General features: G+C 41.0%; 1 protein-coding gene across 1 annotated transcript; it reads left to right on the top strand.

Annotated features, from left to right (window-relative positions):
• The first annotated feature begins 70,721 nt into the window (after positions 1 to 70,721).
• LOC114564333 (tissue factor pathway inhibitor) lies at positions 70,722 to 140,465 on the top strand. Its single transcript, XM_028591600.1, has 7 exons — positions 70,722 to 70,877; positions 113,010 to 113,210; positions 130,176 to 130,352; positions 131,255 to 131,332; positions 131,879 to 131,932; positions 138,694 to 138,882; positions 140,104 to 140,465. Exons 1-7 carry the CDS (start codon positions 70,790 to 70,792, stop codon positions 140,166 to 140,168), a joined length of 852 nt encoding a protein of 283 aa, XP_028447401.1. The 5' UTR covers positions 70,722 to 70,789; the 3' UTR covers positions 140,169 to 140,465.
• The last annotated feature ends 3,714 nt before the right edge of the window (positions 140,466 to 144,179 follow it).

The raw sequence follows: 144,179 nt of genomic DNA, 5'->3' as shown, positions 1-144,179 counted from the left end.
ATCTTTTGTTACTGTATTAGAGCTACACTTATTTCAACAACCAGTCAATAAACCAATATGTTAACAAGTCAAAAGTGACAGACATATCATTTTCTTCCATTTCTACTCTGTTCCTTCTGTCTAATCCTTTAAGATAAAACAAAACCCTGATGCTAATTTCATGATTTCGAAATGCAAATTGGTCACATGAAACAACATCCAAAATGTCCAAAAACTGACAAACAGAGGCCAGACAGCTAATAAGTTGGTAAGTTAAACAAATATGACAAATAGAAAAGAAAAAAATAGACATAATAGGCATCACTGCATACTTTATCATGTAAGCTATTGATAAGGATCCTATCCTACAGTGGCTACTGTCTAAATACAATAACCTGATGGCGGAAGGAATACAAGATTTGGAGTAATGATTACTTTATATACTGTATGTACTGTATGTAGGATTGCTTTCATTTTATTTTCACGTGTGTATCTGTTGGTTAGAATATAGCTAGCAAATATAATAAATATAATGAAATAATTTAGTTTAGGCTATGCATAGTGCCTAGGCCTCCCAACAAATGCTTATTGTTACAAAACAATCCTTAGACCTATAGACCATTACTGACCTCAATCAGGATCAACTATGCTGCCAATCTCCTGCTTCTCTCTCTCTCTGCTGAAATAGCTTCCAATATCCATCTCATCTGCTCCATGAATTGAAGGACATAACGGTATAAAGTTTTCAGTGACAACAACATTCTATGGGGATTGATATTGTTTTAGAATATGCCTACTATAGAGATAGGCTATATTATTGGCAATGAATAAAGAGTTGTGATTAGCTTGTTAAGTTAACCATTTCTTGTATTTCCCTCGTTCACTCTAGCTAGACTTTAGTTTTCCATAGCAAACCAAAATATCCCCTTTCCTTTACCTCCAGAAAACGTAGCTAAAGGTAAGCAGGTCATTAAAACAACTTACAATTTCACTCTGTATCACACACACTAGGTGTAATCAATCTATTAGCATGTATCAGTGTGTGTATGTGTGGGGGGGAGGGTGCATAGCGAGTTCAGACCAAAGAGTAGCGACGAGACGAGATGAATCCCCCAGTTACTCGCAACGCTCCGGTCTGAAACGCTCTGAAAGCTGCTAGTTCACACCAATGCAACGAGACGGTGCGGTGCAGGGGCGCCGCCAGGAATTTTGGGCTCCATGACAAAAAATCTAATTGGGCCCCCTCTGCACAGCTGTTGTCACCACATCTCTAGGACCTAACTGTCCCATCAAAAGCTTTACATAACTCTGCAACTGTCTTGCTTCTTGTAGTTCAATACTAGTACTAGCACAATATTTACTGCTGGTGATTTGTACATGCATGCAAGTCTAGTATGTAGTTCACTATTTGTTGCAAGATTAAAAGCAACCACAATGTGCTGAAGGCCATCTTTTACAGTCTCAATGTATTGTTATTGTAAAATTTGACAAAATGGAAAATTCTCTTAACAAAATTATTATTATAATTACTAATGAAAGATTTAAAAAAAAAAACGGACAAACTTAAACTTTTCAATCAAAATAAATTAACGTCATCCTCTCAACATAATGAAAACAGCAGATTTTTTAACTTAGCTGCACATATGCCAACAAGAAAATAAAGTGGACATGTAAAATGGAATTTCCACACCAGGGTTATTATAGTGCTACAAAACAGATTAATGAATTCATTAATTAATTAATTCATTCATTGTTATTAATGTGTTTGATTTTCTGTCATTAATAAATATTTCATTTTCTTTTTTGTAATGGTAAAAAGAGCAGGAGAGACAGAAATCCCCACAGACTCCCTGCAATGATGCTAACAGGCATGTCATTAAACACAATGTTGCTCACCTTCTTCACCTGACAGGGAGGGGCACAGTTTGGGGGAGACTGGGGTGCTGCTGACTCATCTGTTGTTAAGTCTGCTAAAAGGGGCAGGGACAATGATTTAATATGAATAACTTGCTAAACGTTTCCCTGCACTGATTAAATGGTGATTAAATGTAGGCTAACACTAGTCTGTAGCTAGCTAGCTTATTTCACTATGGACATTAAAGGTACAATATGTAACATTTCTGCTTTAAAATGTCTAAAAACGACAATTCCTATGTTATATATTTTTATGAGTTGTGTTCTTACACTATGCCAAATGTTTCCACCAAATGTCAAACCCAGAGAAATCTATTATTTTATTTTCAGACACGGCACGTTTCCTTTAGTCGCCCGTCAGTGGCGTCACATAACCTTTCACCCTCCAGTTACTCTAACTTCCGTCAGAACACTGGCACCAAGATGATACGTTCAGGAGTAATTGTAAATCATACAATGTCACAGAAAAAAAATACTTGTAACCGTAATACTGCTTTTTTTTGCCATACAGCATCATTTTGTGATTAATTACATCCCACTTTTTATCACAGTAATACAACAGAGACCTTATCTATTTTGTAAGTTCAATATCGATACCAGCTTAATGTTACTACAATGTGCTAACGTTGATGCTAAAGCTTTGTGGGTAACTATCAGAAATTCTTTGGTAACATTATGAGGTTACAACATCGTTCAACACGCTAATAGTTATTTTTAGTATGACTGTTTCGACCACAGCTAACAGGACTGAGCTAACCCACGAATAACTTCACTAGTAACGTTAACGTTAGCTGTATAGATAGACAATTAATCTAATGCTAATTTAGCCAGCTAGCACACCCCGGTCTGTCTGCCTCACTCCCCCGGCGCAGAGAGACTCAGTCGGGATGACAGCTGACAACAGCCCCGGGACATATAGCTAGCTAGTTACCGTTAGCCCCCAGTCAGCTATCAGCCAGCTACTTTCATTACAGCAACCCCCCGGCCAGAACTTATCTCCAGTGCCTGGTGCTTACGACGCTAACGGCAGTTTAATTAAACATCGGGAAACAGACCGTATCAGACCCAGCACCGAGTCACAACAGCGGCCATCCATAGCGGTAGCTACATCTCCATAGCGCTACCGGTGTATGTGCCGAAAATCTCCTCCCTGCCGAATTTCTCCACCCTTCGCGTTTAGCTGTCTTTACGCCGTTAGCTAAATTAACCCGACAAAAGGTGGGTTAAGCACCAAAACGAAAAGTTAAGATTACTGAAAAGTGAAGGGGAGAGCATTCCGGGCAGCTGGGAGATGTTCTGCTGCTGCACAACAGGCATTGAACGTCCTGGCTCGCTATCGCGGAGATCCCCCCGGCAATCCCCACCCACACCCGTCTCTCAGCCTCGTTTAGTAGCTTGCTAGCGTTACAACAAACCCCGTCCGCCCCAGTGTTGAAACCGTCCAAAAGGTGACATTGATATGTGAAATATTTTGTGTTTTAGCTGCTGGCTACTGTTAGCTTGCTGGCTCACTAGCTAAATGGTCAGCTACAAATAAAAATCTAATCAAGAAAAACATAATTATGTTGGGAAAACTGCAGCTATTGTATTACAATAACATGAATAAACGTTACTAAACGTAACGTGAATAAACTTGAATGGGTAAACTTGTCCGTGAACTGATGCATTCTAACCGGCAGCGAAGGTGCTTAACACTAAAAACTCCCATAATTCCACGCAACTTCCCAACGTCATCAAAAGTCCAGTTTTACCGTCCATTGTTTTGGTTGAGAGACCCCTAGCGGCAGAAAGTTACATATTGTACGTTTAAGCCAACAGGTTAATACCACTCACAGACTAGAGGCTACCCACCTTTCTTGGTGAAAAACTGGGTTACAGTTTGACACCCTTTTCTTTGTCTTTCCTCTCTCTCTTTTCTCTCTTTCCTTTTCTGAAAACCAGATTTTGATTTAACGTTACTTGGCAACATTGTGGTCACTGTAGTTCTGGCGCATCTACTGACTGCAGTAGACTGAGTGCGCTAAGGCAGGACCAAACCATTTCATGCAGATACAGGGGGGTGGTCGGTCAATATGGATTTTTACTTTTTGGTCAATGGGGATATTTAACTTTTACTGCCAAAAACAAGTAAAAACAAAGAGATCAATAATTATATTATTATATTTGAAATATATATACTGAATGATGATGGTTTAATAATTGTATATTAGTTTTTACCTATTTTTTGGGGCCCCTGTCAGTCATGGGCCCTTGGAATTGTCCTAACTTTTCCCCGACTCTCTGTACTTCTGTCTAACTTCGGACTTTTCGGCTATTTTTTTGTAGCTGGATATATATCATTTGTTGCATCTAAATATGAATGAGGATAAATTGAATTATTATTGTTGTTCTTATTATTTAGGGGGGCTTAGGGACATTTTGGGGTAGCTTCAGCCCCCCTAAAATAGGCCTAACGACGTCCATGTCACCAGCCTTATACTTTAAAGAGGACATTGACATTCAATTATTTTCTATTGTACTGTACATTTAATCAAATAGATTTATGTTGCCGTATGTTAATATTGTTATGGTGAATTCTGTGGCTCCTCCTTAACTGTGATGTAATAGCCTAGAGGTATATATTTACAATATGTAATTTCCTGCTGCTAGGGGTCTGTCAAGCTAAACCAGGGATGTAAACACAGACTTTTGATGAAGTCGTGAAGTTGCGTGGGATCTTTGTTTTCGTCTTTATTTTTAACGTATAATGTATATTTTTCATGAGTTAATCGAAGTTGTATTCACGTTACGTTTGGAATTGTTTATTCATGTCATATTTCATCTTGACTGCATTCCAAAGCATCTGATATCCTCCTATATTAATACGCATTTATAACAATACCTCCCTTCAGCCTGAATGCAGAGCCGACTGACACTTCCACACAGTACCTGAGCATCTGGTAAGATTTCCATGCCAAGTCTTTTTCTCCAAGTCTCCCCCCCCCCCCCCCACTCCCATTTCTCTATCTTGCCTTGGGCAGCCAGTATGTTGGCGAAGTCTACTAGACACAGCGAGTGTATACTGTGACATCCTGTGTGACTCCTATTGTGTGTCATTGTGACAAGAGTGCATTGCATCCTGAGCTGACGTGCAGGCATTGAAATGGTTGTGGGGAGCCACTTGGGGCACACCCTGGTTCCAAACAGATTCTTCTAAGAGAATAAGGTCTACTTTGTTCTTACCGACAACCCCGTGACAGCCCAGACAGGGCAGTGTTTTTTTTACTTGATGTATGATAGATAAATGAATGAATGGATGAATAAAACAAAGTCACATAGCAAATAAATATATTTGAGGAACGCCTTCACTGTCACTGTTTGAGAGCTGGCTGGACACATCTTAATAATTGAACTAAGAGACTCCCTTGGCTGCTTCTATTGATTGGTGATTCCCTGTTTTCTTTTCAACACACACTTCCCTGAACTACAGAATCCCTGAAAGGCAAGGTTTGCAGGTTATGGTAACCGCTTCCGGCTTGTGAGATGGATCTCTGCCGCAGCTTTCTTGGGACAGACATCTGACCCGTTCTAACCATGAAGACTTATAGAAAAAGACTGACATTTGTGCAACATTTGTGTTGCTTTTAGATGTTCATGCGAAAGAAATTCCAAATGAAGCAACATGGGACAACATTTCACGGATGAGAAAGGTGTTTTACAATATGTTACTGTTAGGAACGTGTCGAATTTAATATCATAAAGGGAAACGGTAATCTTTATTTTAAGCAAACACAAAGTTTAGTGACTGTCCTGATGGTGAACTAAGCGAATCCTAGCTTGTGTCAGGTGATGTATTTTTTTATTTTAGTAATTAGTACTATATCAGTGAGATGCTGCAAATGATGTTAGTCATGTGCGAGTACTGTCTACACAAGATAAGATATTTTTGTCTGAAACCCCACATTTGTAGGTTTACCTAGTATCCTGTATTATAAATGCATGTCTGGCATTTGTACTAAAGAAAAACGTTTGAAAATCGGTTGGAAATGAGGATTTCAACTGGGGATAAACCTCCTGCCTTGATCGACAAACATGCATTTGGAGGTGTGGCATGTCCGTCCCAAAATCAGAATCAGAATCAGAATCAGTTTTATTGGCCAAGTATACTTACATCCACAAGGAATTTGACTTTGGTAGGTGTTAACTCTCTATACATTCAACAAATAGACATGTGGTAGTAAAGCTTCAGTAGACAGATAGAATATAGACACATACTGTACAATAGAGACAACAATATACATATAGGCACATATCAACATAATATACAAAAATACAAATAAACAAATAAGACACAATATCAAGACAAGTACAAATGGAGTGGGATGTAAAGTGCAAAAGGTAATAGTGCGACAAATGGCGGCCACGCAGACATATCAGGGCTGTACTTCTTGAGTTTGGACTCAACACGTTTTTCTTTTGTCTTGGACGTGTCCTGGACTCGTTGGTATTTGGTCTCTGACTCGGCCATTGGACTCGCAATTAATTTTTGCTTTTGTTCAAAGCGGTCGCTACAATCAACACAAACTGAAAGTTACATATAGCCACTTTAAAGTAAATAATATGGCCTAATTTGATCCTATAGTGTGTTACTCTGCACTTGCTTTTTGATCATTAAAAGTAATAATGCAAAATGATCATCCTAAAATAGAAGATATACTCTCACATCACATAAATTATGAACAGGTAAGTGAGTGGTCTTGAAGAGGATTCGTTTTTGTCGGTCTTGACTGTCTCTCATTTGGACTCGGTCTTGACTTGGACTTGAACCTCTTTGGACTAGGTCTTGACTAGTCCTGGTCTTGGACTCGTCTTGGACTTGACAATGGTGGACTTAAGCACAGCCCTGCGACTTATCGCTCCAATGAACAGAAGTGACCACTGCGGTATCTATGTAGCCTATATACAGTTTATTTGTTTGTAGGGCAATGTTGGCCAAAACCCAAGATTATTATTAATCATATTATTATTTATTTTTTAACATTGCACATTTGCAAATCAAATTTGGATCCCTGGGGATATGGTACATGCCCATTCACTCTCTTCTTTGACCTGAATGTCCACCCTTTGATTTTGAAGTTAAACCTGGGCATCTTTTATCCTGCATCTTCCCTTACATGGATGATGTCATAGTAAGACAACATGCTCATATTATCAAGACATATTACACAATGTAATGAATGCTGCTTGCTGATCTGTTGCCCTGCGTTTGACTTATAGCATTTGTTAAGTGCTAAATAGTTATACCGTGGCCATCTAAATGATATGCAACCGTGCACGGACTGCACAGGGTCATTAATGACCTATGCCTTGTTCTGTCAGTCTCATTTGCTGCTGTTACTTTTATAGTCAGTGTGAGCAGGCTGCCAGAGGGCCAGTTATTGATGAGCCAGAGTCCAACCAAACATCCAGCAGCAGCCTTAAGGACAGGACAGCTTGAGCTGCACTCAGTGGAACTGCAGAAAGACAAATTGTGAATTCAACTAGGCTACAGTTATTTGACCGATTGAAAAGGTTTAATGTGCAGAGAGAAGAAACACAAGACAATATGAAGGAATATTATCTGACAAATAAGTGTAGATGAGAATATCAACACCATTCTCATGTTATGTCAGTCTTGGAAAAGTTACTTGAAAAATTAACATTTAACAAGCAGCCAGTCTACAGTATAGGTTTTTACTGTCTGACAGCTAGCTTAGCCCCGGTAGTGGCAAACAGCACTCCAGAAATCCCATCCTCACACTCAGGTTGGGGGTTCACACCCCCTCCACACATTCAGCTAATTCCTGAGTGGAGATTTACCAGTGGCAAGCCTGCTAAGAGCACATAACGTTCACAGAAGACAACTTTGAAGTAGCACTTCTGTGATACTTGTAGAGGTTAACTGCCTCTGGCCTCTGCACTAAGCTAACACATTCAACGACCAGTCACTCCACTGAACACGGAGAGACCATACGGATATCAACCGTCAAACTCCTGCTGTGCCAGCAAACTAAAATGTCTAAGTAATGTAAAGTAATTTATAGCAAGAAATGTATGAAAAAAAGTGATCACATTACAGACCAACAATGGACGTGGCTCACACATTAATGGTGTGTTAGCGTCTTTTCAACTCTTCCCATTCATTCTGGTAGCATCGCTGGGGCATCGATGTCTCCCACTCCACATTTGCATAAAATTGAATCCAACCAACTTTATCCAAAATAGGAGCAGCCGGCTCGGCTCGCCGCCTCTCAAAAGCTGACAAAAATCTTTTAAACTGACCATTGTCGATCTGAAATAAAGACAGAAGTGACAAAGTGAAAAACATATTTCCCAAAATGTTGAACAATGCCTCTAACCAAATGTTCCTACACTATCCAATAGAAACCTTTGAAATATATTATTTTGTATAGCAGGCTACCAAGGTTTTCTTGTTGGGTTCTTGTTGTTCTTCTCGTAGTCTATATCCACGACGTTTCATTTCGGGATTGCTCTGGTGTTGCCGGAAATTCCGCCAGATGTCCTTCTTTTCGGCCGGATGTCCGTTACCTCCCGCTTTCTTTGTGTTGTAAAACTCCGGTCAATTTATGAGGACTATGGTTAACACGACTAAAACAACCTTTGAACGTACACATGTTCCACCAAAACAAGTTCCTTCCCGAGGCTATTTTGCAGAGGCACCGTGGCTCCGTCCGGCGCTTAGCACTGCCCATGACGATTGTGATTGGTTTAAAGAAATGCCAATAAACCAGAGCACATTTTTCTCCTATCCCGTAATGCTGTGTGGACTAGCCAGACCCTCCGGTGCTGTGGAGGAAGGTCTGGCAAAGCGAGACTACTTCCACATGAAGCACCCTCTCTTGACCCATTGCTACATCTGTCTCACTGCCTGTGTTTGAACTAAATACTCACCATGCTCTTCCATTGGCCATAGAGATGATCGGTTTGAATCACATATTATATCCCTCATTGTGAATTGTTGCTGCGAGGGACATTCAGCTTGCCAGGCTATTTTGAACAGAAAACACATCTGCAGTGCTCACTGTAGCACTGCAGATGTGTTTCAGCACTGTGTTGTAGCAGCCCATGCAAATTTGATCATTCTTATGTCTACTGTAATTGAGTAAATAGACATGTCATATCCTTTTTCTTGAACTTGAGAGAGAGAGAGAGAGAGAAAGAGAGAGAAAGAAAGAGAGAGAGAGAGATAATTTTTTTCACCAATTGAGCATCAAATCATTCATCATGCCTCATGAATTAAAAGGAACGAGACTCCATCAAGGAAATGAATGAAAACCAGGCTACTGCACTTTTGAAGGAGCCCCCACATAGTGCCCTTGTCTGATTGGTCTGGAGCATTAATCATGTTGTGTTGTAATTCATGTCCAAACCTACAGGGTGAGACAGAGCTGTGGTGACCTACAGGAGGTCTGTGTTTCATTTTCATTTAGCATCTTCTTCATGCCCTCTTTCAGAGTTATAGTATAATTAAATGTTTAAATAAAGGGATCTGAAATGGAGTCATGCCCGACCTCTGTCAAAACTTTTTTCTTAATTTCAGAGTGACAGAAAAGGTGGGAGAGAGATAAGCGATGACACGCAGCAAAGGGCTGCAGATCGGATTTGAACACGGGTTGCTGCAAAGTCCTCAGCCTACATGGGGCGCACACTCTTACTGGGTGAGCTACAGGTCGCCCCTAAGATGGTGATTTTTAAATATTTTTTTTATTTACAGTATGTCAGCTATGTTTATCCAAAGCCTATTATAGTAGTTTATTTGGAATCAATACCATATAAACAGCTCTGTGGCTGTGAATACTCACTACAACACAAATGTGTCATAATTCCCTGCTCAAAGTAGTCCCCAACCAATGCACCATTTACTCCTGTTTGAATAACGTTTGCTAAAAACTACAGTGCCTAGCTGCTTTAGGAAATTATTGAGTTTATAAAAATTTAAAACTGTCTTTGTGACTCATTTTTAAAGATCTACTGTATGTCTACTTAGGAACCAGTGGGCAGGAAGTGTCACAGTAGGGTAAGGGTAAATAAGTCGAACAGTACTGAGACAAAAATGAAGCAGGTTGGATTTGGTATTCAAATGAGATTTGTCGACAATAAGAAAAACATAGAATAATACCAGCTTAATTCTTTAAAGCTATGAAACGCACAGCAGTTAAGAAAAGTTAAGGAAATCAGCGTAGGTAGGAATTTATGTATGTTTGTATGAGACTAACAGCTAAATATTCAGAGTTTAAGAGAAGGCCAAAATGTAGTTTCTGAGTATATTTTGTGTGAATTTGGGCTTGAACTTAAATTGGGTTTTTCAGTCAGTTGCAAAAGGGAAATAAATTCAGAGTATGCTGCAATAAAAGTGAAATAGAAAATGTGTCGACTACATTTTGAACGTCACTTGAGGCATCAACGCTGTCAGGCTGTTGCTGTTAAGCTACAGCTTAGCTTTCCCACTGGTCTTAATGAAAGACTCAAATCTCTTCGGGTGCAGAGTGAATGTTTCCTAAGGTCAAAGCATTTGACAGCATACATTCATATTGTTAAGTGTTGAGGAGTTTGAGAGAATATAGTCTTAAACAGAGTCCAAATTGCTCCAAATTACATCTGTACTGGAGAATGAAGCACGATGGGAACTGAAACACAAGTTTGGGCAGATGAGCGAGGCGGCAGTGTGTGAGCAGGTGTGTGACAGCACAGCAGCTTCTGTCCCATGAGAGATTGTTAGCGACGGCGTACAGTAAGAACTGACCTGGGGTTTAACTCTCAGTAGACCTTGTAAAGCTCATGGAGCATGGGAGCATGCAGAGTGCATAGAGTATATAATTGGAAAAAGCTCAGACATGCTGAACTAGCTGTGAACTAGCAGCTCAGGCTGAGTGGTCTGGCTGGAAATTAAGAGTGTGCTCTGTGGAGATTGGCTACTGTGGATTTATGTTCCCATCCATTACCAGGTAACTCAATAACGAAGAATTTGTCTTGTAGAAGGTATACGGATATGGAAAACGTAGAAAGCTAATAACCGCTTTTTCAAATGAAATCTGACAAGCACTTACTTTTCTTGAAGCTGAGTTGTCAAGTTGCCACATGATTCAAACTCATGGATGATAGTTCCAGAGACAGTACTATACTGTAGATCACGATTGTTCCTGAGTCTGCAACTGAGTCCCAAATGTTCACTTTACTTTAACCGTGTTTTAGAGTACTCATTGTGCAAGGTGGAGCTCAGTTTAACTGTTATTTTAGTGGACAGTTCACAGTAGACAATTGTGTCCGGTACCAACATTCAGTGCCAATGCAGGAAGTAGTGTGTACATTATATAGTGAAGCCTAACATTAACCATACCTTAACCATTGTTGATTTGTTACATATTTCCCTATGCATACCATACCAAAGAAATCATTTCAAAAAATTCATTGATTGTTTAAAGAATCTGTAGCCACACTAGCCGCTCTGTGAATGACTCTCTAAAGGTTAAAGTCAGCATGCTAACACGTTCACAACAACTGTGCTAACATGCTAATGTCTAGCAGGTGTATTATGTTCAAAATGTTATGTTACTATGTTAGCATGCTAGATGCTAGATTAGAATGCATCCAAAAGTCATTGGGATACATCAGAAAAGGTTTCATATTTTTTTTATCTATGGTCTGGAAACCATGAATGGCTGCGCAAAATGTGCCAAACTTTTTAGATCCGGCCTGTGATGTGAAGTTTTGCCACTTCCGATCTCAGTGTGTTGCCATTTGTAAAAATCCCTTCACTACCGGGAACAACAACAAACTTCGAGCCAGCAAGCTACACGCTGAAAATGGCAAATTTTGAAAAAAATGTAGATCATGCAACAAGGCACGCCTGCTTGGTTCTTGAGAATGATTGTAAAGATTTACAAAGAATATGTTTATGGTATTTAATATCTAACTGGGATGTTTTGGGACCGATTGGTGGGGATTGCTGTGCAAGAAGTAAACGGCGATATACTAATAAGAGCAAATTACGTTGTATCAAGTAAATTTAAATAGCTCACGTTACTGTTTTGTGTGAACAGTTAACTTCTTTTAATATTTTATTTGCCGTTTTCTTCTACGGGTTGCAAATGTTCCACCAAAACAAGTTCCTTCCTGAGACTATTTTGCAGAGCCACCGTCGCTGCGTCCGGAGCTTAGCGCTGCCCAAGACGACCCAAAATGTTTTTTTTGCCTATCCTGGAATGCATGTGTGATGTAGCCAGACCTTACTCCACAGTGTTGTGGTGGATAGGTCTGGCAATGCAAGACTAGGGGATTATCAACATAAGTAGGATTCATCATCTGGGGACCATAAAAGTATAACATTTGATGACAATCCATCCATGTTGAGATATTTCTATCTGGACCGACTGACCAACCACTGTTACCATCCCTAGAGCCATGCCACAGGTTTGCAGTGTGGTGCAGTGGTAAGCACTGTCACCTCACAGCAAGATCTTTGCAGGTTGTACTTCTACAGTCTTCTTCTTCCTTGTCTTTGTTGGCGCATTGCTGCATATCTTGGCACATTGCTACCACATGTAGTGAAATGGTGCAATACCATTTGCAGCATAGTACATTGCATCACTGCGTGCATGCACATCCTTGTGTATGTGCACGAGATTATATAATCGTTATTTAAACTTTAAGCATGGCTTCAATTATTAACATGACATATTTACACTGGATGTCACACTCTGGAAATGTACAGCCTTAACACATGAGAGATAGACAATAAATTGGGATATAAACAATACTGCACTGTGGAGTGATTTCTGGTAAATTGTCAACAATGAAACTCAGATGGAAAATAGAAAACAGGTCCTCCTCTCCGCTGTGACTTCATTATTCATAGCGGCCCAAAACACTTTTCATTTCCCCCATATTTACACTAGGATGAAACAGTTGCATCAAACAATGATAGGATGGCTGAGTTCTTATAGGACTTGTCCACTGTGTCTGAATTGAATAGGAATTGCATCAAGTGCTTAAAGCAGTAACATATTTCATCTTTTTGCCTGGTCACCAGCCCTGTTTTTGGTCTCTTTGCTCTCTCTCCAAATAGGTCATTAACAAGAATATGACTATATATAATATATTTTAATGAGTGCGGAAATAAACAAATGCATCTCAACCTTGGCAGAATGTATTAAATAAAGTCTAGTGTATTGTTTCTATACAATGAAATGGAATGAAATGAAACGTAATATGGGGGTGCATCTTCTATTATTTCAGAAGCGTACTGAGAGTTGACTCACTCATTTTTCATGAAAGTGCACGGCAGAGGTGGAAAAAATCAAAGCGTCGGGGCTTGGCACTGTCAGCGGCGATAATGTTGATGTCACTGTTGGAGTGCTGAAGGGAATCTGGCTTTGGCGGCTCCGAGGTGCTCATCAACTTACATGGGATTTCAGGGAGACTGGAGATATCAATCTAGACAAAGCAGTTTTTGACTGCTCGCTGTTGGCGGTGCCCTTAATCCTAGAGTACAGAGGCAACCTTCGCCCCTTGAAGGCATATTTCAGTGATGTTTCTTAAAATACAGACTACTTTGGTCTATATTTTATTTCACACAAGCTTGTGTTAATTCCTGGCCTACAATAAATATTCTGCCACTCCCAAAGAAAAAACCTGCCTCAAACAATACCAGACTCAGATGAACTTATCGACTGCATCTATTTGATGAGACAACACTAGAGGAAAAAAAGGACAAGCCCCAAATATGTGTCTCAGGGAACCTTGACATCTCAAGACAGCTCAAAGATCCATTGTTTTTTTCATCTTAGAATTTAGCTTCAGGGTGTTCTGCGTCAAGAACAAGAGAAACACACCAAACAAAATGGCTTGCGTCTCAGTCTTTTGCTACTATAACAAAAAAACATAGAGAGAAATAAGTGTTATATGGGCGTCCTGGTGACCTTGGGGTTCATGCACTGACCCTATGATTGCAGGAGTCTCCAATTTGAGTCAAGCCAAAGACCTTTTGATGTATGTCAATCGCCATCTTTCTCTCACCTCGTTTCCTGTCAGGTCAAAATTGAACCAGCATATGCTCTGTAAACTGTGACTAAAACTGTGACTATGACTATTTGGTCCAACTCTATCTACAGACAAATACATCACTATTGGGCAATTCCCCAAAACCCTGGCTTATGTTCAGTTACATTTTTAAAATCCCGCTTTCTACAATATTGGTGTTTGTCAATGGTATGGTTAAGGGTAGGAGGTTTAGAAAAGATTGTGGTTTCGCCAATACGTAAAAGGCAAACTACAATACTTCCAGCATTGGTGCCTCAGTAATTAATGCCTAAGAATACTGAGCTGTACAGAGAAAAAAAATGCTGGCCAGAGCAACAAAATAAAACCCAGCCTGCTATAAGCCAGAATTATCTTCCAATAGTATAAATCACAGTTGAGTAGGAGGATGAAGATAAGTTGCTAGTGAAATTTAGTGGGTTTATACATCCACTTAAACATTGGCATAAAATATACAAATGGTATCCCTAATGAAAAGGATTCACGCTACATGATTCCATAATTAGATGGCTGGTAGAAGAAACAGACAACACAATAGTACTATTAGGTTACCCAAATAACCACTCTCTATATTTACATAAGATTGTTTCTGCTTCCAAGTTTAACCCTGGAATGACAGTATGTGAATAATGAAAGGCAGCAGGGTCCATGACATGTGGACCATGAAAGTCGCCCCTTATTATAGCGGGTCAGTAACAAATTCCTCTAACTTCCCCACATGGCTGTGGCCACTCTGTGATCACCAGTCATGTCATTTTGTCACAATTAGATGGGTCATGCTTCTTGTTCCTTTCCATCAGAAGTGTCTCACTGAATGCAGATGGCCCCTGAGCAGACTAATGACCAAAGTAATGTCTCTAACGTGTGTAATGGGTTTTATCAAAGTCTGATCAGCAGCATCTGAGATCATGCATGTGATTAACATATGAACAAAAAGACCGGATCTGTAGTCCTCTCCCTGATTTCAAATGACTGAAGTGATGGTGAGCCAAAAGCTCGAATTAGGTGAGAATTATGGGACTTGTGTCACGTATTTCTTCAAGTGTGTTTCCAACCCTCCTGTTTTTATGAGCATTTTCAATTTGCACAAAAGAAAAACACAGCGGACACATCTGAAATATGAAAACAAAGACTTAAACGTTCACCAAAGCCTCCGCTCCACTGGAGAGACAAAAAAAAGGCCAGCGGATGAATACATCAAATATGTGCAGAATGTAACGTTTCTCAAATGAATACATGAAAGAAACAATATCATATTTCTATCACGTTTTTCTACGTCATTCTTATTAATTATCTTTGGCTGCTGCTCTTTTAAGTATTGCATCATCTTGTTGTACCCTGTTCTTCTGCAATGGTTTAATGGCACCTGACATATTTACTTAACAGTAGTGGGTGGAAATTTGCTGATGAAATTCTGTTAAAATGTTGCGCCACGTTTGGATAGAAACCTGACAATTGTGATCCTCAGATTGTTCTGGAAGTTTTAGCTGGCATGTTCAATCTTTGTTCAATCTCCACCACCTATTTTCAAATCTTCATTAATGGACTCCAAGGCCCTGTTGAGACCTGGCATTAACATGCACCTTGGGTGATGCATCATAGATAAACAGCTCTAAGTATGTCTGTTCACACCTTGCATTAGAATACGCTCCACTTGTGTCTTGAGTGACCACTTGTGATTGGATCTCATATAAAAATACATATTTTTATAAAACGGTTGTTTTTTTTTTGTTATATTATCTTCTGTGTGTGCATACATTTCAATTGTTACTCTAACATGAATCACGGCGGTATGTGTGTAAAATGTTTGAATTTTCGGCTACATTTTATGAACCTAAAAATATGGTTATTGTAAACCGTCATCCCTGGGGACCTCGGTGCCACCCACACAGAGCTTCAGACGATGTAGTGTTAAATCCACGTAAAAAGGTTGGTTGGGGTGGTCAAACAACACAGGACTTTCAATCAGGAGACCAGGGTTTGTGTCACTGAAATGTAAACCACTTTGTAACCCCACCCACAATCTTTTCTAAAAGCCTAACTGTCCCGTTCTTGTGCCGCATATCAGTTAAAAGTACGTCCCGACCCGTCAAATAGTGCCGCCAAGAATCCCGACCAAGCGCGTCTAAATATGACGCTAAAAGAGACTTTTTTGCGTCAATATCAAACGCCAAAGGCACCTGACCAAACGTCACTCTTTGACGCGATGGGAGCGTACACACTGCTAGAAGAATGTGGCCATATGCTGCCCAGACCACCTCTGAATGTGGTCTGAGCACTGATTGCTAATGTTTTTCTTGCTTCTACACAGAAATACCGTATGTTGCAACGCCACATGACAGTGTGTAAATAAAATTAGGCCCCTTTGTTGCTTTTAGTGTCATGCTGTTAGTGTTGGATATGGCAGGCACATGCAGGACTGTTTTACATCTGTGTCCAATAGTGTACTTCCTTTGAATGACAAGTACACGCCCGCTTACTGCCACACATATTATTGTTGATGGCAACTGTTGAAAGGACTTTCTCTTCATTACGTAAATCTCCCGGTTCATGCCATATTTGTGCCGTCCTTTCAAGCAGAGGCTAACATCTGAAGCTTCTTAAATCGTCTGCGAGGAAAGGCTGCATCACAGCATTGTGCAAATGAAGAGCAATACAGATATGCAATCAGTCGACCTTCTTCCAAGAGGGAAAATGGGTGTCTATGATTTCTAAAACAAAACATATGTAATAGTATTTTTTTTATTTTTTTTCAAACAGACAAAATTGCTGCTATTCATTTATGGATAGAAATGTTTAGTTATGGTGAAAACAATGAGATATCATAAGATGTAAGGTGCACATCAAGGACCATACAGAATGTAAATCTTTCTAACGCATCAGCATGACGCAACGTCTTACTCGTATCGATTTCCTATATCTACAGCATTACCCTGAACTCATTGTGTCCCCTGAGGGAAGAACATCATCTGTATGCATGGAAATACTGTTCCATATGTATGACTCCAGTAGAAACAACGTGCAGCCAACACTTCTTTTTGGGATAAATATACATTTTTATTGCTACTATAGGAGTTGTATGTGAAAAATAAAACAATCTTATTTCTTATTTTTCTTATAAATCTCATTTGCCTACCCTGTATGGTATCTTTGTTTATTTTGCATATTTAAATTACTGCCGGTAGTGCTGTTGTTCTGTCTCACTTTCTTAGAGTGTGTGTGTGTGTGTGTGTGTGTGTGTGTGTGTGTGTGTGTGTGTGTGTGTTGACTTGCAGACAGTGCTGTGATTGGCTGTTTTAAGTGATTGCAGAGTTTCACCTGTGGCAACTGTTACCACAGGTAGGCTTAAACTCCTTTTTTCAGCTCCCAGCGACCACACCAGCAGCTTCAGCCTGACAGAGAATGTGTCGCTCGCGTGGAGATAATTGACAGCTCGAAGCCGTAGTTGTAAAAAATAGTGTTTTTATGGACAGATATTAAGCAGCTTAACGTTGTCGTTTTGGAACTTGTACATAAATGGAGATTTGGACTTGTCAAAACACAGGTGAAACTAATAACTTTAACGTGTGCACTCCAAATGAAGTGCTCCAGGGTCAGGGCTCTGCTGTGCCGGCTCACTCGCTCGTCAGTGTAATTAGTTACACCTGTGTGTTTCCCCATCAGATGATGAAAATGATGTGGAAAAAGGGCTGTACTCTGTAAATTGGAGAATGTATAACAATGAACTCTATTTATTTAGCACTTTTCAATGCATATGTTACCGAATAATACAAGGCAATACAAGATCAATGGGGCACTTTTAACGGCGGACAGTGAAGAGCTGACAGGAAATGAGAGAAAGGAGAGAAAAACGAGGATCAACGTGCAATAACGGTATTTGGCTTGACAGTCTTCTGCGCACAGCACACAACATTATTACTAACGTTATAGAGGCACTTACAGTGGGGGAAATAAGTATTTGACCCCTTGCTGATTTTGCAGGTTTGCCCACTTACAAAGAATGCAAAAATCTACAATTTTAATCATATGTACATTCTAACAGTGAAAGACAGAATCCCAAAGAAAATTCCAGAAAATCACATCATATGAATTTATTAAAATTGATAACCATCTGATGAGGAAAAACAAGTATTTGACCCCCTGGACAAACAGCATGTTAATATTTTGTACAAAAGCCATTATTGGCCAGCACAGATGTCAAACGGTTTTTATAGTTGGTGACAAGGTTTGTGCACATTTCGGCAGGGATGTTGGCCCACTCCTCCCTGCAGACAGCCTCCAAATCATTCAGGTTCCGAGGTTGTCACCTGGCAACTCGAATTTTAAGCTCCCTCCAAAGATTTTCAATCGGATTCAGGTCTGGAGACTGGCTAGGCCACTCCAGAACCTTGATGTGCTTCTTCTTCAGCCACTCTTTTGTTGCTTTGGCGGTATGCTTAGGGTCGTTATCGTGCTGAAACACCCATCCTCGACCCATCTTCAGCTCTCTCACTGAGGGAAGGAGATGTCGGTCCAGAATTCCACGATACATGGCCCCGTCCATCCTCCCCTCAATACGATGGAGTTGTCCCGTCCCCTGGCTGAAAAGCACCCCAAAGCATGATGTTGCCACCACCATGCTTGACGGTGGGGATGGTGTTCTTTGGGTTGTACTCGGTGTTCTTTGCCCTCCAAACACGACGAGTTGTTGAGTTGAGGCCAAAAAGTTCTATTTTGGTCTCATCTGACCACATCACCTTCTTCCAGGCCTCTTCTGAGTCGTCCAGGTGGTGAATGGCGAACTTCATGCGGGCCTGTACATGTTTCTTCTTGAGCAGGGGGACCTTGCGTGCGCTGCAGGATTTCAATCCATGATGGCGTAATGTGTTACCAACCGTTTCTTTTGTAACTGTGGTCCCAGCTGCCTTCAGTTGATTCATCAGTTCCCCCCCTTGTGGTTTTGGGATGATTCCTCACCGTTCGCATGATCAGGGACACCCCACGAGGCAAGATCTTGTGTGGAGGCCCAGACCGAGGGAGGTTGGCGGTGGTGTGGTGCTTCTTCCATTTCCTGATAACTGCACTGACAGTTGATCTTTTCTCTCCAAGTTGCTTTCCGATTCTCTTGTAGCCCATCCCAGCCTTGTGCAGATCAACAATCTTGTCCCTGATGTCCGTAGAAAGCTCTTTGGTCTTGCCCATGGTGGGGATGTTGGATGCTGGTTGTTTGGGTGTTGACAGGTGTCTTTTATACAGGTAACGAGGTGAGGCAGGTGTATTTGATGTAGATAATTGGTTCGGATTGGGGCTGTGTCTTAAAGAAAGACTAACTGGCTTGTAGGAGCCAGAATACTTGCTGTTTGTCCAGGGGGTCAAATACTTGTTTTTCCTCATCAGATGGTTATCAATTTTAATAAATTCATATGATGTGATTTTCTGGAATTTTCTTTGGGATTCTGTCTTTCACTGTTAGAATGTACATATGATTAAAATTGTAGATTTTTGCATTCTTTGTAAGTGGGCAAACCTGCAAAATCAGCAAGGGGTCAAATACTTATTTCCCCCACTGTACATTTGGTTTTGCAATAATAAAAAAAATGGTTATGTGGCTATAATTGACTGCTTGTTTTCTGCTTGTTTCTTGCCCTGTTGGTCTTCATTGTAGCAACGTCTCAGGGTTCCCGGATTGTACAATGTTATCACTATCAATAGAAATGATAGCAATACCTACAAAACTAAGAAAGGTGTAATTGAACTGGAATTACCCGTTAAATATACAGTCAGAAAACGGAGTTCTTATCCAGAAAACAAGTGCTTTTATTTCAAATTCCCCAAATTCAACACAGCTACACAGAATACATCCTAAATACAGTACCACTGTTGACAATTTATTCAATTTAATCTCAAGCCATTTTTTTAAGTTTCAGAGAAGCATCCAACAAGTTCTCTAAACCATACAACAATATTGGTCGTTTATTCCCACCCTCTAAGGCCGTGTTCACACTGCCTGCATTGGCTGTCCGACGGTCCGGCACAAACGCAGGTCTTTCCATTTATTTTTAATGGGGGGTAGCGTGTTTAGGCTGTGGTGGGGGCTGCCGCAGGGGCCGGGGGGGGACATTTAAAAAAACGTGACGAGCTTGTGGCGAAGAGTTGAGTTGGGGTTGTGTTTTCAGCTGTGGTTTGAGGCAGTGTGAGAATCCCGTACAGGAAATAGGAAACATCACTGCCTCTACCGCTGCCACAAGAAAGTTTTAAAACACTATGAGGGTAAAAAAAAGGAAACGCAAACACTGAACTGCCCGCGAGTTTGTTTGATAGTTGAACGTTTCCTGCAACAACAAAGCATTCAATATTTCTCGCTCATCTCTTTTCTTTCTTTCTCTCCTGTGAAATAAAGCTGCCTTCAAGTGCGGTCGTAAACGTTTCGATCTATAAACGATCTGACAGAAAACAGTAATTGAGAAATATAAAGTCTACTTGTGCTTTGTTGGAACCCTTGTGTGGTCCTTCGGGTCACCGGGACCCGAAGGACCACACAACTGTTATATACTTCCGTTTATTTTGTTGAGAATTGCTCTCTAAACCCTGTCTCTTGTAAAGTAAGTAAATAAAGTTTGTTTCTAGAGCACATTTAAACACAGTTTAAGCTGACCAAAATGCTGTACAAACAAGCACTAAGGTGCTGTATTAACCCTTGTTTTGTCCTTAGGGTCACCAGGACCCAAAGGACCACACAAGGGGAACACAACAGGATGTCACACAAATGGGCCACTTCATTGACACACCACTAACACAACCCACGGGCGCGTTTCATAAATTAGCGCCCCTAGCGGTTAACGTTGTGAAAGATAACATTTTGGTTATGTTTAGGCACCGACACTAATTGGTTAAGTTTAGAAAAAGATTGTGGTTTGGGTTAAAATCAGATGCTACTTCACTTCCGATAACCCACACCCGCTGTTTACTTTTATTTTCAAACGGGACTCAAACCCCGATCTCCTGGGTATAAGTCCTGTGTTTGTTTGACTCATCCACCACCTCAACATACCTTGGAAATTTGGCGCTCTTGCACGTCGTCAACTCACTTCCTGCTTTGCTCACGTCATAACTACTACGGCCACTAGAGGGCGCCGTTACTTTGAACGAAAATTGAGGTCGTCATTGCAGCTTGAACAAACAACTTCTATGGGCATTTTTAGGAGGACAGTCTCCAAGCATCTGCTTTTTCAATTTGCCGATGACAATGGGTGCATTCCTGGTGAATGAGGTTACACATTGACCCTTTCATTTTTGAATCTTTTTTGCATTCTGGCTAAGATTTGCTGGCGACACATTAATGTAAACATCAAAAGCAAATGCCTCACACACAAAATAAAATGGCTGATGTAGTATCTGGACTTCTAACGGACCTTTTATAAACTTTGTCTTAAGTCTTTGGGTAACAAAGAAACCCAGATGAACTTTAGCCTACATTTGTTGGACACTTCTCTCATCTGGGATGCATTATCAATGGACTCTTAGACAGAGCCAGTTGGCTTGAAGCCATTGGTCAATTATCGATCCCACCCCAATCTATGGAATATAGATATGTGGTCCACACACAAAGAACTTTAGAGTGACTTTTGAGAATCTGGGTAGCTGTCGCTCTCCGAGCTCTGCAGGGCTTGTCAATTGATGCTGATTTCTTCCACACTGAAAATAGGTTACAGCTGTTCAGCACACATTGTGTGCTGAAACCAGCGTGACAGTGCTTTGCAAGTGACGTAGCATTGTGCCTCACAGAACACCGTGTGTGTGTGTATTCCTCAGAGAGCTTTTAGATGCTGTAAGTGGTCTAGATTTAATGTGCTGTCAAACACAATAATTACACATAGCACACAAAATGTCCCAGTCCGTTTTAGCCTCCACATCTGGCTGGTAATCTAACAGCTTAGGGCAGCTTGTGCCAGAGGTGTTGGGCGGTTAACTCAGAGGCAATGGCCCTGCATCAATCACTGAAAGGTCAGACAGGGAAAGGCCACACAGAGCAAATGACTCCGGGCTGGACTTCAGGTTATCTGAATACCCATGAACTGAAGAACCACATCAATACAGTGCAATCAGAGGGATGGGCAATGTGATGCTGTGCATTCATTAAATTGTTCAGGCACTGATTTAATAACCGGCAAATGTGTTTCATTATCTCATAGGTTTTTATGGCTGAAGGAGGCTCCCCCCGCCAGATAAATGACAGCATCTGTCGTTTGTTCCAATACTGAAGATGACTTCATTTTATCTTCTATGATAAAGCAACCTCTTGTGTTCTGTGACTGTCTGCTCGCACTAAATCGAGTAACCGAATGCTCCAATGTCACTGCAACAACTTGTAAGGGTAACACACTGGCGGTGTGTTGCCCTTACGAGTTGTTGCATATGACACATGCCAAAACACCCAAACCCATTGTAAGATGTGGGGTACTGTCACACACACAAGTGGAAAGTGGCTCTGTACCTGGCTCAATTTGAATCTTTTGTCAGCTAAACTCAACTAGCAACAGCCTCTGAAACGACTGGCAGACCCAGGTGCTCTGTACCCGGCTCCCAGTAACCTTTTGTCGTCTAAATTTAACTGTCACGCGACCGGTCGTCACGTGATTGGCTGGCGGTAATTTCGTAGGATATGTTACGAATCGGTGTGTGTAAGTTTTCGTACGATATCATACAAAAACATTCTTGAGACTGCGTTGAGCTTCGTCACCCCGTTGATATCGCGATAAAAGACGAAGGCTAAAGCTACAGATGTGCCAAGTCTGCATCCTCACCACTTTGGTTTTTTGTGATCCAGGCTTTTCTTTTTTAAACCTTTTTAACACCCAGAAAATGCGAACTCTTGGCCTTGAAAGCTTGTTGGCCGGACATTGCTCACATTAGGGCAGATAAAATATAGTTTTTAAATCTGTTCCTTACACTTCTTCTCTTACATTTTAGTTTTTGGAGAGGTTCACAAAAAGACAACACAGTTGAAATGTATTTAAACAGTGTATTTCTCTTACATTAGGCCAATGCACATCACTTCAACCAACCTGTTGTCATTCCCAACACGTCAAATGCTGACGCTTGATCAGTGGCTCTCAGCGTCAGATACCGACGCAAAAATCACCCCTTAGCATGTGTATGGAACGCACCGGGCATAGCAGCAGCTCCACGCGGCGCTGTAAGATGATGTAGTATTAAGAGCGGTATGAAAGACCGAAAATCCACGTAGGGAGGCAGGTTGGGGTGGTGGATGAGTCAAACAACACTAGACTTTCACCCAGGAGGACGGGGTTCCTATCCCATTGCTGTCCCGCATGTCACTGAAATGTACATTTTGTAACCCCACCCACGATCTGTTCTTAAACCTAACTGTCCCGATCTTGTGCCGCATGTCAGTTAAACATACGTCCCGACCCAGAGCGTCAAAAAGTGAAGCCAGAATCCCGACCAAGCGCATCGAAAAAATGACTCCAAGAGTCCCGACCAATGACGCCAAAGGGCTAGATGCTAAAGGAGACTTTTTGCCTTGTTTTTGATGCATTGGGAGTGATAATGTGTTGCTTCAACATGTAAAGAAATCCAAAGCTAGGGGAGGGGGTTTGAAAACATTCAACTGATGCGCATCAAGTGATGTAACGCCACAGGACACAGCCAATATGTGTTGCACTTTAGAGAAGCATTTGGGCTTGGTGGTCAGGTACGCAAAGCAGCTTACTTCACAACGAGAGACTCCGCTTTGTGTCCCGTCTCCCAGTGGTCAATGTTTTCTTTTCATTGTGACGTTGAACTTTTCTTACCCATGGCAGTTTAAGTGCTGGCTTTTTTTTTTTTAGATTGCACTGCCAAATGACCTTGTTTTGTCCTTCTGGTTTGAAGCCGTGTCGGTCAGGAGAGTTCGTTTTGTGTTCCAAAGCATTCTGAAATTCTTTAATAGATTTAAAGACCAGCCAATGGCACACAAGGTTAAGTTTGTACTTTAATCAACTTGCCTCTCATAGAATACACACAAACACCCTTATAAAAAGAGGGTATGTGGAGGAAGGAAATGTTAAGATTACTGAAAAATATATAGCAGAAATATGTTAGTTGGGAATAGAAATGTTTAAAGGACCTTTCAAATTTGGATCCTATCATTGTCACATTAAATGTTTCCTTTCCCCACCGTTGATTAGTTTGGACTGACTTTCAGGCTTTTAGCAATATCCTCACATACAAGTTGTTTTTCATCATTTTCTCTCAGACTGTGACATTTAAAAGTAATAATTGATATGCCTAATACCCAACTGCATTTCACAACCGTTCACAAAAACATTGTCTTAATAATAAAAATAAAAAAAACATTTGTAACGTGGACGTTAAAATGTGGAAATCAAGTGTTTTATAGCTTGCATTTCTTATGCAGCCTACACGGGGCTCTAGCTCAGGTGTGCTGGTGCTCGATAAAGCAACTCTTGTAAAGAGAGGGAGAATTATTTAGGGACTTAAGATCTGCTGTTTCCCAGAAGAATAATTTCCCTTGGAAATAGGATCTTGTTTTTCCAATTAACAGCTGGTGTTTTTCTTTGTAGTTTCACTTTTAGGTTAAATTTAAGCAGAAACTCTCATCCCAAACTGAGCTTAAATGTCCTGATTGCATGGTAGATGTATGGTAGTAGATAACACCTGCTGGTACTTTACCCAGTGCCTGAAATGTACCAGCACTTCTGTTTTTTCCACAAGTACGTGAGTAGTGTGAGTAAGTGTTATTAATCATATTGAAAGGCTGAGATCATAGACTGTAGACAATATATGGCTGGTATTTATATAATAAGCTGATTTATTGGGAATAACCAAGCAATTCAATGCAAAATCAAACATTCAGCATCCCCATACAGCCCGAATGGAATTATCCTTCTATCATAACCACATTTTCAGAAACTGTGATGATTTAACTTTGAGATTGGCAGGCGAATCAGGCTGGTGATGAGAAACTTTGACAAACTTTTTACTAGTGAAAAGTTTATGGAAAAATATTTTTTTCTGCTGTGGATGTCTAGTTTTTGTTTAATCAGAATTTCTTTTAAATGTCAGCACCTTTTACATTTGCAACTTAAGCCATCGTGTTATCTAATTTAAGTCAACTACCCAATGATTTCTTTAAAAGGGTGATAGAATTATTATATAGGGTATTTCACACTGTTCCTTAAGGTCTTCTAATAGGGTATGTAACATTGGTTGGGCTGAAAATGTCCCAGTTGCTATTCTTTGGGCCCTTATGCATCTCTGTGGAATGTCTCTATTAGGAACAATGGCTTTTCTTCCAAATATGGTATGCTCATGAATATTTAGATGAGCTGTGTGCTGATTGGTTGAGGAACCACATACATTTGAGACAAGACAGCAGGTCTCATATTTCAGACACTGCAACGTTATACATTGTTTGTCTGCTATTTCGTTATTAAATTCACTTCTGAGACTTTCTTATGCGAGAAATCAACTCAGGGTTCATACACCTTTTCGAAGGTCAAATTCAAGCACTTTTCAAGGACTTTCAAGGTCCATTTTAAAGCTTTTTTCCAGCACCTTATACCACCGTAAAATATATACCAATACATAGTCAAAATTATTATTTAGTGTTTTTGTCACATTAAAAGATATAATACTACATAATACATAATACTAACAGCCAAAATTGTGTTTCGTAAAAGCAGAAGGATCAGATATTTAAACAAAACACAAGTTGTATCGCTGTCTAAGTAGACTTTGCTTGCTATCTAACCTGCCTGAGTCAATGTAAAAACAATTACCCAAACAACAAAAAAAATCACTCGACAGGTTCACTTCACTAACCCTGAATTATCACCTTTAAAATGTTTAATCTCTTCATGGTTCATAACATAACATACAGTAAGACAGCTATGGAGAGGAGCACTGAGTGGGACGATCTGAGCCAAATGACATGCAGCTGGGTCATTGTGTGTCAAAATCCAGGAAAAAAGGTGGTGCACCCTCTTAGATTTTGCTCAAAGTTTATGCTACCCTTAATGTCCTTTCACACTTTTTTCCAAATCTAGGGCATGCTGTACAAACTTGTAATGGTCGGATGTAATTTGTCTTCCAACCTACAAAGTTTGGGCTGCCTATGAATTAATGTCCAAATATTGCTTCCCAGATAATGTGATTTCCAGGCTGTAAAACTTTAGTAATTTCAAGGGCTAAAAATATGAAGACATAGGATTTGAACAGAAATATTTTACAGGCCTTGGTTTTGGGACACATTCTTGATATAGACAAGGTTTGAACAAAATCTGAGAGTGCAACAACAATCTGTAATTCCATTTTAACCCAGAAGACTCTGACAGTGCACATGCACCTGCCTGATAAATAGCCTATATTAATAAAAAAAAAAGTAATTTAAAAAAGTAAAAAAGTACTTTATTGCCAAGACATATACATTTATCTACTGGAATAGAGCAGTACAAATAGTGCATAAGGCCATCCTCAACCTTACAGTAGGCTACTTGTATGACACTCTGACACAATTTCTGTTCAGCAATCAACAATTGTTGTTATGCACCGGGTTAACATTTGCAGGTTTTAATTTGCGGGTAGTTAACGTTACAGTTACTGTGATGTAACTTTGGCTATGTTCACTGCATATTCCACAAATGAACGTGCCATAACGGACATAATACTAACATTACATTATCATACCAAGTACTCTCAGTCACTTAGCCTGCGAATTCCTAGCTACAAGTTACTAACGTAAACAAATAGGCGCTAACTGGCGTTAACGTGTAGGCTGGCTACTTCAGTTGGCTTACTTGAAACTTACTTAATGTGACTCAAGAGTGCAGACTCGCCCATTGTGAAAAAGCTGCACATCTTTTTTGCAGACTTTAAAAGAGGCAACTCGTAGGGTTTGTCGCTATTTAATCCATAATTTGTATTTTTCATCTTCCAGCCAACGTTCATTGAAACGACAACCTGCCGGCAGTGATATTACGAATCCCACTATGGCCACGCCAAGACCCGCCCTTCAATACCATTTATTGGCCAGGTGTACATGATGCTTACGCAAGGTAGTGTAACCGTGACCAATCGGCTATCCTAACCTTAACCACTCGAGGTGAAATGCCTTACTAGGGCGGGTCTTGGCGTGGTGGCAGATCGCAGTCACACAGCGAGCAGGTTTAATTTTAGGCTCTCCAATATTTTATTTCTCCATTTAATAAACAAATTACTTAGTAAGTTAGGTATATGTTGTGAAAGAAATGCAGTTACAATGTCAAGCATTTTATCCAAAATTCAAGCACTTTTCAAACCTTGAAAACACAACATCAAAATTCAAGCAATTTTCAAGGATTTCAAGCACCCGTACGAACCCTGTCAACTATATAATGCTCAAATTTGGGCCGTTTTACGGAAATTGATTGCTAATTGCAAATTTGATAAGACGTGTTTGACTTCATGAGCTCCAAATAGTCTGACGAGAAAACGGGAGCCTGCTGGGCTCCATACCCAGTGGAAAGTCACCATTTCTGGGTTATTGGACTACTGGGGCTTGGGGCTCAGCTGCCAGCTGCCATCATAACTATCGTATATTTACAGTTTGAACGTCACGGGATGTATATCACAGCTACCCTACGGTCTTAACAAAGCTATTTCAACGATTTCAATTTAAGGCATTTTTGTGAATTCCAGGGGTCTCCTTAGGAGGAGTTCCTAGCTAGGCTATGTGTCCCATTTAATCCTATGGGAAAAGATCACCGCTACACTTTTGGCATAACTAGAGTATATTTGCACTTTGAATTTCATCATGGCATGTATATCACAGCTCCCTTAGGTCTTACAAAGCTTAGCTTTAATGCATTTTTGTGAATTTTAGAGGCCTTGTTAGGAGGAGGCTAGCTAGCTCTCATTGATTGAGCTCCATCTAGCTCACTCGCAGACAAGAGGCGTTTATTTCCCCGATCGTTTGTTTAAATAACTCAACACACATATCCATTATAAGATTAACTGGAACCTGTGGTAAGAGATTTCGGGCGTAACAAGCTCGCTGACCACGCTCTCACTCACACACACACCGGCCATTTAGCAGGAAGAGGGGAGCTGCAGGCCCTGGAACTCTGTCAGGGCAGCGGCGTTTGGTAGTCCAGTAACCCAGAATCTGTGACTTTGTGCGGGTATCGAGCACCGCGGGCTGCCGCCCGTGACGGAGCTCCATCTGGGTCACAGCGGGCCGACCCAGGCAGCACCGGCCGCTGAATTCCGACACACAAAAATTGCAATTAGCCACCAATTTTCATAAAACAGCACATATTTGACCTCTACATAGTTGTTTTCTCCCATAAAAAAGTTTCAGAAGTGAATTTAGTGATAAAATTGAGAGTTGAGATTTGCCCGTTTTCAGAGGCAGTTTCAAATTGTGAGATTTGCAAGAGGAAAGAGGTGTCAATGGGATTTTGAGGTTCTATGTATGTCCTATTTACCCACCAAACTGTCGTTATTCAACTATGACAAGGTAAAATCAGTTTTGCATTCTATCACCCCTTTAACACCCCACCGGAGAGTAAGTGCAGTTTGCAGTGCATCCGAATCTTTTCTCACCCCACTGTCTAACAAGGCTAAGTGCACATTTATCTTAACATGTGTTTCTTGGAGAAAAAAAAATGTCTCACCGGAATTCTATCCACGTTTCTTTCACTTCTTAAACGTACAATATGTAACTTTCTGCCGCTAGGGGTCTCTCAACCAAAACAATGGACGGTAAAACTGGACTTTTGATGACGTTGGGAAGTTGCGTGGAATTATGGGAGTTTTTAGTGTTAAGCACCTTCGCTGCCGGTTAGAATCGTTAGAATGCTTCAGTTCACGGACGAGTTTACCCGTTCAAGTTTATTCACGTTATGTTTAGTAACATTTATTCATGTTATTGTAATAAAATAGCTGCAGTTTCCCCAACATAATTACGTTTTTCTTGATTAGATTTTTATTTGTAGCTGACCAGTTAGCTAGTGAGCCAGCAAGCTAACAGTAGCCAGCAGCTAAAACACAAAATATTTCACATATCAATGTCACCTTTTGGATGGTTTCAACACCGGGGCGGACGGGGTTTGTTGTAACGCTAGCTAGCTACTAAACGAGGCTGGCTGAGAGACGGGTGTGGGTGGGGATTGTCGGGGAAATCTCCGCGATAGCGAGCCAGGACGTTCGATGCCTGTTGTGCAGCAGCAGAACATGCCCGGAATGAGCTGCCCGGAATGATCTCCCCTTCACTTTTCAGTAATCGTAACTTTTCGTTTTGGTGCTTAACCCACCTTTTGTTGGGTTAATTTAGCTAACCGTAAAGACAGCTAAACGTGAAGGGGGGAGAAATTCATCAGGGAGTAGATTTTCGGCACATACACCGGTAGCGCTACGGAGATGTAGCTACCGCTATGGATGTTGCCGCTGTTGTGACTTGGTGCTGGGTCTGTTTCCCGACGTTTAATTAAACTGCCGTTAGCGTTGTAAGCACCAGGCACTGGAGATAAGTTCTGGCCGGGGGGATGCTGTAATGAAAGTAGCTGGCTGATAGCTGACTGGGGGCTAACGGTAACTAGCTAGCTATATGTCCCGGGGCTGTTGTCAGCTGTCATCCCGACTGAGTCTCTCTGCGCCGGGGGAGTGAGACATTGTATGATTTACAATTACTCCTGAACGTATCATCTTGGTGCCAGTGTTCTGACGGAAGTTAGAGCAACTCGAGGGTGAAAGGTTATATGAAGCCACTGACGGGCGACTAAAGGAAACGTGCCGTGTCTGAAAATAAAATAACCGATTTCTCTGTGTTTGACATTTGGTGGAAACATTTGGGATAGTGTAAGAACACAACTCATGAAAATATATAACATAGGTATGGTCATTTTTAGACATTTTAAAGCAGAAATGTTACATATTGTACCTTTAACTGATACAAGAAAGAAGGCGTCGGGTCTGTAATAATTTTGGACAGACGATGCAATCTCTCTAACTGTTTTTTGTCTATCCGTGTTTTTGGTCTGTATCTCCCCGCGGCTTGTTTTTTTAAAACAGCCTGAATCTTAAATGGCCCCTAACACTGAGGAAGACATTAAACAGGAGGCTCAGATGTCAGATGAGACAACCCATTCAGGGAGATAAATGGATTTCCACTACATAGAGGTTTTTCCTGTTTGTTCACATTATGGAATCGACGAGCGGCTCAAGGACAAATCTTGGAAGAAAGTGTGAGCTGACAAGGTGTGGAATCACATCAGAAAATGACTCATTTCACCCTGAGGTGACTGCTTTTTCTACTTCAGTCCTTATCATTCAACTGTTGGCTTTACAGCATCCAATAACCGCTGCCCTCTGGACAACCTGTCGTTTCCGTGCCAAACAGGCAGTTTGTTTGGTCTGTTTGTATGTGTGATAGCAGGCCATCTAGAAAAATACTTAACTGTCTTTAATATGGAAGTTTGGTTCACATTGGATGATTCTGCAATGCACTATTTATGTCAGTGCCGATGCAGGAAGTTATGTTAGAGGGATGTAAGGGTATGGAGGTTAGTGCCACTGACTTTAAATCAGGAACCCATAGTTAGCATCACATTCTAATAGTAAATTAAATGTTTTTTTTTCAATCTTGCCTTAACCTTAACTATACCTTAAACACAGCTGATTTGACATAACTTTGACCCCAACCTTAGAGTCCCAGTTCTGTACTGGGACATATTTCCCAGTGAAATTGAATTATCTGGGCGGTAAATCAAATCCTTCACATTTGATTCGACTCTGATGCCGCTTGAAACATTTCCGCTCGAGCAAGATATTCGCGTGCTGCTGTGTTGCGATAGATCAGAATCGACTGATGTCCTGATGTTGTTGAATCAGAAATGGAGAAACAAATTATTGTAGCTGTCAGTCAACAATTAACTGGAGAACCAAGAGAAAACCCACACTAATACACAGAGAACAGGCAAACTCCAGACAGAAGGGCCAAAGTCTCTTGCTGTGAGGAGACCGTGCTAACCACTGCAACATCACCCAAGACCTAATTTAGCTCAGATCATTTCTCCTTTTTGTCAAATATGGTTTAACCCTCGTGTTGTCTTAGCGTCAACTATGCAACTTGTCAGGATTGAAAATGAATTTTGACATTTTTGCTTTTGCTTTTTTAGTCGCTGACCAGTATATACACCACTAAGACCAACTTATTACCACTAGTTTTACACTTACTTTTGGAATTCATGGTCAATAAACCTCATTGATCTAATTTTTGAGTTAAAAAAAGCTGAAATTATGGATGGTTTTGACAAATAGTTAAGATCAGAGGATGTGGAGTGGATAATCACCGACTGGTAAATGTTTAGTCAGGATACTGTTTTGAAACCATTAAAAAAAAAAGTTTGCTATATGCTATATAAAATTGAAAGAAACACCCAAATTTCAATGAAAGTAATCATTAATTTTACCTCTGAAGCATTGCATGGAACCATCTATGTTATTTATGGGCAATTTGGTTGAAAGAAATCCATATTTCTGATAGAGTAACTTTGAAAATGCGTACAATTTGACCCGAGGACAACAGTAGGGTTAAATAAATTAAATAGCAAACTCTTATTTCTCTAACCTCCACAATTCATTGTTGCAATTAAAAGAAGTATGTTTATTGTCAAAACTATTTGAGCCCTCTGTAGTGAAGGTTACACTGAGTCTAGGAATTACTTTTCCATCATGCTTCCATCCAGCAGGACATGTTGCCCCAAAGCCAATAAATGTATGCCCTCTTGCTACTTTTTGCCACACTGGATAGCAGCACCCACTGAATACATTATTCTATTCAACCTGTTAGCGAAACTCTTTCAAAACATCAATCATGGGCTTGTTTTTATGACGCAATCATACGTTGGGGGAAAAAATGAAAATTAGGAGAGAGAACAAGTGCTATTGGAAGGACCCATCTTCTACAGGCTGCCATGCGAAGAACATTTATAAACATAATCCGCAGCTCCCTTCATGCTACTTAGCGCTGCTGATGTGTATGAAAGACAGGGTACTGAGAATCTCATTACACCCGCTGTCACTACCCTCAGGTGTCGTGAGTAACGACGCCTAACCCACTGACACCCCAGAATCCATTGCTGCCAATTTCAAACCGGACTGAGTTAGATATTGATTCCTCAGCCCAGGTTTGGAGACGATCTCGCTTTAATTGAGTTGCAGGGCGGCGCATCAGTATTCTTCCTCGTGGCATCGCTGATACATGCGTGCTCGCTGAAGTTGAAACTTCCTTCGTTTATAAAGTGAGGTGCAGAGAGGGATCTGCCAGCCAGGAAGGTGAATAGCAGGGGCGATTTTAGCCCTTTTTAGCCCATAAACTTAATCCCGGCGCCGCTAAAAAATAATTGCAAAATCAAAAAGTCTATGTTAATCTGTTGTGAGCTAAGGAGTTCTGTACTAGGAATATCACAGCATCGTGAACCTAAACCCAGAATCTAGATGCCTAGATCATTCAGAAAAAATTCGGGGACCATTTTCAAAAAAATAGTGCTTGTCAGCCATTAGTCAAAATCGCATAAATCTCTAATTTTCAAAAGTTATTGATGCTGAATTTTGGAAATGTCTGCTTTTCCATAGTCCAATTTCATTTGTAATACCACCTCACCTTTGTAGTAATGGACCTGTGGCTCAGTGTTCTAGTTACAAAATTCAGTGTTTCCCCTACCATGATGGTCCAAAATGATGTTAAAATACACACTTAGCACAGTAGAATATTTAAAAAACAATTACGTTAAAAGCTTAAAGCTCTTGTGGTGGATATAGAAGTTCCACAACTTCATTAGATGGTGATGATTGTCTCGCTGTATTAATGAATGGTGAATAGTGAATAGTTAATAATGTGGTGGATATAAAAGTTCCACAACTTTATTAGATGGTGATGATTGTCTCGCTGTATTAATGAATGGTGAATAGTGAATAGTTAATAATGTGGTGGATATAAAAGTTCCACAACTTCATTAGATGGTGATGATTGTCTCGCTGTATTAATTGGTTCTCATTTTAATACAGAAGATTAAAGAGATATTTTTGGTAATTAGTGTGTGAAGGCAATTGCTCCTTGCATATTTGCAAATATACCTTCACAAATGTCATTCCCTTTGAACATTTGGAAAATGTTATAAGATTTCAATGATTTGATGGATCATAAATAATAATAATAATAATAATAATAATAATAATAATAATAATAATAATAAGTGCTTCTGGAAAACTGTTCGCCACCTCAGGAGGGGGAAGCGGGAAACCATCCAAGCTGTGTACAGTAAGGATGGGACACTGTTGACCTCAACTGAGGAGGTAATAGGGCGGTGGAAGGAGCACTTTGAGGAACTCCTGAATCCGACTAATACGCCCTCTATGTTAGAGGCAGAGCTGGAGGATAACGGGGGATTGTCGTTGATTTCCCAGGCGGAAGTCACTGATGTAGTCAAACAACTCCACAGTGGCAAAGCCCCAGGGATTGATGAGATCCGTCCAGAAATGCTCAAGGCTCTGGGTGTGGAGGGACTGTCCTGGTTGACACGACTCTTCAACATTGCGTGGAAGTCTGGAACAGTGCCAAAGGAGTGGCAGACTGGGGTGGTGGTTCCCCTTTTTAAAAAGGGGGACCAGAGGGTGTGTGCCAATTACAGGGGTATCACACTTCTCAGCCTCCCTGGTAAAGTCTACTCCATGGTGCTGGAAAGGAGGGTTCGGCCGATAGTCGAACCTCGGGTTGAGGAGGAACAATGCGGATTCCGTCCTGGTCGTGGAACAACGGACCAGCTCTTCACTCTCGCAAGGATCCTGGAGGGAGCATGGGAGTATGCCCAACCGGTCTACATGTGTTTTGTGGATTTGGAGAAGGCGTATGACCGGGTCCCCCGGGAGATACTGTGGGAGGTGCTGCGGGAGTATGGGGTGAGGGGTCTCTACTCAGGGCCATCCAATCTCTGTACGACCAAAGCGAGAGCTGTGTCCGGGTTCTTGGCAGTAAGTCGGACTCGTTTCAGGTGAGGGTTGGCCTCCGCCAGGGCTGCGCTTTGTCACCAATCCTGTTTGTAGTATTTATGGACAGGATATTGAGGCGTAGTTGGGGTGGGGAGGGGTTGCAGTTCGGTGGGCTGGGGATCTCATCGCTGCTCTTTGCAGATGATGTGGTCCTGATGGCATCATCGGCCTGCGACCTTCAGCACTCACTGGATCGGTTGGCAGCCGAGTGGGAAGCGGTTGGGATGAGGATCAGCACCTCTAAATCGGAGGCCATGGTTCTCAGCAGGAAACCGATGGAATGCCTTCTCCAGGTAGGGAATGAGTCCTTACCCCAAGTGAAGGAGTTCAAGTACCTTAGGGTTTTGTTCGCGAGTGAGGGGACAATGGAGCGGGAGATTGGTCGGAGAATCGGCGCAGCGGGTGCGGTATTACATTCAATCTATCGCACCGTTGTGACAAAAAGAAAGCTGAGCCAGAAGGCAAAGCTCTCGATCTACCGGTCAGTTTTCATTCCTACCCTCACCTATGGTCATGAAGGCTGGGTCATGACTGAAAGAACGAGATCCAGGGTACAAGCGGCCGAAATGGGTTTCCTCAGGAGGGTGGCTGGCGTCTCCCTTAGAGATAGGGTGAGAAGCTCAGTCATATGGTGAGGAGCTCGGAGTAGAGCCGCTGCTCCTTTGCTTCCTTTAATTTTAGGCTGGATGTCCGTCACCTTCCGTTTTCTTTGTGTTGGAATTTTGGATTTCTGAGGACTATGGTTAACTGCTCCTCAGATTTCTGCAGGGTAAATCCAGACAGCTAGCTAGACTATCCATTCCACTCCATAGCGCTGTGGAGGAAGGTCTGGCAATGCGAGATAGCAGTAACGTTACACGACGGCTACAAACGTTCTGAGAGCTGAACGCACTTTTAAAATCCAATTTCTCTCCTGCATTGGTCCCAGTGCCCGTCAGTAGACACACAGACAGCTCTTTAACATTAACGTTAGTCATGAAACGTTTCTAATGTATGATTTATGTGAGCGTAATAACTGACATTTATAAACACACACATGCACACACAAACACACACACACACACACACACACACACACACACTCACACTCACACTCACACACACACACACACAAAACAGCCTATATGCAAACGGGACAGATGTACGTGTTTATTTGCATATAGAGCGGGAAAGTGAGATGCAATCACGAGTGGTCACTCAGGATGCATTTGGAGACACATTCTACTACCAGGCAGTGGTGGAATGTAACTAAGTACATTTACTCAAGTACTGTACTTAAGTACAAATGTTGAGGTACTTGTAATTTACTTAAAGTGCTCATATTATGCTTATTTTCAGGTTCATAATTGTATTTAGAGGTTATATCAGAATAGTATTACATGGTTTAATAAAAAAAAATCATTTTTGTTGTACTGCACATTGCTGCAGCTCCTCTTTTCACTCAAAGTGTTGAGCTCTTTGTTTTAGCTACAGAGTGAGACCTCTCACTTCTGTTCTATCTTTGTTGGGAGTTGCACATGCTCAGTAAGTACTGCTAGCTAGTCAGTTGCAGAGTATGAGGGTGTACCATACTAGCAGCTAGGCGAGCATTATAACGTGTGGTACAAAGTGACCACGTTTGTCTCTGAAGTAAAGGCTGGACTACAATAGAGCTGTTTGGAGCAGTTTGTGAACGTTTTCTGTTGGAGATGGTAAGTCCCTTTGGGGCTTTTTTCACTTTGTAAACCTATAACGTGCACAAAAAAAGATATATAACACAATAAAGGAAAGGAAAAAAGCCAAAAAGCATAATATGAGCACTTTAAGTCTTTTCTTTTCATGCCACTTTCTACTCCGCTACATTTCAGAGAGAAATATTCTACTTTTTACTCCACTGCGTTAATCTGACAGTTTTAGTTACTAGTTACTTTACAAATGAAGATTTTTGCACACAAAACACATGTAGTTTACAAAATATGATTTATTATAAATTATAACTACCCAACAATATAACGGCCTACAAGTCCAGCTGAAATGATTAGACCATTAAACACACAGCTGTTTGGATCGTTTCCAGTTTCTAAAATCTGAGCATTTTTCTGCATTGAGTACTTTTACTTTTTAAGTACATTTTCCTGATGATACTTACATACTTTGACTTAAGTAACATTTCCAATGCACGATTTGTACTTGTAACAGAGTATTTTTACAGTGTGTTATTAGTACTTTTACTGAAGTAAAGGATATGAATACTTCTTCCACCACCAATGCCAGGTCAAAACACACACACATACTTAGAGCTACTCAGGACAGATGTTAAAACAGCAGGTCAGGACAGGCCGTACATGTCAGGCTGTTCCAGAACACACAGTACTTCAACAACAATAGAGATATTTATTCTAAACTCAGCTCCACAAAGTAAAAGTCACAAAGTGCTTCACAGTCAAGAAAAGTTAAATGCTATGCCACATCAACAATTATTCTTAACATTTTAAACAGGAAGTAAAATTATCTTCACACAAAGCCTGGAAAATGAAAACCTATTTGAGTGAAATTCATAAGCTCTATTTTTTTGTGTGTGTCCTCAGCCTGGTGTCAACCTGCTTGTGTTTGCCTGCCTGCCTGAGAGCAGCGTGGCTGGGGAGAAGTGATTGGCGAGCAGAAGGGCTCGGGTTAATCCTCAGTGCCACTGGGAGAGTCAGAGGAAAGTGGTTCCGGAGCCAATAAACTGCAGGCCTGCTGCATCTCATACAGGATGCCAACCACTGGCCCCATGAGCCGCGTTTTAAACTCTCAGCTTCAGCACGCACAGCCGCCGACCTCAGGCACTGATCTTGCCTGTGTTGGTGAGTGTGTGTGTGTGTGAGTAAAAACGGGGATAAACAGATTGAGGGAAGGAACGGTATGACGTATCACGTGTGCTGCCCTTCGCTGTTTTTAAAAAAAGATGAAAAGCGGTGGTGGAAGAAGTATTCAGATCTGTAAAAATACTCTGGATCAAGTAAAACATGGCATTGAAAATGTTACTTAGGTAAAAGTATGTAATTATCATCAGGAAAATTGACTTTAAGTATTAAAAGTAAAAGTACTAAAATGCAGAAAAAAACCCTCACATCATAGAAACGGGAAACAATCCAAACCGTTCTGTCAGTCAACTAATCAGATAAACATTTAAGCTGGACTTGTAGGCCGTTATATTGTTGGGTACTTTAATTTTTAATAAAACAGATTTTATAAACTACATGTGTTTTATGTGCAAAAATCTTAATCTGTAAAGTAACTAAAGCTGTCAGATGAATGTAGTGGAGCAAAAAGTAAAATATTTCTTTCTGAAATGTAGTGGAGTTGAAGTAGAAAGTGGCATGAAAAATAAAGAATCAAGTAAAATACAAGTACCGTACACGTTATAATGCTCGCCTAGCTGCTAGCGTAGCACGCCCTCATACTCTGACAAGCTAGCTGTACTTACTGAGCATGTGCGACTCCCAACAAAGATGGAACAGAAGTGAGATGTGTCACTCTGTAGCTAAAACAGAGAGCTCAACACAGGATGAAAAGAGGAGCTGCAGCAATGTGCAGTACAACAAAGATATGGTGTTTTCTGAAAATTAAACCACATAAGCCTATTCTGGTACAACCTCTAAATACAATTATGAACCTGACAATGAGCATAATATGAACACTTTAAGTAAATTACAAGTACCTCAACATTTGTACTTAAGTACAGTACTTGAGTAAGTGTACTTTAGTTACACTCCAAAATGTTTAAGTTAAAAGATTAAAATGGTGTGCTGCATCATATTCTCCAGTTGCTAAGACATGTGAATGCATGTGATAATGTAGGGAAACTCAGGCAGCTAATTAGCAGGAACAAAAACAGCTTTGGCAAAAGCCACAATTCAATCATCTTCACATTTTCAACGGCTCTTTGATGTTAATACTTGAAGGGCCTGCTGTGCTTCTCAAGTCATACTCCTTAAAAAAACAAACCTATCTGAAATGAAAATTTGCATTTCATTTGGAATGCAGTCTGAATATGTATGCAAATACAAACAAAGGGATCAGTCACATCCCAAGTGCATAGAATGTGAAACCAAAAGTCAAACAGTGAACAATTAAAGTGTGTGTTTTATTTTCCTTACTCTGTCCCTATACCGTATCCAACTGATTTCACAGTTTGCTTTTCTCCTTTTTTTAGTGATTGAATAGTTTAAGAGGACTTGGAGACTGCAGTGTAGCAACATGAGAAATGGTAAACTGGTATAATAAATTGCTGCAATCAAACAATATTTGCATAGAGCAGAAGAGGAATATTGTTTTTTTCTTATGGTACATACATTATGCTAGTGGCACAGGAGTGCAAAAAGAGATGCACAACAATTTGTACGATATCCTAGGAAATTACAGTGACCACCGGCCGGTCACGGGACGACAGGTCGCATGAAAGTTAATTTTAAGAAATCTTTACAGTGAAATTTCACCTAGAAAACGTGACCGTAAGCCGGGTACAGAGCACCGCGAGGTTACGGTCTTTAGTTTAGCCGACAGAAGGTGAGTGTCCTGTGGCGACGACAGATAAGTTTAGGCACCAAAATGTTTACTTAAAGTGCTCATATTATGCTCATTTTCAGGTTCATAATTGTATTTAGAGGTTATATCAGAATAGGTTTACATGGTTTAATTAAAAAAAAAAAAAATCATTTTTGTTGTACTGCACATTGCTGCAGCTCCTCTTTTCACCCTGTGTGTTGAGCTCTCTGTTTTAGCTACAGAGTGAGACCTCTCACTTCTGTTCCATCTTTGTTGGGAGTCGCACATGCTCAGTACCAAGGTAAGGACTACTAACCAGCCAGAAGCAGAGTATGAGGGCATGCCACGCTAGCAGCTAGGCGAGCATTATAACGTGTGTTACAAAGTGAAGCACGTTAGTCTCTGAAGTAAAGGCTGGACTACAATAGAGCTGTTTGGAGCAGTTGGTGAACAGTGTTTTCTGTTGGAGATGGTGAGTCCCTTTGGGGGGGACTTTGGGCTTTTTCACTTTGTAAACCTATAACGTGCACAAAAAGATATATAACACAATAAAGGAAAGGAAAAAAGCCCAAATGCATAATATGAGAACTTTAAGATTAGAAAATAGATTGTAGTTTGGGTTAAAACCATGGTCCCCTTAAGTAGTACTCCCGGGACACAAACACTGACCTCTAATTCCTGCACTAGTTTTCTAATATTGTTAGAAAAGTTATGTTTGCTATAGTCTTTGCTTCATTTTAGAGTTAAACTATTTGCATGAAGTCTGTTTGCAACTATTTCTCTTTCTCATGAGATGAGATAGTCATGAGAGCCACTGACCTTGTGAAAAACTCAGAATGCCTCTGAGGGCGGAGCACATGTGAAAGCCGGGCCAGACCAGAGATAAGAAGACATTATCTCTTTGTAATATTATTCCCTTTTCCTCTATAAAAAGCAGCTGTTAAAGGTGCAGTAGGTAAGACTTATAAAACTAACTTTCTCATATTTGCTGAAACTGACCCTATGTTCCAGTGGAACTACATGAAGCAGGTCATCAATCCAGCTCCTCTACAGCCTGTAGTGGAATTTGCAAAAATCCACTGCTTCCTGTTCAGATGCACCAATCAGGGCCAGGGGGGGGGGGTTCTAACTGCGTGTCAATCACTGCTCATGCACTCACATTCATTCTCCCTTGTGGGGGAGGGGCGTAGGATACAGTTTTGGGCTTTAGCAGAAAGGGGGAGAGGGACTGAGAAGTTGTCAATGTTCAAATTCTTTGGCTAAGTCCTGGATCTTCATAATACTACCTACAGCACCTTTTAAAGACTATCATTAGTCATTTCTTTACTTATGCTGGAGTGCTGTAAACTGACTCTACTTGCTGCAAGCAAACTAACTTTTAAGAGAACTCCAGTGATTTTTGTCCATTCTTTGATAAATAATGATCCTAACATATATCAGATGATCTCTACAACAAGTATTTAGACCAACTATGTCCCTGAACAACATAACAAGGAAATGAAAAGGAACAGAAAAAAAAAACATGGTGAGAAAACAGGCTGCATCATTTTGCATTGAGTCTTTATGAAGTCTCCAGCAGGTACACACAAGGTCAACAGCAGTGTGTGTCTACCTCTTCAGTTTACTCACCGTGTGTGGTAAAGAACAGCTACAGAATCTAATTAATTTTAAATGATTTTATCTATGCAGTTTTTTTTATTTTATGAACACATGTAATTTAGGGTGACCAAAAGTCCTCTTTTGCCCGGACAAGTGCAGCTTCACAGTTGAACTGCAAAAAAAAATGTCCCACATACCGTCCCGGTCGGGACCGGACAAGTGGGAGGCGGAGTGCACCGTGTGCAAAGCTGGCACATATGTTTCAGTGTCTTTATTATTTATGTTATTACATTGAATAGGTATTAAGAGATATTTTGTTGAAACTGGATTTTCTAACACAGAAGAGGTCATATTTAGAACATTATTTCATATTATTTATTTATTTTAAAAGAGAGCTATTATTTTGTTACATGTTGTTACAGATTTTATTTTATTACAGAAGTTATTTTTGCACAATTGAGGCATAATAAAGCATGTTCATTAACCTCTGAGAATCACCACTGTCTGGATTTGTCTCGAGGCCAGGCCGAGTGTCCTCTTTTTTGGAAATCAAAATATGGTCACCCTAATGTAATTAGTTTGATATTCTATTCATAATTATACTTCTTGTTAGCCACTTAAACAAATAATGGATTTTATTGTGCATTTATTTTTGAATGTCACCTGAATAGCTTTGGGGTCCACGATTTTAAATGCCAAATATAATACCAAGTAATAATCCATAATAATACATTTATTTTTAAATGTGTGTGCTTTTTACTGGAGTCTGCCTGTGCTGTATTGGGGGAAGATACAGAAAATGAGGTGATGCAACTCATGTATGTCGCTCTTTTTTAAATTATTTTCTGATGAAAGTCTTTAAGTGTGCTAGTCCTTGAGGTAAAAATATAGCGTTCACCTTCAGGGCACAGCAACTCTGTTGACTTTCCTGCATCGGTCAAAGTTGTCAATTTGAACATGTTCCTTATTTGCGCATTAACAGGACCACTGCATCAAATATGCTAATGAGGCCCAACATCTCCCGCCCACAGTGGTTTCAACACACAACAAGATTTGTGTGCAGATCAGCAGCAGGGTTTTTTTGTGCCATCACAATGTTTTGTTAAATACAGTCCTTACTTTGATATAAAGTGACTAGGTAGACATTGTCTGTGACAATCTGTACATTACCACCTGGCCGTGCAACGCTTCTGTCGCGCCGCACTCCACTTTATTCCTATGGGTGACGTCAAGCGACTTTAACACGCCCGCAAAGCATCCCGGGAAGGCGGCGCTGCATTTGAAAAAATGCTGCACGTCAAAAAAGCTGGCCGATGCCCATCTTTATCAGAGATGGGAAGTAATGAAGTACAAATGCTTCGTTACTGTACTCAAGTTGATTTTTCAGATATTTTTACTTTACTTTACTATTTATTATTGTGGCGACTTTTTACTTTTACTCTTTACATTTTAACAAGAATATCGGTACTTTCTACTCCTTACAGTTTAGAAAATTGGCTCGTTACTTTAGTTTTGTACAAAAGGTCGTCTATCAGGAGCGATTGTGAGTGCATGTCGGAAAATAGAGCGGACACGCGCCTCACAGAGAAAAAAGTTAGAGAAAAGAGGATAAATCAGTTGAGATCGTGTGTGTGCATCCTTGAGAACTGTAAGTCGTCTAACTGATGTCAGTTCATTTAAGCCTGTTGTTGTATTGGTCTATATTTCTTGCAAACCAGCTAGTGATTTTGTTGTTTGTGTTCTTCACATATTAGCTGGTTGAACGTTGCTTGACTTGAGAAGTTGTCTCCATCCATGTTTTAACAGACACACCTGGGGCAAAGTTGGAAACCAGAATCAGCTTTAAATACAGTCCTAATCTAGTCCTAACTAACAAGTTTCAAATAATTTCACTGGAGTTATCGTTATTTTTCGCGTCATCAATACCGAATTCAATCTAATTGGATCTAATTGGATGGGAATATACTGTGCGTTGCACTTGATGCAACGACTCGACAGATTTGGCGGCATTCATTTGCGGCAAATCATTGTGCCTTGATGGTGGTAACGTTAGCACTAGTAGTATGGATGTTTGTTTGTTGTCTGTTTAGTAATTCATATTTAATCCTTTATTTTCTTTCCAGAAGCCGTATTTGAGCACACACACACATACATGTAGATTCCTTTAAATGTTAAGTGGGAGCTTAAAAAAGAGAAACTGGATCTGTGAATTCTATCTTACTACTCAGTCAGAATCTTATTAACCTGGAGTCCCAGTTTCTTTCACAATAATCATATATGTGATGTTTTAGGCCTATTGGCAGACATCCATTTAAAATGTAGGCAATGGCATAAGTTTGTCAGCTATCACAGTAACATTTGTGTGGTCCAGGCAGCTTTTCATAAAAAATGGTATTCATTCGCAAGGCTACTTTTACTTTTATACTTTAAGTAAATTTCCAAGCCTGTACTTTGTTACTTTTACTTGAGTAAAGAAGTTAAATCAGTACTTCTATTTTTACCAGAGTATTTTTTAACACAAATATCTGTACTTCTACTTGAGTACGGGAAGTGAGTACTTTTGCCATCTCTGATCTTTATGCAGATGAATCCGTTGAACGCAACTATCCAGATTCAGCAACTGCATGGCCTATTCCTCGCTTAAAATGTTTTCAAAAACAAGTTTCGCTGAACTATTTTAGTAAAATGCGAGATCGTATTCCAAACGAGCCGCCATGATGGGTCGTTTTGAAATTCAGGAGCAGCCAGACCCACATGAGGCGTTCGTCCAATCAACTGCCGGTCAAGGGCTTGGAGCATCAACCATGGATGTATTACGTCGCGACACCACGCTTCAGTCGTGTTGCCAAAGTGGATCTGCACTGTTAGCAACGTTAAGGATATTTAAAACATATTCAAAATATCAGTTATCAGTGTTGGAAGTTTTCAGATATTTTACTTAAGTAAAAGTACCAATACAACAATGTAAAAAAAATACAAAAGTAAAGGCTTCATTCAAAATCCCTCGTGGGAAAGTACGGAAGTATTACGAGAAAAAAAGGGCATTTGACTGTCAAAGTAGAAGCACTGTTTCTGCAGAAAAACTATTAGATTATATTATTAGATTACCATTGCTGATGCATTAATGCTCAGCGTTAGCATAGCTAGTCATGGTGGAGCCAGTCTTAATTATTTTACTTTATATGAAGGGAAAAACAAAACAAGTCAAGAGCTTGTCTTGATATTAGAGCAACATTTTGGGAAGTATCCTTAATCGCTTTCTGGCAGAGGGATACTACTCCTATGTCTGTCGGTTAAATATGATGCTAAAGTCATTAGCTGGTTTACTTAGCTTAGCATAAAGACTGGAAATGGGGGAAACAGCTAGCCTAGATCTATGTAAATGTAATAGTCTGTCTAACCGGCACATCTAAAGCTCACTATTTAACACGTTATCTCTTTAATACGTACAAAAACAATGTGTTTTTGCCAATGGTCTCCCCTGTGTCTGTGTATATGTACCTGCCCCCTTTCTTCAGTCCTGTGCCAGTTCGTCTTGTACTGTTTGTGTCAGCGTTCTAGCCTGTTTTCCCCGTGTGCTTCTTGTGAGGTTTTCAACCCTGCTTTGTCTTCTGGTTTTGGATCCCTGACTCTTGAGTTTTGGTACTTGGTGTGGACTTTGACACCTAAGAACGAGTAGTGCATTTGTGAGTCCAATACCCTGCGTGAGCTGTTTGTCAGGGAGAGAACTGAGAATGCAGTTTAGTTGTATTAGAACGTAATTTCTTTCTTTAAACACTCCAAATGTGATGGCTATGGACATTTCTGTCACCTGTTTGTTCATTTCTGTTGCCTGTATCATTGATTTTTGTATGTTTCCTGTGTTTGTATATTCATCCTGTATATTTCTGTTCCCTCTTGTGTTGATGTATCCTGTTTTGTGTATTGTGGTCTGTGTGTATTTAGTGGTGTATTTTTCTGTCGTGCATTTCCCTGTTTATGTTCTGCTTCCTGTTTTATTTTGATAGTCTGTTTTCTGTCTTGTCTTGTCCACTTTACTTCCTGTGTTTTCCCGCCTTTGTTGATTGTCCTGCCCCGCCCTGATGTGTTTCACCTGTTGTCTCACCTGTTCCTGATTTACTCATCACCTCATGTATTTAGCCTCTGTGTTCCCTTTGTCTCTTGTTAGATCTCCTTGTGTTGCTTCCCTGTGCCTTGTGTTTCTTCCTGTGTGTGTCCATTTGCTCCTACCTGTAGTGATGGGTGAACGAAGCCTTGTGAATCCTCTGAAGCTTCTTCCTGATTGTATTGCAAAATGATCCGAAGCATCAAAGCATCGAAGACAACACAGAGACATCTGGTGGTCAGCAGAAATGACAGCGGCTATCAACTCAACACAGCCAAACGAAGCTTATGATATGAACATAGGAGAGACAGAATGGACACATGCACATGACATGACGGAATTAAAAATATAAAGCCTATGTTTGAATATAACATAATAATATAAACTACTGTGATCAGGATTTGAATGTAAGTATGTTTAATTGGGCTAAATATGAATTCAATAAACTGCAGCAACAGTGCCACCTTCTACTGCTACGTAACATTACGTACAGATGTATGTAAGTAGGCTAATTTCCATTAATAGGCTAATCAAATAAATTGCAAGCCACACTCATAAACCCTGCGATGTTCCAGTGAATTCTAACGGGCCCTTGGTAAGAACGTATCGACATGAATTCAGCAAACCCTTCTGGAGTTTCAGTGATGTTTGAAGCTTCGGACGTCATCAGTCACATGCTTATTTCAATTTGATACAAGCTCCAACACACTGTTTTGAACCAGTGTGTTTTGCGGAAGTGATACAAGCTTCGGTGCCTCGGTGTCAAACGTCCCATCACTACCTACCTGTGTTTTGCCCGTCGGTTTTTGATTTCGTGAGTTGTCCAGTCTTTGTACTGCCGCCTTTTGTTATATTAAATCCCTGAGTTCAACCATCTCCTGCCTGCCTGCCTGCCTCCGTCTGCATTTGGGTCATCTATCTTCCTGCCACTCCACACAACACCAAGGTCATGTTGTTAATCAGTATCTGTACATACATACATACCAAACAGTATGCAGCGTTTTAGTAGTATTAAGTACATACAATTAATAGAATGTGTCTCAGATCCAATATCTGACAAGCTGATTATTGTTGCATGAAAACGATCAAAGATTTCCATCAAGGCTTTGAATGAATCAGTATGTCTACAGTACGATATGAACGCTTCCACCCCCATGGCCGATTATGTGTGGATTAGGTTTGTTATAGCAGTCATGTTCATGCTCGAACATACTTACTGCAAGTAAGGTACATTGCATACACTGCATCGATTATCAGAGAATGTTTCTTTCCTCCTCTTTAGTGCTGCTATGCCTTGCTAATGCTTCTTGATGAGGCTTGGCAGATGCATTAAGAAAGTCTCTCAGAATAGATCTCACAGAAGCTGAGCAGCTTTTCATCCAGTTGTAGGTCGGGGCAGGGGGGGTGGTACAGAAGCATTTTAAAAGAGGAGAAATTTATTTTCTCCCTTCATTAGTCATGTTGTTGAAGCATGTGACAGGTTGCGGATGAGGGATTGAGCAGAGTATTGACAGCATGCATACATAAACTCACACCAGTATTCATCAGGAGGAAAAATACAAGAAACATGGCAAAACAGAAAAGAGGATACAACCCCAGATATACAGTACATGATTAATAGTGATTACTTAAGCATGAAATACCATATTCTGGCTGTTGGGCAGAGACCTTCAATTCAGTTTATTTGAGAGTGCAAATTAATATAACGCATTATTATACATGGGTTAAAGGTGCCTGAATAAACCAAAAGGCAATTTTTCATCTGAAAAATATCTTGTACTGTGTCTTCATATTTAGTCATTTTAATTTCTTTTCATAAATCAATGCTAATGGTCACCCTTTACGTCTGTCTGTGGGTTATACAGATATTTAAACAGTAAGAAGGCAATTTCATCTGACTTTGTCGAAGGTAAATAGCTAAATATGTTTTTAAATTACCTTTTTTTTCATTTACTGTAATGCAATAGTTTTGCACATACAAGGTTTTTGCCCGACAGTGACGATATACTGTAATCTCTACCCGTATGTTGCAACTATAAATAAAAAGTAAATAACAAATCAAAAATGTTGCACTGATAAATGATTTACTAAAGATTTTTGTCATCTTTACATCATGATTACATCTTGTATCATGTCTTTTTTTGTAATTTCCTCGAACCGTCTAATCTCTGGAAAATGTTTCCTCCTAATTTTTTTTCTGCCTCCCACTGGGGTGATCTGTACCCTAGTTCAGGCAGCAGGGAGCACCACTTATTATTTGTAGTTTATACCAAGGGATTACACTGTGTAGCTGCATCAGACCTAGCTATTAGATGTCTTTTTTAATTTAATAAAAAATAGCCCTCACAGGCAAAGTCCACACTAATGAACCATGTAATGTTTCTTGCTGACTTCTTCCCACTGGCACCCTCTTGAGAAAGCCATTATTGATATACGACAAGCTCTGCATATGAGCGCTCTCCATGCAATCTTAGATGTATCAGTAAGGTCACCTACGAGGCTGGAAATGGAAGTGTGTTTGATTGATTGGCTTTGTCCGCAGTACCTTTGTCAAACAGTAACATGAGAGGAAAGTATTGATCAAACAGGGCAAGCTGACAGGTTTCAGATGCATTGAAACATCAGCTGTCTTTCCTGAACACTATATTTGTCTATTTTGAAAAAACACATTTGTTAGGTTTAGGGAAATTGCGGACCCAAAAATGCAGAGACAACAGGGCAGTGGTGAGCTTTTTTTTAAAAGATTATTTTTTTGGCATTTATTTGTATAGGACAGCTTAGACTTGAAAGCTGGAGAGATGGGGGGAATGATGTCAGAGTCGAACCCGCAGCCACTGCATTGAGGAGTAAACCTCTATATATTGGCCCCCACTCTACCAGGTGAGCTGTGGAAAACACAAGGCGACATGACGACAAGACGTGACATAGGAGAAACAGACCACAAAATAAAACAGGAAATTGAAGCATTAAACATACACAAGGATGAAAAACAGGGTAAAACGCAACAGAGAACACAAGAGACAGTAAACAACAAGGAAACTGGGAATAAATACCTCTTACCATCAATAAAACATTGTTTCGTGAAGGTTTTAATTTAGGGCTTTAAATGGGTTTGCAACTGCACTAATCAATGTGTATAAAAAAAAAAAATATATATATATATATATATATACACATATACACATATATATACACATATACACATATATATACATATATATATATATATATATATATATATATATATATATATACATATATATACATACATATATATGTGTGTGTGTGTGTGTGTGTGTGTGTGTGTGTGTGTGTGTGTACAGTGAGGAAAATAAGTATTTGAACACCCTGCTATTTTGCAAGTTCTCCCGCTTGGAAATCATGGAGAGTTCTGAAATTGTCATCGTAGGTGCATGTCCACTGTGAGACACATAATCTAAAAAAAAAATTCAGAAATCACAATATATGATTTTTTAACTATTTGTATGATACAGCTGCAAATAAGTATTTGAACACCTGTCTATCAACTAGAATTCTGACCCTCAAAGACCTGTTAGGCCTAGTCCACACGGACACAGGTATTTTTATAACCGGAGTTTTTTCTCCTCCGTTTTAAAAAATAAACCTGTCCACACATTCTCGGTTTAAAATAAATCTCCATCCACATGCAAACGCAAAAACCCGCTGTCAAGCCATTGCAAAGAATCATCAACAAAGCACTTAGTGGTGCACAATATGGCGTCAAACACAGCGGATAACGGCGCACACTCTGACGTCGCAAGGCAAAAAACCCGGTTATACTGTCCACACGACAACACTGTAACCGGCGTTCCTGAAAATGCTCACCCTGGCCGGAGTTTTCAAAAATGTTCGGTTACAGGGCCCTGAAACTCCGTTTTCGTGTGGACGGAAGGCCGAACCGCGTAAAAAAAGTCACGGTTATAAAAATACCCGTGTCCGTGTGGACTAGGCCTCAGTCTGCTTTTAAAATGTCCACCTCCACTCCAATTATTATCCTAAATTAGATGCACCTGTTTGAGGTTGTTAGCTGCATAAAGACACCTGTCCACCCCATACAATCAGTGAGAATCCAACTACTAACATGGCCAAGACCAAAGAGCTGTCCAAAGACACTAGAGACAAAATTATACACCTCCACAAGGCTGGAAAGGGCTACGGGGAAATTGCCAAGCAGCTTGGTGAAAAAAGTGTCCAGTGTTGGAGCATTCATTAGAAAATGGAAGAAGCTAAACATGACTGTCAATCTCCCTCGGACTGGGGCTCCATGCAAGATCTCACCTCGTGGGGTCTCAATGATCCTAAGAAAGGTGAGAAATCAGCCCAGAACTACACAGGGGGAGCTGGTCAATGACCTGAAAAGAGCTGGGACCACCGTTTCCAAGGTTACTGTTGGTAATACACTAAGACGTCATGGTTTGAAATCATGCATGGCACGGAAGGTTCCCCTGCTTAAACCAGCACATGTCAAGGCCCGTCTTAAGTTTGCCAATGACCATTTGGATGATCCAGAGGAGTCATGGGAGAAAGTCATGTGGTCAGAAGAGACCAAAATAGAACTTTTTGGTCATAATTCCACTAACCGTGTTTGGAGGAAGAAGAATGATGAGTACCATCCCAAGAACACCATCCCTACTGTGAAGCATGGGGGTGGTAGCATCATGCTTTGGGGGTGTTTTTCTGCACATGGGACAGGGCGACTGCCCTGTATTAAGGAGAGGATGACCGGGGCCATGTATTGCGAGATTTTGGGGAACAACCTCCTTCCCTCAGTTAGAGCACTGAAGATGGGTCGAGGCTGGGTCTTCCAACATGACAATGACCCGAAGCACACAGCCAGGATAACCAAGGAGTGGCTCTGTAAGAAGCATATCAAGGTTCTGGCGTGGCCTAGCCAGTCTCCAGACCTAAACCCAATAGAGAATCTTTGGAGGGAGCTCAAACTCCGTGTTTCTCAGCGACAGACCAGAAACCTGACTGATCTAGAGAAGATCTGTGTGGAGGAGTGGGCCAAAATCCCTCCTGTAGCGTGTGCAAACCTGGTGAAAAACTACAGGAAACGTTTGACCTCTGTACTTGCAAACAAAGGCTACTGTACCAAATATTAACATTGATTTTCTCAGGTGTTCAAATACTTATTTGCAGCTGTATCATACAAATAAATAGTTAAAAAATCATACATTGTGATTTCTGGATATTTTTTTTTTTTTAGATTATGTCTCTTACAGTGGACATGCACCTACGATGACAATTGCATGCATTGCACCCCTCCATGATTTCTAAGTGGGAGAACTTGCAAAATAGCAGGGTGTTCAAATACTTATTTGTGTGTGTGTGTGTGTATATATATATATATATATATATATATATATATATATATATATGCGTGTGTTTATTTGTATAGTGAAAAGTATCAGAATCAGGTTTATTGCCAAAGTAAGACAATTACACTTACAAGGAATTTGCCTTGGTGGTTGGTGCATACATAAACACACAAACATATTAAACATTAATATGAAATAAATTATAAATACAGATACAAATATATACAAAATGTCTTTTTAACATAAGAAAAAGGAGGCTGAATGGATTATGGGCAGAATGTGCAAAAAAAATATATATATATAGTATGTGCAATGGGCAGGTGTATAGACCAGGATAGAGCATAATAAGCATAATGCCACATCCCACAGCATTTATACCTAAAGGTAGTTGCCCGTCCATAGATGGGTGTTACAGTCTGTGGCCGAATCCCAAACTCCATACTCACAGGCTTTGATACGCTTTCCCACTAAGTCTGTGAGGGCTTAGGGCTGTCCCACTGTCAAATCGTAAAGTGCATGAGGGCTCTCTCACAGGCATTTTGAGCCCTTTCTTGAACACTTTCCTTAAGCCCGCATTTCTGCTTAGTTACCAGAGGAAGCCTGAAAGCCTAAAAAAAAAAAAAAAAAAAAAAACAGTAAACAAGGTGGAGTGGCACATGGGTGTTCATGTTGGCATATTCAATTCACATAGAAACATTACCTTAACATCGAGGTTTTTATGTGGCACATAAAAACACATGAAATCCGAGGAATGCAAACACAGCTGGTTTATTCATCAACTATTTCTTTTAATTATGCTTAATGCTGCAGTTTTGACAAAAATGAGAACGTTTATTATTGGAGTCGTCTACTCTGTAAAGAGCCTGGAAAACGTTTAAATCTTCCTTGGCCATAAAGAATGTGGCTTCAGGGCTTATGGTACGTGTCCACCATGAGGCGTACAGTAATTTCCCCGCTTTCCATTAATTGTCTATTTGAGCAGCCGTGCAATGCATTCTGGTAGCGGGGACTTTGGAAAAGTGGGGAGTCGAGTCACCTTCTCCTCATTTTCATAAAGTTGAATCCAGGCAACTTCATCCAAATCAGCAGCAGGCAGCTGGACTCGCCACCTCTCAAAAACTGACAAAAATCTTGACCGTTGATGTAAAGGCGCTGACCCACTAACCCGATAATCGGCCGTTGGACAGTCTGGCGAGGTCAGTGACTCGAGTCTGTTCGGTTTGTCCCGTGCCGTCGTCAGTCTGGGGGGCTGTCGGCGTTCATTTTGGCCGACCTGACATGTTCAGTCGGCGGCAGGGCAGTCGGGACTCACCCGGAAATGGCGAGCGGAATGACCGGGACTAGAGTCTCTCAAAATCTGACAAAAATCTTCTAAACTGACCTTTGTTGATCTGAAATGAAGACAGATTCAGCAACTGCACGGCATATTTTTCGCTTAAAATGTTTTCAGAAACACGTTTCAGTGAACTATTTTAGTACAATATGAGATCGTATTCTGAACGAGCCGCCATGAAAGTCTGGCTTTGAATTTCCGGAGAAAATGTGACGCTGTTCGTCCAATCAGCTGCCGGTTTTCCGGCAGTGTTGGATTAAATAAAATAAAAATGAAATTCAAATATGTGTATATAGCACCATGCAGGTTGTTCTCATGAACCATTCGTACATATGTGTACAGCTACGAAAAGTAATTGGTATATATTCCACATATTGCTGTTTGAACCATGTTGACTGCTGCTGTACAAGACATGTCGGTGTAGGGAGGTGGATATCTGGGTCATAAAATGCAGAAACGATCAGGACCTCATGGTGCTCTCTACCCGGCTCATAGTCAACTTTTTATCGGCTAAACTCAACCCCAAGGCCGCTTAAACGATTGGGGCCATACGGTGCTCTTGAGCCGGCTCCCAGTAACTTTTTCTTGGCTAAATTTAACTGTAAATGTGACCTGTCGGCTCTCACTGTAATTGCGTAGGATAATTGCATTGCATTGTTTTCATACGATATCATACGTTGCGTATCGTACAAATGCATTTCCGAGTTCATTATATAAAAACAAAATAAAAATAAAAGCCCATAAAGGACTAATGTGTAGTGACAAAGGGGTCACTCATAGTTTCAAAGCAACAGCGAATGATCACCCATCTCTGCAGTTCTCTGCAGTTCCCCTCAGCTCTGAATCATTTAGCATATTCTCACAGTCATGGTTTCCAGGCAAACTCCTCTCTCATCAACCGTGGTTGCAGGAGCAGCAGACAGCTGTTTTCAGTGGAAAAGCCCTGATAAAGCCACTGTACCAAACGGCACACAGATAACATTAGCAACTTTACATAGTTGTAAATGTGCCAATGTTGTCTTTTCAGATTGTTCTGCTGCCCATTGGGGACTACAAAATCAATTAATTCAGCTTTAAAGCGTTCTTTTGAATTGCTCCCATAATTACAGTAATGTTGACTCAGTGGAAATTCCTCAATAACACTTAGAAAAGCACTATAACACTATAAAGGAACTACATTGCATTTAGCATTGATTCATTTACAAAGAACCCTATTGAACAATTTATTGAATTAATAAAATGTGCAAAAGAGTAAAAAACACGGGTGTATTTGTATAACCCTTGTTTTGACAAGTCTGCCTCACTGAAATTTAATTTAATAAATATGATCAACTCTTTCTCATCAACGCGTTTGGATGATATCGTAATTAGGTGACTGACGGCTGCGTCACATGACAGTTAAGTGTAGCGGTCTTACAGTTACATTTAGCTGAGAAAAGGTTACTGTCAACTGGGTACCGGTCAAAGGGAGGCCCTGGTCGTTTGAGAGGCCGTTACAGTTGGGTTTAGAAAGGTGATCGTCACCAAAACGACCAGTTAGCACTGTCTCGCACTACCAGACCTTCCTCCACAGCGCTGCGCAGGAGGGTCTGGCTAGTACACACAACATTCCGGGATGGGAGAAAAAAACGTGCTCTAGTTTATTGGCATTTCTTTTAAACCAATCACAATCGTCCTGGGCAGCGCTAAACGCCGGACAGAGCAAAGGTGCCTCTGCAAAATAGCCTCGGGAAGGAACTTGTTTTGGTGGAACATGTGTACATTCAAAGTTGTTTTAGTTGCGCAACAGAAAACTCCGATTGGACACATAGTCTAGCTAGCTGTCTGGATTTACCCTGCAGAGATCTGAGGAGCAGTTAACCATAGTCCTCACAAATCCACCGGAGGTTAGAACGCCAACACAAAAAGGTGACGGACATCCTGATGATCCAATAATATGTCGTCGATGTGGACACAAACTCCACTCACACGCTTGAAAGCTCTGTGTTTACTGTGCATACAGCAAGTAATAAGAGGAATACATACAAATTACAGTGCATTACTTTTCGTAGCTACATATGCATGTATGAATGGTTCATGAGAACAGCCTAATATAGTATATTCAAGGTTAAGGAAAAGGTATCTGTGCTGACACATGATGAATCCTTTTGTGTTACAAATCGACACTGCAATGTTCCAAAAACAGCCGCAGTCAGACAAAGTGCATCCCACCTCAGGATTTGTTTTTGGTTGAGCACAATGGTTTCTTAAGCTGTTTGAGATTTCTGGCTTTCTCAATTACTTTGCAACCCATACAGAAAGTGAAGAGTTTCATCTGCACAGAATGCCCCCGTTACTGACATTTCAAGACATGTCTGAGTTTGAGTTACCTCTGAGTCTATAATGACAGTACTTTTTGTGGCCTGCAGGTCCTAATTTCAGGGTGTGATACATAGTTTGCCACAGATGGAGGTGCATCTCTCACTGAGCACAGTCAGTAGTTCAAATCTATACTGTCACTGTAAAGTGCCTCGTCTAAAGGACTGCTGCCAAATGATACAGATATTGAATTTATTATTTATGGTGTGAATCTACCCAGAGGATGGGTCACAGCCCATTTCATCTCCTCGCTTTGGATCCATGCAGACAAAAGCTTATACGGTCAAAGAGGAGATGATTAAAATGGGTTTAGAGAGTTGGCTTTGCAGTGCATGATGCAATTGCATCATCTCAGAGGGAGCCTATTGTTTGTGCAGTGGAGGAGAATAGCTTTGCAAAGGGAAATCACTGCCATTTGGCAAAATGTGTTGAGACGATGGCCTCTAATCTCAGCTCGTAATGTAATTATTTCAGCACAGCCTCCGCGGCATGTCCTCCGTGACTGAACGGCAGTCTGGTTAATGTTCTCTCAGGCATTCTCATGCAAACTAGCTGCATTCATCAAGCTTGTCATTTCTAAATCTGTGATATAGGGACAGTATGAGAATGACTTAGGAGCTGCTAGCCGGGAAACAACGTTCAGGCATTATACTTTGTCCAGGTTTTCATTTAACATCCATTTTGAGGGAAGAAACACAGGTGAATGCATTTTTACAATACATTATTGTATGGGCTGTGATCAGTGAATTGCCACTAAACTCCAGGTTACTGGCAACATTCAGCCAACAGCTATATAACATTATCACCAAATCACCTGCAAACATGAAATAAAAAAAGTTATGAGATTACTTAAAACCCAAATTTAAAAATCAAATCAAAAGAACTGTCTTTTTCCGGTGAGAGAACTTTATTTGTGGTCAGGCACATTCAGACACAATATACAACAATACATAGTCAATAATCATACCAGAGAATAAATATATACTGACTAAAAACCCTGGGGGTAGGAGTAGAGGGGTGGGTAGGGAGAATAGGTCCAAGTGTGGAGCGATGGGGGGCGGGGGGGAGTGTTGTCCAATGATCTTCCCATTCATCTTCCCACTCAACACAACCTGTTTTACAGACATTTAACAAGTAAAACAAGTTAGAGAGATAACATAGGCCTACCACCTTGCTTAACACCGCTATTGACACAACATGCTCTATATGGCCTGAACGGTCTGACAGGCATACTAATAAACCAGAAGTTAGAGTGGATACGGATAGGCAACAAATGGAAGTGTCTCACTAAGGTGATTGTTTACCATGAGCTGCCGGAACAGACTCAGCACATCACTCCAAAATGTCCCATATGTGTTTAAAAGGGTTAAGATCTGGATCTTGAAAGCTTCTTGTTCAGAGACATTACATTTTACTTAGTGATATGTTTTTCTGTAAAAGCAAAGAATGTTTATTTTATTTGTGTGAAATCCTCTGTATCTCCAATGGGAATTAACATGTAAAATCAACAACAGTCTAATATTCTAAGATAGATTATAATATATAAATGAATAGGAAATTCAATGAAAATTTTCTGAACTAAAAAACAAGACAAAACCAAACCAGTACATTAAATCAATTATGTTGCTGGTGCATCAGAGAATTCATTATATGGAATACTGTGGTACAACTTTGACATATATACAGACAATGGTGATGTATTACAAATGATTGCAAAACAAATCATTACCAGCTTTATTCTTGTTGTCTGCAGACCTAATAGAAGAAAAAAGAAAAAGTGGTGTAACATGCACATAATTTTCATCCTCATTAAACACTTCAGTGATTATGCACGCATTTGCATTCATTATGTGTCTCCACTCATTTATTCAGCTTTCTGATTTAAAGGATAATTCCGGTTTATTTTAGCCGAACGTATTTCCCATTTTCCATTTCCCATCCCTTAATAGGTCGTTCTAACTTTGCACTGGACACCCGGCAGCCTCTCTCTGCGTTTCCTCTCCATCGTTCAGACTCAGAGACAAGCATTTTAAATGATTCATAAGTTAGCCTGATCTATAGACCCACAATAGCCACATTTATGAATGACGTGCCAGGTTGAAATAAGCCATCATTTTCCTTTTCACTGTCTTTCGTCTGTTTATGTACTCCTACTTTTTATATTTGAGCCCTACTTGCTTTTAAAGACAAAATGTTTATCATTTGCTTTCTGTTAATCAGAATTATCCCAATAACCTTGAAAAAGACACTAACTAGGGCTGATTTGAACTGGCGAGTTTTTCTTGAAATAAGTTGCATTGTGTTGCAGTCTATTGTACTCTAGTGTATGTGTCATTTGCACTACAAAAATCACTATATTGACATGAAAACAATTCACAGCTCACATAACGCAGTTTGTATCTTTCTATGTTCTGCTCAGAACCTGCGGACCACTCCTCAGACTACCATGACCCACTCAGTCGGTCGGTGTTGCTCATCCCTGGGCAGCTCAGAGTGGGAAAGCTGTGGCTGTTAGTCTGACCCTCTCTCTCAAGCTAAAGCAAGGTATGTGATGAGCACATGTTTTGAACCAGGCTTCTTTTTGTAATTCACCACATATTGTATCTTTTGTGTTTGCAGAAAATTGCCAAAAAAAAACTCTGAGGCTGAAACAGGTGTACACAGAACCACTGTTTTTTTTTTTTTTTTATTCCCTAATGGGTAAACAAAAGAAAATTCTTCACATGAGTAATGAAAACTTTATAGGATTATGTTAGGGTGAGGCTATTTGCACCCCTGGTACAATTAGCAGTGTATGCTATTTGCACCCCTGGTACAATTAGCAGTATGCTATTTGTAACCTGGTGCAATTAGAAGTGTATGCTATTTGCACCCCTGGCACAATTAGCAGTGTATGCTATTTGTACCCTGGTGCAATTAGAAGTGCTATTCGTACCCCGGTGCAATTAGAAATGAATGCTATTAGTACCCCGCCGGTGCACACAGCAATGTGTTCTATTAATACCCTATCTGGTACAAATATCAATGTATGCTATGTGCATCTACAGTACCTTGGCATATATTTACACACAGTTATCCATACTACTCATGTATTACACCTTTTTGGAATATTATCGCCCTGACATTCTTACCCTAACCATAACCAATCCCACTCCTCTTGCCTAAACCTAACCAACCCAACCAGAGCAGGCATATTCATGAGTCTTACCCTACCACCCTGCAAAAAAACTTGCGCAATTGCATGCAAATTATCCAATCCAAATTTAAAAAAATAAGATCACCCCACAGGGGAATCAAACTCCAAACTCCCATACCAAAAGTAAGTGTACTAACCACTCACCTAGCAGTTCTTTCAGGAAGTTAAACAACTGTTTACCACTTGATTTCTTCAAGCCTCGGTTGCTAGGTAACCATACTGTATACAAAAAAATAGGTACTAACTAACAAACTAACGGTTGTATGCTTTCCCTGAAGACAGAAAGCGCAACTGTAGTATCCATTTTCCTCTAGAAATTCAATTGTTATAAACGTTAGAGTCAAAACTTGACACCATGATTTCGGTGCACGCGAGCAATGTTTTTTTGTTGTTACGTCACAGGGTGTAAATAGCTCAGCTGTGTGGCCGAGACTATTTGTACCGGGGGTGCAAATAGACACTCCGATTATGTTATCCATGTTTGCTGAAGGATTTGTTTGTTTCTTTGTTTTGTTGGCAACTTAAAGGGATATTTCACCATTGGAAAGATGAGTATATCTTTAAATTGGGTCACTTATGTAGTAGAAATGTGAAAAATGTTTAGAAATTGGTGGCTTCTAGGCCAAGAAAATGTGTTTTTGGCTCATGTGGATGAAAGACACCAAATCCCAGAATGCACTTGCTTCGCTGCATACTCTCTACTACTCCCAAGCCACGCCTACCGTTTACAGACAGACAGACATTGAGGCATTCAACTCAACTCAAGTGTTTTATTGTCATTTCAACAATGTACACGAAACAACGTTTCACCGTGGCTCAAGTGGTGTTACACATTTAATATATATATAAAAATGACATTATATAAAAACGACATACGAAACAGGCTATATTTAGTGCACACACATGATATGCTCCGTAAAGTTCAGCTAACACATAGCTACTAGCATTAGCGCTTGGTGGGCTGTAAACACCTAGTATAAACACAGCCGTAAATTTGCGTGAAATGTAGAATGGTCGGCATCTAACAGTCACAAACTCCACCAGCAGTTAGCAGTTAGTTTGATACAAGCACCGCATTTCTGCACCAGGCAGTCCGTGTTAACACAGCCCACCTCAACTAGCTAGTCTTACCCGGCGACAGAGCAGCCAGCCTGGTAGCTGGATAGTCCGGTACACTGGTGTTCAGCCATGTTTCCACAAGAACAAAAACACAGCAGTCTCTGAACTCGCGTTGGGAGTTTCGTTGAAGTTGGATGTAGTCCAGTTTGTTGTCTAATGAGCGGACACTTGCAAGCAGGACTGATGGAACAGGTGGCCGGCTAGCGTTAGCTTTCCACTGGCACACTCATTCAACGTTCCCCGCTGATGATGTCCCTTTACCGGCCAGATGCATCGAGCAACACCGCTGGTCTCCATAGTCGAGTATTCCATCTGTAATAAAGTGTCCTGCATATTCTCCTGATCTGTACCAATGTATCCCGGTAGTACACGTGTGCGGTAGTTTGAATGCACACAATTGTTGTACTAAAATTTCCTTTGGGATGAATAAATCCATCCATCTATCTATCTATCTATCTATCTAAAAGTTTTCTGCTGAGAAGCCAGTAAGTGAGGATTCAAGATGGCTGACGCTCGTTTTGCTTCAGCAATGTTCGGAGAAAGTCGACAGTCCAACCCACTATGGGCGGGTTAAAAACGTGAAGTTGCTCCTACTACTGGCTGTAGTCCATTGCCTCTGGGCAAAAATGCCTCCGATGACGGAAAACGACGATTTTTGCGTCATCAGAGGCTTTTTTCCAGACCCAGAATACAGAGAAGTCTCGTCTCAGTGGGACATGAGGGAGGGAAGCACGGTCATTCAAAAATACTACCGTGTTTCTGCATATACAAAGCTTAATGCTAATCGGTGAAGTATCCCTTTAACACACCTGGACTCAAAAGAAAATTAATGTTCTTTGTAGTCCATGTATAATGCACTTGTGGTTCATTATCAGTTTTGTGAACAGAGTGTGAGGAAAGGCTAACTCAATTTCAATAAATGCCATGTTCCTGAAATGTAGCCTGATGTTTGATCTAATGAAAATGGGTTCTCACAATAAAAACAAAAAGGAATCATTCAGCAGATGCCTGCAAGCACAAGCACTGTGTGTGTGTGTGTGTGTGTGTGTGTGTGTGTGTGTGTGTGTGTGATCCAACTCGAAAACTTCTAATTGACTTTGACAATTTGTTCAAAGTGCGACTGCAGTGTCATCTTAAAACTCGGAATAAGCGTAAAATGTACTGACTTTGTGAGTGTCTTTATTATGTCTGATTTCCAATCTCCTACTTTTAGTTTTGCCCTGTAACCACAATCAGATATAACTTGGGCTAGAACAAGGACCTTAATTGCAGAGCAAAGTCTTTGTATTATTTCTGTATGAAGTAATTGTGTGAGCTGGAAATCCCCCTTAGGCTCCTTTGTTTGACATTAGCCTAGTGCGTAAATCCATTTTAATCAAGTTCCAGTCGACTTTTCCTTTAATGTGTGCATACAATGTGATCTATTTATACTGAGAGAGATATGCTTTGTCCAACAAGAGAAAGTATCCTTCTTTTAACTAAATATGTGTACATGGTGCCGGGTGCGTCTGTATTGAAAGCCTATAAAAGAATATAACTTTTAAATAACTAGCCAAAAGTAACGGACAAACAGTTGAAATAATTAGCTGAAATGAATGGATAAACAGGAGAAGTTGTTAGCTAAAAGAAATGGATGGATGAAATAGTTAGCTAGTAATAGATACATAGTTTAAATAGTAAGCTAAATGCAATAGATAAATGGTTAATATAGTTAACTAAAAGTAGGCTAATGGAGAGACAGGCCATATAGTTAGCTAAACAGGTAAAATAGCGCAAATTAGACTCATACATGGTTAAAATAGCTAAAGCAAGGACAATTGGAATTGCTAAACGTAGGATAAACAGCTAAAAGTAATGGATATACCAATAACCAGGGTGTGATTTGCCGGGGGGTGCTTGGGATTTCCCCCTTTCTGGTCTATACAGTATATCCCTGCCTCTGCTGAAAATCGCACCCTGGGTATAACCACTAAAAGTAATGGACAATCGTTAACTAGCTAAAAAGGAATGGATAAACATGACTAGCTACACATTATAAACATAGGCATAGCTAGCCAATCCATAAACAGTTGAAAGAGAAAACCATAGATAGATAGATAGATAGATAGATAGATAGATAGATAGATAAAAGTTGAGCTTCTGCCACTCCAGTAGGATACCGACTACAAACTTAACCAAAACAACTTAAACATTGACAATTCAATTCAAGTATATTAAATAAAATATATATATATATATATATATATATATATATATATATATATATATATATATATATATAATATCCACTTTTGTAGGATTTTTTTAAATACACTTCAAATTAACTAATTTTGACTGTTGATTAAAGGGGCACTTGAGTTCATCTGATAGGGATGTGGGTGAAAAAGTTTGGGGCCCACTGATTTAGAGAGGGAAGCAGCTCTTTTTTTCCAGGACAGATTTGTAGACTTTAACTGACAGATTATCTTTTGTGTCTGGGTTTGAATTACTTGTACTAATGCCCTTTCACAACATGGTGGCCGCATTATGACTGTGATACCTGATGGCAGTGGGGATGTCAACCTAATTGTATTAGATTGTTCTTGTTTTCACTTGCATAACATCAATTTTAATTTAACATAGGAAAGAAAACCCAATTAAAATGCACTCATCCATCAATGCAATTGAATCTGTTACTGCATTGACTTGTGGCATGCAGCTCAGCAAGCAAGCATAAGCAGCATATTATATATTAAGGAGTGTAAAATATAATGTCTTTCTCCTGATGCATAATGACACATCATCTCTTGGAGATGCAATTAAATTGTCTCAAAGGATACTTGGCTAATGCAACCTGGGTTCAGATGATGCCCAGGGAACAGCTGTGCTAGACTATGAACCTGTGCAATGATGTACAGCATGGTGTTGTGTCATTTCCTCTTTATATCTAAGCAACAGCAGCTTGTATTTACATATAACTCACACGCACACCATTACCAAGCCAGTTTGGGCAGCAGTTTTGTCTTTATCTTATGAGTATTGTTTAGTTATTATCTGCCCTAGCTTTGGGAATGCTACAAAAAGATGTGAAAAAGAGACACAAAACTACCAAAATGAGACACAATGCAACTACAAAGAGACACATAAATCCAAAAGGGAACAAAATCCCACAAAGAGACAAAATGTACGGGGAAGTTGCTTTTTTTATTGAAAAGATTTAACATTTTCTTGAGGCAAGACCCCTAACCCCCCCAAATACCTGCACATAAGTGTTCCTCAAACCAAGGGAAAATACTGTAACCCCCTATGGCAGTGTTGATAACCGATTCCTAGTTTGAAACATATCAATAATTTGGGCTGCGGCAGTGAAAGAATGAACATTTTGTAACACTGTGGTAGGTGGTATTGTTTGGACCGTAACTGTGGCAACATTTAAGTCAAAGAGAGCTGCTTATTCAGCAGCCCCTTGAGCCCTGAAAAGAGTCAAATTATATTGTGAAAGACAATGAGGTGCACTAGGTTGTTAGAGAATCCAGCAGGGGAGTTTCACATTTAAGCTACCAGGTGTTGTAGCTGTGAATCGTGCTCCGCACCTTGATTAATCAAGTGTCCACATATTTCAACCCACACTGCAAGCCCGTATTCAATTATCTGCTCTCTCATCCACCACCTACAAGATCAGCCTTTGTCAAAATGGCCACTTCTACTGAATCATTCCATTAATTTAGAACTGAAGGTGAACTCACTGTAAAGTGCATATGTAAATTATTGGCTGCTTTCTGTATAAAGGAGCACCATTTTTTTTAAGTTGAACTTTTATAAAAAGGGATGTGTTATTCGAAAAGCATTAACACAATAAAGCTCACTGGGAGCCCTTGGCCTCAAAACATTAATCTTCATTACTCACCTTGCTAGATCACTCATACTGAGTTGTCCCACCAACATCACTTTGACTATTTTTAAACCTTCTTTTCATTATAACTTGAGACATGTATGGCTGAAGCAGAGGAGTAGATTGAGCTAAAGCACTGAAAGTGTTATCTAAGCCAAACAGGGTATGACAGGATGAAGTTATCTTGCGCTGGGCTTAATCCAAGTCTTTTGAGGAGTGCTGCAACAGGACTGAAAATGATGGCTTTGAAGACTGAGACTTCAACCCAGCAAAACCTACAAACAACTGGGTGTACTTTTGTTAGTGGACTGACATGCAAATATGTATGGAATGATGAAAATACCTTGCTAATCTGGTTTTTCACTCTTTCACTAACTCACAAACCCAAACTAAAAGTTTAGCAGCCTGCTGATTCTCCACAAGGTGGAGCTGTTTGGTCATTGTCAGCCCAGTTTTCATGCTAACCTGCACCACCCGTTGGAAAGGAAAGTAATGGCAGCGGCAGACTAGACTTCCAGATGTAGACATGTTGATGTCACCCCCTTAAGCACTGCCTCTCAACCATTTTGACTTTTATAGCCAAGCAATGTCTACCTCCTAAGAGGTTGCTTATATCTTTGAGTTGCGCGCAGTAGAATCCAAAGTTTGATGTTTCCTTTTTAGATAGTCCTTTAAAGGGCATGGTGGACGTAGAAATCCTCCAGCATTCCACAAGAAAAAGCAACGATTTAAGAAAAGTCTCCTTTCCTATATTATTAATCATCTTGGGACCCCTAGAATTTATCTTGAGGGTTTGTCCGAACCCCCATGTTGGGAAACCATTTTCTTAAGAGACATGTGAGTATTACAGTAGCTGCTGCAATTTTAATAGTTGAACCACCAATGGATGGCAATGGATGTTACAGCAGTGTTTTCCCCACAGCTGCTTTTTTATGCAAGGTGTGTGGGGGCATATTTCTTCCCCCTGTAGACAGATAAAATCAAGGAGCGGCTTTCATCTCTGAAGGTACCAGGAGGACAGTGCTTGAGAACAAAAGCCAGACAATGACATCATGTCATCTGCTACAAGCCAAAATGTCCGGAGTTGTCCCCTTCAACACACTGTTTCAAGTGAGAAATATGGAGGCCATGATATCGTGGGAAAATTAGCACACAGGAAATTCCAGCAGAGCTTTTCTGCAGATTTGCCCATGTGACTTTTACTTTCTCTCACTCTAAGACTTTCCATGCAGAAGGTGGGGGACCACAGAGGAACTGTTTCTCTGAACAGAGTGAGTAATAGTACTGCCCGATTAGTCTCACAGACAGGCACATTCTTGTCTACTGACTTCCCACAAACGTCCACAGATGTACAACCAAGCATGCACACACTGAGCTGCAGTGCCAAGCCTGTGGACTGGTGTTATGATTCAGTGACATTTTCCACCTTCAAGGCTCACACAACAAGCACAAATCTGTCAATGGGTTGAGATAGATACTATTTGTACATGCATATGGACACTTACCAGACACTTACCAGGCGCCGGAATCGCCGGCAAGGAAAAACTGTGTTTTGATGTCATATTTAATATCTCCAGAGAGTGTAGAGACTTCCTTTTTTTTCTTTCGAAGCAGTGAAATGCACTGTTTCAATGAGGTCCTCTAACAATTGGAGGCCACCCAGAAGCTTTTTAATCCATCATGGAATTACAGTCTCTTTGTAAAATAAATAAATAAATAATTATGAATCCAAAAATCAACTCACATAACCTCTCCTTTGCTTTGCGACCTTTCAACCCAGGCCATCGTAGTGTTTTTAGCTTTATAGCTAACAGCTGGTAGCCTCGTGAGACTGTCCTGATCTGGCAAGCTCCAGTTTTCCACTCGCAGATCAGTCTGGCATCTTGAGGCAGAGAAAATTTGGAGCCGTTAGCCAAACGACCGGGCCAATCAGCGTTGGTTTTGAGGTGGGTTAGGTGGTGATAGACAGATGGTTTATCCAATCAGCTAACCAGTATTATCAGCCAGCGTTAGCCCTAATTCTGTTAGCCGCTCGCTAATGCTTTTCTTCTCTTGGATCCTTCTTTTGGAATATGGTCTGGGAACCTGAAATGGTGCCTTTTATTCCTAAATTCTCGTTACACAAATGGCAAATATCCTTTACCGACATGTTGCTTGCATGCTGAGCTTACGAGCTATGCTTTGCCTGCAGCAGCAGGGGCGGGCTTGTGGTTGTATTTTCATACGCTTCGTGGATCTGATTGGTTGATTTGGCTCGTCTATCACCAACATAGGTGATAGACAGATGGTTCATCCAATCAAATAACCAGTATTCCGCCCCTTCCCAAAAGTTCTCCAACGGAAAGTTTTCCAGATGGATAAACCGAGCAAATGCGAAGCAATCCATCTGGCGGAGTCAGGTTAAACAGCTGGTGCTTTACTGTACAACAATGTATTCAGTGCCTTTGTAGCCCTTCCAGAAGTTTTGTAATCCGGCTTGAAACTGTGACAACACTGACTTTTCGGAGTAATTCCAGAGCGATAAATCCACGATTGAACGGCTGTTTACTGTATTTAGTTATCTTTTGTATCAACAACCAATGTATTTGCGTAAGCCTGTGCCGTCTTGGATTGTGACGCCTTGACTGACAACTGTATCGACCAATTACACGAAGTCATTTAAGGATTCAGTTTGCTCAGAGAATGGAGAGCCCATACAGGAAGGCCTTATTTACTGTGTCTGTGTGTGTGTGTGTGTATTGGAAGTTCCTGGCAGAGGCCTGGCAGATAGATAAAGAATGAAGCCTGGAGGTTGAAATGAGTTTGATTTGGCCTACTGATGTCTAATAACAGACAGAAAATACATTGAAGATGACACAACTAACTTTTTGGATAAAAGCATATGGACTTTAATGGGTAAAAATCAAAATAGTTTCAAATTTCTGTTATTTACAGTTTATTTTGTTTTTATTGTTCTCCGTGCGATTTCAATACATATCTGTAAGATTCCATTTCCATTTAGTCTTTTATTGTCTTTTATATATATATATATATAAACAATTTATACATCCCTGCAGCATACATATCCTAATAGCCCAGGTTCTCCTGAAAGAAATTATGTCTATAACTTGATTGTGCATAACAGGGTTGAGGTTATACAAGCATGATCACACAAGGAGACCAGGCGAACCAAAGACTGGAAAAAATGGCTTAGACCTTATCTAGGCAACTAAGAACACTTGGTTAAGCTTAGGGAAACAGTTTGTTGATGGCATTATACGGTAGTTACATACATTTATACCATGGTCTGGGTGAATTCTCGATTCTGATTGGTTGCAGGGTGTCCATAAAAAATGGATGTAGGCTACCTACTAAAGGAGTTCTGGTGAAACTGACTGTTTACTGTTCTAAATTAATGTGCACTATTAAAACAAAAAGGAAATGTGAATCTATTATTTTTAACACAGTGTGCTGCTTCAGTGCCTCGTCCTCTGAACACCACAGGATGGCGCTAACACACAAGCTGTAAGAAGTAAGTTATACTGCCCCTCTTAACTGACTTTGTTTCACAGCGAATAACGTTATCTCTGCGGCCAACAGTAACGTTACACATCGTGGATAAAATTGTTTGGAAAAGTCGTTAATGGGGATAATGACATGGCTGGATAGCTAGTCTTGTTGTTCAACATAATTGTCAGGTTACTTTTACTGATTGCCAACTGTACACAATGTGAATGATTTCGGATCTTGCTAGCATAGCGTTAGCTTTCTGGCTTGTAGCTGAGCGGATTATACATATCTCCCTTTGCTAAGGGAAGCAAGTTGTATCTAAGGTCCTTCCTATTTCCTGGAGGAGTAAACAACGTTTGCATTGCATAAGAACCTTATAGCTTGGGAATGATTGTTCCAGGTATTAGTCAAACCGTCAGGCGTTACCAGGGAAACATTTCCATTGTAAAACTAATTAAAATATAAACTAATGTTTTAAAAATGTTATTTGGCAAGTGACCATGGTATAAGCAGGTTAATGCCCTTTGAGGTGTCCAGTGTCTGGTATTAATGGACTTCTGCGGAGGCAACCGTCCTCCGCTTTGCGTCGGATGGTTCACGCCTCACCGTCGTCCATCAATACCTGACAATGGTAACCTCGTCGGACATTAACCCTTACTTAACCTGCATTAATTCAAAAACATGGTTACAAGTGACAAGTTACCATCCTGCTTGGCCGCCCTCTCCCCATCAAGTCCTCCCGTAGCCACCTCTCACACCAGCAAGGCAAGTAGGCTAACTGTTAGGCTAACGTTAACGTTAGTGTCTGGCTGTTTGTATGCAGAGGGAACCTGTTTTTTTTGGCTGATTTTAACTGGCTCAAAGGATCAAAATCCTGGCGTACAAACGCTAAAGGGTGCATTTTGCGTTGTATCTGACTCTGAGAGGCACTGCCCAAGCGTATAAGTGTTGCTGGAGTTTCCCGTCTCCCATTTCCCTTCCCCATGCCCCTTAACACAACCACAAGGTTGGCCGATCAATCCCAGGTCATCCGGCCACATGTCAAAGTGTCCCTGAGCAAGACACTGAACCTCAAGTTGCTCCCCAGATGCTGTATAGCTGTCCACTGCTCTTAATACTTGGATGGATTAAATGCAGTAATAGAATTGCACTACATTGTACTAGTTGTATGTGATGATTAAGAATAAAATGTTTGAAGGTAGGTGAAGTTATGCCAGAAATCCTTACTCTGTTTCTATTATACAGCCGGCTGCACCTCAGAATATGACACCTCTGTTAACGATGACACACTATTTGTCAAGAAAATCCATTTCTCAGTTAGGCCCATGCAAAATGAAATAGTCATAATTTACTCAGGGTGGGTTGATGTGATGTAACTGACTCACAGTTAATAACATCTCCAAGGGACTGCCACAGTCAGTTATCTTAATGACATAAGGGATACAGCATTTTTATGTTTTTATTATTGTATTTCCAAACCTTTATTTGCCAAAGAAAGGCGGATTGGTCATCTTTGCTCTTTTGCCTCCTCTGCATCACACTACTACAGTTCCACTCAGTCACTCCTGGGAGCGGACCGGTATGACCACCTCTTCTGCTGTTGGCTGTTTGCGAGCTCCATGGGAGCAGTTGGGGTTTAGGAGGCTGGCTTGATGGTACCTCAGCATCCCTTCAGGGAGAGGAAACAAATGTTAACTTTCCCAGAACAGATTTTCGCAGCTGTTCTGGGGAATTGGGCCAGGACCCCATGTCTCAGTCTTGTCCAGCTTGTCTTGGCAACTGGGACACCGTCTGTGGATGGCACAACAAGTTTGAGTGTGGGCATCAGTTTTGGAACAATGTCCGTTTGAAATATCTTTTACTTTCTTTAAATAGCTTTCTCTTTCTTTGAATATCTTTCACGTTCTGTGAATATCTTTAATTTTCTGTGAATATCTTTCACTTTCTTTGGCTATCTTTCACTTTCTTTGAATATCTTTCACTTTCTTTGATCTTTCACTTTCTTTGGATATTTTTCACTTTCTTTGATCTTTCACTTTCTTTGGCTATCTTTCACTTTCTTTGGCTATCTTTCACTTTCTTTGGATATTTTTCACTTTCTTTGATCTTTCACTTTCTTTGGCTATCTTTCACTTTCTTTAAATATCTTTCACTTTCTTTGGATATTTTTCACTTTCTTTGATCTTTCACTTTCTTTGGATATCTTTCACTTTCTTTGACGGTGGCTGGAGTTTATAAAGAATACAATATATTAAAATCATTACGGAAATTCGATCAATCTATTACAACGGTCAGATTTATCTTAAAGCCAAACTCCTTAATCAAGACTATGAGCCCTATTTTGACGATCTGAAATGCAAGTATGAAACTCAAAACGCAAGTAGCTTTGTGGGCAGATCTGGGCGCTGTTGCTATTATACCAGCGGGGTAAATGACTCTTGCGCCCGACGCAAATCTAAAATGGGTTGGTCTGAAGTAGCTAGGTGTGGTTTGGGCGTGACGTGAAAATAACCAATCAGAGCGTCATCTCACATTCCCTTTAAGAGCAGGCGCGCTTGTTCCATGGCGGATTGCTATTATAACGGCGGATTTGACTGGCGCACGCCAGCGGGAGCTGTCCGGGATGCGGCAAAGTAATAAATGCCCGTCTTGGCCGGGTGGCGATGTCGCTGCTCCTATCGGGCGCATCTCCTCAAGTCTGGAGAGGATTGCTGCAGCCATGGAGTGTGGGCCTCCAAACGCACCACCTGCACCTGTTGTGCCCCTTCCTCTTCCCCCCCCACTCCATCTCCGTCCACCTGCTCCACCAGGAGCGCATCGCGCATTACTCCCGGACCAGATCCCGCCAGAGTGTCCAATCCCGCCGTAGTTCAACATCACGTCTCCTTAAGTCCTCTAATATTTCCTCATTTATGTCATCAACACATCCATGATTCATGGAAATGTTGTGTAAAACACAACAAGACACAAAAAATGCTGGGACTTTTTGAGGACTGTACTGTAAAGTACCTCCTGATCTATCCAAACACCTGAAGCGCATTTTCAGTAATATTTACCTTTGTAATTATGTATGGTTTACAAAAATGGGAACTGCTGCGTCTGTTTAGATGAAGTGTATGCGTGTTGTGCCAGCCAGGTCTCATGGCAGTTCGTTATATAGTTACGTTATGTAATCTATTAAGTCGTGGACAGGACACGTAAGTGGCGTTTTTTTCGTGTGGCGATTACGAAATTGAAAGCAATGCATTTTAATGGGAAGCATATTTCGTGATCCCAGAACGCTGACGGTAGCGAGTAGTACTGATAAAGCGAAAGGCTGCGCAAGGAGGTTGGTTGGTGTGGTGGATGGGTCAGAAAACACAGGACTTTCACCCGGGAGACTGTTCCTTTGTCGGCGTGTCCCGCGTGTGACGGTTCCTTTCCCCGTTCTTCTTTTGTGCCCCTGCGCCCGTTGTTGCGTCCCGCGAGCAGGCGGCCCCGTCCCGTTGTTGTGGCCGGCGTGCGGCGCCTCATTTCCCCGTTGTTGCATTCCCTAATTTACCGACGTGCGTCGGGTGCAAAATAGGAATGATACATGCATCGGTGTGAAAAGGCAATTGCACTGAGTGCAAGATAGGGCCCTATGAGTAACTGAACTTACGGACATTGTATTTAACAATATTCAAAGTAGTAGGTGTTCATTTCATGTACAAATGAATTATTAACACTGAATCTTTAACTCGCTACTCTATCATTATTTTTATTGATCGAATCAGTGGCTTTGGGCTTTGGAGCTCCCCTTCCCTATACAGTATGTTCCTGTCTAGATCTTCCTTCAAACCTGCAAAAGCAACAGAAAAATTATTAACAGTACTTAAATCTGCCTAGTTTTTTTTACTGAACTGAACAAACAAAGTTTGAACCAGCAGAAGGCTGAACTTACTACTGTTGAAATGGGAAAAGTACAGAGCCCCCCTGGGGTCAGCTGAGAAGAAAAAACTAAACTGTGCGCACAGAATAAAAATTATATTTTGCTTATTTTTTAAAGGTAAGTGCTGTAGTACAACCAGCAGGAGACATTTTTATAATTGAGGTAAGTTTGGAGACACTACCTTATTTAATAATTGAATTAATACCTATTTTTGTTGTATCTCTTTTCGTGTTGTAGCCTAGTTTGTAGACGGTCCCTAAGCGCTCGTCTTACTGCCATCTCACCGCCGGCTGCTCGTAGAGACCAACGTTATTTCTCCAGGTTGGAGGACGGCTCGTTTTGATGAAAATGAGTTTGTAGCTTTTTGTTAACCTTACTACATTAGGAAAGATGCGTCATTTGTGATTTAATAACATTTCGCTATAGAGTAATTGATCATGTAAGTTGGAATCTGTGAATATCTTTCTAACTTTCTCACATTCTCACCTTGGAATCTGTGAATATCTTTCTCACGTTCTCACCGATGCCACAGATTATGAATCCGTGTGGACAGTTTTGGGAACAGATTTTTATTCTGTGCGCACGGTTTAGGTTCTCTACTGACCCCTGGGGGGCTCCGTAGAAAGGGCCTTCCCCAAACTGTTGCTATAAAACTTGGAAGCCCATATTGTTCAAAATATCATTGTATTCTTTAAGGTATAGTTTGACTCTTCCATAAAACACGGGGATTTTAAGTGGGGGAGTAGAGTTTGTGTCCCAAGGACGTTTGGGGAAAACACAAGACTTTCACCCAGGAAATGGATGCTGGTTTCCCAGGAGTACTACTTAAGGGGTCTGGTGTTTTAACCGGTCATCCATTAAGAAGGCGTATGAATGCTTGCAAACTGCTTTCGACAAAGTGGAAGCACAGCTTTATCAATTAAAGCTTGTGCTTAATGCTGAGAAGACCAAAGTAATGGTCTTTTCAAACTCAAGGAAAAAAAGAGTTAGACCTGAATATTGTTACTGATCAGGGTAAAACAATTGAGGTAGTTTCATCTTATAAATATTTAGGATTTTTAATTGAGGATCACCTTTCTTTTAAGCTTCATATACAGAAACTGGTAAAAAAAGTAGAAATTGAAGCTAGGTTTTTTTCTTAAGGAACAAATCTTGTTTTACTTTTTCTGCCAGAAAAAGGCTAGTTGATGCCACATTTCTCTCTATTATTGATTATGGTGATCTGTTGTACATGAATGCCCCATCAAAGTGTCTTCAGATGTTGGATGCTGTGTATCATGGAGCTTCAAGGTTCATTTCAAGTTGCAGACCCCTCACTCATCACTGTATGCTTTACTCCACAGTGAATTTGCCCTCTCTGTCAAATCGCCGGCTTACTCACCATATATGTTCATATACAAAGGCATTTTAGGTAGGCTCCCATGTTACATATCTGAATTTCTTTCTTTTACACTACTAGTACTTTATGGTCCCAGAACACTATCTCCTTGAATGTACCTCAAGCCTGCACAGGTCTTTAAAAAGGCTTTCATGTTTGCTGCAATTTCTACTTGGAATGACCTACAGAAAACACTCAAACTACAGTGTCTAATTTCCTTAAATGATTTTAAAGGAGAGAGAGAGAGAGAGAGAGAGAGAGAGAGAGAGAGAGAGAGATTGTGTGCATGCTAAACAGGCAGGATCAAGTTTGAGTTATGGTGAAAAATGATAACATGGTCTTAATTTCTTGGTAAACTTTATCAGTCAATGGGAATGTTTTATTTCCTCAAGTGTCCCTCCAGGAAATTACAGAGAATTTCAATTTCACAGTGCCTGCAGACTGTCATAGTGTTATCAAACGGAAGTACGCACCCACCCACCCACACACACACACACACACACACACCTTCAGCCCTACAACTTGATGAAGTTTTCCTCCTAACTTTACATTCAGCGCAGACCAGCCCCCTGTTCAGCAGCATGACTCTGTCCAACAAGTGGTGGATTTTGTGCGCTGTTTCTGTCTCTTGTCTCGCCCGTCTTGGGACCTGCAGAAGACCTAGAGCAGGTAAGAGGATTGGAAGAACAAAGTATGTATGTGCAGATTGCTATTTGAACTGTGTTCAGCGTGTCCACAGCTCGTCTGAGCTTTTGTACGACAGCACTTGAAAGTTTTTCGTCACGAAAGTGGTGCGTAAAGTGGAGTTGAGTTATTATTAAGTTATTCGCACTATTATGTGTCTTGGCTTGACTTTATTCTTGTTTGGACTTGCATATAGTGTGTTGCCTTCAAGTACGTGTTATTGCCGCTGTTGTATTAATTTAATATTTTGCCGTGACGTTTGACTTTCAAAATGAAAACGCAAAGTTATTTTCAAACGGAATACGTGCGCCTTAAAATGACTCGGTAAACTGTACCACTTGTAAAATAACAAAGGGGTTGTGTGTTAGCTTTGCTTAAGGAGTGATCAATCATTATTTGTTATACACCACACACTATAACACACAATCCATAGCGTAACCAACAGTGGTGGAATGTAACTAAGTACATTTACTCAAGTACTGTACCAAATTTGAGGTACTTCACTTAAGTCTTTTCTTTTTATGCCACTTTCTACTTCTACTCCGCTACATTACAGAGAGAAATATTTCACTTTTTACTCCACTACATTCATCTGACAGATTTAGTTACTAGTTACTTTACAAATTAGGATTTTTGAACACAAATAAACATGTAGTTTTTAAAAGAACTCATTTTTATTATAAATTAAACTACCAAAACAAAATACAGGCAGAAATGATTAGCTGATTAATCACTTAGTTGATCGACAGAACTGTATGCATTGTTTTTCAGTTTGTAAAATGTGAGGAATTTCCTGCATTGAGTACTTTTACTCGTATTACTTTAAGTACATTTTCCTGATGATACTTACATACTTTTACTTAAGTAACATTTTCACTGCAGAACTTTAACTTGTAAAAAGAGTAGAGTATGTTTACAGTGTGGTAGTCACCACAGGTAACCTACAACATGAAACCATTGCTTAGACTGAAATTCTGCTCCGTATTAGGGTTGCATGATATTGACAAAATGTGATTTGCGATATCGATTATGAATATTGCGATAGCAATATTAATTTCGGTATTTTTAAAGACATGTAAAATTACAAAAGTTATGGGAAAACGCATCAAAATAGATTCCTAACAAACAAGTTTTCTTACAGCACACTGGTCCAACATGAATAAATAAATAAGGACCATGTCTACAGAACAGGACATGTTTTACTGGTTGGACAGTATAAAATATATAAAGAAAACAGGACATGTTTTACTGGTTGTACAGTATAAAATATATAAAGAGAACAGGACACAACTTTTCTTTCGCTGCTCTGATTCGTTCCGTTTTGTTGTCTCTATCTATTTCTTCACTTACACTGTCACTCTGTCGAAATATGCACACACGTGGTATGCTCCATAGGGTTTGTCACGTAGTGGAACCGTGCGCTGATGTGCACTAACATGTGCAAGTAGCACGATAACTGGTCAATGAAATGATGATCATTATAGCGTTTCAAGAGGGCTCCAAATCAAACACAACCAAGCCACACAGGCAACGGACGGGACGCATCGCTCCACAAAATAAACAAAATATTGCATACTCATTGCGACACTTTCAATATAATATTGCGTAACGTGATATCGCGATAACAATATTGAGTCGATATATCTTTTGCACCCCTACTACGTATCAACAATACAGTTGACGCACTACTCAGATTGTTTTGTTGTGTTGGAGGAGTTTTAAAGTCCTTCGTAGGGAGTGGAGAGACGTGGCGTCAGACAGGGCCAAAGTCCACACCGACAGCAGTTCTCATAGCGGCCGCGACCCGCACCTGAACCGCCTGGCAACTCTCCTCCTGGCCCGTACTGTCATGTCGCAACAGCACCCTTGCAGGCGGTAATGAGGCTGGTGGGATTAAATGTCAGATACTCCACAAGCTGAGAAAGGTCTGAGTGGAGGCAGGTCTGCTCCAAAGTGTAAGAGAAAAACTGTAACACTCCTTACCTGGTATCCTTCCATCCCTAGGAGCAAGTAACTGAGCTGGCTTCACTACTGAAAGCTATGCAGTTGTAGTACAGGCATTTTGTGGGAAGAAAGGGGTGAACCGTACGCACATTGAAACACAAAATCGTCTTTATTACTCAAGACTCAAAGTAAATACTCCATGTCTTCATTTTAACATGTACAAGTCCTAAGAGATCCAAGTGGCGGAAGGCCTTTTTCAAAGGTCTCTTAGCCATACCCTGGTAGCACTTTTTTGGCATCCTAAAATAATATGTTAATGCAACATCACTACATTAGTGTACTTGTATACAAGGCAACATACATGTTGGCTTTAAAGAAATAGATTTACTTAACATAGCACTTTTATTCCAGAAAGGTCATTCCAAGTGTGGTAGGTCAGCTAGAGGCAGTTGGGAGGTTCGGTGCTGAACGTCACTGCATGCCTTTAATGCCACTGTCTGCCATATCTTATCTTTCAGTGACATACCGCCGGTTGTATGCATCATTTCCCTGTATAGAAGGAACATTTACAGTCTATGAGCAGCATTTGCAGCAAAGCATGAAGGCTAAGGATCTTATGGAGAGAAATTGGGTTGTCTTTAGAAATATTTTACAAATACAATTCTTCTTACTTAAATACTCATACTCGGTCCCCAACGGCAAAGCCTTTTTGCTATTTTTATGTAACCCCCCCGTCTATCTACAGTTTTTTTAGATGATAGCATGAATAATCTACCATTAACATTTTAGTTTTTAAAGGTTTGTTAAGAACATAACAATAGTCCTTTGTGCTTAGTTACATTGTGGTCATGTTGGCCAGGGCCGGATTAACTCTCTAGTGGGCATTGGGGCACCATTGAATTGTGGGCCCCTTTTAATCCTCCTGGTTCGTTCTTTTATCTTTGCATTGTATATGTATCCTGTTGTGTTAAAGTACCCTTCAGGCACACTGCAGATAACCCATGACAGGTTTGTAATATTTTGACAAGTCCCAGAAACCAACCACTACTCATGCAATACTATCTACTATACTATTAATCAAAATATGACAAAATAATCATGATATGCATGAATAACAGTGATATACTCCCGACGCCAACCCATGCAAAGGCTATGTGATAAATAGTACTTTAAAGGGATATTTGAAAAAAAGGTTGGAACCCAGTGTAGTGAATGGAAATTTAGCGTGATGTGTTAGAAACACTTTGTTCTGGTCAGTAGTTTGGCTGCTGTTTTTAAAAAATTTGGACCTGCTCCATCGCTTGACTCCTTCGACAAGTAAACAAGGCATTGCAATATTTGGGGTGGGAGGATATAAAAACATGCATCATTTTCTCTGTTACTTAATAAAAGTATATATATATATATATATATATATATATATATATATTCTTTTTTATAGGTATGCCCACTGGTCAACTTCCTCAAAATCGCATCATGACAAGATTAGCAACACCTTGATTGTTCTTATTGAATGTTCTTTCCATTAGACACTAATTGAGCTACAGTTGAGTTTCCATCTGGGTGTTCATAAGATCAAGTATCCCATGTTTTGCATAATATAGTGTATCTTATTGGAATATATTTGAATTTCAATGTAGTTGTGCTTTATTTATTACAGAATTGAATATTCTCATATATTGTGGCCTTTCCTTAAACGAGCATTTACTGTAACATATTTTGCATTTAAGAGGCTTCCAGTTTCCCACAAGCCATCAGCTGACATTTATTGATGGTTAACATTGGAAAACACACACATTTAGTTGTTTAACCTTAAAGCACATAAGGACAAATATGTGTTTAAATATTCCAAAACACAAATTGAACCTCCAGGCAGTATTACATAAAAAACACATTACCATTTCGGCAATTATACTTTGCATTCATCAGCGATATGAGAATACAAGTCATAGGTAAATACAGTGAGGCAATCTGAGCTACTTACATTACAGTGGCCTTCAACAAGGTTTGGTTCATAGATAAACATTAGTTGTCACTATTTGCGTATCATGTATGTGCTCTTGAGAGGTGAGACAATAAGGGACTCACTGAGCCCCTTTTGTAACTAAACTAATCAGTATCATTGGTGCACGCTCTTAGGAGCTTCACTAATCGTCTCACGGAGGAGTAAACATTGTGTCTCATTAATTTGTGCAGAAATTTAATTAGATGCACAACTTTCTGTTTGAAGTGCATGGTCCTTTTATTAGGGAGCCTCAGGCCATAGACTGAGGAAACGGTGTAACATGTGCCATCTTAATTAGCGTTTGTGATAAGCAGTAGACTTCAGAAAAGTGCTAGCCAACAAAAACTATTTTGGGTCCATTAGATGAATACACCTATAACTGAACAGTGTTGACACTTCTCTGCCTTGCCAATGAGGTGTTACCTAATGTTTGCTTAACTTACCAGTATGCAGGCCTTTAGTTTTTTTTAAATAAAAGAACATCTGTTTTGTTTCAACAAGAATCTCACCTTGAAGCTTTTTTACTGCAGCAAAAGCAGCAGCTCTGTCTGGGGGCGACAACAGCATTATGAGACAGACTATTAATGATTCAAACTGTCTGTTTGTACTCGCACAATTTTGACACTCCCACCTTCTATTTGGGTGCAGTCTCGACTTGATTTGAGACTTGAAGGCAATAAGCTGAGACTTGACTTGTTGACCCATATATATTGAAATCAGCTCTAATGAATGCCTTTTGGAGTTCTGCCAAACTGTCATGAAGAATTAATAACATCTAGCAGGTTGCACACTAATAAAACTCCAAATTCAGATTAGAGAATGGACAGCAATCTACAGTGCACTGTAAAATATTACTATCAAAGAATAACACTGTAAATACAAAGTTGTTTTAACATAAAAACATGAGGGACCAGTGTGCTTTTAATTGCACTTGCCCTCTAAAGCCTTGAGACATGACTTGGACTTGGTATTTAAAGAGCTGAGACATGACTTGGACTTGCTCTCTAAAAACTAGAGACATGATTCAGATTATCGCGATAAGACTTGAGGCATGACATGGACCTGCCTTCTAAAGACTTTTGAATTGACGTGGACTTGCTTTTAAAAGACCAAGGACATGACTTGGACTTGCTCTCTAAAGACTTGAGACACAACTTGGTCTTGCTCTTTCAAGACCTGAGACATGACTTGGACTTGCTCTCTAAATACTTGATACATTATTTAAATTATTGCCTCTAAAGATTTTAAGCATGACTTGGACCTGCCTTCTTAACAATGGCGGTTCTACATCGAATTACACCCAGGGCGAGACCCCCTTTTATATATATATGTGTGCCAAGAATATATATAAACGTGCCAAGAATATATAGAATCAGATATATAAAAAATGTAACAAGAGCAGAGAGCAACAATAATATAAAATATTAAGAATAATATACAAATAGAATAAATAGGCCTATTCTAAATAGCACAAATCCTTCATCACACAAATGTGAAAACACACTAAAGAGAATCTAAGTATTACACTATAGCACTAAGAACAGAAAACACAAACTTAAACTAAAACCTGACCTTTCTGGCCTTCCTTGATGCAAAATCATCAATGATGTCATCGTATGAAATCTGCTCCCCTATTGAGTGATTGATATTGATGATGACGGCAAGGCCAGTGAGCCGTTCCTGGGACATGGTTGACCTCAGGTATAACTTGATCAACTTGAGTTTTGAAAAGCTCCTCTCTGCTGGAGCCACAGTGACTGGCAGAGTAACTGCAATCCTCGGAGCAGATCCTTATCATGCATAAAAGTGATGAGCTCAAGGAGGCTCGTGGTCACCCGTTCCCCCCCCCTTGTCCTGACCGTTACGTTTGCAGGACCCACAGGTGAACTGAACGTGCCCCCCTCCTCTTTGTGCACCAGTAGGCCTGCGGGAAGGTGGGGCTTGACATCCGCCTTCCCACAGGCTGCAGCGAGATGCTCCTCTCTCAGCAAGCAGGGCTCCTGCAGCTGCAGGGGGCACCGATTTGCCAAAATCCCCACACAGTGAAATGATAGATAACAGAAAGGAGGACTTTTTTTTTTCCGCCCGTGCCAAAAAACGCTACTGCTTCTTAAGACTTGAGAATTGACTTGGACTTGCTCTCTAAAGAGCTGAGACAGACTTGGACTAGCTCGCTAAAGAATCAAAACTTGACTTGGACCTGTCCTCTAAAGACTTAATTTGTACCTTAGGCTCTAAAGAGTTGAGGATTGACTTGGACTTGGCTTCCAAAGACCTAAGATGTGACTTGGACTTGATCCAAAAGACTTCAAAGAGCTTTTCATTGAATCTCTTGGAGGCTGGAATGTAGCGTGTAGACTTGTCTCTGTCATGCAACGAATGATCCCAGAACGTCTGTTTTTCTCAGAAGAATTTTAAAGAAGCCTGCTTTTCTGTGTTGGAAAAGCTGTTGTTTGGTCTATAAAAATGATGTCTTGTTTTGTCCACAGCTCAATAATATTCAGTAATGGATGAATAAAGAAACCAGGAAATATTACAATTTTTGATATTACTTTCAGTCATGAGACAAAATGGGATTTTGTCTTGCGCAAAATAGCACAGACGTAAGAAAATGGCTCCCGCTGGTTAAAATAGTTTTTCAACACGGACGAAAAAGCATCATCTGGTGTCATATTGATCATGAGTGAATACAGTATAGATCAGTGGCCACATGAGTTTATTTACCAATGCTACGTTTGTAGCCTTCGTAGAAATGAAATCTGTGCAGCAAGGGGATTTTCTTCCGCGATGAACAGTGAGGAAATCTCCGTTCTGTTGTCAGTTGGCTATCCCGGTGTTGTATGAGAGGAAAAAGCCATATGATGGGGGAACAGACTTTGACACAACACAACACAATTTACATGATTTTGTTCGAAAACAAATAGAGTGACACAGACTGTGGAGTTCAAAAGTTCCTTGCTGAATCATTTGCTGCAGAATATGAAATAACTGGCACATGTTGTATAACATGACAGCAGGAATACTAGTTCAGAGTGCTAATTGACTGTGTTTTCTGGCCGTGAGTGGGTGTAATGAAACAAAGACAAGAATACAAATGCTGAGTTAATGAACTCAAAGCAATTTTCGGAACAATAAACAATAGACTGTAACACAACGCACAGCAGATGCTCAACCAAAAGACTTTGCTCCAGGGACATTTTTTTTTCGAGTGTCCAACCTTTGAATCGCTAGTATCCTATTTCGAGATAAAAGGCTGACTACATCGCAATATGGGGAAGATATGCAGTCCTGTGTGAGAAAATGCCTGTCCTCTCGAAGCTGACACAACAGCAGAGATGACAAATGCACTCGGAGGAGCATGAGCCACAGGTTAATCTGTGTTTCCTGTGCACTGTCGCCTGTAGAAAATGGATACTTCCTTGGCTCTATATTTAGAGAGAAGATACTGTCACTTTGGTCATTTCTCCACTAACTTGACAAGATGGTTAAGTTTTTTCTTTGGCAGCTACAGCGGGGCAGCCTCAGAACTGAGGGCAGTTTGAGAGCAGACTCATTCCCAAAACCGACAAGCAAGTAATCTCTCTGCTATCTTATTTGCTTCCTGGCAGGAGAAGATAGGACAGCTCTGGGGCAACAGGCTGATATAGGCCTAATAGACCAAACGGATGAAAATTAGTTTTATGATGTAATGTTAGTGTTGGAATCATATGGCTGCGCAACAACCAATGGTTGTTATTCATCCGCATGGGAACTGTCAGATAGAAGGGTTCAGCATTTCCATTACTAGCTTCCATTAGAAGCTCAAAGGTACATGTCATGTACTCTGTATTAAAATGTGGTTGTTTTAGTGAGCTGAGGTGTAATTTATGGAAAGTTACACACAGAAGGTTTTTAAACAGACCCATGCAATGTCTCCTGCTCACACATTTAATATTCCCTTACCAAGTATGTAAGGTTGCTCTAAAGTGAGCAGTTAATAGAAATGTTGGCCAATTACAAATCATCATCACCAAAGGTGCCAAGGAACATAACATGACTTGCACATAATTTGACATACATTACAGCTCATGTCATTAGGGCTGAAACAATGAGTGGACTAATCAATTAGTCTATCAGCATGAATTCAATTAGCAACAATTTTGATATTTGATTATTCATTTAAGTCATCTATCAAGTAGAAGTGCTACAGACTCTATGGTCCCAGCTTCTCCGCATTCGAGAAGCTGGGACCAGAGAGTCTGGATTTACTTGCCTCTGTTTTAGATCATTGTCATTTGACTAACTTTTGGAACAAGACATTTGAAGACCACCATCCAGACACACAAAATTCATACATTTAAATGCATTTTCTACAATAATTTCTGAAATACTGCCCACACACTACACTGGCCATGTTTAGCACTTGTAGAAGAACAAACATAGGTTGAAGAAACATAATCATAATCAATTTCTGTCTTTTTACTTTGGACTCTGCTTCTCTTTTGTTTGTGTTTGAGTTGGAAGGATGATGCCCTTTTGTATAATAATCTAACCTGACGCGCCAGAGGGTTTGTTTGAGAATCCGTCATTGGAAACACTTTGGAAAAGGGCAGGCAGTACTTTACTTGGCAGGTGATGAGATGAACCATCTGTCTGTCAAACACTTGCAGAAGCCCGTGGGGGGGATTAGAGTCAGGGCCGTTCCTTTCTCTTCTTTAAATGAAGAAATACTCTCTTCTTTTGAATGAACAGTACACAAACGCATTACTTGATGCCTGACTAGATGGATTTTCATTTGGATTCTCATGTGATTCTCATGTCATCTCGTGACATCACGAGAGTCCAGCTGCCGTGCAAGGTAAATAACAATCCAGTGTTCACACAGATTGGACTGATGAAAGCACTTTAATTAAAGATCAGATTCTCTGATTTGATCTTTCAGACGGACTGGTTTAATTCCAACAAAACTTTCAATGGAAGACGTTGAATGTTTTAAATGACACTGCCTGACCCGATGCAGACGCTGTAATTGAATACAGATTTCTGTAAAGGAAGACTATTCCACTGGTCTTCCTTTGAGAAATGTCAACCACTGTGGTTGTGGTGGTTGGGTAAAAACTGGCTCATGTGGTGCATATGTAACTTAGACGTAGACTGTCTGGTTTTGGTGTTGTTGCTTAGTACTCAAGGGGGGAAAAAAATCAGTAAGTCTTTTGTTCAAATGTCCCTTCATTTGTCTGTGTGCACAGTGTGCTGTATGTGTGAGGGCAGTGTTTGGACAGAGGAGTCTGCAGCTGGTGATACATCATTAGTGTCTGCCTGTCACTTTAATCTCTTGAATGTTGACACATAATAGGATAAACTGGGGGTGAATGACACCAACAAGGATACTAATTAGGAATGTAGTCCTGTCCTATTCATGCCCTCATGACTCGCACTCTTTGGAAAGTTTTTGCAAATGGCCATCTGCAGATGGATAAGGCTACGCTGGGGTTTCCTGTATGAGTCGTACTGACAATAATAGTACGTTTGGTTTAAGGGAGAGGGTTTCAGGAAGTGATGCCTCTTACAGGAACTGAACTTGTGGGAGATACCAAGTTATTGTTAGTCACTCGGAAATGAGCAATGTACAGATGACAAAAAATGGAAATGGAAATATAGCATGAAATATTTCATGGTGTTCGATTATTGTCCTAGTGTTATTGTGTAGGGCTGCAGCTATTGATTATTTTAGCAGTTGAGTATTCTAGCGTTTATTCCATTGATTAATCGAGTAATCGCATATGACATGCTTTTGCAAATACTGGTTTGCTCGGCAGAACAATAGGCGGTGCCCTACCCTGCATAAAGGATATATACACCAGGTGCTGCGAGAAAAAGGCTAGGAGAATAATTTAAGATCCAAACCACCCGGGTACCAGCGTTTTCTCCCTGTTGAGGTCGGGAAGATGGTACCGGATACAGCGGGCCAGCACTGAGAGGTTCAGGAGGAGCTTCTGCCCTCAGGCCATTAGGATCCTAAATGAGGACACTGCCTAGGACTGCAACCCCCTATCATACGCATATATACATAACATTTATTACACTGTTTAATGCACAAATTGAAATTTTATGAACTGACAGGATTACATTTCACTGGAATTGTATTTTATGATTCCACATGACATTGATTGATTGATTGATTGATTGATTAAACATACAAAACAGAAAATATGTCAGTAAACTAACCCAATCACCTAACCAGATCTTTTTTTTTTCTGACCGACCCTTGTAAACTGAAAATTAACAGTTAACAGACAAGCAGTCAAAAAAGTCCCAGTTCACCTTTCTGGGAGGCCCAGACATACTTTCCGAATTCCGTAGACAGTGTTGACTTATACCAGTCTTCCTGCCACAATGTTCCATGCAATGTTTTTTAAATATTTGTTTTAATAATGAAATGGTTTCTATCTGTTTAACTGATAGTATTAATCGATCAAAATGTACTCGGTTAAACGGTTTACTGTTAACATCTCTACCCGCGGGGTAACATAAAACCTGGGGAACCCCAGCCGGACTTGGCGGTTGAGCTTCCATCTCAACTACCAATCATATTACGTTTTACGTTAAATGATAACTTTACCTTGTGTCAGGGCCGCTTCCTGGACTAGGTGGTAACTTTAGACTGGATGCTTTCAAGCTAAGACGAGCAAAGAAAGCCTACCTCTCATGATGAGAAGGTGTGCAGACTAACTGTAAGCTTTGCACTCAACCATAGAAACTAATGTAAGTGGAGTGTACAAAAGGTTAAAGGAATAAAAGAAAGAGGTGAACTAAGTCTGAACTTGTTGAGGTAGCACTCCAATCAAAGACACGATGAAAGAGTGATCACTTTGTCTTCACTCTGTGCCAGTTCAGACAACGTGGGAGTGGATCATGGGCGTCTTGTTTTCAACTGCTCACTGTTGATCGTCATTGAAGTTGAGATTACTCCACTTTTGCACTCCAGAGCTGCTGAGAATAAGTGTACTTGAGGCTGAATTAATATAATCTTTTAAAGTGAAGACGGAGATATCTGCTGCCAGGGCTGTGTGTGTGTGTGTGTGTGTGTGTGTGTCTTTTAGATCTGCCTTTGTTTACCTTCAGCCCTACAATTTTTTCTCTTGAGAAAGCTCAGGTGCAGAGCTGTGTCAGGTTCAGTGCAAATATGAGATGTGCAAATATGATAACAGCAGGATGTGGGCATATCTGGGTTTCACAGCAAGTGAAATATTCAACTATCCGAAATAATAGAACGTACATTTGTATCTGTGTCGCACTGTGTCTTTGATCTCCTACTGTGCTATTATGCCAGCTGTGTTTTTTTATGTCTTTTTAAACAACGTGAGACAACAAGCATATTCCACGCAATGGTCTGTTGTTTATGTACCTTTTACCCATGTATAACGGTTCCCAGAGGATGTATCCTAATAACTTTGGTGATCCCCTGACTCACTCGGAGGTAGACATGTGTGGCTTGGAGTAAAATGTCTCCACAGCTATTAGATGGAATGCCATGAAGTTTGGTTTAGACTATAGGCTCGTTTGAGATGAACTGGGCCTCGCCTGTAAAGTGGACAAGAGCAGGCGGCAGCAGCCGGGGGGGGGACGGTGACAAAAATCCACTGTCAAGTCAGTTTCCAGCCGATTCCAGCAGCCTTCAGGCTGAACAGGAAGTCACAGAAACACTGTGGTCCGATTCCAATTTAATACAATGTCATCAGACCTATGTATCAGCTTGTACACAACTCTCCAGTTGTTTTAATTATGACAGAGTAGCTCTCAAAATGCTCTACATGCGATCTGTTGCTGATTTTATTGAACACGCTGTGGATGATCCGTAATCTGAACGGATTTAGTCTCTCTGACTTCGAAACGCCACTATCAGCCTCACAACATGTGGTAATGAACAAAATAAGCCTTTAAATCACACAAATAGCTGTAAAAATGATGCATCTTACAGGAAGTAAGGGGGGGAGTTCAAAAATGAAAATAAACATGTTTTGTGTTGAAAGCGACATGCTGTGACATAATGAATGACCATTACTGCACTGTAAACCACTTTGCTATTGAAAGCTGAAGCCAGTAACAAAATCTATCCAATTCCAAAATCCCTCCAATTTAAAAAAGTAGATATAAAACGTCATCATGTTGAGTCGATTCTGAACCAATCAGCTGTTAGATCAGCTGAGAGGCCGGCTCCCGGTTTCCCAGCATGCCCTGGGTCCGCCTGGGTCGGTGAAAAGCAACTGCGCTACCTGCGTCTCAGAACTGCGGCCACCTTGGTCTTGTGAGATTATCGTTGCCCACGTGTGCATGACGTCAGAGCAAGTCGGGATCAAGTCGGACACGAATCCCAGCAGATTCATAAGATAAGTTGCAATATTGACAAATTGCGCTGACGCATCTTCTTGTCAATTTGCGCTGCCCCAGGCGAAAATGTCTAATCATGGCTTTCCACTGACTTTGTATGCAATCACTCCATTTGAAAAAATGGCTTTATGTTCTGCCTGAACACACAGTGTATATAAATCAAGAAATTATTACCAGTTCTAGGGTTATAATAGCTGTTTGCAATCTGTAAACAGTTTTGACATGTTACAATCAATCATTTTACTGAAATCATAAGCACCAAAGCATTATTCATAATCTTAGTGCTCATGCTATTGGAATAAAAAACTGATAATGCTTCCCTACGTGTAGGCTGTCCTAAACACTCAATCCCCATCCATTCCTTAAAAGTATGTTGTAGACTACAACATATTTACAAAAACATAACTACAACTTGTAGATGTTTTTTTCAAAAAAATAGTTTTTTTAGACTGTACCAAAATAACTATTTTGAACCATGTTTGAACTGCTGTAGTGTATGTTGTGTTTTAATCACATGCTAATCAAGCACATTCTCAGAAACTAGAAGACTTATCATACATGCATTTTGGCCTTGCAGTTCTCCTTTGGGAAAGGGAAATAAGCGAAAATCAAGCAAAAGAGGTGAAGTTTCTTCTTTGTCAAACTAGTGACTTTTGAGAGGAATTTGCCGACAAAAATAGTTTCCGATCCAACCCACATACTTCACCCAGAATTTCAGCTTCTACCCTCTGGTAGAAGATTTAGGGTTCCTAAATGTAGGCTAAACCGATATGAACACTCATTTTGCCATTATGTCCATTAAGTTTATCAACACCAACATGTAGGCTGGCTAGGTTGTGCACTGTCAGCGTGCAATAAGTAGGTTATTGGGGTTATGAAATATGTCAGTGGTGCAATATATGGGCTGTTGGTTTGTTCAATATGTCATTGTGTACTGCATAGGTTATGTGGAAATGTGTTATTTGTACAATATGTTGGCTATTTGAGTTGTGGATTATGTCATCTTGTGCAATATGTAGGCTATTTGGGTTGTGCTTTATGTCATTTGTGCAATACGTAGGCTACTGGGGTTGTGCATTATGTCAGTGCACTGTGTTACTTTGTGCAATACGTACAGGGTTGTTCAAGTAGAAACTACTATACTATACTATACTACTATATAGGTACTTGTCTAATGTATATGGAAGCATGTTTTGTGAGAGTGTAGGCTCTATTTTAACGATCTGAAACGCAAGTATCAAACGTGAAACGCAAGTAGCTTTGTGGGCGGATCTGGGCGCTGTTGCTATGATACCGGCGGGATAAATGACTCTTGCGCCCGACGCAAATCTTAAATGGGTTGTTCTGAAGTAGCTAGGTGTGGTTTGGGCGTAACGTGCGATAAACCAATCAGAGCGTCATCTCACATTCCCTTTAAGAGCAGGCGCGCTTGTTCCATGGCGGATTGCTATTATGACGGCGGATTTGCCTGAACGCACCATCCACTCCTGTTGTGCCCCTTCCTCCACCCCCCACTCCATCTCCGTCCACCTGCTCCACCAGGAGCGCATCGCGCATTGCCACTCCAGGACCCTCAAGTGTCCAATCCCACCGTAGTGCAACATCACGTCTCCTTAAGTCCTCTAATATTTCCTCATTTATGTCATCAACACATCCATGATTCATGGAAATGTTGTGTAAAACACAACAAGACACAAAGAATGCTGCGACTTTTTGAGGACTGTACTGTAAAGTTCCTCCTGACCGATCCAAACACCTGAAGCTCATTTTCAGTAATATTTTTCCTTTTAATTATGTATGGTTCGCAAAAATGGGAACTGCTTCGTCCGTTTAGATGAGAGAAGTGTATGCGCGTTGTGCACACGCTACATTATGGCCGAGCATGCGCCCTTAAAATAGCATCTGAATAACGCGCCACTGACTTTAGACTAGCGCCACTGACTTTAGACTAGCGCCACTGACTTTAGACTAGCGCCACTGACTTTAGACCAGGTTTTTCCTGGTCTGTGGCGGAATTGTTTTCTACATCTTATTATTACATGCTACCGTGATTTCTGCTGTTCTTTTCTGTTGAGACATCTACAGCAATGACAGGGACACAGTGACCACGTCAGACAGGATTAAAAAATAGGTGCACCGCGGACAAAAGTGAGGAAAAATCTTAAACTGAATTTAAGTAGATTTTATGCGTAATACTTTGCTCCTTAGGTGTGATCCCAGCAGCAGCAGGGTTAATCCCTCTCAGCAAAACAGACTTTCAAACTAAAAACTTTTCAGTTTCACTAAAGCTTACCATTTGCCAGACGAGGAAGAAATCCCTTTTGTCTCATTTGTAATGTTTGAACGATAACCTGCATTGCAGAAAAGGGCTGCTGTATCGAACCTTCTCATCTAATCAAGTGTGCATCTACAGTACAATCAGTCGAGGATGACATTTGCACAGATGGGGAATGAGCCACTTGCTCTCGCTTTCTGTCCATCCCATTATTGATTCGGCTGCGTAATCACACCCACATCAAAGGAGAGGAGGCTAAGACACAAACATTCATGGCTGCAGCCTGCAGAGTCGATGAAGGTCCATTCAATGTTTGACAGATTACAGCTTCATTGCACGTGTGGTATTGAAGATGCATTTAGTAAAATGAGTTTTAGCTTGGCAACTCTGCAGATGCACATAATAGCAAATTGCCAACCTGTGATGTGCAATACAACAGGTTATTATTTTCTGTTGTTCAGAAACCTGCGGTGTGGTCTAATGCTTTAGGAACTATTGACTTGCTAAAGTATTTTCTTTAACAAAATTTCCTGACAGCAGATAACATTGCCTCATGGCAAACAGCACGCTCTGAAAACACCTCACAATGTGAAATAGTATAGATAGGGAATATGCTTATGATGAGAGATAACACAATATCACAGTATTGCAAAGACTGCATTACGGCTGTTTTGAAATTCATGTTTTCAAAGAATATTGATAATAAAATAAAACCTTGAAGACAACATTGACATTCTCTAGCACATCTGTTTCATTCAAAGGCCAATAACACTAGCATTGCACCTTCCTATGCGCATTATTCCTCTTGTGGGTCAAACCTACTATAGCCAATATGAACGATTGCATTGTGTAGGAGAGTGTGTATGAGCAGTTAACTTTTACCTTCTGGTAAAACATTAACGGTTCCTGGGTTTGAGCTAAGGCACTATAAACATTCATATATACCTATGCTAGTCAAGCTACATTAAACCAAAAGAACATCTGCTGTTGGCCTCAGGGTCTGTGCAATAATGTCTTTAATGCCACTTGTACTTGTGTTCGGGATGAGTGGATTGTGGATTGTGCTGTCTTCATAGGCTCATATACTCATTTGTGTTTGTGATTTGTTATCATTGTATATTTACTTACATGGCTTCTAATTAGACCTCATCTACAGTTACATGAGGCCCAATACAGGTTTTTCCGCAAGGGGACAATTAATAATGTCAGAATCAGAACGATGGAGCACACTTTTACTTTGTGTGTACTGCTCTAACAATTTTGCCTTCAAAGCTATAGTGCGTACTTTCTGTCTCCCCCATGAGGAATTCTAAGTAATGACAACAACGCTGTTGACGTGTCCACATGACCCAAGCCTACCGTGATCGCGCACGCGCCCCCACCCCTCCTCCACGCAGTTGCTAGTAGCCAAGGAGGATACGGAGGATTAAAAAAACATGACGGACTCTTCAGAAGAGGTCATTATCTTCACTCGATCTGCGCGGGAAAGTCGCCAGACGCCACAATCTTCTGAACATAGTCCTACTGAGAAATCCAGAGAGAGTTGTGTGGAGCTGATAGTCTTAATTAGCTTTGTAGCAACTCATTTGGCAACGGCTTGAATGTAACAGACGTTCATTAATATCAAAAAGTTACGCACTAAAGCTTTAAAGACAATTATTTTCTGTTTCACGCAGGCTTCACTGTCTAACAGGCTCCTGCAGCAACGGAAAGGAAAATAAAGGTAGCAATGAAGAAATGGCAGACCCAAAAAAGCAAAAACAGGGCAGTGGTGAGCTTAAGGATTTAATAAATAAAAAGGGATACAACAAAAAGTTCTGAAGAAAGGAGGCAAAAATCGTACCAAAAACCGTTGAACCAAAAGATCGTCATTGACATAATACATTCCCTAGCCCCTAACCCTAACCTTAACCATCACAACTGAATGCCTAACCTTAACCCTTACCCCAACCTAACCATAACCTAATTATAACCCTAAAACCATGTCTTAACCCTCAAACAGCCCCACAAGGCTGTGCAGACCCCACAAGTATACTGTATTCCCCGGTTTTTGGACCCCACAAATATAGTAAAACAAGCCCACACACACACACACACACACACACACACACACACACACACACACACACACACACACACACACACACACACACACACACACACACACACACACACACACACACTGATCTGAACAACAGACAAAAACAACACAGAGACTAAATACACAAGGTAACGAGGGTGAAACAAGGGACAGGTGACACGAGGGCTGATGAACAGGTGGAACGCATCAAGGCGGGGCAGACAATCACACATGTAAAACAAAACATGACATGGGAGAAACAGACTAGAACAGGAAACTGAAGCATAAAACAAACACACGGATGAAGAACAATGTAAAATGCAACTGAGAACACAAGAGACAGTAAACAACAAGGAAACGGGGAATAAATGAACACAATAAAACAGGAAAAACTGTAACAGAAAACCACAACTGTGACAGTTGTATGAGGTACTTATTCTTATTATGACAGTTGGCACGCCCCCAGTTTGGAGAATCAGGCAGGAGTCCCAACACGGAAGCAAAGCAATGTACTGCTGTGGATGGGGCCACACAGCTAAAAACTTTATTTTAGCCACCCTAAAACCTTTCCAACATGGAACTGAAGCCGTTGGATGCATATTTGCTCTCTTTAGAGCCACCAGACTCTTTTGACAAAAACAGTAATTTTACCTTACAGAACACAGGAGTCGCTGGTAAACCGCTGCCTCCATCAGTTAGTTTGTTAGTATCATTGTGTGACTTTGGTGTTTTAAAAAAAAAAGTGTTACTAAAAGGGTTGTGAACAAAACTAACAAACAAACTAACCGACGGAGGCAGCGGTAGACTAGCAACTCCCCTGTTCTGTGAGATTAAATTACTGTTTTTGTCAAAGGACTGGTGGTGGCTTTGAAGAGAGCCTATATTATGGATTCAGGTCCTTGTTAGAAAGGGCTGTCTGACAGCAAGGTAAAGTAGTGAAAATATTCTTAATGTAGCGTACACTTAAACAGATATTGATTTTTTTTTAGGTGGTCCTTTTATTAGGTTGATAAAATAAATTTAGCTGTGGGGCCCGTCCACAGCAGAACGCTACTTAGCTTCCGTGTCGGGAGTCCTGCTTCTCCAAACCGGTGACGTGCCTACCGCTATCTACTGTAGCTAATAATCTGATTATGTAACTCATATAACCCCACTAATATCCAAACTATCCCTTCAAGCTTGGCTGGTCCCCCATTTTGGGACCTGTGTGTGAGACGAATGGTGTGATAGGCCAGATGCCAATTCAGATATTCCTCAACTTTATGCTGTAATTGCATGCAGGAAATCGGCAAGTGAGACTTTCTTTGCATCTCTGGTTTAGCTGATCTAAACTCAGATATTTAAATGTTAAAAAGTCTGAAACAAGTCAATCATCTGGTACGTGGGCAGACCAAAAACACCTGAGCTGCTGCAACTATACAGTATATTTAAATACCCCAATATTATCACAAGCACATATCACTGGGAAGCTTCATGGACCTCGTGAGAAAACCCAAGTGAAAACACTTCAGAAACTGTCATAGATTTTACTGCCTGTGTGTTTAAAGAAGTTGTTAAAATTCTCTCCCCCTTTCATGGACTGGATCCCGTTGTGGCTTTTGTCTCTACTATTTCTCATGTTCCTCGTTGCTCTCTGTTGTGTCATTTAAAATAGGTCTGGCGTTTGTGGGACCAGCATTATGATAATTCATTCTACTGGCCTACATTGCAAATATGTACACCTGTTATTTAAAAATGATGCTATGCTGGCAGAACACATTTCTGGTGTTGAAGTTTAACTTACATCATGACATTACATTAAGGAAATGTATTAGCTTTATAGCCTTTAACTTACAAATAAGCAGCTGCTCACACATTGCTTCCTTCCCATTGTGTGAGATTAAAATTCAATTTTATGATACTTCAGGATTCTGTTAGTTAAAGTCATAATTTAACTTTGGGCAGTTACAGAAATGTTAAACTAATCACATTTTAATATGCATTGTATTGAAAGCTTTTATATTTTATTATTTTTCCACCTTTCAACATTTTCTGGTCATCACTGGTTTGAGCACCTCCATTCTTGTGAATCTTGTGGTTGTTATTGCAAGTGTTGTGATGAATAATTTTCGTAATTGGGACTTGCCCAATTTGGCAGATGGTGCCTTGGTACTTTCTCCCCTACAGGCTTGTGCAACGTATGGCAAACTTGTGCCCACATCATTGTTTGCCATATGCTCCTTCTGGACTGAGAAGTGGCCAGACACCATTTTGCTCCAAGAGATGCACGCTTCTGGCAAAGGCTTGACCAGTTTGAGGTTATGGGTCCCCAACCTGCATTTCAGCTAATCATATACACCGCCCATCAGAGCGCTGCCCAGGAAACACACTTTGTGCAATTGATTGGCAGAGAACCAGCTGAGACAGACTCTTATTGGAATTGACTGGGATTGTTCGGTTCGGCAGCGCTCAGACTTTGCAAATGTCAGAGCACGGATTTGGCAGAATCACTGAAGCGAGAGGGATTTCTGGTTCCCACCATTGTTTTGTTATCGAGACCAAGTGGGAAACAGGTAGGGGCTCAACTTAGATATTGCCAGGGAAAGATAATGATGCCATTGCAAATAGAGAGCGTAGAGATTTCCATCACTGAGCTGAGATCTGGGGGAAAGTCGATAGTTGATAAAAACAGCTGCTAGACATGGGGAAGAACGTTAAAGCCATGAAAAAGCCGACAGAAAGTCCATTCGTCCAGAGTCTCGTGTTTGAAAGAGCAAGACAAAACAACAAAACAGGCAAGCTGAGATGAATGTTAAACCTGGCTTGGCAGAGACAAATGGGTCGACAAAAGCAATCAAGTTTTGGAGCGACAATTAACTCGCTCTTTGCATCCCTCCTCCCACAACACCTGCCATACAAACACCCAGGCTCTGATTAAAAATGCATGGGTCTCACAAAGCCTTTTACATAATTAAGATGGTTTCCCTGCAATGCTAGTTAGGACAGTGGTAAAAGCATGGTGGCAATATTTTAGCAACATAACATTAAATATATACAGTAATAGCTACCAATCCTGGCAGAGTCCTGTTTGTGCTATACAGGACCAGGCCTGTTGCTGCCCAAACACAATAAGTTCACTACTCACTCTGCCTTCAGGCTAGCCCCCAGTCTGTTTCCTCTACCACACAATGTGAGCTTCTATGGTTCATAGAAATGGCAATTTCTCCTGGAGGCCTGAACACATCTGTGTTTCAGTGGGATTCCTTTGATATGATGGAGAAAGTGCTTTGGAAGGTGCGTGAAGCCCACTTTGATCTCCCAACATGAAGCGCCATAGGAAGTGCTCTCCCTGTTTGCGAGATCGCTGCAGGAATGAGGTCATCTCTTTATAGCTGCTTAAAGGCCAAAGTCTGTTGCTCTAATGAGCTGCATTTGAAATAATCAGCAGGATCATTGCTATTGTTTCTTTCTAGTTTCCTGTAAAATCTCATTTTCAGGTCCACTTCTGTTGAGCTGATCCACCCCTTTTGCTTGGCTGTTAGCAGCATCGGAGGCCTGCGTGTTAAATATCTATCTCAGCGCTTGATTTAAGTGTCATGAATGGAGCTCTGCTCTTCTTGTATTTCATTCAATTTGACAGAATATCAGAAGTGAAATGTTTTACAATTTGTTGACACTTTTTAAAAGTAGAAAGATGTTGACACTTTTTTAAAGTAGAAACCATTGAACCCCGTATTTACCACTTTTATTCCACACATTAGTCCCAGTATCACCGGTTAACTTAATTTAGTTGTGCTGTTTAAATGGTTATTGATAAAGAAGCCATGTCTTTAATTAAGTGAGCTGTGTTAATGTTTTTATACTCCAGTGTTAGGTTTCCCTTCTGACAGAGATGTTATTCTCTGCTTCCTGCCTAGGGACTACAGATGAAAATAGTTTATAACTAACTCTGGTACTGCTAAGGAGCTTTGTGCACCGTCCCTGTCAAATAAATGAACACATTAAAAAAAGATTGAAATAAAGTAGCCAGTATATTAGTATGACATCACTGGAAGTTGATGTGAATAAATGCTTTTGATGTATGTTTCCGTTTGTGCATCTGATCACAAACTGTGATCATCTGTTCAGCAGGTCTTTCTTACTCCACATGGGGATGCCTGACAATCAGATGGAGTTAATGTGACTTTCAAGAGAGACATATTTATTCACAAAAAAAATAAACAAGTACAATTTAAAAAAGTAAAAAAACAAGTAATAACACAAAAACCAATACAGGCACACAAAAAAGTTAAGAAATGAAACCAGGTGGGCAGATTTTCCAATTTCTAATATTATATAAATGTATTATCCGTAATAGGTGCAGTAAGTCAATAAAAAACTTACAGTATCGTACAGTAACTGTAATAATAATAATAATAATAATAATAATAATAATAAAGTTTTTCATGTTACCAACTCAAAGAAAATCAGCAATAGTAGTGCTGTACAGTTCACAATTTGAAAGAGTGCAGTTTTCAAAATTTTCAAAAGCCACCTTTTTGATTATAACTCATGAATATAATTGACAGTGTCTTAACAAGCTGTAAGAAACGAGTTTAAACAACTGTTGATTTCACTTGCTTTAATCACAACTGTCACCAGCAAATTTACTCAGCTGTAGCTCATTAGCATTTATTATGGGAGATGTAAAACAACACACAATAAATAACTGGCGGGTGCGTGGTTTATCTGCTCTGTGTGTGCCGGTGTGCTGTATAGCTTGGTCAAAGATGATCTTGAAGAAGAAACATCACTTTATCATTTCAATGTCCTCATTTTATACATAAACAATAGTGATCTCAGACAGGTATAGCCCAGCAGTTGTGGAGTGAAGGTGCAAACAGTTGTTCAAATCTCCTAGTAATCATTGATTACATTTACATCCACATAATATTCTGTTTTTTGCCGTTATTCCAAAAAGACGATATTCCAACTAAGCTGTTTACATGGCTAATGAAAGTGAATATCCCATTAATATTCCCGTTTACATATAGCCGTGCAAAATATGATTCTCTCAAAGTTTTCCAGCGGTGGTGGACTTGATGGACCGTGTGAACACAGCGTCCATCTTTCATTCCTTCAACCAGCTTCTTGAAAAGGTCTACGTTGCAATGTTTGTGCATATCCAAAAACCTGTTGATATCCAAGTCTTCGATAATGTTTAAAAGTAGCTGTGTTTCTCCTTCTTTTCTTATGGGCATGCATCTCTACCACAGCCGTGCAAACTGTTGGCTGGTTTGTTTGTTTACAGCAACCATAGCAACGCACAGAGCTGACAGTAAGACGTAAACAAGCAGGAGGCCGAATGCGCCTCCAAAGAAGACATGGGGAAGAGTGTTAAAGCCATGAAGAAGCGGAGAGAAAGTTCATTCGTCCAGAGTCTCCTGTTTGAAAGAGCTAGACTAAACAACAACAAAAAAGGCAAACTGAGATGAATGTTAAACCTGGCTTGGCAGAGACAAATGGGTCGACAAAAGCAATCGAGTTTTGGAGCGACAATTAACTCGCTCTTTGCATCCCTCCTCCCACAACACCTGCCATACAAACAGGCTCTGATTAAAAATGCATGGGTCTCACAAAGCCTTTTACATAATTAAGATGGTTTCCCTGCAGTGCTAGTTATGTCGTAAAAGCATGGTGGCAATCTTTTAGCAACATAACATTAAATATATACAGTAATAGCTTGCACAGAGATCTTTGGACTTTAAGATTTTGAATGATCTTTAATGTGAGCGCAATTTTTTTTTCCCCATTTGGGCGTCTCCATCAACATTTAAACCACCAATCCTGGCAGAGTCCTGTTTGTGCTATACAGGACCAGGCCTGTTGCTGCCCAAACACAATAAGTTCACTACTCACTCCTCCTTTAGGCTAGCCCCCAGTCTGTTTCCTCTACCACACAATGGCCCTCATTTATGAAACGTGCGTACGACCTAAAACAGGCGTACGACGGGCGTACGCCGATTCCTACGCAAAGCTCGGCATTTATCAATATGGACGTGAGCGTAGGCTGCGATCAAATCTCACGTCTGGTCTGAACTCGTGTATGCAAGTTTCTGAGTCAGCGTGGCCTTGCAGTGCAGCATATAATCAGTTTAACAGGAGAAGGAGAAGTCATCAGTTGATCACTTATCAGCAATGGCAGATCTGGCTCTTTTAGAAGACCTCTATGAGCCGGTACAATAGTGCACACGTACACACACGTGCCACGGTGGAGCGCTCCATCGGATTGTTTAAGGGCAGATGGCTCGCATCAGTGGGGGGGACCTTATACACGGCAGAAAAAGTCTGCAACATTGTTTTAGCCTGTGGGGTTCTGCACAACATCTCGCAAGGAAACTGGGTGCCATAAATGTAGCGATGAAGCCAGAGGACCCGATGCCCAGAGAGCAGTGTCCAGCACAGCCCCAACTGAAGGAGACAGGATATTATTATTCCTCGCTTTTAAAAGGTAGCCTATAGTGTTATGTTTGGCAATGATATTCATAGGCTACAGGAAACATGACGATGCACAACATTTTTATTTATTATTCAGGTTTTCATTTCTATGACGTGAACGATTTCTTTCTGCCATTGACCGAGTTATTTCGGCTTGTTTTCCCAGCCCCTCTGCTGTCAGGAGACAGGGTCGTGGTGGTGGTCCAGCACGGGGGGGTGGAGGACACGCGCTCTCCCTCAGCTATGGTCTCGTTCTGAGTCATGAAAAAAAACACGAGTAAAATAAAAGACACTGCATAAACTCTGCTACCGTGTGTTTATTTAAATATAGGTACACCATGTAGGCCTAAGAGATTGCAATAAGCCTGTATATTACTATTAGGACTATAGAAAATGTGTCAAGGATGTATAAATTAAATAGGCTAAACTTCAGCTGGAGTCCGATTTACTACGGCAACACTGTTGACCGCATCAGTAATCTCTTTCCGTTCCGCATTCTTTCTACAGCCTTTAATACCAGTTTTCAGGCTGCCAAAAGTACACACGTTAGTGCAAATGAACCAGAGATATCAGGGTTTCAATCTCCACCTCTGAAAAGTTCCGCTTCTCAGCCGGATTACGTCTCGTCTTGTCGTAAATTGTAGGGGCGAGGCCTCGCAAACCGAGAATATATTGGGGCGTGATATTTAAATTACGATTGTTTCCAGCCGTTGCATTTATCAATGTACAACCATTCTTACGCTCTGATTGGTGTGATACGAACGTTTCATAAATCACACGTGAAGCCTGTCGTAAGATGATTTCTGCGCTCATATCTGCGCTCGTTTCTACGTTAGGTTGATAAATGAGTGTGAGCTCTTACAGCTTCTATGGTTCATAGAAATGGCATTTTCTCCTGGAGGCCATGAACATGTCTTTGTTTCAGTGAGTGCATTGGAAGGTGAGTGAAGCCCACTTTGAAAGAATGCTTCTAAAACCAGAATAATACCGGCATAACCCACATGTCTTAAAGGTCCAATATGTAATATTTGTACTGTAATAAATCCAAAAATGACACCAATGCCTCATCAGATATTAAGGAAACATGTTAAACTGAAATACTATCTTTTCGGACAACAATGCTAATGTCAGTATTTTTTCTTTTTGAAATTTACATTCCGTGACGGAATTTATGTTTTGATCTGTGTGTTATTATCAACGGCCCAGTTTGACAGGCAGGCCGGGTTGCCAGATATACCTGTAAAAACATAAACCCAGCGCGCTACAGCTGTAACGGTAGTACAGCCATGAAAGCAGCAAACAAAAGAACAGGATCAACGGAGATAGATTCTACATGACATAAAAAAAGAAAACCGCATGTTTCTAACAGTTGCGTGACCAGAGACGTAACAACCCCCTGGTAAATATTGGAGATGTATTTGAAAGATGGAGACAGCTCTGAGCCCAAAAGGACGCAGAGTTGGCTTATTTTCTCCTGAACAGGTAAGCATTAGCTTCAGGCTAATTTATCACAGCTACTAGGGACGGGCATTTTTTGTCATTTCAACATTTGTGTACTCACATTGAATTATATAGCTAGAGTACCCGAGTTGGTTACTCGCCAAAACAATTGAGACATAGCCAGTAAAGTCCCGACTGGTCCTGGCTAACGCCGCCATGCTAACGTTACCCGGAGGACCAGGCAAGCAGCCCATGGCTGTTTACAACGTGTAGTTCAGCAGCTGGAGCCGACAACGGTGAGTTATTTTAAGCCACGAGAGGGGGGCTGTAAATCGGAAAGAGAGGACTGTGAGTTTGCAGTGTGTTTAGCAATTGTTGCCATAATTCTAAGCCAATGAAGTGTGTTCCGTCGGCAAGGTAGTGGTATTTTTAGCATTTCGTATTGTAATTCTAAGCCAAGGAAGTGTGCCTGACTGGCGTGTGGAGAGAACAGTGAGGTTGTTGTGTTTTTAGCGGTTCATACTGTAATTTTAAGCCAAAAAAGTGTGTCTGTCAGTTGGTTACAAAGCTCCGCGTGAGCACGGGCTTTTATGACTGTCAATATAGCCGCCATCTAACGTTAGCTACTGCGCTGTGCTGTGGAGTAATGTCTGGCTATGTGAGACTAGCATCTAACGTTAGCTACTGCGCTGTGCTGTGGAGTAATGTCTGGCTATGTGAGACTAGCATCTACCGTTAGCTACTCCGCTGTGCTGTGGAGTAATGTCTGTCTATGTGAGAAAAGTGTCTACCAACATTGTTGTGAATGCTGCGTTCTCAGCCTGGCAACCTCCGTGAACTTCGAGTCTGGGCAGGACGGGGCGGGGGAAACGACTTTCCAGTATTTTGAATTGGTAGTGCAGTAACTATTTTAACCGCTAGCTTCCAGTATTACATACAATATTACATATTGCACCTTTAATCAGAAAATGCTATATTCAGAAAAAGGCTGGAATATCCAAGCGGAATATGGTGTTTACATAACCCGTATTAATTCGAAATATTGTTATATTCGGAATTATAGGGAAATATTAGTGTGCATGTAAACCAGTCATTGTTTTAAGCTTATCCCACTGAATATCTGAACTGCGGTGAAGGATTCAGACAGCTTATCCTGTCCAACATCAGCTAAAGCAACCAGCAGATTACAGCTGTCAGATGTAACATTACAGTATAGGTGTCATCAGTCTGATATCAAAACTCTATCAGCTGTGACTTAACAGCAGGTTACTGGCCAACTACGTACCTCTTATCAGAAAATTAAAACCACTTTTAGATTTCATGATTGTGCTCGAGTAATGTCAAGTACCAGAATACAAATCGTGTAAGCTACAGTAAACTGGAGATTTACCCGTCCTTGAAGCTTTTTTCTCATGTTAAAAACATAGCGGAACAATAAATCTCACCTTGGTGTAGCTCTATCTATCTTCATCAAGTGACGTGAGGCATTGCTGCATTCTTCAGGTGTTTCAGTCACATACTCAACATGCTCTCCTGTCACACTCTTAGAAACTGTCATGGGAGCAAGGATAGAAGTTCTCTGACAGTTAACATTTCTCAGACAGCCTTTGTGGGCTCGCTATCTTCTAACATGACACACAGTGGCACCGGATGACTTGGACACTTGACGGGTGAGTGTGTTGGGTATGAATTAAATATGTTAGGTGTTAGGAGGTAACTTCATCCGCTGTGACACGAACCAGCAGAAAACTGGACTCTCACTTTTGGTACTGATTAATTATAGCTAGACTATATCGACGACTTTCCACTTCCGGGATTGTTCAGGTGCCGCTGGAAATTCTGCTGGATGTCCCTTTTTTTTAGGCTGGATGTCGCACACCTTCCTCTTTCTTTGTGTTGGCTTTTTAAACTCCGGTGGATTTGTGAGGACTATGGTTAACTGCTCCTCAGATCTCTGCAGGGTAAATCCAGACAGCTAGCTAGACTATCTGTCCAATCTGAGTTTTCTGTTACACGACTAAAACTACTTTTGAATGTTCCACCAAAACAAGTTCCTTCTCAAGGTGCTGTTGCTCTCTCCGGCGCTTAGAGATTAGACTATTGTGATTGGTTTAAAGAAATGACAATAAACCAGAGCACGTTTTTCTCCCATCCCGTAATGCTGTGTGGACTAGCCAGACCCTCCTCCGCAGCGCTGTGAAGGAAGGTCTGGCAATGCGAGACTGAATTGTAGCAGACACCCAGTCGAAGATAAACAGATAGAAACTAGCTAGCAACATTGAGACTATTAACAACCTATAATGCAGTCTGCTTTTAAAATTGATAGGCTCACTCTATAGCACAAGGGCCCATATAGAATGACTTTGTACAGGGCCCAGAACGCTGTGCTACGCCCCTGAGAAAACTTCTGGTGTTTTAAACATAAATGTCTGGTCCTTGAATTTCATAAAAGCCCCCCTTTCCATGGGAAACAACAACAAAAATGTGTTTTTATGGCCAATACAGTAATCCATTTGGAGCCCGCAATCTTGAAACATAGCTGCAAAGAAAAATACATAAAGAGCAAGAGAAACACACAATCATACTCAGTGACGGTGCAGAGCGTAGACTCATTTGTTCTGAGTTCAGCTGTAAAGTCTTGGGATGGGCTGTTACTCACCCTCAGCCCTTTGACCACTGGCCTCAGGGCACGGCTCTGTTAAACACTGACAGCAGCTCTCTACTCTGGCACAGTTGATGAACCCTTGGTTGGTTTCTTCACCCAAGCACACACATACAGCACTGCTCTGACCAAGTGTTGCAATCCGACATCCCTTTTATTAAATAGAATTTCTACCCTTTGATTCAGCATTTAGCGAAGTGAGTCACTGAAGAAATGACCACGTACAGTGCAGTGGTGACTAACTAGACTTTGATATGCATTTTACACAGGGATAAGCTCACCGTAGTGAAAAACAACTAAAGTAAACATTGCTCCCAAAATACTCTTTTTCAGTGACGTCGGCACATGATTGTGCCACTTCTGATTCTATTCTATCCTTGTTTTGTTATTATTTTACTGTTTGGAAATAATTGTGATGCACTCAGCTGCACTCAGACCAAGTCTGCTTGAAACATAGAAATGAGATACAAAAAAATCATACAGCTCCACAATAATTGCATCATTTATTTTCACAGTTTCCCAACAAATACCAACCACCAACTTGGTGCATAAGAAAATGTATTAATTTATTTTTCCATAAGTAGTTGCTAGATACATGTTGTCAAGACATGTCATTATATATATATACACATGTGATTGGGAGGAACGGCCTCCCTGATCTAAACCAGAGTGGTTGTTTGTTGTTGGACTTCTGTGCTAGTCATGGATTGTCTATAACGAACACCATGTTCGAACATAGGGATGCTCATAAGTGTACCTGGTACCAGAGCACCCTAGGCCGAAGGTCAATGATCGATTTCATAATCGTTTCATCTGATCTGAGGCCGTATGTTTTGGACACTCGGGTGAAGAAAGGGGCAGAGCTGTCAACCGATCACCATCTGGTGGTGAGTTGGGTCAGGGGGTGGGGGAAGACTCTGGACAGACCTGGTAAGCCCAAACGTGTAGTGCGGGTAAATTGGGAACGTCTGGAGGAGGCCCCTGTCCAACAGACTTTCAACTCACACCTCCGGCGGAGCTTTTCGTGCATCCCTGTGGAGGCTGGGGGCATTGAACCCGAGTGGACAATGTTCAAAGTTTCCATTGCTGAAGCTGCGGCGAGGAGCTGTGGTCTTAGGGTCTTAGGTGCCTCAAGGGGCGGTAACCCACGAACACCGTGGTGGACAGCGGTGGTCAGGGAAGCCGTCCGACTGAAGAAGGAGTCTTTCCGGGATATGTTATCCCGGAGGACTCCGGAGGCAGTTGCAGGGTACCGAAGGGCCGAAGGGCTGCAGCCTCTGCCGTGAAAGAGGCAAAGCAGCGGGTGTGGGAGAAGTTTGAGAAGACATGGAGAAGGACTTTCGGTCGGCACCAAAGTGCTTCTGGAAAACTGTTCGCCACCTCAGGAGGGGGCGGGGAACCATCCAAGCTGTGTACAGTAAGGATGGGACACTGTTGACCTCAACTGAGGAGGTAATAGGGCGGTGGAAGGAGCACTTTGAGGAACTCCTAAATCCGACTAATACGCCCTCTATGTTAGAGGCAGAGCTGGAGGATAATGGGGGATTGTCGTCGATTTCCCAGGCGGAAGTCACTGATGTAGTCAAACAACTACACGGTGGCAAAGCCCCGGGGATTGATGAGATCCGTGCAGAAATGCTCAAGGCTCTGGGTGTGGGGGGGGCTGTCCTGGTTGACACGCCTCTTCAACATTGCGTGGAAGTCTGGGACGGTGCCAAAGGAGTGGCAGACTGGGGTGGTGGTTCCCCTTTTTAAAAAGGGGGACCAGAGGGTGTGTGCCAATTATAGGGGTATCACACTTCTCAGCCTCCCTGGTAAAGTCTACTCCAAGGTGCTGGAAAGGAGGGTTCGGCCGATAGTCGAACCTTGGGTTGAGGAGGAACAATGCGGATTCCGTCCTGGTCGTGGAACAACGGACCAGCTCTTCACTCTCGCAAGGATCCTGGAGGGAGCCTGGGAGTATGCCCAACCGGTCTACATGTGTTTTGTGGATTTGGAGAAGGCGTATGACCGGGTCCCCCAGGGAGATACTGTGGGAGGTGCTGCGGGAGTATGGGGTGAGGGGGTCTCTACTCAGGGCCATCCAATCTCTGTATGACCAAAGTGAGAGCTGTGTCCGGGTCCTCGGTAGTAAGTCGGACTCGTTTCAGGTGAGGGTTGGCCTCCGCCAGGGCTGCGCTTTGTCACCAATCCTGTTTGTAATATTTATGGACAGGATATCGAGGCGTAGTCGGGTGGGGAGGGGTTGCAGTTTGGTGGGCTGGGGATCTCATCGCTGCTCTTTGCAGATGATGTGGTCCTGATGGCATCATCGGCCTGCGACCTTCAGCACTCACTGGATCGGTTCGCAACCGAGTGTGAAGCGGTTGGGATGAGGATCAGCACCTCTAAATCTGAGGCCATGGTTCTCAGCAGGAAACCGATGGAATGCCTTCTCCAGGTAGGGAATGAGTCCTTACCCCAAGTGAAGGAGTTCAAGTACCTTGGGGTTTTGTTCGCGAGTGAGGGGACAATGGAGCGGGAGATTGGTCGGAGAATCGGGCGCAGCGGGTGCGGTATTGCATTCAATCTATCGCACCGTTGTGACGAAAAGAGAGTTTAGCCAGAAGGCAAAGCTCTCGATCTACCGGTCAGTTTTCGTTCCTACCCTCACCTATGGTCATGAAGGCTGGGTCATGACCGAAAGAACGAGATCCAGGGTACAAGCGGCTGAAATGGGTTTCCTCAGGAGGGTGGCTGGCGTCTCCCTTAGAGATAGGGTGAGAAGCTCAGTCATCCGTGAGGAGCTCGGAGAGAGCCGCTGCTCCTTTGCGTCGAAAGGAGCCAGTTGAGGTGGTTCGGGCATCTGGTAAGGATGCCCCCTGGGCGCCTCCCTAGGGAGGTGTTCCAGGCACGTCCAGCTGGGAGGAGGCCTCGGGGAAGACCCAGGACTAGGTGGAGGGATTATATCTCCAACCTGGCCTGGGAACGCTCAGGATCCCCAGTCGGAGCTGGTTAATGTTGCTCGGGAAAGGGAAGTTTGGGGTCCCCTGCTGGAGCTGCTCCCCCCGCGACCCGACACCGGATAAGTGGACGAAGATGGATGGATGGACATATATATATATATATATATATATATGTGTGTATATAGGCCCAATTCACAAACTTCAAAGGGCTTTACAATGTGTAAAACATCCCTTTATTCTTGGATATTTGATAGTAGACAATATTCCATTCTTTAACATGTACAGACTGATACATTCATTTGGCATTTACAATTATCATTGTACAAACACATTTCCGAAATCAACATCATGCAGACGTAAAATGTCTAAAAGTGTTTTATTTAAATCACACTTTTTGCAACGTTTATTTTAGGAGAAATTGAAAATAAAAGCCCCATCTTAGGTATTTAAACAGGATTTAAATTGTAATCATTATTGTAATTGCTGTAATTATTGTGCTATATGTTAGCACCTAATCAGACACACTGAATATCTCAGCACTGCAGGGAGGCTTTTGTGAATAACCAAATTAGATCATAAAGATCATAACTCATCTTTAATGAGTACACATTAGAATGTAGTAGTATTCTTGCAAGTCACTTGCACTGTTTACTACTTCACTTCTCTTGTCATTATTGTCTTTTCATTACTTCTATTGCTACTAAGGTCTCTTGACATGGCTATTGTTTAAACTTATACAACTTAGTGAGCACATTTTTATGCATGCTTTTTCCTTTCAGTTACACCGCATGGGAACAATGTTGGGAAGGATACGATAAGAAAGCATAGAAACGATTTCCTCACATGGAGTGTGAAGTGATATAGTTACAGTAGGGCAGCCGCTGACAGAACCACTGGGAGCTGTCAACACTGTGGCTTTGCTCGGCTCTTTCTCTGCCTCCATCTGTCTCTTTCTCCAGCTGTTTTCTTAGTACATCATACCTTACTGTCATCCTGATACACGCTCTGTAATCTTGAGTCATCAATAATGGGCGGTGTTTTGTTGTTTGCCGCTCCATGGCTACTGTACAGTTTGTACTTTACTCTTTGCAAACATACCTTAAAAATAAAATGGCAATCCAGGATAATCTTCTGGTATGTTAAACAAGCTGGGACTGGGCCTCAATCCAACTCAACCTGCACATCTCGGGAATTACGGAGGTGCTTGGCACAGTGCGCCTGTTGAGCAACTTAGATCTTTATACAAATGTGTGTCAGCAGTACTCAGGAGACTACGGCTGCCAATGGAAATTTGATGCATCTAAAATCAGTTTGCCTATTCAGCATGGCCTATATTTCAAGGAGCTGGCTGATTAGTTGGTTGGCTTCCAACGGTTTTGCGAATGCATTGTGTGAGTAGGACAACATTTATTTACCTTCTGTTCAATGACATGGAGGATTCCTGATGACAGATTTGGAGCTTTTGGATGGATTTGTGGATTGCTCAGAAAGGTTGTTTGCATTCATAGCCTTTCCAAGGCCTGTGTAAATCTCTTTCTGTTGTTTTTTTTAAACCAGTTTACTTTCAATATTAATGTCTGTCTACACAGTTTATAATGCATCATAAAGCTCATATGAACAAAACATATATATAGTTATTTATTCCAAAAAATATTTGTTATTCCATAAGTGCTTCACACCAACAAAAAAAGTTTGTACCCTTGTTTTAATGTTCAATCTCCGTGTAGACTTTAGCACTTCTACAGTAACTGTGTTAGTATGAAATTACGTCATGCATCTTGGACTGGAAGTACAGCTGTGTTATAAAGCAGAAAAAGCACAAAGGCTGCCACATCGGCTAACACATGTTTAATGTTTATAATTAAATACATTCATCAAATAATATTGGCCCAAATAACAACTGGGATGTGGCCAAACAGGGTTGTCACTATCACTAATAAAGGCCGGGGGGAAAAAAATATAGAAATAATCTGTAGCCTACCACAGCAGCTCAAATGGTAAATTGAGTATAATGTAGACTTCCACAGCACTATTTCTGCAGAGTTTCTCTCTATTAACAGAAATAATGTTTCACACTCTAATTCCAGACTTTTCTTTTCTGCTGTGCTCCTGATCAATATTAAGCTACTGTTAAAAAACTTAGCATTTCATTTTTTCTTGTTCACTTTAAAAGCCTACATATAAATGCAAGGCTGCAAGACTTTTATTGTGAAAATTCTGAAAGAAGTGTTGAGTTTCATTCACGGTGGCTTAACATCAGTTGGGGGGGGGAAAGGCAAGTAGAGCCGCTGCCATTAATCGAGCTGATGGAATTAGTGGAAATGGACGTTATTATGAATTGATCAAAGTCAAACGGTAACAATAGAGGCAGTTTTGACTTTGCATTACCTGGGGAGCAAGTGAGAATAGAAATGAATGCCTGTGTCTTATATACAGTCAGTCAGTCCCAAATAAACCAATATAAATGTAGCCACTATTTGAGAAGTTATGGTAATATTAGGTTGATATCTTTATATGTCAAAACAACCAATTCATTGCCATACAACAACCTTCAAAGAAACTTGTGTGATCAAACGTGAATTCAGAAAAAAAAAGAAGAAGCTGGTTGCACGCTGTTTGGTCCCGAAAAACATAAAAAGAGAGAAAAGTCTGTCGATGAAGTGATGGCTGAGAAGACATAATCAGCACGGCTTATATATTTTGCAGTTTTGCTGCAAAAGTGTTGCATAAGCATGGTTTGCTCAACGATCCATCGCTGTTCCTTTCACGCTAAAGGATTTCAATCAGCTTTGATATTGATGATTTCCAAGTAGGAACACTCTGATCCGGTTGGTAACATTAACATTATGATTGACAGAGCTTTTTTAGATTGGGAACACCCAATGTGTTGTACTGGGGTTTGTGCGATAGCTCAATTTGAATGTTAACTTCACTGGGAATAAAGTGTTTTGGGCCCATTATACTGTATGTCCCTCTATCCTAATTTGCAGTTTAAAAGATTTACTTTGCAAGTATGCAGGGTCTATGTGGGTGGGCAGGTTTGCGTGTCTGTGCGTGTTCTTCTCCATTTCTATTTTCCTTGAAGATGAAATGTTTTAGTTTGGCTCTTAACATTGTGTTTGGCTGTGTGTCTTTTGGACTGCCTAACAATGCCTCTGTCTGTTGGACAAGTGACTGAAGAACACACTGCTAATTGTACTTTAGTCCGTCTCAGACAAGAACAGCAGAAATCAATAGGAGGTACCTGCTTTCTTGGGCGGCTTATTGAACATTCTTAAACATGATTTACAAAAGACCAGTCTACACCACATCTGTATCTTATCTCAACTATCTATTTTTTGTTGTTGGTGTTTTTACCCAAAAGGGACGATTGTGGTAGCTAGAGGCATCCAGCAACTATCTCAATTTGTTATTATTCCTCTGTAAAGTTTGTTCACTGAGGTTTAGCAATGTGGTGTGTTTACATACCAAATGGGGTTGGGTACCAGACAAAGACCCAGATTGCTCAGATCTTATGCTGCTGATCAGAAACGACAAGAAGTACGTCAATAAAAAACACCAGAAGTCTCTGCAGGGAAGCCCCGCTGGCCTTATCCCAACTCCCTAATGCAATAAAATACCATAGGTCAGGTGGAGGGAAGGAGAGTGGGAGTATTTGATTGGTGCCCCCAATCCCTGGTTACAAATCAGAATTGGAGAGGTGAAGGCAGGTTGTAGTGGTGAGCTGCTGCCTCATTACCTCGCCTGGCAGGGGGACTGTTTGTTGACTGCTGTGCCAATAGGACAGTGCAGGGTGGTTTCCATTAGATGATGTGTTTGGATAGAACTTTGAACCTTCCTGGAAAGAGAATGTAATGTTTGTTTTCCAACTTTCCAGTCACACCAGAGAAAGAAATTAAATTGGATGATGATTAAACTAGCCATAAAACCAAACCCAACACATGTCAGTGTTGGGCTGCTGGATTATAGAACAAATTATTATTCCAATTATTTTGGTCAATCTTGAAATTGAGATTATTTAACCCGATTACTCATTGACTTTTGGAAAGATGTTGCATTTATTTAACTTAAACAGTGAAACAGTTAAACAAATCAACAGTGTAACCAAGTAAGTGAAATTTCCAATACAAACTGAAGGATAAGGTCCAAAATCCAGCCAATGCACGGGGAACTTACTCAAGTACATTTTTTTGTGATCATTAAAGAGCCAAAATTGAAATTGCGATCAAAATTCGATTAATTGCACAGCCCTAGTTTAGTGTTTATCAAAAGCACAAAACCTTTTTTTTTTTTTACTTGGGGAACAATACTAGTGGTGCTTTGAGCTAAATGCTAACGACAGTATATCGGGGTTTTTCCTTGCTCAGAATTGGCCTTTTCCGGGGCCTCACTTGTCTGTTAGTTCAGACAATTTGATAAACAGAAATTTATATTATGCTAAACAAAAATGTATGTTATGTTTTAAGTAAAGTAAACCCCAATTTCCAAAACTCGTTAAATAAAACAATATTAATATTTAAATAAATCACCAGGAGAGTCGACTCTGGAGAAAAGATTGAGATTAGCTCTCATATTTAAGTTTATGTTCTGCTTGTTCAATGATTGTTTGGTAAATTGCTATTAAACACATTTGAATTGCTATTTTTATTCTCAATTCTTGTCATTTTGGTGCTGGTGATTTTCCTTTGGGGCTTGCTATAACCTCTTTGGGGAGAGGGCGCCAAAATGTCCTCAATGCAGGAAAAACCCTGTATAGCTAACATGCTAACAATGACAGTGTTTAGCAGGTATTATTTTTACCGTGTTTACCATCTTAGTGTCCACCTAGCGTGTTAGCATGCTAGCCAATATTAGTTTATTATCGGCCGAGAAGCAACAAGGAATTGCACTTCAGAAATGACAAACTGCTTTTGAGCTCATTTCGAAACAGTCATTACAGTACATATCCACCAGAGAGCACTGACAAGTTCTAACTGTCAAAAAACCCACTCAGTGTGAATCCTAGCCACAATAAAAAAAATCTAAGGGATGTGAATCAAGATTGTTTGTGTTTGTTATGTGTTTTGTTACAAAAAATATCAGGCCAATATATCATTAGCTAACTGCCAAATTTGTTATATCAGTATCTGCTTTAAATATCAAGCATTGGTGGGGCTATGCAAAGTACAGCTGAGGCTAATGGGAAGATCATTGATATTTTTTAGTACTACTAAATAAATACTAATTTATTTGTTTTCACCTGATGATGGTGCTAGACAAAAAGTTTGTGGAAGTTATAACAGTTCATCTTGTCGGGGACATGAATGTGAATAGCTGTTGAGACATTGCATTCAAAACCATACAACAGAGCAAGAGGAAAAGTGAGGGGAGCCAAAAAGTCTGAAGGCTTCATCCTCTGGGGACCATGAATGTATGCCCAAAATCCAATGGCAGTGGTTGTTGAGAGATTTCAGTCTGGGCTAAAGTGGTGAATCGATTGACTGGCAGACCAACGTTGCAATCCATATAGCCCCACCACTAGCTAAAACCCTGAACACATTCATATTCAAGCTCATTACCTTCAATTTCAGGGCGCTTTCAAACCTGCCTCTTTTAATTTGGTTGAATCACACTTGAGTTTGTTTGGGCAGGTGAGAACGTGGCAATCCCACTCGGGTCTGCACCAAAAGCGGACCAAACAAGCGTACCGAACCATCAAGCAGGTCTCGGTAGGCCTGTTTGGTTTCTATCAAACTCTGGAGCGGTCGTTTGTGGTGAGAACATGATCCGACCTCGAACCACACCAACTACTTCGCAAGTCTGAGCTAATGGCTTCTGTAGTCAGGAGAACATACAAACTGTAGCAGCTTCAATATTTCTCTCAGAAATAGACTGCAGTCAAGCTTGCTGTCCGTCACTCGCATCTCCGTGGTCAAACCAGCCGCCGCTAAAGTTGGAGACAGTGACAGAGTCTCTGTGACCAGAGCAGACGTGGTAACATCACTCGCCAAACAATGTCTGATTATTTGAATGAAATGAGCTGGTTTGACCATGGTGATGCAAGAAATATGTAATAATCCAAACAGGACCTTCTTCCTGTCTTTACTTTCTTGCTCCCACCCCAGACACATCCGACCAATAAGAGGTGGTGAACGTTCTTGCGTGATTTGTAATGACGCATTTTGGTCTTTTAGTTTACAAACTCATCAACTAATTCGGACAAAGCAAACAAACTATAGGTGTGAAAATGCCTTAATATGATTTGATTGTGAAGAAGTCAGTGAAAGACAAAACATTCAATGTAAGATCACGTAACAAGGTTATTGAATATTAACATGCACAATGCAGAAGGACATTTTTAAACAGTCACTCAGCCCTTGCCCTTCTACAAATCCTTTTGGACAGAGATCCCTCTCTTCTCAGAGGGGTTTGAAGTAACTGCAGAGTAACAGAGACCTGACCCCAAAACAGCAGGGATGAGACCAGAGAAAGCAATTTCCCAACAGCACACGGAGATAGTGATTTAACATTCGCAACGGAGGTTGGCAGAGCTCACTGGGCCTCATGCTACCACTTTTCAGGATGTGAATAGGCCAGCTTTTATTAATGATAATGACAGAAGAGAAGTGTGTCGACACAGTTGACAATTAAAATGGGACCTCTGACTTTGTCCAGCAGAATAGTCCTCTAAATCGTTGTATCCCAAAATGTTCACAGTCTCGTACCCCTTCAGCTACATACATACCCCTGCACTCTTATATTAGTGGTGGGAAAAACCAAGTATACTTTCCATGGCAATACTGTATTGATACATGGATGCCAAGTATTGCTCTTTTATTATATAAATTGCACAAAGGAATTTAACTTTTTGGTACTAAAATAATAAAATAGAATTTTCGGTCCACTTGATGGTGCAGTTGAGTTTTTTAGATAAAGCAGATTTTGACAAAGTTTGCCTTTGGGGACATAATTTAAAGGCTGGAAAAAATTTAACAAATTGCAATATGGCGCAGAATATTTCAATCTGTTTTAAAATTCAAAAATAATCTTATTGTGACGTAAGTATCGTGATAATGACGTGGGGCCTCTTGTGATTCCCCCCACTATCTTATATGGTCTTTTGGGTTTTTCGCATACCCCTTGGGGTACACGTAGCCCAGTATGGGAACCAATGCTTTACATCCACTGATCAAACATGGTCCCCACAACAAGGCATGTTATTTAAAACACTGTGATTATCCAGTCTGTCAAGCTGTGCAGTATACTGCTTGATCTGCTGTAGTGCAAACTGTTGCTGTGTGCTGCTGGCGGAGTCAGGTTAGTGTGCTGCGGCATTCTGTGAAATTCCCTCTGCTTTCACTTAACTGTTCTTCTGCCGGCTGCCACCTGCCTGGATTTGCTTTAATGTATTAGAGGGATTTAGGTGATCCCAGATGGTTCCAAGTACAAAAAAACGGTGACTGTGAGTGACTTCACAACATTGCATATTGTTTAGGGCTGCACGATACGAGGAAAATATGGGATAACATTGTTGAGTATGGCAATAATGATATTACCTGCAATAAATAAAGAGATATTAAAGTGCACCATCACCTTATCGTGGTGGAGAGGTTTGTGTGTCTCTGTGAACCTGAGGGCTGTGTTGTCTGGAGCTTTGTGCTCCTGGTAGGGTCTCCCAAGGCAAAGTGGTCTCAGGTGAGGGGCCAGACAAAGAATGGTTCAAAAACCCCAATGAATAAGCAAGGTAGAGATGGAGTGACCCTGCTCGGAGGAAGCCCGGGGCCCCCGTCTGGAGCCAGGCCCGGGACGGCGGGCCTGGTGGCGGGTTTGCCGGCGAGCCCGCCGGGGTGGCCGGGTTTCTCTCCAGCCCATGGGCCCACCACCTGTGGGAGGAACCGTTGGGGTCGGGTGCGATGCCACATGGGTGGCAGTGAAGGTCAGGGGCCTCGACGGACCAGACCCGGGCGGCAGACGCTGGCTCTGGGGACGTGGAACGTCACCTCTCTGTGGGGAAGGAGCCGGAACTGGTGCGGGAGGTGGAGCGCTACCGGTTAGATCTGGTGGGGCTTACCTCTACGCACAGTCTTGGTTCTGGAACCATACTCCTGGATAGGGGTTGGACTCTTTTCTTCTCCGGAGTTGCCCAGGGTGTGAGGCGCCGGGCGGGTGTGGGGATACTCACAAGCCCCGGCTGGCGCCGCTGTGTTGGAGTTTACCCCGGTGGACGAGAGGGTCGCCTCCCTACGCCTGCGGGTTGTGGGGGGGAAAACTCTGACTGTTGTTTGTGCATATGCACCAAACAGGAGTTCGGAGTATTCGGCCTTCTTGGAGACCTTGACTGGAGTCCTGCATTGGGCTCCAGTGGGGGACTCCATTGTTCATGGGGCTCCAGTGGGCAATGATGGAGACACCTGAGAGGCGTGATTGGGAGGAACGGCCTCCCTGATCTAAACCAGAGTGGTTGTTTGTTGTTGGACTTCTGTGCTAGTCATGGATTGTCTATAACGAACACCATGTTCGAACATAGGGATGCTCATAAGTGTACCTGGTACCAGAGCACCCTAGGCCAAGGTCAATGATCGATTTCATAATTGTTTCATCTGATCTGAGGCTGTATGTTTTGGACACTCGGGTAAAGAGAGGGGCAGAGCTGTCAACCGATCACCATCTGGTGGTGAGTTGGGTCAGGGGTGGGGAAGACTCTGGACAGACCTGGTAAGCCCAAACGTGTAGTGCGGGTAAATTGGGAACGTCTGGAGGAGGCCCTGTCCGACAGACTTTCAACTCACACCTCCGGGCGGAGCTTTTTCGTGCATCCCTGTGGAGGCTGGGGGCATTGAACCCGAGTGGACAATGTTCAAAGTTTCCATTGCTGAAGCTGCGGCGAGGAGCTGTGGTCTTAGGGTCTTAGGTGCCTCGAGGGGCGGTAACCCCACGAACACCGTGGTGGACACCGGTGGTCAGGGAAGCCGTCCGACTGAAGAAGGAGTCTTTCCGGGATATGTTATCCCGGAGGACTCGGAGGCAGTTGCAGGGTACCCGAAGGGCCGAAGGGCTGCAGCCTCTGCCGTGAAAGAGGCAAAGCAGCGGGTGTGGGAGAAGTTTGGAGAAGACATGGAGAAGGACTTTCGGTCGGCACCAAAGTGCTTCTGGAAAACTGTTCGCCACCTCAGGAGGGGGGCGGGGAACCATCCAAGCTGTGTACAGTAAGGATGGGACACTGTTGACCTCAACTGAGGAGGTAATAGGGCGGTGGAAGGAGCACTTTGAGGAACTCCTGAATCCGACTAATACGCCCCTCTATGTTAGAGGCAGAGCTGGAGGATAACGGGGATTGTCGTCGATTTCCCAGGCGGAAGTCACTGATGTAGTCAAACAACTCCACAGTGGCAAAGCCCGGGGATTGATGAGATCCGTCCAGAAATGCTCAAGGCTCTGGGTGTGGAGGGGCTGTCCTGGTTGACACGCCTCTTCAACATTGCGTGGAAGTCTGGGACGGTGCCAAAGGAGTGGCAGACTGGGGTGGTGGTCCCCTTTTAAAAAAGGGGACCAGAGGGTGTGTGCCAATTACAGGGTATCACACTTCTCAGCCTCCCTGGTAAAGTCTACTCCAAGGTGCTGGAAAGGAGGGTTCGGCCGATAGTCAAACCTTGGGTTGAGGAGGAACAATGCGGATTCCGTCCTGGTCGTGGAACAACGGACCAGCTCTTCACTCTCGCAAGGATCCTGGAGGGAGCCTGGGAGTATGCCCAACCGGTCTAAATGTTTTTGTGGATTTGGAGAAGGCGTATGACCGGGTCCCCGGGAGATACTGTGGGAGGTGCTGGGGGAGTATGGGGTGAGGGGTCTCTACTCAGGGCCATCCAATCTCTCTGTATGACCAAAGTGAGAGCTGTGTCCGGGTTCTCGGTAGTAAGTCAGACTCGTTTCAGGTGAGGGTTGGCCTCCGCCAGGGCTGCGCTTTGTCACCAATCCTGTTTGTAATATTTACGGACAGGATATCGAGGCGTAGTCGGGGTGGGGAGGGGTTGCAGTTTGGTGGGCTGGGGATCTTATCGCTGCTCTTTGCAGATGATGTGGTCCTGATGGCATCATCGGCCTGCGACCTTCAGCACTCACTGGATCGGTTCGCAACCGAGTGTGAAGCGGTTGGGATGAGGATCAGCACCTCTAAATCTGAGGCCATGGTTCTCAGCAGGAAACCGATGGAATGCCTTCTCTCAGGTAGGGAATGAGTCCTTACCCCAAGTGAAGGAGTTCAAGTACCTTGGGGTTTTGTTCGCGAGTGAGGGGACAATGGAGTGGGAGATTGGTCGGAGAATCGGCGCAGCGGGTGCGGTATTGCATTCAATCTATCGCACCGTTGTGACGAAAAGAGAGCTGAGCCAGAAGGCAAAGCTCTGGATCTACCGGTCAGTTTTCGTTCCTACCCTCACCTATGGTCATGAAGGCTGGGTCATGACCGAAAGAACGAGATCCAGGGTACAAGCGGCCAAAATGGGTTTCCTCAGGAGGGTGGCTGGCGTCTCCCTTAGAGATAGGGTGAGAAGCTCAGTCATCCGTGAGGAGCTCGGAGTAGAGCCGCTGCTCCTTTGCGTCGAAAGGAGTCAGTTGAGGTGGTTCGGGCATCTGGTAAGGATGCCCCCTGGGCGCCTCCCTAGGGAGGTGTTCCAGGCACGTCCAGCTGGGAGGAGGCCTCGGGGAAGACCCAGGACTAGGTGGAGGGATTATTTCTCCAACCTGGCCTGGGAACGCCTCGGGATCCCCCAGTCGGAGCTGGTTAATGTTGCTCGGGAAAGGGAAGTTTGGGGTCCCCTGCTGGAGCTGCTCCCCCCGCGACCCGACACCGGATAAGCGGACGAAGATGGATGGATATTAAAGTGCACTCAGTTCTGCCTTTCTGCTGCTTTCAGTATTCTGCTAAAATACACAGCCCGGTCTCATGGCAGTTCGTGATATGGTCACGTTATTGATTCTATTAAGTCGTGGACAGGACATGATAATGTTTTTTTTCCGTGTGCAGATTATGAATTTTAAAGCAATGTATTTCAATGGGAAGCATATTTTGTGATCACAGAACAATGACGGTAGCGAGTAGTATTGATAAGGCGAAAGTCCGCGCAGGGAGGTTGGTCGGGGTGGCGGACGGGTCAAACAACACAGGACTTTCACCCCGGAGACCGGGGATCGCGTCCCGCGTGTTGCAGTTAATTTCCTCGTTATTCTTTTCCTAACCACAACCACCCCGTTGTGGCGTTTCATTTCCTCGTTGTTGTGTGCCCCTGCACCCGGGCGCCCCTGTTGTGGCAGCCCGTCCTGTTGTTGTAGCTGGAGTGTTGCGCCTCATTTCCCCGTTGTTGCGTCCCCCGGAGCAGGTTCGAAAATTGTGACCTGTACACGTTCAAAATTTGTGGCGTGTACACAAAATAAACGTCAAAATCATGACCTGTACACAAATTAATAAATCAAAATAACGTGACTATTTCACAACCTGGCGTGACACCGTGTTGAAATACAACAACTTGCTTGCAAATGAAACAAAAACATTCCTGACACTCTTTTATTAAACTACTTGACCGAGCACTACAAAAAAGAATGACCGATACTATACATTTAAAAGTGCAGTTTTCTACTCATATTTTCTTTCAACTAACGCAAAAAGAAACCCTGATGAAACGATTCACAAACGATATATTGTGCAGCCCTGATATTGTCAATTATTCAGTTTGAATGTTCAGTCAGGTAACACAACTCACAGTACTTTGCCTTTTACAAATCCTTCACACAGAGTATCTCTCAAAACAGAGCTTACTGTTTCTTTCGGAAATTATACTGTCATCCAACTTTCCCTTATCTCAAAGCGAGAGGTTAGAGTTTGATCCTGTGACTTAAATCCCCCCCACACACACACACACACAAAACACAAATCCTAAAAGTTGTCTTCCTATGCCACCTCAACAGATGGAGTCCAACCTGAGCTATTCATCTTCAATGAGCTGTGCGCCCTGAAGGATGAGCCAGGGCCTTGCAAGGCCATTAAGGACCGATACTTCTTCAATGTTGACACGGGACACTGTGAGCTGTTTGAATACGGAGGCTGCGGGGGTAACGCCAATAATTTCGAGACCTTGGACGCATGTGAGGAAATGTGTGTCGTCTCAGGTGAGTCCGACCCTTTGGCTGACACTTAGGACTAGGACTTAGGACTACACTACACAAGCTGTTTTGCCTTTTAGTTTATTTCGATCACATAGACACATAACATTAAATACACAACATAAATGGTAAAAACAAAACAATAAAACAAAGTTTCACCTTCATTCATACAGTGTCATCTTAACTCATTTATAATCAATACTGACCGAAAAGGTGTGTTCATTTGCTTATTACACCTACCCTTTTTACATTCTGTTTTATTTAGATTGTGTTCTTAGGTCTCTCAGAATCTTATCAATCTTTTTAAGATTATTTTTTGGGGCTTTTTCCCTTTATTATGAAGTGACAGTGGATAGACTTGAAAGGGGAAGAGAGATGGGGAATGACACGCAGCAGGTCGGATTTGAACCCTGTGCCGCTGCAGGACTCAGCCAACATGGGGCGAACGCTAGAGGCTAGAGGCCACCCCAGAATCTTATTAATCTTGTGAAATGTATTATTATTATTCATTTCTGTATGTTATATACATATTACCTATTTAAACACATATTACATGCAGAAAATATATTAAACAAAACTAAATAAATATAATAAACAAAACAAAGTGCATTGCCATCCAATGACCCACATTGGTATTTGGTGAACAAATTGTAACTTGAAGTTAACGGTAACAGTGAGCACGGACCCCAACATCATTCATACAAAGGAATACAAAAGGAATATTTTTCATAGTCACAGCACCCAGGACAATGATGTATTATAGCTTTGCATTGTTATGTTGTTGTTAGCAAATGATCACTTTTGTTTTCAAGGACTGTTGTTCCTCATTAGACTTTATTGCCACCTTGGGCATAAAATCCTATTACAAAGTCATTTTGTTGGTATGTGGATAAAATGGAGCCTTGCCAGCACATTAATTCTGAAGAGTTTTCCTAGAGGCATCTGGTTAATGAAAAATATGGGCATATTTAAGAGAGGCAGCCAGTATTGTATTATTTATAGGTTACAGATACTAAATTAATGATAGATTGAAGTTTAATTAATTGATTACAACTAATAACAGAGTCAAACTATTGGATTCCCCAATTCTCATGTCTCAATCTGAAAATGGATTTTTTTTAATTTTATCATAATGTCAAATCCCAAACTCCTAATGTAACAAAACACCTCATAACAGATGCTGGATGTGTGCGGCCTTGAGGAAATTGGGCAATTCAGTCGTCCGGACAAAGAGAATGACCTCGTGGTTAATTAAAAGTGATGTCAGATTGCAACACTTGGTCAGAGCAGTGCTGTATGTGTGTGCTTGGGTGAAGAAACCAACCAAGGGTTCATCAACTGTGCCAGAGTAGAGAGCTGCTGTCAGTGTTTATCAGAGCCGTGCCCTGAGGCCAGTGGTCAAAGGGCTGAGGGTGAGTAACAGCCCATCCCAAGACTTTACAGCTGAACTCAGAACAAATGAGACTACACTCACTGAGTATGATTGTGTGTTACACTTTCTGTTTGTATTTTTCTTTGAAGGTAGGCTTCAAGTATATCATTCTACTTTTAAAGAATATAGAGGGGGAGCTTCAAATGGATGACTCTATTGGCCATAAGAACACAAAATGTGTGTTTGTTTTTTTCATGGAAGGTATGAAAAAGTCTGGCTTTTGTTAAAGTTTGTAACATTTCTATAATGATGCCAACCACTGCCACTTTGTGTCCATCAACAGCCATTTGCCCAGTAGAATTTGACAATAATATGTTTACTCCCTCACTGTAGATTAGCTATTTGCTAATCCTCACCTAGCTTAGTTACTGTTGCTATGCATGTCAAGCTTTGAATTCTAGTGTGGCACATATGCAGTTTACAACCAAGGGGGTAAGCTTCGCTTCAGAACTCGAACCTCCTATGGCGCCATTTTGTTGCTACCTGGCAATCACCTCCCGTTAGCATTCCACTGACTAGCATTCATTTTGGCGCCACTTGACAGCGAATAACTTTACATCTGAAGCGTTTAAACTCTCTATTTGTCCATTGTTTATTTCTAAAGAAACACGACAATGTATAAAAGGCTCCATTACCTTGTACCTCACGTTATGGCTCCGCAGCTGACGCTTTTGTAAAAATAGGCTAACGATTGTGTCACATAGTAGAGGAATTACCGTATAGTACAGAATAAGCTTGCAGGCAGTTTTGACTTACATGAGCTGTTTAGGATTAATCACTAATGTTAAATAGCATTTTAGTGATCAATAATTACCCTGTGCCCATGTTATCTCCTTACACTCTCCATCTCTGCGAATATATCGCATCAAAACTATTCACACCGGCAGCGATGCAAATTTGCAACAGTTTTTAATAAAAGTCTCGGATATTCACGCCAGCTTCGCATCGGAGGGACAGTTTGAGTTTGGTCTGGGGATGCTGCTGAAAAGAGAGAGTAAGTGAAGGAAGATGCAGTGTGGGCGGACGAGAGAGAGAGCAATCGGAGCAGAGGAGAGTTAACGTTTAGCGGAGAACATATCAAGTGATTGTACAGTAGCTAGAGTCTGCAGTTTGAGCACAAATAAATGTTGCAGCTCCCGAAATTAGAGAAGGTTCAATTGCTTTGAACAAAAAACAGCTTAATTTCCAAAATGTAAAAGCACTGTACAAGCCGATGTTCTGACGTCTAAAACCTAAGGTGACAGGAATCTGCAGTGTCCACATCAACATGCAGCCACATTACACAAACAGGTGGTAATCCCTTTATTACTGTCAATATAATATTTTATTATGCAATTAGATTAGATAGAAGTTTATTGGAAAATAATCATCAACCATAAACAAGACAAAACGTGTACCGGACCTCAGGCAACATGGAGGGTTACATAGGTTCCACAACTGTAGTGTGTGCATGTTTGTCAGTATCTGAGTCTGTTTGTGCTGCCTGTATGCAGGAAAGGGTGTGCATTCGATAAAGAATTGCTGTAAAATATCCTGATTTTGGTTTTGTTTTTATAGTTCAATTAGTGAAAAGACAAAAGTAGCTAAAAGTTTTTTCCCCCTCTAAATTCTGGATGGATGAGGGGAGGAGCTATGGCAGCGTTCCCAGGTGTTGAGTTCATAATACTGTACATGTACATCCTCTCACATACATACCATATACCTTTCTACCAATTAATTTAACAGATTCAACAATATATTCATGTTTTTTTTCAATACACGGCAGATAGTGCGGGACAGGAAGTCGAGCACAGAAGCAAAATAGAACATCTGGTTAATTTTTAAAATAAAATACACCGCGCTCACGGCGGATCATATTTCCCTGCACTACACCTTGAAAACACAGCACAGAGTGGTTTCCCCTCTACTCCTCTGGATGGAAACTAACTGTTGTTGGTTTTGTGGTTCTATTCTACGTGAATTCGCGAGACTACAGCTGTCAGTCATGGCCGCAGCCGCGCCGCAACAAATCCGGACCTGGTGGGTATTGACCATTGACATATATATAATGGACCAATAGACCCCGTTGCTCTGGACGGAGACCAGTGAAGGCTGTTAGAAACACTTTTCCGGTGATTTCTTGCTTTACTGCGCAGCCTCCAACTGACAACGTAAATGTGACATGAGCAACGTGTCTGAAAGTTGTAAGTCTTCTGTTAGCTTTGCCAAGAGATATCTCAATCATTCCCAATCTTATAGAAACGGAGAGTGTAGGTATATGTAAGGAGATAACATAAGCACAGGCTAATTATTGCTAACTAACATGCTAGTTAACATTAGTAATTAAACCTAAACAGCTAATGTAAGTCTAAACTGCCTGCGAGCTTCTCCTGTACTATACGGTAATTCCTCAACTGTGCGACAGTAAGTCACTTGGTTATGACACAATCGTTAGCCTATTTTTACAAAAACGTCTGCTACGGAGCCATAACGTGAGGTACAAGGTAATGGAGCCTTTTATACATTGTCGTGTTTCTTTAGAAATAAACAACGGACAAATAGAGTCTTTAAACACTTCAGATGTAAAGTTATTCGCAGTCAAGTGACGTAAAAAAAAATGGCGGTCAGCGGAATGCTAACAGGAGGTGATACCTTTTGTAGCAACAAAATGGCGCCATCGGAGGTTCGAGTTCTGAAGCGAAGCTTACCCCCTTGGTATTGACGGACGACGGAGCACGCAGCAGACACGCAGCGGAGCCGGTCCGCAGCCGTTATGCATCCAGTGGAAATCTGGAGTTAGTCAATGCGGCTGTATGTGTTAGTCAGCCAAGTGTAGTTTGTAGTAACATACAGGTAACAATAGATAGCAGTACATCCAATGTAGCTACACTGGATGTAACACGGGTCTCATTTAGTGCTAGCAGAGAATGACGGGCTCTGGTGCTAGTGACGGACTTTTCAACAACAGAACGGCAAGAGTTTTAAAGTATGCGGAGGAAAACTCGGGTGAAAGGTGGAGGTGGGAGGAAACAAGTTAGCCTGGAGCTAGAAACAAATAGAGCTACTGTCTGTAACATTAATCAGATACTGGTGTGCTGCAAACCAGCAACTACCGTAGTACCTGTATTTGAAATAAATACCCGGTACATTTACAGGTTTCAAACTGACACAGTGGTGGTGTTTGATTCATTCTGACCCAAATTGCTTTGTCTGGCTGTTGTTGTATGGTCACATTTTTGCAAATTTTTCTTAAAAAAATAATGATCTCTGTCCACGGGAACGCTATGGCTTTTCATTTAAAACAAGTATACTTATGAAACAGATGGAATTAGAAATAAAAGGCCTGCCTCTAACGAAAGCCTCCTTCAAATAAAAGCCTGGTACCTTCTGCAGTTCAGGTAAATAAAGGCCCCAGTTTTTATTTGAGGATTATCAGTTAAAGCATCATCAGTTACAATTAAAGCAACACTAGGTCACTTTTCCCGCTTCGATCCCCCTACAGGTTGGAAAAGGAATTGCCCATTACATTACATTGTCCAGTTCATTCGAACTACAGATCCGCTACCCGATATGGCAAACTTGCATAATGTAATGTAATGGACAATTCCGCTTCCAACCTGTAGGGGGACCGGAGCGGGAAAAGTTACAAAGTGATGCTTTAAGGTGGTGATATGTATGTAGTGTCTTCATTTGTTACATCAAACATTGTCATAAAACGCTGATGTGAGTTAGTCAGACAACTGCCTTTTCAGCAGCAGCTATTTTGCACCAATTGATTCAGTGAAAGATCATTTGATTGTAAAGGAGGCATATATATATATATATATATATATATATATATATATATATATATATATATATATATATATGAACATACAAACACAAGACATGTTCCTTTTTTGCCAAATGGAAAACATGACCCAAATATCATCATTGCTATAGTGCTACTCTTCACCTTCATGCAGAACACAACTGAATGCCTCAATTAAGTTCAAGCATGTTATGTGGCCGCTGGCAAGTTTTCTCCTTGTGTGCATGGCTCATGTTAATGGATACACACACAGAAAAGAGAGGTCCTCGATTACACACCACATTAACATTTTGATGTTTTAAAACTATAAATGTAAAAGCACCTGAGGATGACTGACAGTATAGGGTACACATGTTGTTTGAGCCCTTTGCTGCATCGTACCTAATCAAATGTTGGTAAGAGCATGGTGATACCTGCTAAGTGCAGTCTTCGGAATCGGGGATACATTGTGTCACTCATCGTGCTGCACTTAGCTTTTGTGAGATGTCGGTAATATATTATAGCACTGCTGCTCTTGAAAAGCAATCCAAGCAGCAACAATTAGATCTTTCACCCCTGGGAGTTGAATCTATCAACAGCAAGATGAGTTGTTCTGTGCTGGTTTGGTTCAAAAGCACTTCAGGTTGAGTGGAACGGTGCTGTTATATGCGTGATGACACAAAAAAAAACCTAGAGAAAGACAGAAGAACAACTTTCTTTCTTAGGTAACCGCTGTGACCGAAAAGTAATGCACTGTAATTCTTTATTATTCCACGTATTTATTGCCATTTGCACCGCATTGACTGCTACTGTATAAGACTGCTCTAGTCCATGTGTCCCGGGGAAAACACAAGACTTTCACCCAGGAAACCGGTGTTCGTGACCCGGGAGTAATACTTAAGGGGGCCTTAACCCAAACTACGATCTTTTTTTCTAATCTCAACTAGTTGTTTTGGCACCTAAACTCAACTCGTCACCACATGACGCTTAGTTTTTGTCGGCCAAACTCAAATGCAACGGCCTCTGAAACAACCGGCACCTCACGGTGACCTGACAGTAACCTTTTCTCGGCTAAAACACAGCCGACTTTAACTGTAAAGACCGTTGAAGTTGACCGGTTGTCATGTGCCCCCCCCCCATCGGTCGCCTAATTACGTGGGTTATCATAATGAATTGGTGTGCATACGTTTTTGTACGTTTTCATACGATATTATACGAACCCGTTAACAGGAATGCGTTGTATCTGTCATATAGCAAGAAAACGACACACCTTTAATAAATAAGCTTGTCTGTTCAACGTGAAATATGCCCTCGCATGAAAGCAATGACTCATTGATCAATGTATTTAGATGGGGTGTTATTCTGTGGTGTGACTAAGTGCTTTCTCCCACTGGCATTGAATAACCTTCACCTTCTTATTGTATGCCACGGGATGCATAATGCAGTCAGACAAGAGGATCAGGCATGACTTTGCATCCTGCAGGCATCGCCGTATGCAGTAGGTGCCTCCATTTTATGTCCCGTCGACGGTCTCCACACAAACAACTCTGCACTGTAAAGACAAAACCTGGAGGTGTGGAATTTCAGGCTCCAGCTGATCCAAAGGTGACATCAAATAAAATAGCTTGGACAGAAATATGAAGGTGACTGTTGGATGTTAAAGCTGGTCTGAGTGTACAGTCTTACTCAAGAGTAAGAAACCTGCTGCTTTTTGATCATAAAGCAAACGACACTGCATTAAACAGAGCTATAAAACTTTTTTAAAAGCATTTGTTCCATGGCATTCAAAGGGCAGTTTTTACAGCAGATTTTATTAGTTCTCGGTTGAACAAAAAAAGCAGGTAATGTTTGCAGCACGGCATAACACCTAGCAGTGTTTGGCTTTATCTAAACTGAACACACTTCCATGTGTGTATCCATTTTTACTGTGCTCGGTGATGACTTCAGCTCAGTGGCCAATGTCAACACTAGAGTGGAAAGAAATAAACTGTCTAAAGTCCTTACTACGTGCTAATTCTAGGAAGATTTTGGCTACTGTTGTACTGTAGTGAGTTCACACTGAAAAGGTGTTTTTTTGACAAGTCTGTCCTTGATTGTGACGCGGGATATGCTTCACACATTCCTGTTGACAAACGATTAGTGGCGGTAATTAGGGACTCAATGGTGTTTTAAGCCCCCAACATCTCCTTCCAGGCAGTGCTGCGACCGCTGACTTCATGACACCTAACCCTAACCCCAAATTGACCCATTTTCAAAACGTTTCTATATCAGAAATTTGGGTTTCTTTCAACCAAATTGTCAAATAATAACGTGGATAGTTCCATACAACCATTACTCTTCACAAGTAAAGTAAAAAATCAGCTCAGTACTTTCACTGAATTTTGGTGTTTTATTCAATTTTATAGCTTCAGAAACGTGGGAGAAAAACAACAAAATAACGTAAAAAAAAAAGCGCAGGAAAAATGTGACAAAAACATCGGTAAGAAGTGACAAAACTTTGGGGAAAAGCGACATAAGTGTCGAAAGTGACGACCACAACGTTGAAGTAAATTTTGACCCAGAAAAATAAAAATTTGCACAGTCGACAGGAAGATAACACAAGGGTTAACCCTAACCCTAACCCTAACCTTAACCCTAACCATTGCCTAATCCTAGTGCCGCTGGGGGCTTAAAACACTGATAAACGTTATTAGGGGTGCACGATATATCGACTCAATATTGTTTTTGCAATATCACGTTGTGCAATATTAATACAATGTCCCAAAAAGTAGGCAACATTCCGTTTATCTTGTAAAGAGATGCGCTGGTGGCTGTGTGTTGTGATCAATTTAGAGCCCACATATTTCATTGGCCAGTAGCCCTGTCACACATGCCCACTTGGACAGCGTGAGTGAAGAAGGAGATAGAGACAGGGAAAGAAGTGAGAAGCGAAAGGACAGAACGAGTGAGTGCGAACTGCGAAGCGAGCGTGTGGCGCAAAAGGACAGAAGAGACAGAAAAGCAAGAACGTGAGTGTGGCTCAGGGAGACGCCGAAATTATGGAGATTGAAGAGGAAACGTTAGTAGCCCAAAAATAACACCTCCTCGCCAGCGTGGAAGAACTCTGTCGCTCAATTTATTGCACTATGCCAAACGCAGCGTATGTTGGTACAGCGCGTAAGAACCACCACAAGACACTGTACGATGGGTGTATAGTAAAAAAAATCATTTTACATTAGGTTGTACTGTCAGTTTAACCTTTGTGTTGACTTACAGGAAGATCTCAGAAAACAAAATAAAAAAGAAACTTAACTGTTATATCTTGAGAAAGACATTTTTCTTTCTTGCTGTGAAGTTTAAATGACAATGTCTCTCCAAAGTCACATATTATCATCGCCTGTTAGCGCAAAGTGTCATAGTTTATTGGATACTTACTGCAAAAACAGTACACTACGAAGATTAGTATGATAATACACACAATCAGTATGCAGTTTATGGACACAGCTGTATTTTCTTTTTTTTAATAAATAACAGACATGACTGAGATCGCTGCAAACAAATGAAGCCGTTAGTGAGAATATTAGTTAGCCTTGAGCTCCACTGCAGTCAAATGAATGTCACACTGATCTTCTCTGGCTTATTAAGTCTAATGTCTTTGACAATTAATTTAAGATAAAACCTAATCTACAACAGTCTTTTAATTTCCACTGATTGTGACAGATTTTATGATGTTGGGTGTTTCTTGATACGCAGTAAATGCATGCATTGGGTTATTACCTCTGTGATTCACTAACAAGAATAAGAAGGACTTTCTTCTAAGAAGGACTTTATTTAACACCCGCTGACATTTGAAAATGTCATCACGCTTGTAACTCACAGGAAGCAGATTGCAAGGGCCAATGTTGTCATCCAATCAGGGCCCTTTTAACTCCAGAAACAGCACACATTACAAGAAGTGCTAGTTTACACACTCTTATTTGAATGATTCGTTAAACCGTCCCAGTATTTCTCACACGTCATTCCACAGCCACGGAACGCTTAACAAGACTGTTGTCTTAAAGGTCACAAACCAATGTGAGGAACATTCTGTCTGGGAAACTTTTTCTCTTCTATCTCTGAAAAAAGGCTTTTGCTCTCAAGCCCTGATGTTTCTTTTTTACTGAAAACCCACCGAGTCTTAAACATTGTGTGCCAAAGTCTCTCTTTGGTCTGCTGTCTCTTTTACAGTTCTGCTCCAAGAGGTCAGAGACACAAACACTGTGTTTCTCTGTGGCAGTTGCACTTTTTTGGGTCCTTAGCTCAGGGCTTATGCTCAGTCTGTGAGCGTAGACATTGTTAAAAAAAAAAAAAAAAAAAAAGTAAGCAAAGGGAAAGGACAGCACAAACAACACAGTGTTGCTTTAGGTGGCAGAATTTTGCAGATTGTGGCTGGCGTGGGAAAATGTGAGCCTAGTTTGTAACTTCAACTTCAACTTGGGTTTATTTAAAATGACATCACCGAGACAGTCTCTGTACAAATGAGTAAAAAAACAATGGAAAACGTGGCCGGGTTGGCTCGGTGGGTAGAGCAGGCGCACATATACTAGGAGGTTGATGCCTCGACGCAGAGGTCCAGGGTTCGAGTCCGACCCGTGACGATTTCCTGCATGTCTTCCCTCTCTCTGTCTCCTTTCTCACCTAGCTGTCCTATCAAATAAAGGCGGAAAAAGCACCCAAAATACGGAACGCACCGGGCATAGCAGCAGCTGTAAGATGACGTAGTATTAAGAGAGACAACGGTAGCGAGTAGTATGAAAGAGTGACTTCGGTTTGTGTCCTGTGTGTCACTGAAACGTAACCCATTTTGTAACCCCACCCACGTCACGTTCTTTTGCCGCATGTCAGTTAAACGTACGTCCCGACCCAGACCGTTAAACAGTGAGAGTCTCAACCAAGCGTGTCTAAATATGACGGTAAATGGCTGGACGCTAAAGGAGACTTTTTGAATCTGTAACATACGCCAAAGGCACCTGACCAAGCTCCTTTTTGACGCGATGGGAGCGAGAATGTGTTGAGCTTACTTGTCAATGAGGTAACAGTCAGTGATTGAAATTAGGAGAGATCATGGTGACGAGAAAAAAAAAGATGTGTTTTCAGCCTGAATTTGAAAGTATCAACAGAGCTTGCCTCCTGGATGTGCAGTGGGAGATTATTCCAGAGAAGGGGAGCTCGGATGGGCAAAGGCTCGACCACCAAAAGAGTTCTTATTGATACTAGGAATGGTTAAGTAACTGGCATCAAGGGAACGTAAAAGGCGTGATGGAGTACATGTGGAAATCAAGCTGGAGATACATGAGGGAGCCAGACCATTTACAGCTTTATAAGAAGGGGGGTTTTGAAATCAGCTCTTGTGTGAACCGGAAGCCAATGCAGAAACATAAATACCAATGTTATATGATCAAACTTCTTGGATCTTGTGAGGACTCTGGCAGCTCTGTTCTGGACCAATTGGAGATCTTTTATTGATGCTTTTGGTAGGCCAGAGAAAACATAGACAGACAGACAGAAATGTATTGTTATAGACCTTTTTCACGGCAGACATGTTGACATGTCATAGTAGGAAAAGCACAGGTGTATTCAAACCCATTAATGATGGCTGCATTCCACTTAGGAGAGGCCCTGGTATTGTGCATGCCGACTCACTGAAATATCTTACTGGGACACTTGATGGACTTAAGCCATCGTTAAGGTTATCAATTTCAGTTCTGCTTTTCTACTATGACAAGTCCAAATGTCTGCTGTGAAAAAGGTCCATGGCATACATTTACAAGTAAAGCTGCTAGCAGCAATACTGCCAAGCATTCGGCCCGTTCCCAACAGGCACGTTTTCAACAGGCACCGCACTAGTACACTGTAAACAAAAGAAGCTTTTTTTATGAGATAACAAACTCATATTTCTCTCCCCAGAGGTCAGCCTGTAAACATGGATCTTTAACCCTCTGTCACATTTGTGCTCTAATCCCACCAGATGTATGTATGTACTGTATCACTTTCCAATATGCAAACAACAACATCATAACAAAGCATTTAGACATGGAATAGTTCTTTATATGGAGCTATGAATAGGCTGACATTGCAGCTGAGATCAGTGTCTTTCTATGCCAGGGGTCTTTTTTAAGCCAAGGACTCCTTAGCTAAAAGAGAGATGGACCAGGGACCCCATATTACATATATTGTAACAAAATGAAGTTGCATATAAAACTGGGCCTACAGTAATGTGTAGGATGGCCTTAAGCCTATATTAGTAGCTTAGTATGTGTGAATGGCTAACTTACCTACAGGCCAGTAAGATAAGATAAGATAACACTTTATTGTCTGTTCACACAGAACATTTTCACACACACACACACACACACACACACACACACACACACACACATAGCCTGTCATCAATGTGCACATTTAAAAAATCACAAATAGGCCGAATTATCTTTCCTCATAATATGTTGGACTCATGTTTATGTATATTTTCATACATATTAACTTTAAAAAAAAAGATTAAACATTAACTTTGGGGCCCCCTGCAGTAACTCTGAGGACCCCCTAAGGGTCCCGGACCCCCTATTGAAGATCTCTGTTCTATGGGATTGCATTATGTCTGTCTCCACCCAGTGGCAGCTGTTATTTTTCACACCTGAGATCATATATTAAAATTTCTATTCCATTAGTGATCAGTCATGTTTTGTTTTTTTCCTGCAGGAGGCCTGGCCAAAAAGGTTTCAGCATTTTTAGAGGCAGAAACAATAAAAAAAACTTTCAAAATATGTTGAGATATATTGAAGAAAACTGAAGGAAGAAAATAGGCAGGGGGAAAGATTGAGCCAGTGAGAGATTGGAAGGGATGGGCCGAGACCAAGTATAGTCTAGACATGTTCAGTGTGCAATATAATCATTGTGCATTGTCCTAAAATCGTATCTTTCTAGGTTTGACACAAATATGAAAGCAACCGTGAAAACATGCATTGTTTCGTACACAAACCAGGCTCTCCCCCTCACAGTCATCTGAGCCTCTTAAATGTTGAAAACTGTTTGGCTGAAATATTAAGGTTCTCCCTGGAGAGCAGCCAAAACTCTCTGCAACGATGGGCCGTGTGATTCACACCCAGCGCATAAAAGAAAGAAGAGCTGACCGATAATTCTCCTCAAAACCAAAATCCCCTCTTCCACCTTCACAGAACAGCGTTGATAGGGAATTGTGTTTCTGAATTATTCATTACCGCATTGCTCTAGAGAAAGTGCTAGAGTACCCTTTGACACATCTCGTTGGCCATGCTTTTAAGTCAAAGTCACCTCCTAAAATGTATTTAGATGTTACAATGATGGCCTTCTAATCGTGGTCACCCTTCAGTAGAGTGTGGTTATTCAAATACCAGAAAACAGATGAACCAGATAGCGAGTGTGTAGCTGGTGTAAGGCGTCCTCTGGCAGCTGCTGGGACACGTTGTGTTTAGTCAGAGGTCTCAGCAGAGTTCTAATTTAGCCTCTAACAAAGCCAATACTTTTTTCTTCTTTTCTTCGTTCTTTGTAAACCCATGATGGCTGCATATCTTATAGAAGCTGGTGGATAACAAGTTACAGCTTAATGCTAATGTTTGACATCTTTGTAAATATGCTTCTCTGTGGGGTACCACCTTGGCAGACCTATCGTCACAGCGCTGCAGAGCGTCTGGTGTAGTCTCGTATGGCAAAATAATTGTTTTTATCGATTCCATTGTTTTTGTGATCGTTAGGAGCACAATTCAAAGTCCATTTAACTGCACAACCCTACTCAGGACCCAAGAACGTGCAGTGTTGAGCGTGAAGTTGTTTAGATGAGCGGTTCTCCAGAAAGCTGCAAGCAGCAATACTGCCAAGTGTTCCGCCAGTTCCCAACAGGCACGTTTTCAACGGGTGCTGCACTAGTTACTATAAACATAGTCTGGCATTGCCAGACCTTCCTCCACAGTGCTTCGGAGGAGGGTCTGGCTAGTCCATACAGCATTCCAGGATGGGAGAAAAACGTGCTCTGGTTTATTGGCATTTCTTTAAACTACTGTAACACTTTGCCTACGCTGCTATGCCCTGCAGTGGCCTGCTACGCCCTGCTACGCCATGCTACGCCATGCTACGCCATGACCTACTACCCCAACCGGCACCGTCACCACTCAAGGTTTCTCCCTAAAAGGGAGTTTTTCCTCGCCACTGTCGCACTAAATGCTTGCTCTTGGGGGATTTACTGGAATTGTTGGGTCTTTGTAAATTATAGAGTGGTCTAGACCTGCTCTATCTGTAAAATGTCTTGAGATAACTCTTTTTATTATGTGATACTATAAATAAAATCAAATTTAATTTACTTGAAAATGAACCAAACACAATCATCTTGGGCGGTGCTAAGCGCAGGAAGGAGCCACAGTGCCTCTGCAAAATAGCCTCGGGAAGGAACTTGTTTTGGTGGAACATGTGAACGTTCAAAAGTTGTTTTTGTCGTGCAACAGAAAACTCAGATTAGACAGGTAGTCAAGCTAGCTGTCTGGATTTACCCTGCAGAGATCTGAGGAGCAGTTAACCATAGTCCTCACAAATCCACCGGAGTTTAAAATGCCAACACAAAGAAAGAGGAAGGTGACGGACATCCGGCGGAATTTCCGGCGACACCGGAGCAATCCCGGAAGTGGAACATCGTGGATATAGACTAGGTGTGTAACATACAACCCATTACTATACACTTTCCATGGTGGGATACACACACTCTACTCTGCTGTCACGGCTTGTCAGGTTGCACCTGTCTTTGTTGACAATGCCAATAAAGGGTGTTTGAAAGTGAGCCAGTCCACTGAAAGTGATGCATTTCACACCATCGTTGTGATTGTGTCACAGACTCAAATCAAGCATGAGCCTGTCACTAGCTTGTATATTTCTTTTAGGTTTGGTGACGGCTTATTCAGATAAACAGCAGGGTTCCTGACAACCCTGCACGACAACCTCGCTGTCAAGTTCTCCATGCTGCAGAAGGCGAGGGCATTTGAAGTTACAGATTTCAGATTAAAGAGAGTCTGAATCCAGTTTGTATGACAGATTTGAAGTACAAATAATCTCTCACTTTTACATTTCCCTTTCCAAATGTGCCTACAGCTTGGATTGTCATATGATAACAATTGCTATCAAGTAAACGCAGACAAACAGGAAACAAGAATGTAGTACTGTACTACAACAACACACTGTGCATCAACCTTAAACAATGAAAGATGCAGAATTGAGATCAGAGCTACCCTGATGCCAATACTACAATAAGACATATACTTTGTATCAAATTAGACCAAACTAGAAAGAATATAGCCTTAACTAGACAGTAAATGAGCAGTTATAACCTTACTGTAATCTAAAGGAAGATCCATCCCATTACTTTGAACTAGTTATCTCTACCATTGATTCATTACTATTAGCTAACTATTTTAACCATTTAACCAACCACCAACCTACTTTTAGCTAATCATTTGAGCTGTTTAGTCATTTTTCTATATATTCTATATACTTCATTACATTTAGCTTAACTTCTGTTCTCGCCTGTTGGCTAGTTTTCACACGCTCTTACTTAACTGCAACATGTCGTGTTCAAGCGTTACAGTTGATTTTCTTGATATTTATTTTTAAATTAGGATAAATTAAGCTACTGTACAATTGTTTGCACGTACTCCTCTTCCCCTCCTCGTCCCCCTGGCTGGGAATCGCTGATACAGTATATGCTGAGTGCTAAGAAGTGAAACATGGGGAGTGAGAGCTGAGGTAAAGAGATATGACATAAAATAAAAAAGCAGAGAAGGAAGACTTGACAGAGGAGGTGATGTGGTTCACTGGGGAACATAAGGAAGTTCTTGCTGGAAGTGTTGACTTTTCAGCTTTCGAAGGAAGGTTGGGAGTGAATCGGAAACCTGACTGGAATGGAAATGTCACTGGAACCCAGGGGAGACAGGTACGGGGCGAGCTGTGACCGAGTGGCCAGTGATTGCAAAGTGTGTCATGGCCTGCGGTTCATTTATTGGACCTATTTCCTGTACATCTTCCCTCACTATGTGCTTATTTAGATATTTTCTTGCTTCTGAATGTATCACTCACTGCTCAAGGCCTTGCCTCATACATATATAAGCAAAAAGCTTGTCAATGGCTGACCCTGAAAACTCAATCGATGCAGCGTGCGTAGTAATCCTCGTTCCTATTTTACTGTCTAAACAAAGTCAATTTCAGAGACATTGGAGCTTATGTTCAGAACAAAAACAACAGAAACTGAAATATATTTTTCATTTCATTTCATTTTTTATTTATTAAACAGGAAAAGATTAAAGACAATCGGGCCTGACTCAGTGTAAAACTGATTTTCAGCAGGTTCTTGCTCTGCAGAACATAAACACCACATACACATCAAAACTCCTAGACAGAAACAGTAACAAACATACAGACCAAGAGAATGAGCAGCAGGGCAAAGCCATAAAGCTGACTTAATGGTCGCAGGTAAACCTCTCCATTAAATAGCGAGCAAATGTTAATTTAAATGATGTTATTGACGTTAAAGTTCTGATATGTTGTGGAATGTCATTCCAGACTTTAGTGAGCACATGGAAAAAAGATCGCTGTCCATAACAGTTTCTAAAAGCCGGTAAAGGCAAAAGTCCATTTGTAGCAGATCTCGTAATGCGCTCGGACCTTGAACTGGGTTTTGGAACCAACGTAGACAGAGCAGCTACAATGTGACCATTTAAAATTTGATAATACAGTTTTATCCCAAGCCCATAACGTTGATCAATGCAAGCTAGTGAAGATGACTCACAGATGTGCAGTGTGGGATGTTGAGGGGTACTTCTGTCTTAAATTTGTATGTTCAATAACTCAGTCTCAATGTGTAGAAAAACTGTGTGCTGGGAGAAAAGAGAAACAAAGAAATTTCACATACACATACTTACTATTTATTTATGAAGAAACAGAAGTCTGTGACCCGACAGCCGGCTAGAAATCGGCAATGCAGTAACTGAATCTTGATTCATATTTGATCAGAGATGCCTATGGTTTGACAGTTTGTTCGCAGTGATTGACATTGCGTTTGAGACTCCTCGGCTCTGATTGTTGTAGTTTTTTCTCCTGTAGGTGGGGGTTGGAATCTTGCAAATGCCATTAGGGGCACTATGAGGAGGCAGGAAAACATGATTTTTTTCCACAGATTACCTGTCTCAATCAGGATATAGCAAATATGACAAGAACTTATTTTTATAAAAGTAACCTACTGAACCTTTAATGGAGTCTTTTCCTAGGGTGTTTTCAAATGCAGTATATTCCTTTCTAAATGAACCAAACTTCGTCATCTTAAAGTGGACCAACAAAGAAAAGGGACTCAATTCTTTTTGCATTGTCAGTTTACTTGAAAGAGTACTCAGTTCTCTCTTTGGTCCAGTTCATCTCTGTTGGAGACTCAGGGTAATATTTAGCCTCAACCCCTCTGGCCCCCCTAACTTTGGCAAACATTTTCATATTTTTTTTTAACACCACCTTTATCCTCAAAGAAGGGATATTATTCATGTGGAGTGATAAATAACATGTAGGTTAACACTGAATGAGTATTCTTGTGTGTATTGTTATATGTGTATCGTTATGTAGAACCAAACCTATGGAGGGTTGTGCTTAATATATTTGGTACCCCTAAAATCACATGTGGCAAACAATGCTGACTAATAGGTTAATGTGAAAACGTTTTCCAACAGTTGTTCTCTCCCTCTCTCTTCCCTAGATGAGAAGAACCCGTGTCACTTAGGCGAGGCTCCTGGCCCCTGCCGAGGGCTGTTGACGCGCTACTTCTTTGACAGCGACAGTCAGCAGTGCAAGCATTTCTTCTACGGCGGCTGCTTTGGCAATGCCAACAATTTCAGGAGCATGGCGGCGTGCCAGGCCAAATGTCAGAACCCAGGTAGGCCAGGTTGAACTTTTGTCCTTTTACAGTGAAGACTGGCAAACACCCACGCACATCCAGACAGACGCAAATTCTATTCAAGACCACTAATAACGTCTGAATGGGTTTGGTGTTCAGCAGCTGTGAAGGCGCCAATGATGGCGTCATTTGGTGGAAAATGGACTGTATTTAAAAAAAGAAACCCATTATTTGAAGAACACATCTACACCTCAGACTAACAATTCAGCTGTACATGAACCGAGATTTGTTCGCTTTTTAAATTTTGACAAATGGAAATAATGACTTCTCCTGCCTTCACTTCAAAGCCGTATGCAAGATGTGATCTGTACATACTTCTGGGTTCATGGACGGCCAGATCACAGCTGCTGCACAACAAATGCAAACACGTTTCAGAGTGGTGACATAATCAAAGCAGTTCCACCTCAGAAAATTTACTTTTTGATGAATTTTAGCTGACCATGACATCACATTCCACCTTGATTTTGCATTTAAATGGTTTTAAAGTGACCGAAGCACACTCAATTATGGCAGACTTAGGCATGACTTACAAGTCATTTAGATATTGAAATTGTCAAAGAAAATAACGAGGAAGTCCCTCGACTGTGACCAATTCTGCAGGCAGCCCATGTTGTACTGAAAATCAATTGGAAAAGCTAATTTTTTTTATTTCAGATAGATGACTCTGTCTGGTTTCATTAGGAGATTATAAAGTTTGCGGACCAACACCCCTTCTAGTCTGATACTAAAGAAATTAAACTTACTTTAATTATGATTGATCATTGGGATTTAATGAGATCTGTTCTAAATATAGACATATGCATTCCTTGGATTTATGTTCTGTGGATAGCAGTGGAGACACACCAGTGTCAGATGTGTGTGTTTTTTTTTTGTCAATATAGCAAAACCCACTGAGGCACCAGACGTCAACACACAGTCTGCTAGAAAATCCGGTGTTGTGCAGCCAACCATATTAACTGGTAAGTTGTACACCACGCTCTACTTCAAGTATAACATGTTAAAGTTTGTTGTTCTTGTCTAAAAACAAAAAGTAACTGCTAAGACATCATTCTAATATTATATATATATATATATATATATAGATATATATAGATATATATAGATATAGATAGATATAGATAGATATAGATAAAAATCAACCCCTTTCAATGGGATCAATGTATGTGCGCTCAAGTTAATCCCTCAAACACACAGTAAAATATGACTTTAGTTTTGAAATCATGTGTAACTCAGGTTTTTTTTGTTTTTGTTTTTTTGCTTATACGTAGAATGTGCAGTCCGATAACTTTATGAAGGAATGGTTCAACATTTTGGGACAATACATTTTAAAAAATGTTTTTTTTTTTTAGAGCGAGATGAGAAGTTTTGCACCACTATTAGACATGAGAGTCATATCTTTCTTATCATCGCACTCTGGGAAAAGAAAGCAATTAAGCGTGTTTAAAAAAAAAGTTGAACTATTCCCTAAAATGACTGATCCCTTGACATATGTGTTTGTTTCTCAGGGGAGTTGATTGAACCTCAGGCGCTAGTGAATGTCACTAATGGAGTGCGAAAAGGTAAGAAAGTATGGACGTTAATATAATGTCAATGGAACCACACACGGTTGGTGCATGCGTAGCTAGCTAGCTTACAGCTGACGTCTGCACAGTGGCTGCATTGGCTGTTTGGGGCAGAAATGGTTCTGCTTCATGACGCGAGGCAAGTTAGCTCCGCACGCAGCGGAGGTGGCTCTGCAAAATAGTCTCGGAAAAGAACTTGTTTTGCACTTGAAAGAAGTTAACTGTTCACACAATACAGTAACGTGAGCAATTTTAATTAGCTGGATACATTTGCTCTTACCAGTGTATCACCGTGTGTACCCACCAATCGGTCCAAAAACATTCCAGTTAAAGAGCAAATGCTGTAAACATATTCTTTGGAAATCTTTACAATCATTCCCCGAAAGAATCAAGCAGGCCTGCCTTGTTGCACGCTGAAAATTTCAGCGTTTAGCTTGCTTTCCCGAAGATCGAGAACGGCAACACAAATGGTGTTTTTCCATTACATGGTACCTGCTCGACTCGCCTCGACTCTACTCGCCTTTGTTGGTTTTCCATAATGAAAAAAAGTCCCTGGTACCTGCCGACAGGTGCTTTTTTTTAGTATCACCTCTGAGGAGGTTCAGAGCGAGCTGAGCGATACCAAAAGGTGACGCGAAAACCTGCAGACTACTGATTGGTCGGAGAGAATCGTCACTAATCACTGCGTCATCATTGCTAGCGACAGACGGAGGTGTTCTGAACAAACCCGCCATTTTTAAATAGTTTAGGCAGCGGTGTTTTTTTTGCTACCTCCAGCTTCTATTGAAAGAAAATTTGCCTTCTGGCTGTGAAAACAGCCACATGCCGAGAATCAAAAACAACACACCATTGACGTTCTGTTAGTGTGTCGCGTTAGGTCGCGGCAGTTTCCTGCAGCGTAGATATGGCGAGCAGCCATGCTCGCCTCGCACATGAGGGCTGTTGACGCGCTACTTCTTTGACAGCGGTGCAAGCATTTCTTCTACGGCGGCTGCTTTGGCAATGCCGACAATTTCAGGAGCATGGCGGCGTGCCAGGCCAAATGTCAGAACCCAGGTAGGCCAGGTTGAACTTTTGTCCTTTTACAGTGAAGACTGGCAAACACCCACGCAATCCAGACAGACGCAAATTCTATTCAAGACCACTAATAACGTCTGAATGGGTTTGGTGTTCAGCAGCTGTGAAGGCGCCGAAGATGGCGTCATTTGGTGGAAAATGGACTGTATTTAAAAAAAGAAACCCATTATTTGAAGGCCTTATACTGTGAGAGCAAACACATCTACACCTCAGACTAACAAGTCAGCTGTACATGAACCGAGATTTGTTCGCTTTTTAAATTTGGACAAATGGAAATAATGACTTCTCCTGCCTTCACTTCAAAGCCGTATGCAAGATGTGATCTGTACATACTTTGGGGTTCATGGACGGCCAGATCACAGCTGCTGCAAATGCAAACACATGGTGTCCTGAACAAACCCGCCATTTTTAAATAGTTTAGCCAGCTGTGGATTTTTTGCTGCCTCCAGCTTCTTTTGAAACTAAATTTGCCTTCTGGCTGTGGCAACAGCCACATGCCGAGAATCAAAAACAGCACACCTTCGACGTTCTGTGTGTGTGTGTGTGTGTGTGTGTGTTGTGTTAGGTCATGGCAGTTTCCTGCAGCGTCGCTATGACGACAAGCCACGCTCGCCTCACGCATGAGGCGGTACTATATCTCCAATGGAAAAAGGAGGATGGGGCACCGCGGTCGAGCCGAGCCGAGCCGAGCTGGTACTAGCAGTGGGTAAGCGCCAAAAGAGCGCAGTTTGTCAGGCTTTATCCTGGAAATGTACTACCAGACTACAACACAACTTAAGAAGTCATTTTTTTCAGTCTGAATAACAACATCAGAGATTAGACTTCTTTGTTGCTGATTACAGTTTCTGATCCAGTAACCTTGAACAGAAAAGAAAAGAAAATGGTTTTCCTTTCAAGATGAGAAAAACTGATTTTGTCTCATCATATGAATGCAGACACCAAGGCATAAAGCCAGAAGGAGTACATGCAGTGTTAATTCATTACAGAAATCTCGGAGCAGACATTTGGGATAGATTAACTGTTGTAAGGCATAATTAAATCAATCACGCTGTCTTCATAGTAGTAACCAGTCCACGGCTGACTTCTGAGTTATGCTTAAACCCCTGAGAAAAAAAGACAGTTCATTTATTTAACCAGTGCATGCTGATGGCCAATCACTTTACTGTGATAAAATAAAATTAAAAGTCAAGATGCAGTGATGCGTAGATGGTAGACATTTTGGAAAATTGCTTCAGTTGTGCAAGGCAAAGGGCAGAAACCGAGTGCATCACTGACTACATTTACATGCACTTACTATTCCGGGTTTTGCCCTTATCTGGAAAAAAAACAAAACATATACCGAATAAGCTGTTTACATGGCTAATGAAAATGAATATTCCACTAATATTCCTGTTTACATGCTAGGATAGAATAGGATTTATTTATTTTTTTAAGTTTTCAACCCCAGGAGGTCTTGTTGGACCGTGTGAACACAAAGTCCCTCTTTCATTCCTTCAACCAGCTCCTTGAAAAGGTCAGCGATGCGATGTTTGCGCATATCCAAAAACCTGTTGATCTCCAAGTCTTTGCTGATGTTTAGAAGTAGCTGTGTTTCTCCTTCCGAACAGAATTGCGGGCTTTTCTTTTTAGGCATGCATCTCTACTACGCAGCCTTGTAAACTGTTGGCTGGTTGGTTTGTTTACAACAACCGTAGCAACGCACAGAGCTGACAGTAAGCCGTAAACAGGCAAGAGGCCGTAAAGTGTTGCTAACTGCCAAAAAGAACCATCCATCCATCAATCGTCGTCCGCTTATCCGGGGTCGGGTCGCGGGGGAAGCAGCTCCAGCAGGGGAACCCAAACTTCTCTTTCCCGAGCCACATTAACCAGCTTTGACTGAGGGATACCTCAAGCCAGGTTGGAGATATTAGATATTAGTTAGTCCTGGGTCTTCCCCGAGGCCTCCCAGCTGGATGTACCTGAAAAACCTACCTAGGGAGGCCCCCAGGGGGAATCCTTTCCAGATGCCCAACCCACCTTACCTGATTAAGACGCAATTGCGCTGTATACATGTACAAAGAATGCCTCTAAAACCCGAATCCGGCATAACCCACTTAATCAAGAAAATGATAAATTCAGAAAAAGGCCGTATTCAAAATATCCAAACGGAATATGCTGTTTACATGACCTGTATCAAAGTCAGAATATTGTCATATTCTGAATAATAGTGCAATATTAGTGTGCATGTAAACGTACTCGGTGTCTTTGTCACATGTTCCTGCTCACTAATTTTCTGTCGTGTTCTCAGGCTCTGTTGTGCCGCAGCAGGAGAGCACAGGGACACCCTGGCCTGCTTCCCTCAACTCCTTCAAAGAGTTATAATTTCAAGAATCCAATTTCACTCTTGTCAGAAAATATTGAGAGGGAAAGAGTCAGGATGAGTTAGCCTCAAAAGCACCTTCTCCTTTTCAATCTCTTTTTTTTTTTTTTTTTGCGATGCAATCTCCAGCATGCAAGCACAAAGATATCTCTCAGAAACAATGCTGGCATCAAAGTAACACTCTTTCAAGTAGCAGTGCATTATTCAGATCCTGCATTAAATAGATTATAGCGATTCATAAATGGTAATGGTTCATGTCAGTTATAAATAGCAGGTGACTTTTGTTTTTCTCTACGGAATTTAAATTGGGGCATTTGAATTTCAAAGTCACGAAAGCTGGGAGAAAAGTAAAGAAGGCACCCATCTTGAGTATGGGTGTCATTCTACCAAGCATTTATTGCTATGTTGAAACCAAAGACTGACATCTTGTGGTTATACGATGATGTACACCTTTAGTGTCAGTGGGAGAAGCTGTAACGTCGACCCCTGTGTCCAAAGAGGAAATAAACGAATCCCAAACTAAGCTGCTCTTGGTAAGGACTTCTAAAAACAGACCTGTGTTGGAATTAGCTTTGCAGGAAGTAGGCCGAAAATACCGTACACGATACTGCTACTACTGTTACAGCTATTCCTTTACATCCAGCACTGATAGAGAATATGTTTGCTTTTGAGGCTTTCTCCATTGGGAAGTTCTGTATTTGCTGGATTCTAAATGGTTTGCAATGAAATGAAAATCACAAACTTTGGATTTAAGCATTTTGGGGATCTGTGCAGTTTGACTAAATGCAACACAATGTTTGTTGGTATACATTATAAATATTAAATCCCATACAGACTAAAAGCCCTGCAAATAATAGGTCAAGAATTGAGAAAACTATTGTCTTTTGAAATTAGAATTATTTAACATGCATTGCCTCTTGGAAAGATGCTCCATTTATTGAACTTGCAAAACAGGGAAACAGTTAAACAAATCAACAGTTAAAAAACAACTTGAAGTGGGAAACTTCCCTCCATACTTTTCCTTTGGAACCTTTTAAATTCCCCTTCCGAACACAAGACAAAATAAGAGTTAACTTGCAAAAACATAATGTGCAAAATAATCGTTTTTCTCAAATACATAGTTTTTATGATCTTTAGGAGCCAAAATAGAAATCACGATCAAAATTTTGAATCATTACACAGGCCCAGTTCTATGTCGACCAACTAATAAGGGCCATCTTTTGTGGTTCGTGTGTGTGTGTGTGTGTGTGTGTGTGTATGTGTGTGTATTTCCCTGCTAGTTAATTAGTGTTCTGGTTAGAATTGGGTTAAAATGCAACGCTTGGTTTAGGGTTAGGCTAGGGTTACGTCAGGGTTACGGGGTTAAGGTCAGCAGTACAAGGGGCACGGGCACAAGGGGACCATAAGTGTAGTAGGACACTTAAAAAAACCTCCTAAAAAACCTGTGTCGATTATTTGAAAGGCCATCTCAAAGGAATAAACATAATAAAATGGCGGTTTAAAAAGAGATTAAAGGAGCCAGTGGACAGGATGGTCAGCGGGAGTTAAATTAGGAGCAGAGCACGACCGAAAAAGGATTTTTAAGGCCGATATCGATACAAATATTTGGTGATTTAAAAATCCGATATTCCGATACATCGGCCGATATATATTTAAAAAATAAATCCAGAAACGCGTAACAAAACATAAACCGATTTCCCTAACATTAGCTATTTGTAGTTATTTATGAGTCCTCACTAAAATATGATAATGCAGTTTAAAAATCAACTTGTTTGTTTTATTGTCACAACAGAACATAGGAACATCAAAATATATTAAAGTTCTGATAAATAAAATGTATAAAAATACAAACTTATGAAAGATATGAGGATATGAAACTTACGAAAACACAATAACAACAAAAATCAAAGAGTGTTGCCAACAGGGACGTTGTAGAGCGCCCTCTGGTGGACAAACTATGCAACGCCAACACTCAGAACATAGTTGAAGGGTGTTTGGTCCATTTTTCATACCGATAGTTTGGAAAAATGCCAAATATCGGAGTAACTCTGAAGTAGTGGATAATTAGGAGTACTAACAGTTTGTTGTTTGCAGTGGCAGCCGTCATCCTGTATGCGCTGTGCGTACATTTATTTTTAATCTAATGATAACAATGCGTAAATGCCCTGTTCTCTTCTCTGCTCTGTTACAATAACCATAATCATTTTCTCATTAAGTATACGCTATTTCACCAACAGCCCATCCACTATTAATGAATGTTAAAGAATGTTGTAAACCCACAGAGGGAACTATAGCACGTTGTTTGAATCATGTGTGTTAACATAGACATGAATATTCCGGTTACATTACACACAGACAAACCATATTTTTCACTTCTCCATAGCTGTCTGCTGTATGCTCTGAGCGCATCCACCTCTCTCTCTCTCTCTCTCTCTCTCGCTCTTTCACAAAATGCTTCAGTGAAATATGGTCACGGTCTAGTCATTATGATATGATAAAAGTACGCTAGGGGCACACTCTCAAACACATAAAAATAAAATGTTTGAGGATGACATATTCTAAGAAACTGTTCAGTTTCTCCTTGAGATAGCATGGTGGTGGGTTTTGTCTCATTTAATAATTCTTAAACTGAAAAGCAGAGTCGTTTCGTTTTGAATCAAGCTGGAACGGATCCAAGCGATCCAACTATATACTGATATAACATTTAAAAGGATGATATACATGGACATATATATTAGAGCTGCAACAATTAATCGATTTATCGATCGGTTGTCTACTCTTAAATTAATCGCCAAATATTTTGATGATCGAGATTCTCTCGCTTCTTAAATGTGAATATTTCCTAGTGTCTGCACTCCTCTGTGACAATAAACTGAATATCTTTGAGTTGAGGACAAAACGAGACATTTGAGGACGTCGCGTCGGCCTTTGGGAAACTCTGATCGACATTTTTCACCCAAAAAAAAAAAATCCTTCTTGTCTGTTATTGGCTGAATACTGTAACACGGTTTGTGTGTGTTTGCATGGTCCAGGTTGGACCACTTTTGTTTTTGTTGGCGTTTGTGGACCCTAGGCTGTCTACAGAGACCGCGAGACCATTTTTTACAGTGTGTTTAGGGGACCAGTAGCTTGCGGATAGTGAGGAGATGTATGCTGTATGTGACAAAAAATGTTGTAGCCTAAAAAACGCGTGACATCGCTTAGAGCACCTTTAATCGAGAAAATAATCAACAATCGAAGTAATCGTTAGTTGCTGCCCCGATACATATCAATTAGGGTGCTCAGCACTGATTTAAAGCTGCCTCTTGCTTCTGATTGACAGACTTCAAGCCTTCAGTGCTGTGCTTCAGTCCCGTGGAGAGGGGAACATGTCACGGGACAGAGAAGAGGTTTGCATACAACCCCGAGCGCAGGAGATGCATGGCGTTTCAGTACAGCGGCTGCGGCGGAAACGACAACAACTTCACATACAGGAAAGACTGTTATCACAAGTGCATTCGAGACAGAAGGGGTAGGATTATTTTATTCATCATTTCCTAAATGCATGTTAAAAAAAATTTAAAAAATAAATAATTTGGAATGCTAACTTTTTTGGCCACCAGCCACTGTGGCAGGTGGGTTTTAAAATCCACTGGCCTCACAGGGTTTTTACCAGCCACTTTCTTTTGGCCTCATAAAGTTGAAATACAGGAAATGTACCAGTGACGTTCTTGAACTTGTTAAGAATACATTTAAGTGCTGTCAAGTTATTAACAAAATCAATATCATGAATTACTCTTAGAATGTATATTTATTATTGCCACCGTCACAGACAGTTATTATAAATACTGACACTGCTGTCCTGAATCAGCCAATCACAAACCTTGCATTTGTCACCAACTGTTAACCTCCTTTTCAAAAATGTCTTCTTTTACTTTTCTTTGAGTTGTTTTTTTGCAGTGGTGAAATGTAACTAAGTACATGTACTCAAGTACTGTACTTAAGTACAAATTTGGAGTACTTTTTTCATGCCACTTTCTAATTCTACTCTGCGACATTTCAGAGAGAAATATTGTACTTTTTGCTCCACTGCATTATTTGACAGCTTGCAGCAAATAGTTACTTAACAGATTAAGATTTTTGCAGAAAAACACATGTACTTTATAAGATACAATGTTATATTATAAATGAAACCACCCAACAATATAACATCCTACGAGTCCAGCTGAAATGATTAGACCATTAAACACTTAGTACTAATTTACTAACACTTATTAAATTACTTTTTTTTACTTTAAGTACATTTTCCGGATGATACTTACATACATTTACTTAAGGAGGACTTTTACTTGTAACTGAGTATTTTTTACAGTTTGGTATTAGTACTTTTACAATGCAATGGATTTTGGATACTTCTTCCACCGCTGGTTGCTTGTTTCAGCTGGCCTATACATGTGCTGCCAAATTTTTGAGCTGAAATCCAAGGAGATGGCAGACCTGGGTTGAAACGTAAAAGAACAACAGCAGCAATAAACAACTAAGGACTCACTCAACTGTCCGTGGCTGCAGTTTCACCCGCCAATGGACAAATTCACCCGCATTTGGCGCCTGGTCGGGTGTTACTTTCAGGCCCTGGTTGTAGGAAGCACATGTAATGGCTGTCACGTTTTAACTGTAGGGTCCTCTTTGGGAGATAGAAATCTTCAATGGAGAATCATGCAATTAATATTATGTTATTCTGTTGCTGTTGCAGGTCCTAGGAATGGGATGATCCGAATAAGGATGAAAAACCTTAACATTGTTAATCGCTCAGCGTGAACACCTTGCTCTGCTTTACATCCTGCACTACTGTGGAGCCATCTGTATTTATGTTCATATGTTATGTTTAGCTGTACTCCTATCTATTGTTTTGCAGTGTACGTGAATTAGCTTTGTAGTGACTGAGTGCAATCATCATCATTATTCAAATTATTTCATTTATCTCGTTGACAAAAAAATGTCTACTACAGCCGCTCTCCACACTGATGGGCTCTGCATATCTTATACATACTCAGCAAAAAAAGAAACGTCCTCTCACTTTTAACTGCTTTTATTTTCAGCCAAGTTAACAGGGACACATTTTTCCATTTCGGTTAGTCACATGTCTGTGAAACGTTGTTCAGTTTAGTTCTTAGTAGTTACATTTTTTTATGTTCGTACAAAGTTTTATGCATGTTAAGTTGGCTGAAAATAAAAGCAGTTGAAAGTGAGAGGACGTTTCTTTTGTTGCTGAGTTTATATGCTTTTGTATAAACAATATATTGTGTCTTTTTCATTTTTACAGTTTTACAGGGCTCTGTTGTCATCATACTGATATAAACATTTCACTGTTTATAGTTATAGTTTATAGGAAACACCAAAGTTGCAGCCATATTTGCCAATGCTTTCCCTGTATATTTACTGTGTCCAAACTAGGGCTGGGTATCGCCAATCATTTCTCAACATCGATTCCGATTGGACTACATTTTCCATTATCAGTTAGGTTAGGGAAATTTCAGTTCCAGTGCCAATTTAGCTGGGATATGAAACAGATTCTGAGAGAACGTCTGTTGTAAACTGTACGAGGAAGAAGCAACCCTCAAATATGTTTTGTAATGCACTAGGTTAAGAATTGAGCCCCAAAATGTTTGCGGCGGGTTATACATCCATGGTGAAAAAGGCGTGTATTAAAAGATGGATTTCTGGATTTTCTTAACCCATATCAGGTCACTCAAGCAACAATGTTATTTTTAATTGGAGAATAGATTACTTTAACCCAGTCCTAGTCTACACTGTAGCTTTTCTACAGAGGTTCTGGTCTAGCTCCACTGTTGTTAATCAATGTGAAGAAATGCATTAGCAGATTAAAATGGGGGACAATCCTTATTCTAGGATCAACCACACCAATATATGGAATGCTATCAAGCAAACACATTAATCAAGATGACCATGTCCTCACAGCTATAAATCAAATCAACATAAACAAGGCAATGGATGCTCTAGATTTTGTCGGATTAAACTTTTTAATCAATATTATGCAGATTTGTAAATCACTGTTGCGATCCTGCAGGTGTTGTTGGTGAGGAAAGACAGAAGGGGGCAGTGTTGTGTAAAGTAAGTTTTGGTGGTTGCTGTTGGCTGTACAGTGTTCCCTTTACTGTCTCCTTTTAGAATCATGGCTTTAATGAATTAGACTGGAAGAGTTTATATACTTAACTTCAACAAACAGTCTCCTCTTTCCTCAGATTTCATGTTATATTCCTCATCAGTCTTTTCGTATGTAGGCCAAACAAGCACACAACGTTTCACAGTAAAAAAAAAAAAAAGAAGCAGAAATAAATAAGTAAATAACAGAGATCTGTTATTTTCCATAGGCCTTAGAAAGCCTTTTTATTTTAATATCACATGAGAAAAACAATGTATGAAAACAACTGTATGGCTTCAACAACTGAACAATTCAAATTCTGAGGAAAACTATGTAATGTAATGTTTTTTTTGTTGATAACGTGTTTTAAAAATAAAAATTCAGCAAAACATTTGTATCCTTTTTAAAAAAATAAAATAAAATAAAAACCTTAAAAGTAATTTTAAAGTCAATAAATGAAAGCCGACCTTGAAGCTCCAGGGCTGGAGTTACATATCCTGTTCCGGATAATTTGGGGGTTTAACCACGTTCTACAATCAACACTTGGTCTATATTTTATAGGCTAATTCCAGAATAGATTTTTTTGGCCTGAGTGGGAAATTTGAATGACCTTTGTCCAATAAATAATAAATAATAAATAAATGTAAAAATGTAAAAAGTAAATGATTCAGTGAAGGCAATGGAGTATAAAAACGCTGCTGGGTCACATGCAGGTGCTCTTTGGATACTCCAGGTGGTCTGTCACAAACCCTACAGTGTGCCTTGGGTTGTTTTTGAAGGAGACTTGCACTTGAGACAATTAACTTTAGCAAACTTCTTCTCTTTCCTCAGATTTTCTTTTATTCCTCATCAGTCTTTTTGTGTCTAGTCTCGCATTGCCAGACCTTCAACCACAGCGCTGCGGAGCAGGGTCTGGCTAGTCCACACAGCATTCCCGGGATGGGAGAAAAACCCGCTCTGGTTTATTGGCATTTCTTTAAACCAATCACAATCGGCCTGGACGGTGCCAAGCGCCGGACGGAGCCACGGTGCCTCTGCAGAATAGCCTCAGGAAGGAACTTGTTTTGGTGGAACACGTGTGTGTACGTTCAAAAGTTGTTTTAGTCATGCAAAAAAGAAAATTAAGACATGACAGATAGTCTAGCTAGCTGTCTGGATTTATCCTGCAGAGGTCTGAGGAGCACTTAACCATAGTCCTCAGAAATCCACTGGAGTAAGAAATGGACCTCCGGCCGAAAAGAGTGACATCCGGCGGAATTTCCAGCGCCACCAGAGCAACCAGTGCAAGGGGAGCGTCGTGGATAAAGACTATTTTGTGTGTAACAAGTACACAGTTTTTCACAGCAAAAAAAAAGAAAAATGACAAACCCTACAGTGTGCCTTGGATTGTTGTTGAAGTCCAGATTCTACCCATGCAATGAGTCCCTTATGAAGATGGAATAAATGATTCAGTGTTCCCCCACCTTTTAATTCCTGGCAGTGTGGAGAAAGCTTTACAACAGCGTTCAGTAGGGAAGTAACGGCCGTGAAGTGGTTATAAAGATAGAAGTGTGTAAAGATTACAACCAGTTAAGATAAAAAAAAATGATTCGCGATGTAATTTTTTTAAACGGCCCAGGGCGTAATGTACTTTTGATTTCACTTGTTGGACTTCAGACATGTGTTCTTAGTTCATGTATTAGACAAGTTCTATTGATTTAGTTATTTTGATGTGGGATTTTTTTTTAAAGTAGCCTATTCATGTTTTATTGAGTTGTTGTTATTTAGGATGAAGTAGAATTCCAGTTGCACTTTTGCTAAGAGGACACATAGTTGTTTTGCACAGTTTATATAAATAAAGGAATCTTTTTCAGCCATTTGTCTGCAGCTCATTCTGGTACAAAAAACCCATCGTAAAGTTAAAATCATGAATAGTATTGAATCATGAGTCTCGTGACCTTTATGTTGGCAAATAACATTTTCAACAAACAAACAAAAACATAAAAACACTTCAACTTGCTGCACTGGTGGATTATAACTTGGTACATTTACTCAAGTACTGTACTTGTACTTTACTTGAGGCTACTACTTCACTACATTTCAGAGAGAAATTTTGTACTTTTTACTCCACTACATTAATCTGACAGCTTCAGTTTTTTTTTGTTTTATTTAACCAGGTTAGTCTCATTGAGATATAAAATCTCTTTTTCAAGAGAGACCTGGCCAAGATAGCAGAACAAGTATGTTACATAAAACAACAATTTGCAATCACAAAACAATCACAAAAGAGGCAAAGATATCTCGAGTGCATTTCAATTAAATAAAAGTACCATTAGTTAAAACATTTACACGTGTAACTAGTTACTAGTTACTTTACACATTAAGATTTTTGTACACTTAACACAATGTAGTTTATTAAATCTGATCTTTTCTTATAAATAAAACTACCCAACAATATAACAAGCCCTACAAGTCCAGCTGAAATGATTAGACCATTAAACACACAACTGTTTGGGTCGTTTCCGGTTTCTAAAACGTGATAATCAGATAAACAATAATAGAAAACGTGAACATCAAGTGTACAAACTTATGAAAAAAAAAAAAAAAAAAAACATACGAAGCAATAAAAACGAAGAAATAACAGAGTCATTACATAGAGGGGAAAAAAAAGAAAAAGAAGGGAGGAA

The sequence above is a fragment of the Perca flavescens genome, chromosome 11 (genome assembly GCF_004354835.1).
Source record: "Perca flavescens isolate YP-PL-M2 chromosome 11, PFLA_1.0, whole genome shotgun sequence".
Classification (NCBI taxonomy): Eukaryota; Metazoa; Chordata; class Actinopteri; order Perciformes; family Percidae; genus Perca; species Perca flavescens.
Note: the sequence above shows the minus strand (reverse complement) of the source record. Positions and strands in the feature narration are given on the sequence as shown.

Excerpts from the sequence above, each read along its gene's own strand:
- LOC114564333 (XM_028591600.1), top strand. The coding sequence starts at position 70,790 with ATGACTCTGTCCAACAAGTGGTGGATTTTGTGCGCTGTTTCTGTCTCT. Across the intron at positions 70,878-113,009 it reads CTGCAGAAGACCTAGAGCAG|ATGGAGTCCAACCTGAGCTA; the intron begins GTAAGAGGATTG and ends CCACCTCAACAG. Across the intron at positions 138,883-140,103 it reads GTGCATTCGAGACAGAAGGG|GTCCTAGGAATGGGATGATC; the intron begins GTAGGATTATTT and ends TTGCTGTTGCAG.